Below are 144,179 nucleotides of genomic sequence, written 5' to 3'. Positions count from 1 at the left end.
CTGCTTTAAGACCTGATTAATTACGGAATTTCTCTCTCTCTTTCTCTTAATCCACGGATCGTCAATTATGAGGGAACTATACATCTGTATTAAGTGCGAGTGTCCTCCGCTCTGGGAATTCGGATTTCGCTGCGGTGACGATTTGTTTCTGGAAATTTCTCTGGAAAAATAAGGTAAAAATCTCTATAAAGATTTTTCCGACGTCACTTGGGAGAGTTTAAGAAATGGTCGAAATTTTTCTTCGGATGAAAATCCGATTTGGAACTTCGTAAATTTAAACAAAAGAATGAATGGAATATTTTACGAGCTTTGAAAAAAGGCGTGTAAATTACATATAAATGTAATTTGCGCGCCTTTTTTCAAAGAATAATCTTTAGGTAAACCTCCCCGTATCACAAATATAACTTTCTTTAATTTTTTAGAAAATGCAAGATTACGTTTGGTGTCTGTAATGTCCGATTAAGCTCGCATAATATCCGGGATTTAATGTGTTTCTTTGCTGGGACGCCTAATTACTGTACCCGGTAATCACATGAACTGATAGATCAATCAGGATGCCGTGAATGAGCTATTATTGACCATTAAAAGAGTAAATTGGCGCACGAAAACTTCCAACGAAAAGTCAATCTTCAGTTATTACTGTATTCATTTTCGGTATTTTCGCTTTTATGCCATTGTTTCGAAAGCAGGCCTGATTAAACACATTCTGGGCTCGACAGAATTATCGAGTACGTGGGCCCATTGAAGGATATGGAGGCTAAGGGTCTTATAGCTACCTACAGAGCGAGGGTACGCACACTGCGCAACCTTTCCAGTATACGGGACAGATATGCGGCAATTCTGTCGCTCGCGAGCCGGAAACTTGTGACCATATGACCTGTATTTTATAAGAATATCCCAGTAATTTTGTACGGTCGTCCCAACTTTTCATAAAATGTCCTGTTTTTTTCCCTAAGCTCACTTGAATTTTTTGCCTTTTATTAAATTACGCCTTTAATTATGCCTTTATTGAAATTAATGCCTTTGACAATATTTTTGGCTAAAATTGGCAGCTTTACTTGCCTTTGACAATATTTTTGGCTGAAATTGGCAGCTTTACTTGCCTTTGACAATATTTTTGGCTGAAATTGGCAGCTTTACTTGCCTTTGACAATATTTTTGGCTATGATTGTCAACCTTACCTGCCTTAGTCAATTTTTTTGGATATAATTGGCTACTTTACGTGCCTGAGACAACTTTTTTTGGGATGCACCGTATTTTAATGTTTATAAGAACTTTTTGCCAGCAATTGGGTTTCAAAAATAGGAGGAGTATCTTATAAAATTAGATATATCTATCTTTTCAACTTTTTTTCCCGAATTTTAAACCCAAAAAACATCAAACGGTTCCTTATAAATCTTAAAATGCTGTAATTGGCAACCTCTTACTTGCCTTTTACACTCTTTTTTTAATTTAATTGGCAACCTAACTAGCCTAAGACAATTTTTTGGTTGTAATTGGCAATTCTTCTTGCCGTTGACGATTTTTCTTTTTTGGCACTAATTGGAAATCTTATTTGCATTTTTTTTGGGATAATTGGTGGTAACTCGTACGGATCCCGATTAACCGTATTTTTAGAGGGGGGAATATATATAGTCTACCTTAACTTTTATCGTGTCGTGTGTATTGATACTTCTCTATCTGGAAAGCTTTTCACGAACCGGATGGAACCTCGTGACGGGCCGTATTTGACACGCGGGACGGAGGTTTTGCACCCTTCCACAGGGTGTCGAATGGAGAAACTACGGCAGTGGTTCTCAAAGCGTGCGTTGCGGCTCCTACGGGCGTCGCCAACCTCTTTTAAAGGCGTCGGGAGGAGTTGGTGTATTGGTGTGTGCCCGTTCAATGTTCGAAAAGATTCTTTTCTAGGCTAATCTGGGGAGCCGCAGATAAACGATAACAAAGCCAAAAGATCTGCGGGTGGAAAAAGTTTAAGAACCACTGAATGACGGGCATCTCATGAACTCGTAATCACGTTTTGCGCATTGCATGGGCTGAAAACTTAGCTGATGTCACACATTGAGTTTTTTTGGATAGTGGATATAATTACTTGATGTAGTTAATAAATATATATTATTTCTCTTAAGCGCATCTAAGAACTAATTTTATTGAAAAAATACATTAGCATGGCGCTGATGACACTTGACAGCAAATTTGGATAAAGTTTCTGCTTCCAAAACAGAAATAGTCATTTTTTTATGTAATTCGGTGTGCAGAACATGAATTTGACTCTGCAAAAGCAGGATCGCAGCCACTGTTTTCTCAGACATTGCACATTTAATACAGTTATAATAACGTGACACAATACCTTGAAACACAACATAAGTAAAGTATACACAGAGTGATTATAAATTCATGGGACAAAGTTTAAGAAGTGATATAAGACCTAAAACAAGCATTTTTGGTCATACAATGCGCTGTCGAATCGCGATAGAAAAGGCGGTAGAGGGTGTTTTTTGGAAAGTGCACAACAGCACTTCACCACAAGCAAGTGTGCAGGGTATAGTAATGTGGTAGGCCTTCTGAGATGGTGCAGCCCAGGTAACGTAAATTCTATCCCAAGTAATTGTACCGATATCATTGTCAGGTGCAACATAACCTTGATGGCCCTTGCACCATTAAAAAAAAACAAACTCCAATCCAATTCAGAAGTGCACATGCACCCTCCAATGATCGATTAGCACATATCGCAGCAAATTCGTCGAAAAAAATATATTTGTTTTTGGTAAAAGTGCTGTTGAGCACTCTCTAAAAAAACCTTCTACCAGCTTTTCTATTGCGATTCGACCGCACATTCTCCCACCAAAAGGTGTCTTATATCACCTCCTAAAACTTGTCCCATAAATTTAGAATCACCCTGTAGAAAACAAAATAAATATAGTACAGGAAAAGCAACACAAATGTATAGGAACTTCGCCAAATACATAGAAGCACACATAACATTAATATATTAAAAAAACACAGCAAAAATACATAGAATCACAAATGCACATTACAGCACAATAGTTCATTTATCGGCGTCTGATTCACCGATAAATTATCACTTTTCACCCTACAAAAACGCTCGTAAAGCACTTTTCAACTGTTAATGGGATAACATCTCAAAAACAAGAGCCAATAAAACTTTTTCGCCATGATATTCGTGTTCAGCGGGTCGAAATTCATTCGGGATTGTATATTTCATTGTCTGATGCAATTTCACTGTTGTCCAGTTGTTGTAAATCAATTCGTTGCATACTTCTATAATATTGCATAGATAACAAAAATTTCAAAACATTTTCAACCAGCTTTCAAAGAGGTGTTTCCGAACTCGCAGTACACACTTTAAAGAGGGATAAACCGTGCCAAAATAAAACATCTTTTTCCTAGAGGATACTCGGACACTGGTGACCTACCCGGGTTAGGCTCTGCGATCTATTGAATCAAAGTGCTGTTGGGTAGGAAAAGTGGCACAAAAACTTTAAAAAAAATCCTATTATTCTTTTCCCCCAACATTTCTTAAATTTCGTCATTCAGAAGAAATGTCTAACTTATAATGCATTTTTTCTCTGGTAGCACGGCGTAGTGATCTTTTGTTTGCTTTATTCTGCCATCACGGAATTCGCAAATGCATCCTCACGTGTGAAGCGATAACCGCGAATGATCACCCTAGATTCCTAAGATGAATATTTGATCAGAGTGGCGTACTCTAAACGAAAATGTTGCTTCAGTGCGTATCATCACCCCCTTAAAGGATTGGGCGAATACAGGGAGGAGGGGGGGGGGCAAAGGGGCGATCACCCTTCCCCGATCAGTAAGAAGTTACTATTACCGTGGGGGAGAGGAAGATTCGCCCCCCCCCCCCCACTCGTTCGCTATACACAATCTCGGTTATTCGACAACTCCCTCTCCCCGTTCGAGGAGCCTTTATCCGCTTATGCTTCAATCCTTTCACTCGCATCGGTACATAAATGTTCATACATATTCTAAAATTGGTATTTGAAAGGGGTAAAGTTGTATGTTATTCGGACCCATACATCCAAAGGTATGTTTATAAAACCTCGACACCAAATTGCATGTGTGGTGCAAGTCGCATTCGTAGTATTATCCAAGCCGCTAATGTTATGGCTAAGATCTGGACATTGATCATAACATATGCAATAAGTGACATAAATCGTTGTATCATATTTAATGTGGACTCAAAGTGGCTGTATACGAAACTCGGTTGTTTTGTGTAAATCATACGAGTCACTCACCAACAAGACACAATCGTTTTATTTCGCCTCAAGTAAATTCGATAACGTACAGCGGTCTACACAAAATGCTATTCATCAGGATGTTGCCGTGTGATTCAGCCAAAAATTCAAAAGAATCGGATCCGAGCTCTTCTTCCTTCATACCAATTAAGTCAGCTGCTGCCATATACAGACAGAGAGAGAGAGCCAAGAAGAGAGAGAGAGAGAGAGAGAGAGCAACAACGGTTTAAAATCGCCAATATGCTAATAAAGCGAGTCAGGCGGCGGCTAAAAGCGGATTTTGACTTGAATCACTTCCTTCCGAATTATCGATCGTAGACATCATCTTTACCGGAGAGAGAGAGAGAGAGAAACAACGTCTGGATAAGGTTGTGGCGGAATTAAAATTACGCTCTTGAGCCAATTTATGCCTCGGATGTGCAGCGTCCATCCCAAACACACACACTCACACTCTCTGTATCCAACTCCAGCTTTTTCGCCCTCCCACACGACCATCCTCTCCAGGACATGGAGATGCGTTATCCCGGAATATAAGGACCGGACATTTTTGGCCCGGTTTAATTACTGAATGTTCCATCATCAAGTGAGGATGGCAGGGTAGACGCGTGGGGTTTTGAAGAGAATAACATACACACATATACGTACTCTCGTATATATATATATACATAGATAGGTATATAGTAGTCGGTGGAAGAGAGAGCGAGAGAGGTAGAAGAGCTCTAGGTAGAAGGGAATGGAAGACAGGAATTGTCTTGGCGATGACAAATGAGGATGGGTGTTTGGAGGGACAAGTGTCAACCCTCCAGACGCTTGAGGTGGCGAGAAATTGAGAGAAGAGGTAGGGCGAAGGCAAATATACAAGCGACAGCTCTAACTATGATGAATTGCCTCGTTTAGAAGCGCGCGCGTCGCTCGTAGCACCCCGCCATTGCCTCCTTGGAAAAGGCGGTCGCGTTTGGCTTTATAGAGAGAAAGACGGCATTTAAAATCCTCCCTTCAAACACTGCCTTTGGACGAGCAATCGAGATATACTCTCGATGTAATCCGAATAAGCTATAATCCTCATTCTGCTTCGTTAAACTACTGGTAGGCCGGCATCTCATTCAGGGGTTATGGAAGGGAAATGAGCAGCAGCAACAACAGCGAGGGTCTTCGCGGGTTTCCCTTGCATGTGTGTAGTATCTCATGCAAATGTATTATGCCACGTATTATTAGACAGCTTTGACTTCGGTCGAACTAAAATTGACGTTGTTAGATCCGAGTGGAATTGTAAAATCGCGCCCATTAAAATGAAATATGTCGTTCTCGGTCATGATCGAATCGTCCGTGCACTTTGGCCTCTGTTCCTTCTGGTTATGGAATGGAATGCTTTCAGATTGTCGTTTGGTCTTTTTCAGATGCATACTGGAACGTACACTGTTCGACCGAAGAAGTTGCACACGCTAACTCGGCGTTTTTCTCTACAAGTGTGCCGTGAGAAGGTCGCAGGTGTGTCGAGAAAAATTCTATAGGACATTACACAATGTGTTAAAGTTTTCTGACAGTAAGATTAAAAATCCAAATTCAGGCATTTATGATATCGTTGGATTAAGTATTTAACTGAAAATGTGCAGAATTCCAAATACAGTGGAAATCCGTTATAACGAGTACGGTTTATAACAAGAATCTCGCAATTACTAGTGATTTGCAAGTAATTATCAAATAGTTAATTGCCAAGAGCTGTTAAAAATCCAAAAAAAAATGTATTCGTTTATAGCGAGTTGCAAATTAGAAGCTTTTATTATAACGTCAGCAAAATTCTCTCAAAAATTATCTTTTTTCATCTTTTTTTTTACATTTCCATTTCTTAAAATTGAACTAAGGATGGATTACTAACCGCTTATGATTCCACATATGATCCTTGTTAAAATTGTTCTGATGTACTTTTAACAGAGGATGGACACAGAAAAGTCACATTTTTTTACCTATTTTTCCTATTCTTAGGCTTTACCAATATACAGATGGCACAGACCACTGCCCTCTTTCACCATTAACAATTGTATGATAGGAGCTTACGCCAATTACTAAGGTCTGGACAAATCAGGATATAAACCTTCTGATCAGCAGAAAGATGGCAATGAGTCCATGAAGTCATAGAATTGAGTAACGAGGTAATAACTGAGGAGAGATTCTCGATCGGACGGATAAATAGTTTTGAGCATTCGAAATTCTGTGAGAGAAAAAATCAATTCCACGATTGTGATTCTGTTCATTTGCCAATATTAGATACAAAGGATGAAACAGATAGTTATGATGCGAGCCAAAATAATTAGAACGTTTTACCCAATAAGAGTAAAAAATGGAATTGCCTTGTAACGGGAAGTCTGTATACGACGATTTTTTTCGTGATTATGAGTTAGGTTATAACATTTGCGCATAAAAAATTACATTTTACATGTCAATTGTTAATACACATCAACCACTATACACAAAATGACTTTTATTGAATGAAGCATTTACAATTAACGGAAAATGTGTTACTAGGTTGAGATAAATACAATTTGAGAGTGGATAGTAGACTCCGAGTCTTCAATACGTACATTTATTTATTTTAAGTTTGTTCTCTGTTAAGCCAGCAGAGGGCGCTAATTTTCCTAATAAAAAAACCCTTAGGTATTGTGATAATTGTAATTAAATGTAATTTTCATTTCATTTTTGAATTCGAGAACTCAATTTCATTTATTCGAGAATCTTTATTTTGATCCTTTATCAGTTTTCAATATACAAACTATACTAATGTTGTAAAATGACAATTAAATTGTTCCCCGCTTAATTGGAAAGCGTGTGCTGGAATCGTTGATATCCGATTAAGTTGAACTCACTGCATTTAAATTTTAAAACCACTAAAAAAAATTGCGAGAAAGAACAGCATATATGAAGGAATGAGCTTGTCCGTTAGTATGCAGTTCTTTTGTTCATAATTTTAGCGACTTTCAAATTCAAGTATCTTAACGAATATTGCACTTGAAACATATAATCTAATTCTTTTGTTAGGCTCAGAAGAGACATGCCAACAACTTTTTTATCAGGTTTTTTAGAACAAGGATATCAAATAAAAAGTTGTTTTAATATCTACACCACCACCAAACCAGAACATGACTCCCACTTTGTCCCCAAAGGGGATAATATCATTAGGGGGGGTTAAGATTAAGGGGATAATATCTCTACAACCGTTTGCAATGTGAATGGCACATCTGAGGTCTACATTTTATTTGGATGTTTCTTTCTAATAGAAAGAATATTTCTAGATTCAACGGTTCGCGAGTTATCCCAGTATAAAAGGACTTTCTTATGCACTCTGTATAAGTATGAGAGTATTTTGATTCTTATAAAAAGGATTTTGATTTGCCTACGTTTTAAAAGCTAGTATAAATTAGATGCGAGTGGAAATATCCCCAACCTGTAGTATGCCCAATTTTGGATGTATGTGATAAGCTGCCGTAGAATACAAAAAAGTGCGACGAAAAAGAGCAGATACGCTAATAAAAAGTTCAAAGCGATAGATATGGTACGCAAGGATACGCAATTCACCTGCATTTCCAAAAGGTACTTGGTACAAGGTATGCAACTACACCACGGTCGAGAGAGAGAGAGAGGAAATACTTCAATATAATATTACTTAGCGCAAATATCCATCCAAAGAAAGATGGAGATCTTAGAAAATTTTCTTTTGTACAGCACGGCGATTCCTCTCATATCTCACTCTTCTAATCTCTCGCTTATGATATTTTTTCTTATTTAAAAATAAAGGTAAGCTAACTTTTTTTATACGAAAAACATCAAGATAACTTTCGAGATCCGTACCAGAAGCAGCAAATATTATAAGATAACCGAACGAAACATTTTTCTCGTACATATTCCGCACGTTTCTTGACGAAGTAGGTAAGACCCTGCGAAGCTTTAAATTGAAGGGAAAACAAATAATCTTGTCAAAAAAAATTTATATACATTTACGAAGTATTATTTCGTGTAAAAGATTGCAATGATTGCAATCACTTCTTATTTTATTACGTAAAAAAAAAAGAACTAAATAAAATTATTATAAAAGCGAGATATTCATCATGGCTTCTAATCTAGCACTGATCGCAGAAAAAATGATTATAACCACAGCAAAGTTTTATTCGCCCACACCCACGTATTTAGAGATTGAAGAATACTGATCAGAGGTAGGTTGTGTGGTGAGCAAAAAGTAATTTAATATATGAACTCACTGAATTTTTCTGCTATACGCATGTTCACTATTGTAATTGCTTAAGTTTTGATGGAGCTGGCTAAAGTAAAACAAAATTCAATAAATTAAAAGATAAAGGAATAAGAAACGTTACGTTTGTGTGTGATTTAGAACATTGAATCATAAAATTCATGACACTGCTTTTTGAATCAAAAAATATTTCGAAAATCTATTGTACAGTCTAACAACAAAAACTTGTGATAATGCTTAAAAATTACTTAAATAAAACATATTGTGCAAAAAATATCCATATTATTGTGAATCCCATTTATAACGTTTTTGAAAAATCCGTAATAAAAAAAAGTTGCAATTGGGAAAACGCTCCAAACGGGAAATCTTAATAAGAGTTGGGCCACGAAAATTGGTCGTACTAAGCGGAAAAACGTTCTAAGTGGGAACATTATAAACGGTATCGACTGTATTTAATTTATTAATGAACTAATTAATTTACAGGGTGTCCCTAAACTCATGGCCCAAACTTTAAGGGAATGTAAAATGCACATAAATAAGCATTTTTTTGTATAGGAATGTGGGGTCGGAAATGAAAAGTGTTGGTGGAAAAACATGAAATGCTAAAGAAATTAAAAAAAGTTTTTTATTTGCATTAATAATTACAGTAAGTGCTCAAATTAGTGAGTGCTCAAGTTGTGGCGTTTGTCAAAATTTGGCGGAAAAAACTGTATGCCTATATTATTATACAAATAGTTTTTCTCTCAAATTTATTTTTTTTTCTCTCGTCACATGGAGCTATTCCAATACAGACATTATATATATATATAGAAATGCATAGCACGTTGGTGATGAAAAAAAATGGTTTCGGCACCTACCGGACAGTCTTTCATCAGCACATCGAACTTTGGCCAAGGATCTCCATCCACATCGCGAATTGTCCCGCCAAAGCTCGAATAATTTCTGAAAATCGGACTTTAGCCAAAACTCTCGGTCCCTTCACGAATTGGCCACAATTAAGACTTCGGCAGTAACATATACGTATATGAAATCGGCAAAAAATTAGTTGCAAGCCTTTTTAATTATTTTTTTTCATTTCAGTCATTTCGTAGGACAATTCGCCGATTGTTTATATTTGTTTATATGAGCTAATTACAAATAGCAATACCATTGTTACAAAAGATAGAGCCCTAAAATTAACAGTGTTTTTATAATAAATAAAAAAAAATTTCAAAACACACAAACTTAAAGAACCACAACTAAAGATATTCAATGCATTTTCAAACACATGTACGTAAATGTCTCAGAAGAAGAAATTTCCAATCATAGGTGGAGGGGAGGCAGGGTCATTATTGCTGTGGGGGCACGATGATGATGATGTCAATTCATATATACATTACATCAATCGACTCCACCTTTGACATTGGAGGGGGGGCAGCAATGCCCCCACGCTGCCCCCCCCCTCCCCGTATCTCCGCCCATGTTTCCAACACGAAAGACGCTATTATTCCCTTACAACAATTCGTTTTTCCAAAGACCAAGTCGGAAAAGAGCACTTTTGACTCTCTTTCACAAACGGGAATTAATTTTTAATAAAAGTTGAAATTTTTGAACTTTTCCTAATCACGAACACTTAAATTTTAAGGGGGGGGGGGTTCAAATTTTTCGTGGTTTTGTAAATGTGAAATTTGCAAAAAAATTAATTATAGACAATTTTTTCCATTTCAGTTCTTTCGTTGGGCGATTAACCTGTTGTGTTTATGCGTTTTGAACCATTTATAAACTGACTATAACTTGTCAGAAAACTTTATCCAAAATTTTATGTCAGAAAGTGTTAGATAACCAAAAAAAAAAAATTTTAAATATGTTACACAAATTCAAATAACCACAACAAAAGATATTAAATGCAAATTTCAAACACATGTACATAAATGTCTCAGAAGAAATTTAACGACCGATTCCATATCTTAAACTTTCTTTGAAATAAGTAAAAAAAAAAATAAATAAAAAATTTGAAAGTGCTAAGTTTCCAACACGAAAAACACCATTATTCTCTACAACAATTCATTTTTCCAAAGACCAAGTCGGAAAAGAGCATTTTTGACTCTCTCTCTCTTTTGTAAGGAGAATTTTAAGAAAAAGTTTAAAGAAAAAAAAAAAATAATAACGTTTAAATTTTCGAACTTTTCCTAATTACGAAGTTCTCTTTTTACTTTTCCAAGAGTTTTTGAAGGAATTAACAAATAAAAATCTCACGGAAAAAGAAGAATTTCTTACAAGAGGGGAGCTGTGCTCGTGTGTTTGTGTGAAAACATTCCACGAGAGCTTCAAGAACAGATCAAACAAATTCCAATCTCTCCTTTCTCAGCCAGAAAGGATATTATTCCACGGACTCGATCCCGTTCTTTTCCGTTTTTATTTTTATTTTCCCTTATTCTTTTGAAGAGGGTAAAAATCTCGACTAAAGGAAGCGAAATGTACATCACACCGTAGACGGGGGGGGGTTTTTATTCTCCAACTCATAGAATATCCAGTTGTTGTTTCTCTCTGGTACAATCTTTTCTTCGCTTACGAATAATGCAATCTAAACAAAGAGGTGTGTTTTTCAGTTCAGAAAAGAGAGAGAAAAATTCTTTTCTACTTTATTTTCTTTTTTTCCTGACTCTTATTTCCTTATTTTAAAAAAAAAATGAATTTTTTTTCCCCTCGTCCTTATTGTGTAAAAATTGAGCCTGAACGTAAAAGCCCCTCACCTCTCAGAACTCAAGAAAGATGTGCGTGTGTGTGTGTGTATATAAAATAAGATGTGCATACCGAAGGAATGAGGAAAGAAAATTTCTGTTCAATTTCCGCCCTAAATTTAAATGAAATAAATTTTATTCTTTCCTTTAGAAAGAATTTTGGTTTATTTATTTTTGTTATGAGATTGGAATTTTCTTCGACTGAATTTGAAGTGACTGTTTTCAGTAGAATTATTCATAGAATGTTACTGAAATATATATAGATATATATTTATAGAATAAATTGATTATGTGTAGATGTAAGAAAATCTGATTGATATTACAGATTTTACTGATATTACAGATTGAGTGGAATTATTGCATGCGTATATTATAAAATTATCTATAGCAGTGCTGTATCAATATCTTGATCCGAATGATTGAGAATAAATTACATAAACACCATAAAATTTGTGCTTTATCAATAATTGAAGATTTGATTAAACAATAGAGATTTTATAGCACGTTAAGTTTCTTCACAAGTAAGTTTGAGATGAGCTCAAGAAGTAATTTATTGAATTAAAAAAAAATTTATTTTCTTATAAAGGGAGCAATAACATTTATACTATTCATATTTTTTTACTTCTCCGAATTTATATCCTACGTTGAAAGATTTGCTTCGTAAAATGCATTTTGTTTTGTTTTTCAAAGCTTTGATTGTTGAATAACGTATAAAATTTCTGAACTTTGGTGTCTTAAGATGGTTTCTATGATCAAATAAAATCGAAAAGTGTTGTACTTATTTAGCGGTTAACAGAATTGTCCAACTGCAGCACATCATCGATATATCGTAATCAAATAAGTGGCACATACATCCCACAAATATTTCCCTAACTTTTATCATTTTTGCATCGTCAAGTAAATTTACATTCATTATATTACAAATATGAGATCATCCAGATAATTTAAACACAAACAAGAACAAAAAACTAAGCATGTATGTAAAAAGTCATTCCTTGTAATTGAAGAAAATATAAGTGCAAAATCTCCGATATTATTTATTACATTATCACATAGTACTAACACACATAATGTTAAATACTATCCTATAACAACCCAATGAAAAAGAAATTTCTCAAGCATAATATAATCAACTTTTTTTTAAATCCAACATTAGTGTAATTTCCCAAAAAAAAAATTAATTTCAATTTTTTTATATTTACTTTATTAAATAACACCGTAATTTATATTCCAAGTGAAGTTCATTAATTACCAAACATAAATTAAACTAACTTCAATAAAAAAAATTTTAAAGTTAGTTTTTTTTTCATTATATAAAAGAAGAAGAACCATATCATAATATAAATTCAGGTATTAAATTCATGATGTTAAGATTATTCACGACTTCTTCAGGAGATGAATTTTTTTCTCTCTCTCTCTCTCTCATCTTAATGAAACTCCTCATCATTCAAAAGAAGATGTTGAATAAGAATAAGAAAGCAAAGGAGAATATTAAAGAAAAAAAAAATCGTTTCTCATCGTTTTCACATCACACCGTTATTTAAAAATGCATTTTTAAGATAATAAAGAATATCTTCAAGGACTGCTACTTATAACTTGAATAGAACTTTTTAAAACTTATTATTAATATATTTCTTTTTTATGTACGTGTGTATTTATATGTGCCCTCCATACTCCTTGAGGAACTCTCCCCTCCCCCCCCCCCCCACACACACACACAGCAAAGCTACGTGTTGCCATCTGCAGAAGACTAAATTTCACACACAAAAAAAAATTATATAATAGTAATTTAAGTAGGAAAAAAAAATGGAAAATTCATGAAAACGGGGGGAGAGAGATAGGAAAAACATACCGGATATTATCTGTATCGTAGGGTTCATTGCAGATTAGTAAGAGACGCTCAAGCTCATCCTTATTCTTTTTAATAATAAAAATAATAGATTAAAAAAAAAAAAAATCTTTAAAAACTCACACTTCTTGGAAAGAAAACTACAAAAAAACAAAAATTAAGAGGGAGGGAAAAAAATAAGAACTTTAGCATTTCCGTCGCTTGATTAATTAATTAATAATAAAATAATGAAGGCTCTTTTTAGTTGCCCTTTCGCACTGCCCAAAGCAGATCTTTTCGCAATTTTTTTTATATATTTTCATTCTTTCTCTCTCCTCCATTTTGGGAAGCACTTGACGAAAAGTGCTAAGATAGATAAAAAAAAAAATATATATATAATATATGTTTTTTTTTTTTTTCATCTCTCTTACTCTTCCAAAGCAGTTATACTAATTGTTATTTAATTTGCATAATTGTGCACTTAATTACCTCACCGTGCCATGGATCGCAAGGGAGGGAGAAGGAAAAAGGGAAAGGGAGGGGGGGCTAAAAAGTATATATTTTTGACTAAGGACCGTAAAAGCATAGGGAAGGGTGTAACTGGTGTTAGGGATGGTGCAACAAACAACATTAAAAAAAAAATGTATAAATATATTGAAGAAGAAAAAAATGATAATAATAAAAATTAAGGATCCTTGCCTTTAATTTTTTTTTTTTTTTTTGCTCCGTATCGTGCATATTTTTGGCGTTTAAAATCGGAAAAATATGGAAACAGCTGGTAGAGGGAGGTTTGTTGTATAAGGAGAGAGATATCGCGTTGGTGGGTGATAGTTTTTAAGGCTGTTTTCTCTCTGTGAAGGATCTCTCTCTCTCTCTCTCACCATCTGTGATTTTTCTCCCCCTTTAATACTTTTCCTAAGTTTTGTCGCACTTACGACAACGCATTTGGTTTGCGTTTTCATTATGTATGAATATATTTATACACCGCAAGAACAGCGAAGAAAAAAATGCATCCAGGAAAGAAGGTCTTTGATTGAAAATTGGATGAGAAGGAAATTTTTCCAAGTTTTTCGGAAAAGTTTTTGAAGACTTGTTCATGTTGGTGTCTGATTGGATTAATGAAATAGCATTACAGGCATTGTAAAAGTTTTATGTCATCTTAATCTTTTACAGGATTTTTGATTAGATCCCTTCATGTTCGTCGTTTGGAAAAATTCTGTTTAATTTACAAGCACCACTTCATTTGAATGCTGATGTGACATGTAATAGTTATGATTATAATCAATGGAATGATTTCCTATAGTTTTAAATATTTCATTTGCAGGGATATTACACTGAAAGAAGCAATTTTTCGAGAAAGCTTAGCATACATTATAAACAAAAACTTACAAGATTTGGGACACTTGAAATTCTCATCACATTTCCTTTTTCCTGTGTATAATCTACGAATTATACGTATAAAAAAAATAAATTTTGGAATTTCTTACTACTGATTATGTATTGCTGCGTCTTACTTGCAGCATTTTTAGTAGGAAGTTGAAATAGAAATGAATATTTTAAAAATTAATTTCAATAGTTAACCAGTTGTACTAGTTAATATGCATAATGTGCACTTAATTACTTCACCGTTTCCCGGATCGTATGGGAACTAGAAGAACAGGAAAGACTAAAAAAAAAATTTTTTTTTTGACTAAATACACAGTAAAAGCCTAGGGAAAAGTGTAACTGATGTTAGGAATGTTTCGACAAACAACATTAAAAAAAATGTAGGCATTACTTGAAAATTAAGGATCCTTACCGAAACTTTTTTTTTGCTTCTTATGGTGAATATTTTTGGCGTTTAAAATCTTAAAACTCTAGAAAGAGCTGGTAAAGGAAAGTTTGTTGTATAAAGAGAGATATTGTTGGTGGGTGATAGAAAGTGATAGTTTTTTTAAGATTGTGTTATCTCTGAAGTATCTCTCTCTCTCTCTCTCTCTCTGTCTCGCACACAATCTGTGATTTCCCCCTTCCCCAATACTTTTCTTGTGGTCTCCGACTATGTTGAAAACGTCGTTTTTGGAAGGAAATATCAATTTTTATTTTTTATGAGAGCTCCTTTTTGTTTTGATTCCAAAATAGGTATTGTTTTGCTCATATGACGATTTCAGTTTAGCGTTTTTTACATACAAGTAATCCGTGAATAAAAACTGTTTTACGAAGACTACTATTTTTGAAATTTTACTTGAGTTTGAAACATGGTTTCTAAACATGTATTGACTGCGTAATTACGAAATTTTAATATGATATTTTGCTATATGTTGTTCAGGTTATAAATCAAAATCTAAGGTCCATCACATACATTTGCCTGATCGTAGATGATATTAGGATGAAATTTCGAAAAATTCACACGTGAATCAACAAGTTCATCAACAGATTTGAGTGTAACTTATATGACCATAAAATCCTTTAAACTTTGGTTCATACTCCACCACTACTAGCTAAATGTACTGTGAAAAGAGCAAAACATTCCATTCATGGAATTTTTTTGCAATCATGTTTCGAATATTACATGAATTTTGCTTAAAATTTGACGTAAAAATGACTTTTTCATTGAAAATAGTATAGGTAGTACACCATTTATTATTGTTTTCACCATTTCGAGATATTTTCGAGTCACAAAATGTTATTAAATTTCACTCCAGTACCATTTTAAAGAAAAGTGCTCCCAAACGTAATCAGATACTTCAGAGTTTTGTCGCACCGCACTTATATACGACAACGCATTTGGTTTGCGTTTTCATTATGTATGAACATACAGCAGTACATTATGCATGAACATACAGCATACAGCTGTATTCACACACCGCAGAACCGCGGTAGAAAAAAAAATGTATTCAAGAAACAAGTTCTTGGATTGAAAAGTGATTGGGTTGAGAGGAAAAATGTCAAGTTCTTTTCGAAAAGTTTTGATGACTTGTTCATGTTGATGTCTGATTGGATTAACGGAATAGCATTACAAGCACAATGTCATCATGACAAACTTTTATGTCATCTCAATCTTTTGATTAGGGGAGAGACTATAAAAACCTTGGAATATTGTTTTTAGACATTTTTCCCAAAAAAAAAAGTCAGATTTCTCCGTAAAATTTCAGTAAATTCATTTTTAGTATCTTTATATTGTATGAAACACCGGATGATATAAATTACTTTTATGTTCTACTATAACCATGAGATATGGATTTAAAAGCGGGCTAAAATGTTCCAAGGTCTACAACATTGGATCTTGTACCTTGAAATAGGTTAAAATTACAAAATAAATATATACATTACAGGAAAAATAATGTAATGAGTATTTTTTTTAGTATAAATCATATAAAAATGTCAAAATAATGACACAATGACACAAACATGACTATAAATATATATCCACAAAAGTAATAATCATGGTGGGTAGGAACGTATTTATATAGATGAAATACATAATTATTCTACATTATACTTGTAGAAAGGAAAATTATTTACTTTTAAATTTTTAGTTCGGTCAGTTCGTTTGATGCTAGGTGATTTCGTTATAGATGCAGTCCACGCCGCTTAATGTGATCGCATTAAGACTCGGGATTTCTGATAACAATAACCGAATAATAACTGTAACCGAAAAAAAATCCTGTTTGTGCAAGTAAGGTGATCATACATCCCGTTTGGTCAAATGGGACGTATGGTAAACGGATATTGGAGAAACGTGAGCACTCTGTTTTTCTTTCCTACATAATTGGTTGCAAAATGTTTAATCGTCCCGTTTTTATTAATATTCTAAAACGGGACATGTTCCCCCCCACCCCCTTTAAGCTAAAATCCGACACTTTTTTTATTTAGCCACTGTGAGGAGTGAAAATAAAACTGTCTAATGAAACTCATGAATTCCATTTTTTTAATGTACTATTCGTTTCATAAATTCCTTGAGAAAACCTCTGGGAAAAAATAAATTTGAATCTAATCAACTGAAAGAAACTGATCAAAATATAAAGGAAAGGGCTTTATTTTTTGTTACCCATTTGCTTTCACTATAGGAAGGCCATTGCGAAAGCAGCTTCACACGTATATGGATCACAGCGAATAATATGGACTGATTACAACATTAAGTACGGAAATTTTTATCAAGGGAGGGAGGAGAGAGCACCTCTTCTAGCCTCTTACGTAGTTTTGCGCTCTGATAACTTACAGGGGGAAAATAAGTTCAGATGTACCTTAGCTTCAGAATGTATATAAAAGAAAACTTCGACGGAAAAAAATTTGATAACATTATTCGAAGCCTCGATAACCACAAACGAATTTTTTCCCCCATTTTATGATATTTGTCCGTTCCGTTCTTTGAAAAAGCGATAATAGTACCCAAATGATAACATTATTCATGATTTTAATAAGCAGCGTTGTACGTTGCATCAACGTGATGCCAACATTTTCTATATCTAGCACTGATGAGAATAAAATATTTCATCACCTCTTCCTACTATGGAAACGCACCGAGTGACTTACAGAGCAATGAGCGAGTACAGTCAGTGATCAAAAATATTTGCAAGAATGTGAATGATGGAAAGAATGTGCAAACATGTAAACTATCAAAAGAGTGACCTAGGGAGTGAGGGAACAAACCAATTAGTGTCCCTAAAGAGTGACCAAAAAATGTGGCAGTAAGTGAGTGACCAAAAGAATGACTTGAAGACATTGGGAGGGGGGCAAGCGGGTTTTAATCTAGGGTAAATTTGAGGAATGAGTGGTCTAGAAAATTCCACTGGAATGAGAGAAGGAGGGAAATTTATATATAGTGGAAAAAACATTAGGGAAATAGGGAAATTTATCTCTGGATATAACGTCAGTTTATCGTGAGACGGGAGGAGGAGGAGGAGTTCATTATAACGAACGTGGACTGCACAGTAGTCCCTCCGTGTTCGCGGGGGTTACGTTCCAGGTGTGACCGCGTATACGGAAAGTCTGCAAATAACTCAAACCTTTTGTTTTTTTAGATATCTCATTTTTATAGTATCTGCATTGTGTGGAAGAAGTAGAAAGTGGGGGGGGGGGAAGATCCAAGTGCTTCAAGGTGATGCTTTCTGCAAAAACAACACTATGCCTGTTAGTCCTTGCTTTTAAATTCCAGTTAATTTATCATAGTATAGTAACAAGGCTTCCTTCCTTTCCCAATATATTTCTACATGCGGGAAAACTAGCACAGATGGGTCTATTACATGGAAACAATCCATTGCTGTTCTAAACTTAGGAAGCCTTTGCTATGTTGCCTATAATGAACCTTCATAACAGGACACACGACCCATTCCCTATATATCTACACGAACGGAAACGACGCCGAACAGACAAATGTGCCTGCGGTATGGTGGGTACTCTAGTTCACTTTGCCACAGAATGCAAATTTACAAAGCATCTCACATATACAAATAATTCAGAAAACAATGGTTCACTCAAATAATCAAAAACAAAAACTCAGCAGCAAGGATTACAAGCCTTGTCAAATATATACACGCTAACGAAAAACAAAAAATCTGTCCACTAAATTTATATAAAATAATAATTTTTAATAATAATAATAATTTTTTTAAGTTTTGCAAAAATAAGGGAAAAACAGAAATAGATAAAAACAACAAAACAAAAATCACATCCACATGACTGCCGCTACAAACACATAACTATTGATTACATGTACAAGATATAACATGCATCAACGCATAGTTTCCCAACCTTTTTTTGTCCCATCACCCCCTTTTCCGGAATTTTTTTCTCCCATCGGCCCCCAACGCAATCTAACCCTATCTAAATCCTTATCTTATCCCTATCTTATCCTTGGCTAAGGCTCTCTTCAGACAATCCCCCATTTAAACCAAGCCTACATTGCTCACCAAAATAGGGGTTAGGGCGAAACGACTCGATCTGGCAGTTATATTTATGTATATAATGTAAGTATATGTGTATTTCTCTTTCCTCTATTCAAGTTGTTCATGCATTTCATGTCCACAACACACGTGCGTACTCATATTGTCGTATTCAAGTTGCTCACCTGTCAAGTTGCTGATCCCGAATTGTATATATTCCCCCCACACAATATTTCTATTTTGTATATTTTCATCAAATCAGCGAGTGAGCTTAACCCAATAAAACTGATGTTGGCTTCTAGTCCAATAAGGTGTTAAGCGAGATGACTCGCTCCGATGGATATTTTATATTTAAAAGATTCTCATTTCTGTTTTTTTTTTTTGGTATCCTGTGTATATAATATGGCAAGCGTAAGAAAACAGATGAGATGGCATGCCCTCCCCAATTGCTTTTAAAACATACTTCCATCCTAATATGTGTACATTCATCCGTCTTAACGAAACCCGAAACGTTTCTCCAACTCCCAATCCCATCTCGTCTGTAATCATCACAAAATTTGTTAATCGCGACAGTACCCAGTTGTCCGGGAAAAATATGTTGTAAAAATCTTGTATGTTTTTTTTTTTTTTTTTTTACACAAAATGAAATGTTCCGGACTCTGCCTCGAAGTTGGGCTGGAAGAGATCTTTGCAACGGGATAAGTCCAGTGGCAAAGTTCTGGCGTTGCGTTCATTCATTCATTGCCCATAATGAAAACTTGCCTTCTCCCTATTTCTCAATCTTGTTCATCTTCATAAAGGTGTCGCTCCGATTTACGAAGCAGTCAGCTCGATTAATCCCTCATCATCAGATGACTGCGAGGGCCATATGTTGAGCATGTATGCAAAACAGCCTCAATTGAGCAGTCTGCCGATGACAGGTTAATTTATTTACAAACAAAAAAAAATCGAACATTGATACACGATAACAATTGCAGGAATTATGAGAAAAATATTTTCAGATCACCAAATATTTTCTGAATTGCTATTAACCAATTCTCTAATTTCTTTTATCTCTACATGAATGAGCCCTTCTCCATTAACAATCCAGAAAAAGTGTTTTTGTAGTTCAAGCGTTTCCATTGTCCATACAAAATACTGAGAGATGTGACATTATTTTGATCAATACGTCGCGGATTTGCACATTACATAATGAAGGCTATAATGCGGCCTTTTTTTATCACTCGAACAGAAAAACAGCACTTTCTATGTGAGAGACATGCGGATCCAGGTCTATATAGCAGCAGATGTAGTTACAGCAACGGCTGATTGAATTTTAAGTTTTCATTTCATTATATTTGACACTAGATTCATTAATGTCGTAATAGCTGGAAACCTCGGCAATGACGCTAACAACCAAAGCTGCATTAAGAAACTCTTTAGCAAAGCTTTGTCAACAACTTTGTCAATATTTCTAATTTTCCTTTGCAAGTTATTCGCTTTTCGAAACATTTAAACAACATTCTTGTATAAATATCTTCAAAAGCACCAGAAAAACCTTTTAAAGAGTGATTTCTTTAAGCTTTTATTTAACACGTACGTTATATTTTCACCTCAACAGTATTTTCCAAAAAAAAAAACTAGAAAGAGTTCGCGAATACGAAAACCGCGAATTTGAAATCCGCGAATATCGAGGGCCGACTGTATATTCCTTCGAAAATCGATCAAATAAATAGCAAATGAACAAAATTAACGACAATAAAATTATCCTTGGGAAAAAAAAAAGATACTTTTAGACACTTCCGAGTGAATTTATAGCCTTTCTTAAGCGGCGTTTGTATTGCATGTGTGTGGACAAACTCACATTTTTCATTATCTTCTTTCAAAATAAAAACATGACCCTTTAGCAAAAAAAAAAAAATTCAAATTTTTTTTTTTCAAATTTTTAAAAAGAAGGATGGAGTGGTTTTGTGAAAACTCACGGGGCCATCTTGAAAAAAAAAGAAAAATTATAAGAAGAAGGAAAGCTTTCAGTTTTGATTAGCGCCGCAGTTAATTCCCTCAGATCGGCAGTGTCAACACGGACCTGTCATACGTTGTTGAAATTAATGACATAGCACTTTTGGGAAACAATGGGAAGCGAAAAACTGTGTTCTCTTATTCTGTTAATAATATATTTTTTTTCTCCTTTATTATTATTTTTTCCTTATTTTCAGCTCCCTTTTGTTTCTTCTCCATCTTCTCAATCACCATCACACACGCACAACATACCCTCTCACCAACACAACTCCTAGATACTCATTTCCAAGCGTTGATTTTACACTATCATTAAGTATTATGCTCCTTAGAGTTCTCTCTCTCTCTCTCTCTCTCTATACGTTTCTTTTTTGTATGTGTTAATATATATATATTTTTTTTTTAATATTTTTTTTTCATTATTATTATTATTCTTTCAAACCACACTGTGTTGTTTTCGGTATTAGCCGTCGCTTTGTTCTCTTCTCTATTTATTGGGGGTTTTTTTTTTCTTCTATATATTATTATTATTATTATCCTACCTGTTCTTGAAGTGGGTGGAGCAATTTTTGAAGGAGTTGACGGGGCTTTCCTGATAGGAGGGCGTGAACACAATAGGGGGGCTTTAAGGCCTCTTTTACCTAAAAATTAAAAGAAGATGAGTGGGAAATGAGGAGAGAAAAAGGGTTTTTGTTTCTTTTTTCAAGACAGAAAAACCTGATAAAGATGGATTACTCTTGGATACACGAGAGAAAGTGACCACGAAATTTCGGTTCCTTTTTTTCCCATGAAAAATTTACTGTTTAATTTATTTTTTTTTTAATCCCTATTTATTCTCGATTTTTTTTTTTTCTCCTAATGTACATATATTTTTCCTCTTGTGCCTGTAAGTGAACGCTGTTCTTTGTTTCAACACTTAAAACCTTCTCTATCTTTTTTAAACTCGGCTATTAAAAGCAGTGGAATTTTTACTCTTTTTTTGTATTTTGCTAAATTTGAGCTGGCGCGTTCTTTAAAGAATAACGTTCAGATAACCATTAGTCTTTTAATACCTTTTCCCTCCCAAAACTCTATATCCCGTTCTTTTTAAGTCAGTTTTATTATAAGTTCTTTATTTTAGTTTCTCTTTTGAGAATAGAGCCTGTATCTAGAAGTAGTTTCGAATTTTTGGCCAATTTAGTTCGTTGGGATTAATACCAAGTTTGTTTTTTTCGACCCGAATTTTTATGCATAATGAGGGATTTCCATATGAATACCTTTAATTTCTTACCGTGGACATTCTTTTATGAATATTTTGATGTTTCATCTAGTGTTTTTCAGTTTGGAAATTTTTGAAGAAGTTAATACTGTGATTATAAGCATGCAGGAGTGTTGTTTCTTCTTAGATTTATTTTTGGTCAGTCAGTGTAGATGCTTGTATTGTGTGTGTATCATTCTAAGAGGCAATGGATATTTTTTTTTTAATTTTTAAATTGCGGATTTTAATTCTATGAAGGTATCTTACATATTTTATTGTGCGTATTTTTTGCATGAATTTTTAATTCCTTCACGTTGTATTAGGAACTCATGAAACCATTGAACATTCATTAGTAAATTGGGCAGATATCATATCAATATGGGCACGGTACGTTGGTATATTTACCCTTTAACCGGTGTATCAGAAATTTATGTGAAATGAAACTTTTTATGGGATATTTTTCATATTTCGATTTTCAGTAGATACAAAGTAAAGGGGGAATAGAAAAACGTGTTCTACTGAGAAATCAACTTTAGGAAATGCAGTATCTACGTTTTTCAATTGCTGAAATAAAAGTTTTAACCCTCTATATGGTTCACCTTTCATAAAAACTCAGTAATTTTTTTCCTTCCCAAATGCGAATGTAAATTGGCACTGTTGGCATATTTTTAAGTAAACAACGGATCAACAGAGCAATTAAATTACTTAGAGTGAAACAATGACTAAATTAAGGATAAAAAATAATTTTCCTTTATTTATACGTAAACTGATAAAATCATGATTAGCAAAGTTAAATAGTTGTTCCCTTGAATTTTATTGCCAATATCCTCAATTTGATACGGTTTTATACATCTTTAAACACGTAAAATTTCAGCAGCTCAAAAATTTACACCGACAATTAATCAAATCTGTCTAAATGAAAATAAAGTTATTTATATTGAAATGACATTAAATGAGACGTAGTACGTCAAAATTTCAAAATTGATGAAAATTCAGAATGAAAAAGAGAAATAATTTCAGAAATTGATGAAAATTCAGAATGAAAAAGAGAAATAATTTCAGAATTGATAACAGTTCCGAATAAATAAGACAAATGGTTATAGAATAGATGAAAATTCAGAATAAATAAAAGAAATAATTTCAGAATCGATTAAAATTCAGAATAAATAAAAGAAATAATTTCAGAATCGATTAAAATTCAGAATAAATAAAAGAAATAATTTCAGAATCGATTAAAATTCAGAATTTATAGAAGGAACAATTCCAGAATTATTTCTTTCTAGATGAAAATGCAGATTTCCAGAATGGATAAAATTCAGAATTTTTGAAAGATATTTTTATCATAGTAAGTGCTGGGCCTCCAAAACGCGGAGCCCGGTGCGATCGCACCTATCGCATACCCCTTAAAGGTGGCTCTGAATACATGCAGTGCAACTACGATCAGTTACACGCGCTTCTTCACGAAGATTGTTCGAAAGGAATAATAAATAATAAATAATTTATATCTGTTGCTTCCAAAATAAGATAAAATGGTCAGCAGATAGGAAGAAATTAAATTATGATAATGCTGCATCTCTCCGTAAAATACATACTAAGAAAATCCTGTTATTAAAATTTCCTCCAGTTGAAATGTCAATTTGGTGTCTCTCTTCATTTTAACCTTTTGTCTACCACATTATGGGAAGTAGAATAACAAGTGAATGGTAGCAAATATAAATAAAAATAACGCATCTGTGTAATGATAATAAATCATTATTATGTAAATTATTAGATAGGTCATTTTAATTTTAATTAAAGACCAAAAAGTATGAAAATGTACTGCGCTTTAAAACCTGGTATTTAGACAATTGGTTAGTGTATAACAGATTATCCAACACGGACATTTCACAGGGTAAATATCTTTGATTAAACAATTATCTATCTATGGTAATTAAATAACCGTAGATAGATAAAGGTTTATTCAAAGATATTTATACCCTGTAATATTTAAATAAAAATTTGTCAAGATTTTTTTGATTAAAAAAAATTTGTCAAGATTGAAATTCTTAATTTTTTAAGACTTTCAGCGGTTTTTTTTTTAAATTTTGAAAACGTTCGAGACTTCATTTTGGAATGTAAAAAGTAGCAAAATCAAACATGTTAATCATTGATATCTCGATGAATTTTTGTCCAAATGCTAGAGAAAAAAATTAAATGCAAAATCCCGGAATACACTTTTACATATTTTTCTGTGATAGGGCTGTATAAAAATTTCAAATTTTATATTTCCTTCGATTTTTTTCGTTTTATGGGAGTGAAACTATCGATTCCCATAGTTTGGTTGATAATTTTTTATATTTTAAGTGAAAAATTCAGATCTAACAGTAAAATTATCCACCTCGGACACGCGTAAACCTACATACACCTCATATCGGACAACTTTTATATTTCTAGTGTATGGTTTTGGGTATTTTCAATCGAAAATCCTATGTCTACGTTGGATGCCTTTCTGGTATGTGCACATATTAATGGAACCTTAAGTATCATACTTGAACAGGTTTTAAAATTAATCTAGAGCTTTATGTCTATAATTTCAAAATAATAACCATAAAACATCATCAAAGTGATGAATTAAGTTATAAATGAACTCAAATGCCAAAATTGGCACTTTTTTTTTTTAAAGTCATTATTAATTTTCCTTTGGTGAATGTAACAAGAAAAACATCCTTGGAATAATTCCTAAATTATGATCATTAGATAGACATTTTTTCAAAAACATGTCAGAATATCTTTTAGCGATTTCCAACATAAGCAAAAAAAAAAAAAAATTTCGTGCCTGTTTCAATGGTGCCCTTTTAAAAGTATTCAAGAATTTTCTCAACGTATTCATACGAACAACGATGCTGCTGATACTATCATTTCTCATACAAAAATAAATTGAACTGAATTGGATGATTGATTATTTCAAAGTGACTCGAACACGAACACACACACATGTATAAAAAAAAAATTAGAAAATAAGTTCTTTCCGTAGCCTTTTACAGGACAATTTAGGAGAAAGGCAGAAAAAAAAAACTGGAGAAATTTCTCACATTCATAATATGGAATAACAACAAGTTCAACCCTCTTAGTCAATCTGCATTAATCATTCTCCAGGACATTGTGTGTTAGATGGAGGATGAAAGTTGATGTGTGGAGGCGGGCCGGGATCTCAAGGAATCCGGGATAATAATAATAATAATAACAACAACAAAAAAAAAAACCTGGAAAAATACCGTGAAAAAGAAGTAAACGAAGAAGAGAAATAATAAGAATTAAAACGAAAGCAGCAGCAACAAAAAAAACTGTGTGTTGAAAACGATAAAAGTTTTAAGAACGTGCTTTTGAGAAGTTCTCAAAGAGAAGAAGCCGATGCGATGCAATTACTGGAATTCCTAATTAACACATCCGAAACCCAACCGCGCGTTTAGTCTCGCGTATTCACGCGTAAACGTTGTTATGCGAGACCGCTAAAGCTCGCTTGGAATGAGAATTTGAAAAAAAAAAAAAAATAGATATTCATCAAGTTAATAGAGAATGAAAAAAAAATAATTATCTTATTTTTATACTTTGTTTTTTTTTTTTTCAATTCCGTAATTAACGAATGCAGGTTTTTCTATTGGAAATATTTGGATACGGTTTCGTTATTGGAATTATTCGATAATCAGACCGATTTTTTCTTCTTTTTTACGAAAAAATATACTTTGTGAGAAATGATTATCAACGAAAATTGTAAAAAAACAGAATATTTGTTATAATTTTTTCTCAAAAATTATTCTTATAAATTATTTTTTCATTTTTTGAAACATGCAGAAATTATCTTTAAGGAATATATTTTTTTGGAAGAAGGCTTTTTCCAACAATGTATTTTACGGAATACGCTTTTCCACTCGGTGTTTAATGAAAAATGGTTACCAACGCTATTATACGTAGAAATCAGCTTTCGAAACTGATTTTTCGAATTATTTAGCAAAAATTGTTTTCTGTAATTACATCATCAAATGAAACTCTGTTTCATATAAGAGTTATTTAAGGTGAACAACAACGCATTTCGCTAAAATAATTGATCACAGTGTACTGCTGGAAAGGTGTGATGTGCAACAGTCAAGGTGAATGAAATTATTCTTGACAATATGTATCGTAAAAAAAAGTTCACATTGATAGATTTACACCGGAATGATTTTCCACAATGCATGTAATAGTATAAGAGATTCTCAACAACGTATAGTAAAAATGAAGTTCTCAACAATTTTATTTTGCTGAAATGTTCCTCCATAATACATTGTGAAGTAAGTGGTTCTTGACAATAAATTCTACAAGAAAATGATTCTCTCGATAAAATTGTATATTAAGGAATTCTCAACGGTGAATTGTGAAAAAGATCATCTCAACAATGCATTACAATAAAGGGTCTCTCAACAATGCATTACAATAAAGAGTCTCTCAACAATGCATTACAATAAAGAGACTCTCAACAATGCATTGCAACAAAGAGTCTCACAACAATACATTGCGATGAGGAGCCTCTCAACAGCAAAGAGTCTCTTAACATTGCCTATTGAATAAGAGGGTCTCAACAATGTATACTAAATAAGAGGTTCTCAAAAATGCTGACTAAATGAGAGATTCTCAACGATACATTTTACTAAAACGATTACATATAATACATTTCAAAAGAAATGGTTTTCCACTATAAACAAAAAATAATGATTATCCTCAATACATTGCAAAAAAACGTTTATCCTCAAAAATGAATTTTATAAAAAGTTTCCTCATTCTACACATTCAAAACAACGCAACAATATGTTTTACTCAAATGTGATTCTCCAAAGTACTTCTTAAAAGAGGCTATTCTTAGAAATAAATTATGAGAAAGAAATTTTTCTCAAGAATCCATTACTCACAAACGGGTCTCAATAATGCATTTATGGGGAACGATTCCCACCAACATGTCGCTCAAAATAGTTCTCAACAATTCGATCTCTGTATTTCTCTAACAACAAAATTCTCTAATTCTGATTCAGTAATAATAAGGTTGGGAATTGGAAGTTTGCAACGAAAGTACAGGGTGACTATAAAAAAACTATCCCGACATATGGGCCCCTAACTATCATACCATTCACAGAAACTGAATGAAATTTTGGCATAAGGTATTTTGATGTATGCGCTCAAGAATGATATGGAAAACAACAGTGTCGCTCTAACAGTTACGGTTACAGTGAGAAAATTTCGAAAATATCAAATGGCAACACCAAGTTTTTTGTATTGGAATGTGATCTCCATTGTGAAAAACCCTAAATAGCGTTCGAACGGCAACTGTAGCATGAAAATCACCGGCGGTAGATAGGCTAAAAGTGAGGACAACCAATAAAGACAAAGAAGCAGCATAAAATAAAGCATTTTATTGTGTTTCACACATGACCTTATGGAGGACTAATCAGGCTGGGATCTCAGCCGAAGAAACGGTGTGACGAATGAAACGGACATTAATGCTCTGGTGCACGGCAAAGTCCTTTTTCCTTGCCTAGCTCCGGGGATTTTCTTGCTACAGGTGCCATTCCAACGCTATTTAGTGTTTTTCAGTATGGAGATCGCATTCCAATACAAAAAACTTGGTGTTGCCATTTGATATTTTCGAAATTTTCTCACTGTAACCGTAACTGTTAGAGTGACACTGTTGTTTTCCATATCATTCTTGAGCGCATACATCAAAATACCTTATGCAAAATTTCATTCAGTTTCTGTGAATGGTATGATAGTTAGGGGCCCATATGTCGGGATAGTTTTTTTATAATCACCCCGTATATCGATTCGAATTCAAGTTTCAAGTTTATTTTTGGGATTATCTCTATTTTACACCTAGTATAGATCATAGCAGGGGAGGGGGGGATAAAACGCTAGTACCGGGTGAGAAAAAAAAAGGAGGGACACACAGTATTATGGATAGCGTTAAAGCCTATGTGGCACGTGCAGGTGCGGTCGCGCGTCATCTAGTACAAGTTCCGCGTGCACCCCAAATATTGTTTTTGTTGGAAAACATTTGTTTTAAAACTTTTTTTTCTCTTCGGCCCGTCCCTCAAATAAGTAACTCACCACATGCGTGTTTTTTCAAGGGATTTCTATCCCACGGTACAGCGCAGAAACGCAAGGAGAGCTGTCCTTGAGTACCCGCCCCCTTAAAAATAATGACCCTTTCTGGATCCTCTATGATCGGTGAATTTCAGCTGTTTTTTTTCTCGTCACGGGCAGTAAAAATTATTAAAAATATTTCTAGTATTACATATTCAATGTAATTAATTTTTGGAAGCGTGATAAAAGTAAACGACAGTACCGGGGAATAACTGTATTTAACAATTCTATCTATAAGACAATTTCCTCGCAAGAGTGAACCAGGGGATGTTTTGTCGTATAATATAAATTAATAAATTACGATGGAAAAATCCACTAATTATAGTACTGTTAGTGGGAATAAAAATTATGAAATAAATCATGAGATGACTAATTATTTTTACTACTGAAATTATTTACTGAAAAATCTGAATTTTTTCCGAAAGTTAAAAAAAAATTAAGATTTGAAAAATTTTTCATTCAAAAAATGTCAAAAAAATATTCATTTAGACAAATTGAATAAGTTAATTTCTACGGCACTCTTTATTTGAATATTACTGTAATTTTTGGTACTCGTCGGTAATAGTGGGAATTTTGGTTCATTGATTTTGGTCGTGTCGGAATTTTGACCTGTCGATTTTGGTTTTGTCGAGATTTCGGAATGGTCCTGCTTGGGTATTTCTTACCGAAAGATTATGTTCAGAACCCGGAAAAACAACCGGTGAAATCTCGTTTAGCTTAAAATCCTTATAGAAATCACAATATTCCGTCTCTCTCTCGAAAATATCGTTTGGTATTGTGACGAGAATTTAGCTCGTTGGGATTTTATTGTGGGGATTTTTGGGTCTCTCGGTTTCTGTGTTGCTAGAACTTTAACTGCAGGATCATGTCCAGAAACAGAATAAGTAACCCAAGAAAATGTCCATTATATCTCGGAATGTCATAATATATATTGTCCTTCTCAAAAAACTGTTTGGTATTGACAGGAATTGATCCTATCGTGATTTCGGCCCTGCCAAAATTTTTGTTTATTGGTCTCTGGTGTTATTGGGGCTTGAGATTTTGGTCTGTCGGTTTTGGTGGTCTATCGCAATTTCGGTATTGTCGGGATTTTTACTACATATACCAAGATTATGTCTAGAACATGAATAAATAACTGTAAAGATCTCCAGTATAGATTAGAATGCTTGATGAAAAATATTGCATACTATTCTGTCTTTCTCGAAGATATCATTTGATATTGAACGGGATTCGGCTTTTAGGGGATTTCGGTATTATCGGGATTTTCTAAAATCTCCATCAGTAGCTTAGAATGCTTAGAATGAATAAAAAAAAATCGTTATATTCCGTCTTTTTCAGAAATAGTGTTTCGTGCTGATGAGCTGTTTCGTGCACGACAAGCCGTGCTGATGAGCTAACATCAGCTAACGTTGACAAGTTTGTCAGCTAACGTTTCGGTCCGTCGGCTTCGTTGTTGGGATTTTTACTGTCCTAAACCACAGCATACATAACAGAGAAATTTACAGCAAAGCTTAGAATGCTTGATAAAAATTGAATAATAATGCCCTGTCTTTCTCAAAGTATCGTTTGGTTTTGACGATAATTTGGTTTGTCAGGATCTATGTCAGTCGGTTTAGGTGTTGTCGGTATTTTTACTGCCAGGATTGCTTCCGGAACCAGCATAAATAGCCCAAAAAATGTTTAGTTAAGCTTAGAATGGTCAATGAAAATGACAAAATATTTGGTCTTTCTCGAAAATAACGTTCAGCATTGAGACGAGAGATGTCCCTCTATCTGTATATCTCTCTCTATGTACGTCTCTCTATAAACTCCAAACAGGACACGTGCCCAACGTCCTAATAATATGAATCTTCAAGTGACTTTAGGGTAATTACCATCAATCAATACCAGTAACTGGCGAGTTTGTTTTATCGCTAGAAAAAAAAATATCTAGAAATAGAGAGAGAGAGAGCGCAAAACGAAGCGAGGGGGAAAAAAGAAGCCCCAAAGTAACTAATTTTTCAGGTGTCAACCGATTTGCCCTTTTCAAGTCCCGATCTTAGTGCTTAAGGATTGTAAATGGCTTCAGAATTTGCAAAAATTACTAGTTTCGTTGAGCGGTACTTAATGAGGATTTAGTTTTTTTTTCTCTCTCTCTCTCTCTTCCCATGCTGGAAGAGGGGAGGTATTTCGCCCATCGTTGGGTTTGGTGTAGCGATATTACCTACACTCCTTACCATATCCCACCTTGTTTTCACTCGGCGCAAACAGGTGAAATGCCTCAGGCGGCTGTGTTGTCCACACCTACGAGAGAGAGAGAGAGAGAGAGTGAGGATACCAGAAATTCCACCGTTAACACACACACGCGAGAAGAATGTAAACAATGGGAACGCGATCACGTGATTGCCATCGGACTTACAGTTTACGGATACTCGCAATATTTTTAATTTTTCAAGTTATCACGTATTATGTGTTTTTGGAAAGAAATTTTTGTAAAATTCAATGGCACGTGGCCTGTGGTACAGCAATTAAACGTCACTTAAATTATCCGCGGCACAGTTCCAGATCACTCAAGTGGCCCCACGGCACATTTCCACATGATTTAAGGGACAAACGGCACGTTTCCACACGATTTAAGTGACAAACAGCTCATTTCCAGATCGATTGAATAAATTGCGGTATATTCAGGGAGTGATGATATTGAGTGACCCCTGGTGCAGTTCCAGATGACTTAAGTGGCCCGCAACACGTTTTCAAACCGTTGAAGTGGACCGCACTCTCCTAAAGGTTGGGCACTCTTGGCTTAATCTTTTCTAAAATTGAAGCCGCAACAGATATGGAAAATAATACAGCATATATATGAAATGATACCATTTTGAAATGATACCAAAGAAATTATAGAACGGACATTAACTAACATTCTCCCTATTGATTAGTCCTCTACAGAGTCACTTTAGTGATCTCTAAATGTTTCACGGCCCTGGAAATGTTTCCGGGCCGCTTAAGTGCTCTGGAACTGTGCAACGCATTACTCAAGTGACCCGTAATTATGCCGGGGATCACTTAAGTAATCTGGGAATGTTCCGCGGGTAACTTGAGTGATACAGAATCGCACTGGGGACCGCTTAAGTGCTCTAAAACTGTGCCACATGCCACTCGAGGGATGCAAACGTGTCACGGATCGTTTAAGTGTTCCGGAACTGTGTCGCGGGTTACTTAAGTGATCTTTTAATGTGCCACGGGCCTACTTCAGTGATCTGAAAATGTTCCACGGGCCACTTAAATGCTCTGGAATTGTGCTACGGGTCATTTAAGCGATCTGTAACTGTGCCGCTTAGTTCATTTTTACGGAATTGGGTTTGAGGGGGCAAGCCCCCTCAAACAGCACAGAGAAACAACAGGTCTGTGCAGGTGAAATAAAAGAGATTCTGTGCCCAATCTGGGGAAAATAAGGATCCTTGGTACGAGTTTTCGCTTATAGATATCTATAATTCCCATATATATGTTAGGTAACTGGGACAAATGCTGTTATTGTACATAATAACCGGTTATCATGCATACTTACAAAGCATGTTGATTAGTTTAATAAATTTCCCTAAATTTATCACTTTTACCGAAGATTATACATAGTACCCAGGCGTCGTTAGCAAATTTAATACATTTCCCTAAATTAATCACACTTTCTGGCGATTATCATAATACCCCAGAGTCGCGTCGTTGGTAAACATGATAACTCGTACTGTATGATACATTAATTACGTACACGTGATAATTCACATAAGTATTGTATCATTATACCGATCGCAAAATTTGTTATCATAAAATCGGTGTCCGAGTATATCTATCACACATACTAGACTCATTTGGATTTTTTTTTTCATATTTATCAGATTCACCAATTACACTAGGGTATTATGCATAATCACAGATAAAGGCGATAAATTTCAAGTGCTTATCAAATTTACCAACGACACTTGATGTGTGTACATTTCGCTGGTAAAAGTCATGAATTTATCAAACTTACCAAAACGATAGGTAAGTATGCGTAATAATAGCCGATTTGTCACATATATATACAGTCGAATCCCGTTGTAACGAACTCCAAGAGACCGGAGAAATCACTTCGTTATAACTAAATTCCGTTATAAAAGAATTCCGGGTTTTCAACTCCTCTAATTTTCGGTTTCAGTTTTACACCTCTAAATTTCGCTGAGGAGTGAAAATAGTCTTTCAATATCAGGTGATTTTTTTATAGTGGAGTAGTGGAGCTATTTCTCACTGATAAAAAAAAAATTACCCCCCCCCTTTTCACAAAAATACGCCTTAAAATTTTGGACAGAAGTGAAATTACCCTTCAAGATTATGTTTTCGGATAACACTCGGTATGACTTATATGTCCTCGGACTTGATGGAAATTTTTTTTATGTTTTTAATTGGCAACTTTACTTGCCTTTGACAGTCTTTTGGCTATAACTGTCAATTTTACTTGTGTTTGAAAAAAATTTCCATTAATTAACAACTTTAATAGTGACGGACTCGCGATGCGAGGATCCAGGTTCGAACCCCACAGTGGTGGTCGGCTGAAGTTGGTTTTCTGTGGTTCCCAACTTCAAGGCGAAAATGCGAGCCGATCTCCCCGTTAAAAAGTCTCGCCACAGAGAGCAACAGTCCTACAACGATAAATCATTCAATCATAACACTTCACTCATAGTTAGAAAAACTGGTGGCAGATGGCAGCACTACACATAACAAGCATTACAAGGAAACAAAAAAACTTCACGTCAGGTTTCACTACACGTACACGCACATTCCCGCATGTACCGATTAGTTGGGGGTTCCGACGGGGGGGAGGGTAGCAGTAGTAGTAGTAGTAGGTAGGTAGGGCCTCCAAAAAATAGCTCGGGGATCCATGATGTTCTTAAGTCAGCCACCTCGTTGGACAATTTGCCTGTTGTGGCGTTGTATTTGTATAATTATAACAATAAGCTCAAGAAAATTCATTATTTTTATTGTATAATTAATTGCATTTGAATTTTTTTTTTTTTGCTGTACTTGGTAACTATACTTATCATTGACAATTTTTTCGGGTATAATTGACAACTTTACTTGCCTTTGACAATTATTGCCTATAACTAGCAACTTGTCTTTGATGATTTTTGGGCATTATTTAGCAACTTTAATTGCATATGAAATGTTTCAGGTGTAATTCTCAAACTATATTTATCTTTGACGGTTTTTTGGGCTTTAATTGGCAACTTTACTTGCATGTGACAATTTTTTGTAGTAATAATTGGCAATATCCCGTGTATTCCCGTAAAGATCGGATTTCTACTTCTTTTTTTTTTTTTTTCGAGAAAATATGGTCAGCGAAGAAACATATTTACATGTGCGCATCGATACATATGTTCTCAACACATTTCGCGGTCAGGATTGAACCCCTTGGCGGACCGGAGGATGTACACCCACCCAGCTCTACACCGATAGGTCAAGACGGCCGCCACAGCGCCCTCAAGCGGTGAAGCAGACAGAGAAAGCTATAATATAACAGTTATTTCACATCGTTCTATATTTCTTTACTTTTCTTTATCTCGAAATAATGCTCATTCAAATTAATCCATGTGAAAAATACCCGGGGTAAAAGTCGATAACTTCTTTTCTTAGATGGTGATGATGATGACGACGACGACGATGAAGGAAACGGGCGACTCATAACTTAGTAACCGGAAACTTTGACAGATGGCGTGGTGTCCTCCCACCGCGAATCCAATAACTTTATGAGACAGCAGCGATTTGTTTTCCATCACTTCGGACCCGTAACCTGTAATTGCCGAAGATTTACAAGTTTACCACTCACTCAAAAACACACTTTTTTCTTCTACCTTCTCTTCTTCTTTCGATGAATTTTCCACCTCTAAAAGGCGGGGCTGCTTTCTACTTGAATTTCTACGGAATGGAATTCCTGCTGGGTCCGTACACGTTATACTTTACGTATATATAGATAACCCCAAGGGTCAGTTCATATACTTCTTCTTTTAAGCTTGTTTATTTGATAAAAGTATACTTACAAAACAAACGATGACTTTTTTTTGTAAATAATGACGACGTGAAAATCGATTTTTATATTTGCTTATGTAAATTATTAGTGATATTTTAAATGAGATAGAGCAGGGGGTCTTCAACGCATGGCCTGCTGGCCACATTTGGAGCTTTTTTTGCCGTGGCCCACCGATCATTTTCAGAAAATGGTTGAAAACATCGAAAGACGATTAATTATAAAATTAAAGAAATAATTTCGGAATAATAGAAAGAAATAATTTCGGAAAAATAGAAAGAAATAATTTCGGAAAAATAGAAAGAAATAATTTCGGAAAAATAGAAAGAAATAATTTCGGAATAATAGAAAGAAATAATTTCGGAATAATAGAAAGAAATAATTCTAGAATTGATTAAGATAATTCTAGAACTGATGAAAGATAATTCTAGAACTGATGAAAGATAATTCTAGAACTGATGAAAGATAATTCTAGAACTGATGAAAGATAATTCTAGAACTGATGAAAGATAATTCTAGAACTGATGAAAGATAATTCTAGAACTGATGAAAGATAATTCTAGAACTGATGAAAGATAATTCTAGAACTGATGAAAGATAATTCTAGAACTGATGAAAGATAATTCTAGAATTAATAAAATAATTCGAGAATTGATGAAAGAAATAATTCAAGAATTGATAAAAGAAATAATTCTAGAATTGATGAAAGAGGTAATTCTAGAATTGATGAAAGAGGTAATTCTAGAATTAATAAAATAATTCGAGAATTGATGAAAGAAATAATTCAAGAATTGATGAAAGAAATAATTCAAGAATTGATGAAAGAAATAATTCAATAATTGATGAAAGAAATAATTCTAGAATTGATGAAAGAGGTAATTCTAGAATTAATAAAATAATTCGAGAATTGATGAAAGAAATAATTCAAGAATTGATGAAAGAAATAATTCAAGAATTGATGAAAGAAATAATTCTAGAATTGATGAAATAATTCAAGAATCGATGAGAAAAATAATTTCAAAATGAAATAAAGCAATAATTCCAGAATTGAACAAAATTTTCCGAACTTTTGAAACGAAGGATTTCAGAATCAGTGAGGGAAAATAACTTATGAATCAATGAGAGAAATAACTTCGCAATTTGTGATAGAAATTATTTCGCAGTTAATAAAAGAATGTCTGCATAATTATTGAAAGGAATATTTTCAAAAGGAAATAATCTCAGAACTATACCGAAATGAATAATTACAGTGGAATTAATCAGAATTGATCAATAATCAATCTCAAACTTCTCCACAATTGATGAAAAAACATTATTACAGAACTAAAATTAATAATTAATAAAATGAATAATTAAAGTCTTCAATTATATTTTTGCCCCTGTTCAACTTCGGAATTAAAATAAGAGAGGGGGGGATGCCCATTGGCCCCTTCTATTAAGATGTCACTATAAATAACATGACGTGCCCGTGTAAATCTGGATTCTACCTTACAATAATAAATACCTCAGTATTAGTTGGTGGCCCGCGGTGTCTGAAAGGTTGAATCCCTCTGAATTCATGAGATTACTTTCAAGTGATCTGTAACTATGACGTGAATAACTTTATTGATCTAAAAATGTGCCGCGGGGCACTTAATTGATCTAAAAATGTGCCGCGGGCCGCTTGATGGATCTAAAACTGCGTCACGTGCACTTGGACGACCTGGAACAGTGCCGTAGGTCACTCAAGTGATCTAGAAATGTGCCGTGGGGCACTCAATTGATCTAAAACTGGGCCACGTTGTGAAATGTGCCGTGGGGCACTTAAGTGACGAGTGAATATATATCATGTTCTACTCAAATGCTACGAAAGTGCAGAGTGACGGTGTAAAGACATTACAACTTTTGATATGAGCGAAATATTTATTGCCGGAATAAAAAAAAAACGCACAAATTAGTATGGAATGAAGTTTCCCGGATTTGGGAAACCAAAATAAGGACACGTAATAAAAATAAAACACAGAAAACGGAAGAGAAACCAAAAAAAAAAATTAACTGAGAATAATCCAAAGAGATTTCCAGGACATTTCCGGTTTCCGGGATAATTACTCACAAGTAGGAACAGCAAAAAAAAAAAAAAAGAATTCGGGAACGTCAAATCGTTCGAGTCGAAAATCGCGGAATCTCTCGCCATTCGAAATTAAATACGATAAAGGGGTTGGATGTTGGACGACAAAGCAAAAATAAAAAAAACCCACACACACACACACAAGAACACTAGAAAATGGTTGTCGGAAAAGAAAGAAAAAGAAACTGGAATGGCGTCCGCTTACCACGAATGAGAAAAGCTGATTGTATTAAACATTTGTTACTTAGGTATAACACAAGTGGCAAGAGAGAGAGAGAGTGAAATGATGGGCAAGAAGCAAAAGTGGAGGGGAATACAACAGAAAACCCTAAATCCAGTTAACGCCAAGGCATGTCATTATTTAATTAACGGAGGTGGTGAAGTGGGATAAAAGCCAGAAGGGATGCAATACACAGACGGACAGATACCAACTGGAAAATAATAATGTAATAAAATGCAAAAAAAAAGAAGACATGGGCGGGTTCTCGTAAAACGCAAAAAAACGAATAAAGTTCCCTTTTGTTTGACGAAATGGAATTATTTTCCCTTAATTACGCTTGCTGATTGCGACACATTCTGCGGCGCGGTAGCTTTTGATTTCAATTGAGGTGAAAGAATGGTTTGAAGGGAAGAGAGAGAGAGAGATAGGATAGAGAGAAGCATTTTTATTTTTTTGTATTGTTGAAGCCAACACTTGATACTGTGTTGTGTTGTGTGTGTGTGTGGAATTCCTTTCCCTTTCTTGGATTTTCGCGCTTTCCTGAACACGCTATGAGTTAAAAGTCCTCAGCAACTGCTATTTTCGCTGAAGCTTTTTTTTGTGTGTTTTATTATTCCCCTGTCAAGTAATTTTCGCTGATTTCTCTTCTATATTTGATCAGCATTAATATTTATTAGCTCTTTTCCTCCGATTCTATTTTTTTTGTTATTATTATTACCCTCTGGGGATGTATGTATGTGTGTTATTTATTTTTATTATTATTGATTTTTTTTCGTTGGAATTGTTACGAAAAGAAAAAAAAAATCAGAATCGGATTTCGAAATTTGCCTTCAGAGGAATTATGGGATATATGGTTTTGGTAAGTGATTAATTCGTCGAGAGAGAGAGAGAAGAGAGAGAGAGAGAGAGAGAGAGAGAGAGAGAGAGAGAGAGAGAGAGAGAGAGAGAGAGAGAGAGAGAGAGAGAGAGAAAGAAGAGAGAGAGAGAGATAATTTCGAATAAAATGTTTGTGTTGGTTTTTGTGTTTGGAAAAATAAAACACTGTATAGAGTTGTTTGATGCTTTATTGTGTGATTTGTCTTTAATTTTATTCTTGGAGTACAGAAATTTGCTGGAAATCATAATTTCCACCGAAAATCAGTCCAGTTCTTACACTAACTGAAGTCTAGGTAATAACGACCACTCGCTTATAGCGTCAATAATTATTGGTTCCATGCTGAATCACGACCTCCTATATGTTATATGTGGCTGTAGTCCCATATAACAAATACAAATACAACGCCACAACAGGCGAGAACTCTTCGCTGGGCTTGGGTGGCTGACTTAAGAACATCATGGATCCCCGAGCCATTTTTTGGAGGCCCTACCTACTACTGCTACACCACACATGCACCCCACCCACCCCCCTCCTCCCGCGAAACCCCCAACGAATCGGTACATGCGGGAATGTTCGTGTACGTGTAGTGAAACCTGACGTGAAGTTTTTTGTTTCTCTGTAATGCTTGTTATGTGTAGTGCTGCCATCTGCCACCAGTTTTTCTAACTATGAGTGAAGTGTTATGATTGAATGATTTATCGTTGTAGGACTGTTGCTCTCTGTGGCGAGACTTTTTAACGAGGAGATCGGCTCGCGTTTGCGCCTTGAAGTTGGGAACCACAGAAAACCAACTTCAGCCGACCACCACTGTCGGCGTCAGGCATCTTCACCCCGTTGCTCGCGAGCACTACGGTGCACCCTGAACTATCCAGAGTGCTCGTGCCCGATTTCGTGCTCGCGAGCACTTGATGGACATTCTAATTTAGCATCTTGTGCAAATTATATTCAAGGATTGAAATCATCCTGATTTTATGCAATCGTATGTTAAACTTGCCGTAAGGGTGCTCTTCTTTTGATGATGGGTACAGGCAGTGATCGCGGCTTGAAAAGGGTTGCAATGCTATTCCTCTGCCATAGAGCAAAGCTCCTTATTCTTTTTCTATTTGCGAACCAGCGTAAATGGGACAAATAGTTTGAGAATCGTTAAAAAAGTAATAATAAAAGGGAAATTTCCTCATCCCACTTGTTATATTTCAAAATCTACTATTTTAAACATTCGAGGAACACCATTAAGCTGGGATCCCTGCTGTCACCTATTGAATGAAATCAGAACTATTTATTGTAACTCTTCGAATGAAATCGACTGTTAAACCGGTTTGAAACACAAAAGTGAACAACAAAAGAATAATACCATGTTCTTTAATTTCATGTTGCTCATTTGTGTAAATTTCATGCATCAAGAATACCGGTCACTGTTTTGTTTTGTTTGCTGCAAAATCACTTTTTTATAAGCACTGTATTAACCGATATTTTGGCATGTAAATTTTATACCACGATGCAATACATCAAGTGTGAAGAGATGGTATTTTTTCGGCCGTAAATATACTGAGAAATTGAATTTTCTGGATGTTATGCCGAAACTGATATTTGGAAAGAAAAGTGATTTGTCTCTTCCGGGAATCGAACCCGGATTCCCTTGCATAACGGGCAAGTGCACTAACCAATACACCAGAGACACACTTTTCAATTCCTTATAACACGCATTAGTAGCGGGAAGCGCTGAGTGGAGTCGTGCCAGCCTCCCTTTACTACGGCAATTTTCGCCCCAGTTGGCGTTTTTGTATGAAGAGATGGTATTTTTCCGGCCGGAAATATACTGAGAAATTGAATTTTCTTGATTTTTATTGGTTAGCACACTTGCCCGGTATGCAAGGGGACCAGGGTTCGATTCCCGGAGAGGAGACGAATCACTTTTCTTTCCAAATATATCAGTTTCGGCATAACATTTTTCAATACGTCAAGTAATTTTCGCTTCTAAAATATTTGATCAGCATGAATATTTGTTAGCTCTTTTCGTCTGATTCTTTATTATTATCAGCCTCTGGGGATGTATTTTTATTTTTTTCATTGGAATTTTTACGAAAGAAATTGGAATTTGGATTTTGAAATTTGCACTTAGAGGGATTTCGGATTATGATTTTGGTAAGTGATTAATTCGTCGAGATAATTGGGAATAAAATGTTTGCTTTGATTTTGTATTTGGAAAATTAGACTGTATAGAGTTGTTTGATGCTTTGATATACATGTTTCAGTCTTTAGTTTTATTCTTGGCATACAGAAATTTGAAGGAAATCTGAATTTCCACCGAAATCACTCTGATCCTCACATTTAGTAAAATCTAAGTTGTAACGACGCCTCAGTTATAGAGTCAATAATTCTTGGTCGAAGCTGAATCCCATAGAACAGTGTCCTCTTTAACCTTTTCGTACTTGCGAAACGGCATAAATAAGGGATATAATTTGAGAATCATCGAAAAAATAACAATAGAAGGAAAATTTCCTAACATCTCACTTGTTATATTTCAGGATATATTATTTTAAACACATTTGAGAAACATCATTAGGCTGGGATCCCTGCTGTCACCTATTGAATGAAATCAGAACTATCTGTTTTTACTCTTCGAATGAAATTGATTGTTGGTTTTAAACCGGTGTGCAGCATAAAAGTGAACGATACCTAGAATAATACTACGAATTGTTTAGTTTTGTGTTGCGAACTAATGTAAATTTCATGCGTCAGAATACTGGTTGCTATGTTTTGCTGCAAAATCACTTTTTGTAAGCACGATGTTAATCGGTGGTGTTGGCATGAAAAATTTACACCACTGCGTAACATGTTAAGTAATTTTCTCTTCTATATTTGATCAGCATCAATATTTATGAGCTCTTTTCACCGATTTTTATTTTTTTTTATTATACCTGTAAGGATATATGTGAAATTTTAATTTTTTTCATTGGAATTCTTACGAAAAAAATTGAAATCGGATTTCGAAATTTCCCCATAAAGCAATTTTGGAATGTGGTTTTGTGGTTTTTTTTTTATAATTGATTAATTCATCGAGATAATTGTGAATAAAAATTCTGTATTGGTTTTGTGATGGGAAATTTATGGTTTTGTTGCTTCATGAGGATGTTTTAGTCTTACATCTCGGAGTATAGGAATGTTTAAAATGTATGAAGGGGAATTACATTTTGATTGGTATTTCTCTCAAAATTTAGTTCACTCTTGGTAGAGGCAGAGATGAGGTTTTTCCTTCCTTAAAAAATTAGCATCTAAAAAAATATCTTCACAACATCTACTTTTCTGTATATATCTTGCATTAACAAGTGGAGAGTGACATCATGTCATATATAGTAAATGTTATTTCAATTTGTAAATTTTATTTTTTGAGTACATTTCAATCATATCTGTTCATTTTTTAATCATGGAAGTTGCGTTCAAAACATTTAATAAATAATTTAATTTTTTTAAGGGCATTTATCCCTCTACTTTTTTCGAATGTGTGTACAATAAATGAAAAATTTTTGGGAAAATAATTAAAGAAATTTGAAAAATTACTCAATGAAGTAATTGACAGATGAATGAAGTCATGTAAAACACCCATCGCTTTTATGAAAACTCTTTTGGTTGATTACAATGCATTAATACTTGCGGGGGTCAAAATGACCCCACGACACCAGTTACGCACAGAATTTTCACAACGCCAGTCAGAGCCGTAACTAGGATTTTTACCCTCCGCGGCAAACATGATTCAGCCACCCCCCTAAATTTTGCCGCCCGAGGCAGTTGCCACCTCCCCTGTCCCCCTTCAGTTACGGCCCTGACGCCTGTTAAGGGTTTACACACCTCCTTTCTTGCACTTCAAAAATGTGACGCCTATCTCTATAGAAGCTAGTTCTTGAAAACAATTAGGATCCTTCGCGTTTTTATTAAAGATCTTTTCATGGCACAGACCTATTTCTTTGCTCACGGAATTTGATATCTGTGCGGAATGATGAAATAACACGCTGCCTTATACAATAGGGAATTTTTTCTGCACGGCACAAATACGCTTTCTAGAAGATAATGAAAAAAAATTATACAGTGAGTATTATATTATACATGTGAGGAAAACACCAACGAAGTAGAACCTCTCTCGCCACCTATCAAATAAAACTGTTACAATTCTTCGATTGAAATTAATGACCGGATTTTGATTAATACGCCGCATGAAAAAGCAATATATGATGTTAATTAAGATTTTATAATGAATAATATTAGTTGAGTTATCAAGTTTGCTTCAAAATTTTAACACTTGTTATTTGTATGTGCAAAATTAGCATCAGAAGAACTCCCATAGCACAGCCGTCTCTGATTTTCATATTGCTTTTAGTTTTAATCGAAAAAAGCTTGGGAAAGCTATCCTTTGCAAGTTTTATTAATTTTTTTTACCGCTCATAAATAACTGTTAAAACTTTGAAGCAAAACCAGTAATTTAACTAATGGTATTGCTTATAAAATACTATCTAATATCATACCATATTGCCTTTTTATGCGGTGCATTAATCAACATCCAGCCGCTGATTGTAATCAAAGAATTTAATAGTTGTATTTGATAGGTGGTGGAAGGAGTTCTAGTTCATTGATGTCTTTCTCACACGTAAGTGCAGGGTAATTCTAAATTCATGGGACAAACTTCAAAAGGTGATATAAGACGCCTATAAACAAGCATTTTTAATCAAAGGTGGTAAAGGGTGTTATTAGATAGAGCAGAACAGCACTTCACCAAAAACCAATATCATATTTTTCCGACGCATTTGCTGCGATATGTGACAGCAACCATTCAATTAGATTGGAGTTTCTTTTTTATTGGTTCAAGGACCAACAAAGGTTTACGCTTATTTTTTCTTTCTTTCAAACAGAGTGCAATTCAGGTCTATCACCATCTATGGGCGATTTACTACTTAGTGAGTTGTGCCGGAGGTGTAAGTGTGTGTGCCTAACAGTCTGAGTGGGTATGTAGTGTTGTGTTTCATTTTTCAGTGTCGCCATCTATATTTCAGAAGTGAAGTGAGTGATGTATTATGATTGAATTATTTGTAGGTCTGTTGCTCTCTGTGGCGAGACTTTTTAAAGGGGAGATCGTCTCGCATTCGCGCCTTGAAGTTGGGAACCACAGAAAACCAACTTCAGCCGACCACCACTGTGGCGACGGTGGGGTTCGAACCCAGGACCTCGTGACGCGAGTCTGTCACTATGACCACAAATTTCACAATATTCTCATGACTGGTTTCGTCTGTAGGCTACTTTAAAATAGAGGCTTTTAATTATGGACCCCCTGTATATATGTGTCAAATAGCTCGATTAATCCTTTGAAGGGCACAAATTTTTCCAAAATCCACAGGAAAAAATGTAAACAGGTGCTCCCACTATATGGACCGCCCTCCTGCTCGAAAGAAGATTAAATTGATTTGATATACACTCATGAGTAAAATTAAAAGAATTAGCACATTATGTCAAATTTCTGAAAAACCAATGGACATATTTTAATGAAATTTGGTACGAATACGCAGTTATAACAGAGAAAAAAAGATATACCATACAAAAGTCATAGTACGCACGCATGATTATCAATAAAGCTCATCATTGCAGGAATGTCCAAAATCCACGTTGCTGGATCGAACCGAAAATCGAGTCTAATGATACCTTCTCACACAGTTAAGCAGATCGCACAGCTCGACGGGATACTGGACACGAGGCAGTTGACGAGTCTCTGAGGCAATCGGTCCCACTCCTGCAGCAACGCAGTTTTCAACTCCGGAATGGTTCTCGGAGGAGGATAACGAGATGAAATTTCGTTCCCAAGAGCGTCCCAGACACGTTCTATAGGGTTTAGGTCAGGACATCTGGCTGTCTAATCCATACGCCGACTATTCGCCATTTCCAGATAATCGTTGGCCAGATGAGTACGAACGTTGTCGTCCATGAACAGGAACCGAGGGCAGGCCCGTCATTTGAGGGGGTCAGGGAGGTTGCCCCCCCCCCCGACTTTTGAAAATATACTAAAAATGATATATATACATTGAGTACATGTTCTTTGCCCCCCTGGAAAAAGTTGAAATGACGGCCCTGAGACCGAGGGCAACTCCTGAAAAGTCAAACATGAGCTTTAAGATCTCCTCTCTATGCCTCCTAGCAGTCTCGGAACCCTCTGTCGAACACATGGAGGCGTGTGCGGCCGTCCAACATGATGTCTCAAATAGACACAATGTGCAAATTCTCATAATTTTGCACAGGAGTGTATTTACTCCCATCAGGACGTTTTTATTTAGGAAATTCTCTAGCAACATCTAATCAGCGTTACCTTCTCCCTCAAGGTAGTCATGACCAACACTTGCCCAGTGGCGCAACGATATCGTTAGGATATCGTACCGATAGAGGTCTGATGTCGGAACGTCGGAAAGAAATAGGAAATTTTTACGTGTCCGATATCGAACGATATAGTAGCCACTCAATAAACGCCAAAATATCGATATAAATATCTCTAAAAACAGTTTTACTCTCATTCTTACAGTATTTCGTTTCGAAGGAGAATATCTTGCATGATAATTAGTCTCTTTTGAACTAATCCAAATTTCTTCGGTCCAACTACATCGACAAATGTAATTTCTACGTCGGACGGTATCGAAATCTCTACGTCGTTCGGGTGTGCTACTGGGGTTTGGGAACCACTGTATGAAGGTAATAGAATTGAAAGAAAGAAAACTCTTTTCAGATATAGTATCTTAACCTCTAAGATATAATATCTTAACCTCTAAGATATAATATCTTAACCTCTTTGCTCCATATGGTACCCATATGGGTACCCCCATTTTTAATGGTTTTAATGATTCTTTCTTCAAGACTTGAGGGTAAGGGGTACCCAACTGAAACGGTAATAGTAAAGATATCGACCCAAATTAATTAATTAATTAATTTCAAATTTTCTTTTCTTTTTAAAGGGCGCATTTTGGCGTCAATAAACATGGATCAGTCGAAATTTTTTTTCAAATGGTTAGTTTTTTCTGGGTCTGAAGAGGTTAAGCGCGGCAAAATATCTTTCGCCTCAGGCGGTAGAATGTGTAGGATCGGCCCTGGGTAAGACGCCTTCATATACTTCATGTATAAAGGGGTTCTAGCCCTGGGTGGTCCTCATGAAAATCAGATCTGATTTAAAATTTAGAGAGTGAAGTAAGCATGCAAATTTTTTTTGGCAGGTTCGGCAATTCTAGCCAGGTAGGACCTCAGAAAAATCTCTTCACCATAGTGCTTTTAAGACGGCCCTGCGTATGTACACATTTAATTGTCTGTTAGGGCTGTCTTTAGTGCATCATACTCTAGGCAAAGCGATTTTTCTGAGGACTCATAACTAGTCTATAAGCAATTCTCACACTTACTCTTGAGAGTTTTTAACATATTCAATTTTTATGAGCCCCTTTTTTTTCTGCTCTCGAGGCTCCCGGGTAGGATGGGCTCATGGGTAATGACGGTATTCTGGTGTTGTCTGTTCAGACCTGATCTCATACTTCTTGTTCATCGCGCCGTTACCATAGCAAAAAGAGCCATATTTCTCATCGATGCACAATGTATTGCCATCTAGTGATGGAAAAGAAAACTAACATTTGCCGTAAGTCAAACTAAAGAATAAAAAATAATAATAAATGATTTGTAAATATGTACAACTTATTAATTACTGTGCATTCTGTGATAATGAATGCATCTCTAGATGAAACTTTCAGGCCAGATGGGGGTATTTTGACTGTATCTAGACAGGCCGTTCTGATGAGTTCCAGTTGGGTGTGCTCGAGCATCCACCGCAAATTCTAGAATTGGTTCATAAATCAAAATTTCTTCCATGGAACTCAAGACGAGTTTCCCACAGGTTTCAAACACTTCCGACGCCCCTGGCGTCAGAATACAGTTCACTGGTGGGTGATGGACGCGACGTTCAGCTCTTGGTTTTTATTGGAAAGACCATGGCTGCCACTAAATGCTTGGTCAGCTGTGGCAAGAACGCATTTTGGCTCCTCCTTGTAATGTTGAAAGAGAGCTTAAAGAGTGAAATTTGCACCTCTTCTGGTCATAGACGGAGATAGGCTTAAGAGTCTGGGGAGGGGCATGACGATTTCAGCTCATATATGTCCATACATATATTAAATCAGTAGATCAGTAGGCTCCGTCTTTAACGCTGAAAATCTCCCCCCCCCCGCATCTCCGCCCATGCCTCTGGGCCGGAACACCAGGCCCGGTTGCTTCCCCCCTAGTTGCGGTCCTAGGCAAGACAGTAGATTCTTAATAGAAATCGCAAGAAAAACGTGTCAGAAAAATATGATTCAAACAGTGGCTACAGAAAAGACTTTTTTTTTTCACATAATCTTGCTCTCGAAATTGAAGTTGTACCTAGAGATTGGTACAATTACTTACGGCAAGGCCGTCTCAAGACCATCATGGGCCCCCGGGACAAGTGATTTTTGTGAGGCCATACCTGGTAAATTCCCGAAAACTTCACCCAGATCTCATTTTGTGAGGCCCCTTCTTCGCTTGAGGCCCCCGGGTGGGCCCATGCGTTAAGACGGCACTGACTTACGGATGGACAGAGCAACTAACTTACACCTGCTAGCACTGGTTGAATTCAAAAACAAGATACTTTTTTTTTTAGAATGGCTATTTGATTGGCGACAACATTAAGATTTCTGCATGACCCCCACATCCTAGAGAACGGCCAATAAGTTTTACATTTCACGGGTCCTTTTACAGTGAATTTATAGCATGAAAAAAAATTATGGTAATTGTCCAAAGCCCTAAGGCTAAAGCTTAAAGTGGTGGACACCACCACTCCCCCTCCATATGAAGGCCACAGATTTCTAGCAATTGGTAGAGCTACGCAGATCTCAAGTTTACAACTACATAAACTCTTCCAGAAATTCCCGGCTCGTGTTGTCTGAAAGGCGGCTTCAACCGAACTGATGTAACACCATACACACTCCGGTCGGCCTGTACCAAAACTGCATTAAGAGTGCGCGCTCGCTTTGGCCAGCACAGTTCGGGACTGCCAAAGCAGGCTATCGGGGTCATTTTTCCATTCTCACCAGGCCGCCATGTCTGAGAAGTTGTCTACGACACACGCTTCGAAAATACTGAGGGCGCGTGAAAAATACTGGCGTGGGGTCTCGATGAATAGGATGATGAGGGCCATATATGTTATACTAGGGCTCGACAAATCCCAGACACCAGGTCGACTAAAAAATTGGTATTGGCGCCAAAAATTTTCTTTGTGCAGTTATTAAATTGCAGGCTAAGAACAGCCCAAAATATTTGGAATTTATAGCAGCAAATCTGCCAACATGAAAGAGGGTCACTATGACACATAAAAGTGAAAAGAAGCATTATTTTTGACTTTTTCCTTCAGGTAAAAAAATTTTTGGCGCCTAGATATTTTTGCGATTTTTCCAGCCCTTTGTTATACCTGGAATACTGATATATTACCTCATTCAACTTTACTCATTCAGCTCACAGGTCTCACATGACGTAATACTTTTGAGCCACACTTTGATGACAGATATTTGAGAAAACTCAAAACGCATGGGTCACTAACATTTTGTTCGGTAAACAATGGTGTGTGGCTTTTTTTTTTAATACTAAAAAAAATTGGTTTATACCAGTCTCACCTAAGCTGAATCCCTGTCAGCCTCTCACTAAGGTTGTCTTTAGGAGCGGCACATGAGGATTTGCACCTGGGTGGCGGGTAAGCTTCAGCCGTTCCTGAATTCAGATTTCAAGTTTTTCCCTCTGCATCATCTAGTACCTGCATCCAATGGCATGTTTACAGGGTAAACTAAGCGAGCTGAGTTCAGGGTGGCAAATGTAAGTAAATGGTGGTCAAGAATATTAAGCTAGAATGGGAGATTTCGTTCCTGTAACACTACAACAGCTTGTTTCCTTGACTGTGTCTCACATAATATTTACTATTTTACCCAACTGAGAGGAATTCGCTTCATCAATGTTATGTTTCTCATGTTCATGGAGTGCATCAAGTAGTAATGAAAGCCTCCGATTAATTCTAACCTTTTCCAACTTCAAGGCATTAATGCAAGCTGATATTCTATTTCAGAGAACAGGCAAACACACAACACAATGCTAACATAACATGACAATTCAAGCACAGCATTTTCAATTCAAAACACCAAAGAAAGATGACACCACCTTCATAACAAAAACAAGCATAACAACGTATACACTATAACCATTAAAACACTCACATGTTCCTGTGTGTAACAAATTTCTTAGAAGCTCACCAGTGGAATTTTTATGAGCTGCATCTACCATTAAATAATAGATCAATTCCATCCAATTACTTGACGTACCCCAAAGGCATATATGACTCTGCCCTACATACTTTTAGGGCTATATATGTTTAGTGACAACACTGAAAGCCCTGACACCCTTTAATTCACATTTAATTACATACTAGTGAAAACATATTTGTTTGAAGACATAAACAGAAACTATAATCCCAGAATACTTAAGGGTGATGAAATTTTTTTATTGGAAAACATTTCAAATTTTTTTTATTCATAATTACTGCAATAATGGACAGTGACTTGCAACAAATATCAAGGAACTATGTTCAGATAACACATACATTTTTAAGGCTATTAATGATTATCATAGCATCAAAACATAACCAATAACCTCAGAGTGCAGCAAACTGGTTTAAACAAATTTTAATAACCAACAAATGAAAATTCATCACACACAATTTTCACGAAAACATGAAGAAAATTTTTTTGTACAATAACATCCCCTAAGATTTTTTTTTCTTACAAATGAGATTTTAAGATGACAAAAATTTCGAAAAACTTGAATAACTCGTCACAAAACAAACACATACAGATAGAATTTCAAAATTTAAGTCGTGTATGCAAAGAACACTTGATAGAAAATAGATTATTTGTTTTGAGAAATTTATATAATAACATGTATCGAATTTCTAAACATTTGATTAATGCAATGACAGCTCATATAAGCACGATAGTGTATATACAATAAAAAATCACATTTATGACACAAATATAAATTTACTAGAAGACACTTGCTAACAGAAAAAGAAAGACGTGACATAATATCCTGAATCCCAGAACAAAAGTAATGCATATCACTCCTGTAAGGTGAAACAAGTATTAAAAAATGGACCAAAAAACCTTTAAAAACTAGATTAATTAATTTTTGATTAACCACAGAATCCTTTGAACATGAGTATTGGGTTATTATACCCTAGAAATATATCACTTTTATGAAAGAATTCCGTATTGGCCAAGCAAAATTTTGAGATGTTAAGGTGATAAGAAAAAGTAAAAATGTTTTTTTTTGTGACAAAATCGAACGCAAATGAAACTTTACATACAAACCATTTCGAGATCCTCATGATAAACAAATAAACGTATGCATAAAGTCAAGTTTTTCTCACAATTTTCATATCAAACGTCCATCACAGTGCCCCTTATATGCAGGTCTAAAACTGTCCAACAGTAGACGTGGGCCGAAACCACAAAATATTCAGAAGGAAAAGTCACTACAAACAAGCTTTTCTTTCGAAATTGTGAAGTTCAGGCTAGGTTGGCTGAGCGAATAGCCATTTGAGTTTTTCAGAAAAAAAAAATCTGAAATGCCTAATGGCAAGTATACAAATACATGTATATATATATCTAGTGTAATTGATTCGGTGATTGATGGAAAGTTTCGTAGTGTTCGAGTAACTCAAAAGTTAGTCGTTTCATTTTCCGATCCAATACTTCTTGAAGGTGAAAGACTTTGATGCATGTTCATCGGGTTGTTGGTCGGGAAACAACTGTTTCTTCGCCTGCGTTGAGCAGCTCTTAAAACTGATGGTGGTGGAGTATCATCTTCAACGGGAGACACATTGAAGCGACTGACATTGACATCCGGAATCTTTGGCTTGGATGCAGGTGTTGGTGAGGCTTCTTCATCTTCAGCCTTCAAGAGAAGTAACAAACATGCAAAACATTATTTACACCAAAACAGACACTGATTCTCATTATAACACTAATAACCAGGATCATTTGATAAGTTAGATAAGAAACAGTATTAACATTTTATTTTGGAAAATTATACTTTATTTTCAACATCTCTTTCAAGATCCACATATTTTCTCCAATTATGTTAAAATTTTTTTATCCCATCAGAAAATTGCATCTTTTTTAACTCCTCAAATAAGTTATTTACAGCTGCAATGACTTCTTCATTTGATGAACACTTTTTTCCTCCAAGTGAAACTTTGGAAATATGCACTGATGTTCAACATTGGGAGTAAGAAAAAGCCACGTAGGATCGAATCTGTAGAATTTGGTGGATGAGAGATTTGTGCAAAGCCAAATTACTGAAATTTGGCTATTTCAATAGTGTATCAGTGAGAAGTGGCATTGGCTTGATGAGGTTGGGCTTTTTTGTGCGCCAATCTTTTATGTTTCATCTACAGCTGTTCTTTTGAATTTCTCAGAATTATGACAAGATGTTCTCCAATTCCCTTAGCCAAATTTAAAAAGCCCTTCTGGAGATAGTCTATATAGGCAATGTCTTAAGAATCCAAAAAAAATAAATAAATAAAATGTGACCGCCACTTTTCCAAAAGACAAAACAGCCTTTGCCTTTTTGGTGCCATTTCACCATTCTCCATCTGCTGCTTCAATTATTGTTTTGACTCTGGTATATAAAGATGTGAATCCATGTTTCACTCACAACCAAAAATCAATTCCAAAAGTTTCAAGGGTTATGAGGCAAAATTGACAAGTTTTCTTTTGAAGTCTCTAGCATTCACTTTTGATCAATCGTGACTAACCTGGCACCCATCTTGGGACACTGATAGATGGCACCTTCATTTCCAACCCAACTCATTAATGGCAGTAAATTACAATTTAACAATATGGCCAGAGTTGGTGTTTGGTGAAGTAGAGAGGTGGTCTAAAATAGGCGCTCTTCTTCTGTGGATGCGAGGCCCATTTAAATTAATTGATGCAAAAATAATGATCTTTAATGATGCATAGTCCCAATCAACTTATTACAATACAGCTTTGATCTGTCCACCTTGCAACTATTTTAAATAAAAATGTTTTATTTTATTTATTTTTTTTTTTCACTGCACACACGATACTTATCATAATACATTTATAGAATAACTACTACAACCCCAACTTGGAGCAATGCTAAAACAATTTGAAAGTGATCGTGCTGCTATCTCATAGATTCACCTTACTTATCAAATGACAATTATGTATAAATAAAATGCGAGTTTGATCAATTTCACATCATGCTTTTTTTAAAAATGATCATGAGGATATACACTTTTAATGTATGCCAGCCAAGAAGTTGACGTTTTCAATTCGCTTGTAAGTAAAACCTGATCATGTGACTTCCGATCACTTGCTTACAGTGAGCAGAATACATGCTACATACATCCAGAAAAAATGAATATAAATTTATTTCATTTGAATAAATAGTTATCTTTATATATACATTAATCGTTATTTCACAAAACCTTATCAACACATTGGATATGCATTTAAAATAGTCAAAATGCAGAAAAAAAAAACTTTGTTTGAACCATTTTGCAATAGCTGTTACATTGAAAGTTCATTATTATTCCCGCAGTTTAAGTATGTTTCAGTTACCCATGTCCCCTATTTTTACCCTATATAATTGAGACCCCAACTATAGACACATTAACGAAATTTATGTAACAAAAAAGTAAATTACTATGTTGTACATTGAAATAGGCAATATTGAAATAGAAAATTATTATAAGAATATCCTTTACCAGAGATTCCATGAGTCCTGCGACCCTGCTTTGCCTCCTCTTTTTCTGCAGTTGCTTATTAGCTGCAATACTCGCTCTCCGAAGCCGTGCGCCTAACTGAGGTTCATCTCCACCAAGTCCAGCTCCGAGCCCAGATCCTAGACCAGGTGGCAAGACACTGAGTCTGCGAGCCATTCTCTACAAAAAAAATAAAAAATCAATGAAGAAATGAATATAATTATGACGTTATAGCCATCAGAAGACTGAATATTTTAAGTTGTTAACCACAAGGTTCAGCAATATTCTTCTATAAGAAATATAAAGAACAATTTAAACAGTAAATTACTACTTTTACTGGGGCGGGGGGGGGGGAGAGAAAGTGGCATGATCTAATTATTTCATTTAGGTTCATTCGATACTTTATGCATTTTGGAGATGCCCCTGAAGACTTCCGCCTGCATACTATCTAAATCAATATTTTTCTGCTGCTGGTCCACTGAATGAAACATTTCACCCAATTCATAAAACTGCTAAATGTGAATTTAGATTCCATAAATATTATACCCTCTCTATATCGGTTTTCATAACTGTCTTAGCAGTCATCAGGTAGGCAAATTATTTCTCCCATCTGTTTATTTTTTGTTGGTCCATAAATTATTTATGATTTTTTTTTAAGGTTCATGAAGTGTTTCTTATATTTATTTATTTTTGTCTGTCCACAAAACATATTTCTGCCATTTATTTTTTGCTGGTCCTCAAAGTATTTTTTTCATTTACAGTCGCGCCCCCCCCCCCCCATATTCACGGTTTCCGTATTCGAGGTTTTTTTTTCCTTTATTGGAATTTTTCTTTAAAATACTCAGCAATCGTCGTTCACGTGTTTTGTTTACAAAATTTGAGTTATGCTTGTTTAGGATGGCTCATTCTTCTAGTGCTACTGATAATGCTTTGAAAAGGTAAATAAAAGTGAAAACTTGACAGGAAAAATTTGATATATTGACTGCTTGGCGAAGTCAATACCTTCTGTGGTCAGCCATTACGGAATCAACGAATGTTCGGTGAGATATATCAAGAAAATGGAATCTGAAATTCGTTCAGCCGTAGCTGTAGCTGCACCTGTGGCAGTCAAAACTTTGCAGCGCCTATGGGATCCATGTGTTTCACGTACAGAAATTCTGTTTTTTGTGGGTACAAGACTGACACAAAAAGGTATTTCAATTGATTGCAATATTATAACAGAAAATGCAAAAAATTTTACTCTTCCATAAGAAAAGGGCTGGTGAAACGTCTATTTCATCAGAATCTTATGCAAGTAAAGGTTGTTTCATAGGTTTAAGAAATGATTCGGATTGCGCAATGTAAAAAGCACTGGCGATCAAGCCTCTGCCGACCAGGAGGCAGCTAGAAAATTTCGAAAGACTTTGTAGAAAATTATTGAAGAGAAATGTTATGCACCTCACCAGGTGTTTAACGCTGACGAAACTACACTATTTTGGAAGAAAATGCCGCAAAAAAGTTGAGCAAGAGGAAGAAAGTGAGCTCCTGGTTTTAAGGTTGGAAATCAGCAATAGATTATTTTCATAACATAAATCCCTCTATTTTAAGTTCTTCACATCTAGAAAAATTAGTAGAGGAAGCATTGTCAACATACTCCAACATACTTAATGATATGAAGAAGACACGGCAAACAGAAAAGTCTCAACATTCTTTCAGAAAACATCGCCAACAATCGCTGCACCCTCTTTTACATTCCCTTCTACCTCTGCGTCACCCTGCTCTTTCTCATGATATTCAATAAACGAGATATACAATAAAAAACCTATGGTTTCTGTTATTTGCGGATTTCCATATTCGCGGTCACTCCCGCAACGTAACCCCCGCGAATACGGGGGGCCGACTGTATTAATTTTTGTCAATCCTAAAATTATTTATCCGATTTATTTATTTTTTGCCAGTCCGGGGGGAGGGGGGGGGGGAACTCATTTTTACCATTCATTTTTTTTGCCAATCCATAAATTATTGCTTTTTTTTCCCCCCGGTCCACAAACTATTTATCCTGTACAGTGTTTTTGCCAGTTCTCATTTTATTTCTCCCAGACATTTCCTTTCTACGATCTTCAAATTATTTATTGCATTTATTCAGTTTTGGTTGGTCCACAAATTAATTCTATCATTTTTTGTCGGTCCATGAAATTGTTCAACCACTTTCACCGGTCTACAGTTGTAAAAAGGTTGAAGAACACTGATTGAAAGAAAAAAAACAAATTCTCAAACAGTGCTCCATAGAAGTTTTGAATATTTTGGTTATCTCAAATTATAAAAACTATGTTCATACGTTATTGGAAAACTGCCGTTATAGGTAAAAATTAAATAAATTTCTATGGAATGAATATGTTATTACATGATCTAATATTGTATTATTTACATAAAGATGACATGAATGTCGCTCTCCACTTGTTAATACAAGATGTACAGAAGACTGGATGTTGTGAAGATATTTATTATTTGAGATGTTAATTTTTTAAGGAAGGAAAAAACTCATCTCTGCCTCTACCGGGAGTCGAACCCGGGTCCCTCGATTGCCGGACGAGTGCTCTGACCACTAAGCTACAGAGGAGATAGAGATTTTCCTTCGCTAGAGCGTATATATGCCGAACGGAACCGTGCAATGGACGGTGAAACCGATCAGCTAATAGCTCATGGACGACGAGCCACCAGAGGGCTATACATATGACATGAATGTCGCTCTCCACTTGTTAATACAAGATGGATCGAGGGACCCGGGTTCGACTCCCGGTAGAGGCAGAGATGAGTTTTTTCCTTCCTTAAAAAATTAACATCTCAAATAATAAATATCTTCACAACATCCAGTCTTCTGTACATCTTGTATTAACAAGTGGAGAGCGACGTTCATGTCATATGTATAGCCCTCTGGTGGCTCGTCGTCCATGAGCTATTAGCTGATCGGTTTCACCGTCCATTGCACGGTTCCGTTCGGCATATATACGCTCTAGCGAAGGAAAATCTCTATCTCCTCTGTAGCTTAGTGGTCAGAGCACTCGTCCGGCAATCGAGGGACCCGGGTTCGACTCCCGGTAGAGGCAGAGATGAGTTTTTTCCTTCCTTAAAAAATTAACATCTCAAATAATAAATATCTTCACAACATCCAGTCTTCTGTACATCTTGTATTTACATAAAGATTTTGCAAAAAATACAAAGACAGATTATTTTGATCATTCTTTCAGATGGTATTATGAGTATGTTTCATAAAGAAAAAGTGCCATTTTCTCCATATTGGAAAAAGTTAATAAAAGAAACTGGTCTTAATTTAAAATGCATATATGATTTAATTGAACTCTGCTATAGCAAATCTGGCCTGTAAAGAACTAAATTTTTGGCCCTTCCTCATTAATGCTTTCTTATTATATTGAATCTGCTGATCCTCCAAATGCAAATTAATAAAATTTTGAGTATCGTGAAGTTTGTTATAGCAGGGTTTGGCTGTATATATTTTACTAATAAAGCTGTTATTATTAATTTAAAAAAATACTTCATTACAGTGAAACCTGATGAATACGAACACTGTATGGAGGTGGAAAACTGTCTTTAATGGTGTCAAAAGATAGTTCTCCATCAATGATTAGTGCTTTGATGTGCGCCTTTATGAAATGGAAATCTGTCTAAAACAGAATATTAGGGGCTATTACAGTATTACATCAGCAATTTATCAGCCATTTTTGATCCCCCCCCCCCTTGTCAGCAAAAGTCAGTAAAACTCTGACCCCCTTGTCAGCAAATTTTGTCATCTCTGCCCCCTACCTCCTATCACATATTGGTGTGATCATAGACTGGACACGGGGAGGGGGATATGGGAGAGCTCGTGCCCCCCCCCAAATAATCAAAAAATAATTTTTTTAAATGCAAAAAACATTTTTTTTTAAATCAAAATTGCGAAAGAAAATACTTTTATATGTTATTATAATCAATTTCTGTTAATTTCAATGCTATTTGAAGGCTAAGAACTCAAAATTTCCTTTTCAAAAATTCATTGTGACTCACCCTCTAAGCTATATAATGATAAATTTTTGGCTCGTGGACCAAATGTGACCCGGGGGTTATCGGATGTGGCCTGTCCCCTCAAACCTTATTTTGTAAAAATGAACTAAGCGACACATTTACAGATCGCTTAGGTGACCCATGGCACAATTTCAGAGTATTTAGGCAGCACATGGCACATTTTCAGATCACTCAAGTAGACCCATGGCACATTTTTCAGATCACACAAGTAGGCCTGTGGCACATTCACAGATCACTTAAGTGACCTGCAACACAGTTCCAGAACACTTAAGCAATAAGTGGCACATTTAGAAATCCCTTGAGTGAAAGTTGGCACAGTTTTTGAGCACTTAAGTGACCAGTACAACTCTACATCACCGAAGTTATCCCCGGCACATTCTCAGATTACATAAGTGATCAGCGGTATAGTTATGGATCACTTGAATGATGCGTGGCACAGTTCGAGAGTACTTAAGCAGCCTAAAAACATTTCTAGATCACTTGAAGGATCCACGAAACATTTAGAGATCACTAAAGTGGCTCTCTAGGAGACTTATCAATTGAGAGATTGTTAGTTCAAGTGAACACAAACCACAGTTCAGGATGTCATTAAGAATATTTCATACTTTTATAAAGGGTGGTTGATGAACATAAGCATCATCCAAACCCCCTCCCCCTTGTCATCAAAAGTCAGCAAATTAGGAACCCCCTCCCCCAACGATGCTGATGTAATACTATGACCCTTTATTCCAGTACAAAATAAAATTGATTGGATATCAAACAAAGGTGAATTTCAGAAAGAAAATTCAATCCTCTGTGGGGAATAAAGCCATCAAACTCTCACAGTCTGGGCGAGTGCTCCACAATAAGCTACAGAGGACAGGCATTCTCTTCCCTTAGAACAGCGGTTCTCAACCTTTTATAACTCGCCAAGCCCTTACAATTAAAAAAAACTCTATGGTGGAGCCCTGTAGGCCAATTTTTAAATTATTCATCAGAGTTAGTGATTTATTTTCACTATTTAAAAATATTCAGAATTGTCTTTTAAATTTTACTTTTTTTATTTTATTTTCCTCGAGCTTACATGGAGACCTTGGAGAGCGCACAAGGAGCCCCAAAGGCTCCACGGAACACCGGTTGAGAACAGCTGCCTTAGAACATATGTATACGCTTAATAGGAGAATTGTGCTGTGTAGACATGAACTGTGGGAGGTTGGTAGTTCAATTAACCCCACAAAGGAATGTGAATTTTCTTTTCAAAATTCATCTTTTAGAAAAAAATTTTCAAGTTATGGTGTATAATCACTTATGGGGAAAAAAATGTGTCAAGTCTGAAATTAGCTCAACTGTGTAAAGTTTCTGAAAGACATACATGTAAACTAAGCACATATTTGAAAAGAACAGAAAAGATCATATAAAATGATACTAATTTCATCAAAATAACTGGAATTAATGGCAAGCCCTGAAAGATTGGCGATGTTCAAAATCAAATTGTCGCAAAAGTTTTTCACTGATTCTGCAAACACCCTTCTAGCTACAATCGGTAAAATTTAGCAAAAACACCCATTGCACCAGCTTCCGGAATAGCCTACAATAAACTACATCTATGATCTAGTTCAGTAGACATTTAGTCTATTAATTGCAATATATCACAGAAATCTGCATTCGTTAAAGTAATTTTAGTAGGCTTTGGCAACAATTCAATTTTTCCCTTCACCAATCTCACAGTGCTTAAAGCTTGTCATTAAATACAAGTGAAATCCTGTAGATGAAGATAATGCCTCATTATCGGATTTTTTCTGCAAAATCAAATTGTCACCAAAATCTGTATCTACCGAATCCACATTTTCGACGAATATCTACTTTGACAAACACTGATTTCTGTGATGCATTACAAACAAAAGGCTGAATTTCTCTTGGAATGAACACCAATATGGTTCATTGTAGGCTCTTTTGAAAGATGGTACAATGAAAAAGGTTCTGGTAAATTTGTAGCTACAAGGGTGTTTACAGAATTGATGATTAAAAATTTTGGCTCCTATTCGCTTTTGAACTTCACCAATCTTTCAGTACTTGTAACTCGCCTTTCAAATATGTGCTTATTTTGCATGCAAGTCTTTCAAAAGCTCCACAAATTCTGGTTTTTTTCAAATGTGACACATTTTTTTTCTCATAATCGAACCACCATAACTCAAAAACGGTTTGGGATAGGACAGAGTTGGTAGGGTATTTCATATAATATTACATAGGAAAGGTACCCTGTATATCACATTACAACTACTAATTTTTCGATAATTTCCGCTCACAATTTCATATGATACATCCGTCAGCAATAAAAACTTTACAACATTTCAAGAAAGAGATATTAGAACTCACTTCTGGTGGTGCTGGTGCACTCAAAGATATGGATTTGAACACATCATCATCTTCTGCTGACTGAAAAAAAAATGACATAAAAAAATGACAATATAAGCAGCAAAAACAAAGTCTTTTCAACATATTATGGATTGATCGAAATCGACTGAAGGTATTAAAAATGAAAAAAAATTTGCTTAGATGGGAAAACAAATACATATTGTATCAACATGATAATACAAGTAAAATTATTGGAGATGGAACAACACTTACTGCAATTATAAATTCAGTGTTAAAGAAAACAATGAACTACAGAGAATCTGAAATCGGTTTTCATACAGTGTCCAGGCTTAAAGCACCCAAAAGTAATGGCTTACACTGAGAGAACCACACACACACACACACTCACGCTTATTTATTAAAGTTCTGCATGGTTGATAGGGAGATTGCGCTAACTATTTTCATAAAAGCTTGCTACCAAGATAATGCATGGGCACTACCAACAGCTGCTATGAGATACATTTCACAGCGGTTGCGCTCACTTCCAGCATGGGGATGACCTGATCCTTAGCTAAGGCTCTCTCCAGACAATCCCCCATTTAAACCAAGCCCACATTGCTCACCAAAATAGGGTTAGGGCGAGACGACTCGACCTGGCAGTTATATATATGTATATAAATGTGTGTATATGTGTATTTCTCTTTCCTCTATTCAAGTTATCTATTCACACGTGCGTACTCATATTGTCGTATTCATGTTGCTCACCAATTAAGGTGCTAAGCGAGATGCCACGGGTGATCCCCCTAATTGTATATATTCCCCCACACAATACTTCTATTTTGTATATTTCCATTAAATCCACCGGAGCGAGTAAACTCAACCCAATAAAACTGATGCTGGCTTCTAGTCCGCAAGTTATCAAGCCCATCTGCTCACCAATAAGGTGTTAAGCGAGATGAATCACTCCGATGGATATATATATATATATATTTTTTATTTCACAATAAGATTCTCATTCCTTTTTCTTTTTGTATACTGTGTATATAATATGGCAAGTGTAAGATAACAGATGAGATGGCATGGGGGGGGGGGGCTCAATTGCTTTTAAAACATACCTCCATCCTAATATGTGTACATTCATCTTAACTAAACCCTGTAACTTCTCCAACTTCCAATCCCATCTTGTCTGTAATCACCAAAAAATTTGTTAATCGCGATAGTACCCAATTGTCCGGGGAAAATATGTTGTAAAAATTTTGTATGGTTTTGTTTTTTTTTTGACACAAAATAAAGTGTTCCAGACTCTGCCACGAAGCTGGGCTGGAAGAAGAGATCTCGGCAACGGGATAAGTCCAGTGGCAAAGTTCTGGCATTCGTTCATTCAGCATGGGGATGATTTGGTCAGCCAAAGTTGGTTTTCTGTAATTTTTCAACTACAAGGTACAAATCAGAGATGATATTCATTTTAAAAAAATCTTGCCACAGAGCGAGAGAGAGATCAGTTCTTCAGTATCTAAAATTCATATGTAATATATCATACAGGCAAAATGAACAGTCGAGTTGTTTGCTTCCAAATTTGGAAGACAGATGGCAACACTTTTGGAACACATCACAGGTATTTCTCGGAAAAATTTGATGATGTATAACAACACATACATGCCACATTCTGACATGCACCAATTCATAAAAAGTTTCTCAGAGAAATGTTTACAAGATGTATGTGTGGTTAAGAAATAGTAGCATGTGGATGCCACAGCATTGGTTCAGTGTACACTGAGGCTAGCTGAATTTAAATCCGTGATATGTGGTAAACATAATGTATGATGATGAGTGAAATATGAAACCACCTACATGATTTGAAATGGTGTCTGCAGCAGCTAATTTAATAACACCTCAAATTTCACTAAAAAACTTGGCAAGAGATCAATTACCATTTGAACATCTGCATAGCCACTAAAGATGCCCACATTGAACTTCATTAACCTGCAAATAAACTTTAAGATTTGCCCGCTTCGAACTTCCCTTTTTAAGTAATCATGTGTGTTTCTCTCACTACAAGCCATTACTTTTGCATGTCTTTAGGTTGGACACCCTGTATTTGTGCAGTTCAAATGTGATTATCATCAAAAAATGCTTGGCATTTTGGAATTTTAAAAAACTTCAACCAAAGTGAACTGGCAAGATACTCAATTACCTCTTATGCTTGCCAAAGGTTACCTTAAATGTGTGCCCCTACTTTTCCCATGTTCCTATACATTATATCCCTAAATCTTACCAAAATCTACCATCATATTACTTTTCAAACAAAACATAAAGTATCTTCTTAATTTGTTTTCAGAAACTTGTATCACAGGTATTTGAAGAAGGAAAAAAAAAGGTTTCAGAACAGATAAAAATAGAGGTCGTAATTGATGGGTTGCTGACCACTATCTTAGACCATGTAATTTTACTCACTTCAACAATATCCATTAGTGTTTGCAGTTGTGATGCTTCATTACCAGGCTTCAAAACAGTGTCTGGATCCATACCATTCAAATTCTACAGATGTTAAAAAAATGACAGTCATATCAAATATCAGAACTACGTTCACAAAAATATAATAATTGCAAACAATATATTTCTGTAATCTTCAGTTTTAGTAAACAAAATCTTGAAATTTATGGGGGATATAAGTAAAAACCAAAAAGAAAAACTATTTTTTACAACCAAAATATTATTTTGGGATAAACAAGACAAGAATTTTTGACATATTTGAGATTAGTTCACATAATTTTCTACATGAAGAGGCATAGGCAGGAAGATGACCAGAGAGCCTGTGCCTCTTTCCTAAGCTGGCCAAAAAGTAGAAAAAAAATTAATGTTTCAGTAAAAAAATTTAAATATTGAAAGAAAATACTGTTTATATGCTATATTAATCAATTTAATTTTTTTTACATTTCTGTTAATTTAAATGCTTTTTGAAGGGTGGTAACTGAAAATTTCTTGTAAAGAAAATTTTAGTGCCCGTCCCCCAAGCCTTTTATGTCCCTCCCCTAAAGGTCGTACACCTCTGCCTACATGCATATATTGAATGAAAAGAAATATTTTGTCATACTTACAGCCCACTCTTGTAGGAACTGCTTGCCAAGTTGCTCACCATCAGCATTGCCAAGTGATTTATTATAGTCTCTGGCAATCTTTCATTTGCGATATAAAAAAAACAATACATTTATTTCATACCATATAAAAACACTATTGCATTTGATGAAAAGATGATTTGTATTTCAATTATTTGAAACTACATTGATGAAAATGTGAACAAACATTACTAACAAATTCCCTGGACAGATCTTACAGATCTCTTGGGAATATGTGACGATCATGTTATTGTTATATACACATCAAGTGTTATAATATTGTAGAGAGCATTGTGGTCAGACCTTATTTAAAGTAGAGTGACTTTGAATTTGTATTAAGGAGATTAGCATGTTACTGGAAGTTATTCTTATTCTGAATTAAAAATACACAAAATAGTGAAGAATAGCTACGATAATATGGTTTCTGAGGTGACGATAAATCTTTAAAGAATAGCAATGAATATGAAGAATGATCCCAGAAATAAGTAGACAGAATTCCTTTTGTTAAAGTTTCTTTTCCTGCTTTATCCATCTCCAAAATATATATCATAATGGTTATCTTCTAATATTTAGTTTAATGGTGTTGCATGTATTCTTCCCTTCATCCCACCATACCCTTTTCAAACTTCTCTTTGAAAGAGACAATGACAATGCAAAAATTCTAAAGTAAAAGCTTGAGGATGGCTGTGGATCTCTCTCCCCATTTTGTGGTCACTTGTGTAATTCATGAATGAGTGTGTAAAAATATTTCACGCAAGCAACATTAGGATTTCTTTTCAGAGAAAATGGAAATGGCAAAAAAAACCTACAATATTTCTTGACCTATCTGTTGCATGAGTATCAGCAGGGCTGATTCTAAAAAATTTGCTGCCTGAGATGAATAAACTTTTGCCACCCCTTTGATACAACTATCTGAAAAGAGTTTTCTTTCTTTACGTCTATTACCCTACTACAGTGGTTCCTAAAGTGTGAATCATGATTCATGAGAAGCTGATAACACTGATGAGTTGGAGCAGTAGTTCTCAAACTTTTGCCACCCATGGATTCCTTGCTGTGACAACGTTTATTTGCGGCTCCCCAGAATAGTCTAAAACAGAACAACTTTGAAGCACTAAATAGGAAATCATGAATATTACGATTGTTAACCGCTCACAACAATGTTCTTGACAAAATATTGGCGACACTCCTAAGAGTTGCAGTGTACACTTTAAGAAACACTGGTCTAATCCTATAGAAAAGACAGAAAATAAACAACCTAAAAATTTAAGGTGTTCTTTATCAGAGACAAACTTGGCACCAAAACAGCGTCAATGTTTCTGGCTATATCAAACCACCAACCTCGAATTTTCCGGGCACGTGTTCTACCATTAAACTACAGAGGACTGACATTTTCTTTTCTAGAACAATGTGTTCCTTTGGGCTGAGCAAAGTCTTTGCGCAAAGCACAGATGACTGGATCCAGTCATCTGTGTTTTGCACAATTAGTGGAGAGATTCATCGTTTCATTCTATGTCACTATCTGGAGTCTAATATCGTTATGAGCTGCTGCTGAATTAGGAGGCTGTCTATTGAGCATTCATTTCAGCCCAAAGGAACACAGTGTTCTTAGGAAAGAAAATGCCTATCCTCTGTAATTTAATGGTAGAACACGTGGCTAGAAAGCGCAAGGTTGGTGGTTTGATTCCTCCGAAGAGGAATGTGACTTTTCTTTCCAATTATCTTTGCTTCATATCCAGTCTCGTGTACTTTGCATAAAAGTGAAGTCTGTGAAACAATTCTGATAACAGAACGGAGAACAGTTACAGGTATACAGCAGTGGGTCTGAAACATTCCTCACCCATAGCTTCCTTGCCCTAGTCAATGCTCATTTACAGCTCCCCAGAGCAGCCTAACAAACAACCACATCGATGCAATGAACAGGCACATATGAATATTTATACCCCCTGACAAAGTTTGGCGACACTGCGAGGAGCCGTGATGTGCACTTTGAGATCACTTGTACAAAAAACGAGCAGTCAAAGCATTCCTGAGCCAAAACAGCACCACACTAGAGATTGTGTCTCTAGAGCTGTTCTCTAGTATGGTGTTTTCCTACGTAATCTGCAGGTTGATAACGATAACTTATAGGGAAAAAGTGAATGCAACAAGTGGCATCCACTGTACTATGATTTTCATAGCCAATAAATTAACTTTTTTAATCACTCAAGAAATATTTATCTTCTATAGAAACTGCTGCACAAAGTATAACAATAATACAAAGTATAATATTTTATGCTAAGAATGTGTGACAACTTTTCTAACAATAAAAAATACAGGAGGAAAATTCTTTCTCACTCAATCAATGAATCTAAGAAATGTCTAAATCTAGACTTTACCAGACACTCACCTTTACATCATGCTTCCAGAATCTTGAAACGGCCGGTTCAGTGGTATTAGGTGCAACTTCCTTGATCTGAAATATAAATTAAAAAATTATGTATAACCAGCTACAATACCAGGTGCTGCTCTGGTTTTCTCCAAATACTGGCAGGATTAAAGAAGTGACAAACCATTATAAAGGCATACATATGTTTAAAATGCATTGTAGGGAACCAACTGTAATAAAAGTAAACCTTTCAAAATTCACTGTTAAGGCTCACAAACCATTGTTGCCCACAGTTTTTGGCCAATTTTGGGCATTTGCCCAGCCCTAATGAATCTTTAAAGTAGCCTATCATTCAAGTTGGCCCCTTTTTAGTATACATGCAAAATTTGGGGGCGACTGGTGTGAAATCGTAGATTTGTATAAAGAACATAAAATATACACAGACAGATATATATATATATGTATATATATAGATATAGATAGATAGATAGATTGCATCTTAAATTCACATACAATCACCAATCAAGATAGTTATTTTAAGAGAAAAATGCAGCAAAATATTTAACAAATAAAAAAATTAAACTTTTGCCCTTCATGAGGTGTTTGTAAAATCAACGCTTTCATATGCCTTGCAAACGGTTTCCGTGTTAGGCCATGGTCTAGGAGATTTTCTTCCTGACGTTTTGCCCACATCTGTGGCAGGCATCATCTGAGGTTAATTCGACGTAAGTCTCCGCGGCAGTACTTCTTTTTGTTGTTCCTATGCTACAAGAATAAAGGAACACCAGAGGAGCTGCCGCCTGGGTAAAACGGAAAGTTCAGCCGTTGCAGAACATATGTGGGAAACCGGCCACAAAATTAAATTTGAAAAGACCGAGGTAATATCGTCGGAGGTGCACTACCATGCTCATCTTCATAGAGAAGCTATTGAAATATTCTAGCACCACAACATGAATCGAAAGGAGGAGACGATGAAGGTGCATCCCACTTGGGTCCCGGTACTTCAGCGCCGCAGAGAGTTGAGATGTGCCCCCGATGAATGCCAGAGAGAAAATGACCTCGACAGCCAATCGTCGCCAGACACCACTTGCAGCCAATCGGCGCACAACACATCCACACAAGCCAACCAATGCAGTTCTTCTGCGGCCGATCAAGTCTCAGAAATGCATATAGAGAACAAGTCGATGACAGTAGATGTACGAAGCCTTTCTCACTTGCCACGGAGACTTACGTCGAATTAACCTCAGATGATGCCTGCCACAGATGTGGGCGAAATGTCAGGAAGAAAATCTCCTATAGTCCGTTTCAGGTTAACTTTGCAGTGAAGAGGAAGCTACGAGGGAACCGCATCACTCGTTGCCATGACAACGAAAGCCTCTTAACCTATGTATCGATGCGCGGCCTCGGTGAGGTATGGCTGATTCTCGCCAATCTCGCAGAAAAAAATATTTTTTACGTGTAACGTAATGCTTGTAGAAAAAATTAGCTAATGAAAAAAAAAAATCATTGTCGATACTTTCAGAAATCAAAGTTGTGGTTTTTGAAATCATTTTTTTTAATTGAAAAGTATCTTAGTATCTCCTATTAACTCGGTTTTCACGTTTGAATTTGGGAATAGCCCCAAATAATAATAATAAAAATGATAAGGAAAAATTTAGAATTCTTTTACTCACTTTTCTTGCCGAAATTTCCGTCGCTCACCCACCCAAACGCACGGTATACGTCGATGCCACTTATTATCACTACAGTTTTAGTCATTTTTCACGGATTCCCATTCTATGGAATCCTCACTTGACGTTGTAGAACTATCTGATTCTCTATTACTTATTAATTGTTGTTGCTCCAACATGTGTTCCATCAGGCCACCTGCAATCCAAAATTCCTCTTCTTTTTCAATAACGTGCTTTATGCATTATTGCCAAAAAGAACGGAGAACGTTTTAGCGTGTCTATCTCTGGTGAAAAGCAAGATACAACTGTCACAGAAGAAAAAAAATACACTGCAAGCCTAAACCATTGTGGGTCTCTCTCTCTCGCTTATTTATATTTATCTGGAGAGACACTGAAGGGTCATCTGGAGGAACAGACTCTGCTGTGGGGGAGGAAGTTGGCGTGGGTGAAAAATAGACATTACTTATGTCAACACCCTCCGCTATTGGCTATTGGAATTCAGAAACCACCCCTATCCTACGAACACGGCAAGAAATAGATATAAAAAAAAGGGGGAGGGGTGGTCTGGAACCGTAACCTACCCCCATAAAGATATCCTCTCACAACGGTATCGGCGCTGTCGTGGAAGAGGGACACTTCCTGTAATCTATGAGTGAATATCTGAATTCGTTGGAGGTTATTTTCGCGAGAAAAAAAAACCAGATTGAATATTCGTCTGGGTGTGTAGGCCTATAACTACATGCAAAACTGAATGAAAAATTGTATCGGAAAAAATTCAACAAAATGACGATATAATATATATATATATAACTCTCTCTCTCTCTGAGCAATCAAAAAAAAAAGCAAGCACGATAGTGATATTGGCGGGGAAAATTTCTTGGAAATCGCGCCAAAATGCTCTTGAGCTCGCCATGGATTTTTGATAATGGTAACCAATATTTTTCTAATTTAAAAATTTTAAACGAATATACATTGGTTCAAAACGGTACTTTTTCAGTATCTTTTTCAAAATCATAAAAAAATTTGAAATATTCTATATAAATGATCATCAGAAACCTCCGATGTATGGGAACTATATTTTGCGGCGAAGGAATACACTCTCTACCTTTCTCTCCACTGCAAAGTTAACCTGAAACAAACTATAGACCATGGCCTAATAACCCGGAAACCGTTTGCAAGTCATTTAACGCCGGCCATGAAAGCCTCAGACAATATTTCAATGCTTTCATAATTTTGCCATAATTCCTACCATTCCACCAAAATGGTCATTATATTGAAAGGAAAACATACAGGGAGGGCTAAATGGGTTGTCATGGCGATTAAAAAATTGATATTGATGCCCAAAATTTTCTTTGTGTAGTTACTAAGTTGCAGGCTGAGAGCAGCATAAAATGTTAGGAATTTATAGCAGCTATTCTGCCAACATGAAAGAGGGTTAGTATGCCCTGAGAAAGTCAAAAGAAGCAGTATTTTGGAACTTTTTCTCTGTGAGTGATATAATGGTAATCATTATATCACTCATGGGCTGAAACAATGGCACAACTAAAAATTGTCAGTTTTGGAATAAATGAGTTTAAAATTTTCCTTCGATGAAATGACAAACCAGAGTGTGACCAGAACTGTGACACTTCTGCCACCTGGAGGTAAAATATTGAACCATTCAAAATGTGCCACCATTTGCTACCGGGGGAAAGATATTAAAAAATGTGGAAAAATATTCAATAATTTAAAACTAGCCATTTTTGAGTTGTGTCGCTGTTGCAGCTCATGAGCAATATGAAATCATTTGGGTGTTATCATACTGGTCTTTGTAATAGAGCAGTCACTATAGTGCGTGGTCATAACAACAAGCGCCAACTAAAGTTTTGAAGATGAATACAATATAACAATTCATTACCTTTAGAATGACAAGTGCTGAAATAATGATGCATATAATATTGATAACTGTCAACAGAAAACTTATGATTCCAAGTACAGCACATTCTTTGTCCATGAGTGGATAATAAGTAGGAGTGTAAGTATCAGGTGGCAATAAGGCTGGTTTCACAGTATGATTGTATATATCATAAACCTGATAAAACAAATGAACAAAATACAGTTTTATACTCATAAAATCAAATAGATACTGTAGCAAGAACCAAGTGGCAAATAGAAATTGTATTTGTTAATTTTTGTGAACTTTGCTCAATAGTAACACACAAATTATGCTGATGAACATTTCTGTGCTCAGATGGCAAAATGTCATAAGTCACTTTTCCCAAAAAATTCAGTTGTTCACATTCCGGAGTCTTGTTCATTAAAATTTTGTAAAGTGGCAAAATTTCATCTTTCTCTTTCAATTTATGAATATACAACAGAGACAAATTGCAATAATTCAAAAAGCCACAGTACCACATGTTAGCAAAATATTATTTACAAATTTGCAATCGTGAAATTTTAAAAAAGTGACTTAGGACATTTTGCCATCTGAGCACAGATTTAATGCCCAACAATTTGAACTTTCACAATAATCTGCTGAAAAATGGGCACATTAATTCAGAATCTGCTTAATATTATACTTCACAAGGAAAAAATAATGCAATAAAACATTTCTGACTAATGTGATTATTGGATGGATGGAATGCAGATTAGGTCCCTTTAGAAAGTTGCTATTCTGATTTCATCACCACAGTGGATTAGAACTAACATGGCTGTTTTACTGTCTGATAAGCTGGGTTGGGTGGGGGGTGAAAGTAAAAATTTTGCGTGAAAAAAAGTATATAATCGTCCTAATTTGTTTTCCTTGGATGTATGTATTTATAATTATTCTGACCTGATTTGTTCTTATAATTCAACGGTCATGGATAGATCATTTAGATCTCTTGGATCACTATAATGGAGAAATCTGCATTTATTTACTTCCTTCATCTCATTGTGTTTTTCCCCTTTCATGTTTTTTAACTTTTGTGTCAATGAATTATTATTATTACTTGAAGAGCATAAGGAACATTTGCACCAAGTATTCAAACGCTTTTCTGAATTTGGAGTTTGCCTCTACGCTGCCAAATGTGTTCTGGGGCAACCATCAGCTAGATTTTTGGGTCATATGACCTCTGCAACCAGCATTGCACCTCTTCCAGAGAAGGCGTCGGTCATCGCAGAATACCCAAAGCCAGACCAAATCAAAGAGCATTTTGTGTGGCCAGCATTGAAGTCTGACATGACCACTTGGGCATTAATTGTCAGAAGTCTAAAGTGAGTCTGCATACAAAGAGCCCACATGGGGAATTCCCCCCTCCCCCCCCCCCCGATGCCAGGTTTGAATACGTAAACATTGATATTGTAGGCCCTTTGCCTCCATCAGAAGGCTACAAATATTGCCTCATCTGTGTGGATTGCTTCTCTAAATGGCCTGAAGCCTTCCCTATGCCGGATAGCTCTGCTGACACTGTGGCCAAGGTTTTCTATGCTGGATGGGTTGCTCAGTTTGGTTCACCTAACAGAATCATCTCAGATCAAGGTGTCCAGTTTGAATCTTTTTTGTTCAAAGCTCTAACAAAGTTCTTGGGAACCAATTGCCAGAGGACCACATCATACTTTCCAGAGAAGCAAATGGTCAAGTAGAACGCTTCCATCGAGTTAAGTCTGTTATCAAGGCTCATGCAACTAACCGCTGGGTAACAGTACTTAATTATAGGTGGTGGATGGCAGGAGTGATGACACCTTTTATAAAAATATCTTTTATTGAAAATGCATACAGCAGGACTACATAGTAAATTAACATAAAAAACTTTTCTCTCTTAACAACAAGCGCAGCCATTCATCATCACGTTCCAAAACCAACTAACTATGTATCCTTGACAACCTTGATCCTGTGGTTGGCTTTGACTGATTCCCCACATACTACTACATTATTAGTTCGTTACAGATTTAAGCTGTTAAGACCCAGATTTAAGCTGTTAAGCCTTTTTCTTTATTAGGGAAGCTAATAGGTTTTTTGTGAGAAGGAATTTCTAAAAATTCTAGAAGCTTGGATTGTCAAAAATCCCAAACTTTTGAGACTCAAATCAATGATGTTATAATGCAGGGATGCACAGCCTTTGGTCTGAAAGCTAGACTGGTGTTGAAGAGTTCAATCTGGTCTGCAAAAGATGCTTGTAAAAAAAGTATAAATCCACATAACACAATAAGTGCACCAGTTTGTGGCCCGAAAGCAGCAGCCATCTCACACATCTGACCCACAAACTGAAGAAGTTGTCAATGAAGATGTCTCGCTATCAAGATCATAGTATGGGGGGGGGGGGGAACTGGGGGTTCTACTTCACCAAACACCAACTCTGGCCATATCACTATATTGAAATTTACTATGATTAATGAGATGGATTGAAAATGAAAGAACTGTCTAGCAATGGTCACCTCAGGCTTGTTAGAGAAAATATATTTTCTATACCCTCCCTCGGGTTTGAACCTGGGATCGCAACAGCAACCTTCACAGTGGTAGATGATCATCACTGGGGAGCAAGTTGGGGTTCTGACCCCCCCCCCCCCCCTCGGAATGTGAGAAAATAAAAAAAAATAAAAACTTCAAATCTATTGCTCTACACTTTGGACCCCCCCCCCCCCTTCCAAAAGAAATTTCTGGCTGTGGCCCTGCCTACTATACTGTATCATTTATTATGATGGGAAAAAAAATCTATACATTTTTCATAATTGGCAAATGATTGTTAACATTTCCTTCTCATTCAGATAAACATTTAAATTATGTTTAAGGTGGTGAAAATTTTGGTATCTTTACAAAATAATAAGCACAGCTGATGCTCGATATAAAGACCCCCCCCCCCCCTTCGTTCGTCGAAAACAGTCATTATATTAAAAGTAAAACATATATAACAGTCGTTTTATGAAACCATTTGGGATTTATCCTACCAGTCACTGTAATGTAATGGTCACTATAACGTGGGGTCATCATAACGAGCATCGACTGTAGTAACTACAAACAAACACTTACCACATAATGATGTTGGTAAAGACCTCTAACAGTTTTAATAGCTGCCAGACCCCATAAAAGTCCCTACAAAAATATAAATAACAAATTTAAATCACTGTGGAGTCTGCATTGTAAAATTGTTTTATAATGTCATTGAATGAAATTAAATGTTTGATATTATTAAACAGTGTTTTTAAAGGGAATTATGTCATATTTTGATTACTGTAAAGAAAATGTCAGATGCCTTTATTAATGACTTTAGAAATGCTAGCACATACACAATTAACAGTTGGTGGCAGCAAAGAAGCAGATATTGCAACGCCCACAAGTGATGCCCCATTTCCTTGCAGCAGTGACATAGCCACACCAGCCCCAGATGGAAGGGCAATGAGAGAGCCGGACCATAAACTTCTGACCATACCTCTATAAGTGAAACAGGGACATACATTCATGAAAATAGTAAACACACAACAAAAACCAAACTCACAAATCAATACCAAGTTGCTGAGGGGAAAAAAAAAAAACCTTTGCCAGGCCTGCTTATAATTTTGAAAAAGAATACAATTTTATACTACCTATGTCACATGTTCTTAAGTAAGCACCAATATTTCTTACCTCACTGGTTCTTAAGGAATGTCATAACACATTTTTTGCAACCCATAACTGACATGTATGCCACAAAATGAGTTGCATAAATGAAAGTAATATAAATGAATGATATGCAGAGTGAATCCTACCTATTCTGCAAACGAAAGCGGTGTGAGTGATAGATGAGTTCAAGTGGATCATGAAACAATCTACCAACCCTGTCCTATCTTGAACTGTTTTTGAGTTAAGGTGGATAATATCAATTATGGAAAAAAATGTGTGAAGTCTGAAAAAAAACACAGATTTGTGAAGTTTCTGAGAGACCCACAAGCGGATCAAGCACATATTTGGAAAGCGTGGAAAAAATACTGTAAGGTCTCACCAATTTCATTGAAATATTTGGATTTAATGGTGAGCTACAGGTCCTGAAAGATTGGCAAAGTTAAAAATTTAATTGTCGCCAAAATTTTTAATTGGAAATTATGGAAACACCCTTTTAGTTACAATAGGTCAAATTTGCCAAAAACTTGCCCATTCCAACAGCTTTTGAAAAAGATTAGAATAAACCAATTGGTCATCTAGTTCAAGAGAAATTTAGTCGTTTTTTTGCAATACATCACTGAAATCTGTGTTTGTCAAAGTAATTTTAAAGTAAGTTTCGGCGACAATTCGATTTTTCACTTCACAGATCTGAAAAGCACTTGTAGCTCGCCATTAAATACTGATATCTTGTAGATAGAGGTAGTGTCATTTTATAGTATTTTTTTGTGCAGAATCAAAATCTGTAACTGCTAGTGCTGAATATCCACTTTGAAAAATGCTGATTTCAGTGATGTACTGTAAACCAAAGACTAAATTTCTCCTTAACCAGAAAACCGATATGGTTTATTTTAGGCTCTTTCGAAAGCTGGTAGAATGAACAAGTTTATGGCAAATTTGACTAATTGTAGCTAGAAAGGTGTTTATGAAATTGACAATTAAAAATTTGGGCTTCAATTTGATTTTGAACTTCACCAATCTTTTAGGGTCTTAGCTCGCCACGAAATCCAGATATTTCAATGACATTGGTGTGACCTTATAGGATTTTTTCTGCGCTTTTCAAATATGTACTTAGTTTGTGTGTAGGTCTCTCAAAAACTTCACAAATCTGAGAGATTTTTTAGACTTCACACATATTTTTCCATAATCGATTATCCACCATAACTCGAAAATGGTTTGAGTTAGGACAGGATTGGTTGGGTGTTTCATTATCCACTTGGGCTTGTCTATCACCCTCTTTCGTTTGGCAGAATTGGTCAAATTCACCCTGAATATCATTATCTTCCTATATCTTTGGCTAGTAGTCCAGAAAGTTGTCTTATAACTGAGAAAGGGATTAAAGTGAGAAATATTACTGTATATTGATTATATCTTATGGAAAGTGGTGATAATAGCTATTACACCAAATATGTGAGAGAATCACATTAGTCATGATGGTATATCAACTGGATATACTTGCCACAACTGTGGACAAAATCTATGAAAATGGCATTCCTATCATACCTCAGATCCTTAGTAGAGAATCTAATTACTTATAAAGAATTATATATATTTTTTCTTGATATTGTATACCTTCCAGCCATTTCAGAGGTTGGCCATTTACCAGCTCCCCAACTTTCACTGAAATTTCCGCATATAAAACCAAATATGAATCCTAGAAAAGGGAAAATTTTATAATAACATAATGTACACAAATGACACTGGTATGTAAATATGATAATTGTAATTAAATACTGTATCATAGTTAAGTTAAGTAATTTTATACCTAAGAAGTTTTTTATCAAATTCATAAAATTGATTGAATAATGAAGTATTAAAAATATCTAAATTGGAAGTAAAAGTTTTAAGGAAGAACATAGACAAACATACCGCTCATCATACACATAGTTAAGCCAATAAGCTCAGTACGCAAAGCCATGTATATCAGCTTTTTGTCTCGAATCGTCAATCCAAAAGTAAACGCCATGATTGGACCCTAATGATTCAGCATATTGTCACCACAATGAAAAGATATTCATGGAATAGTATTTAGTAAAATTCTTTCAAAATAAATAGAACTAATTTAGAGAAAAAATTTATATGGTAGTTTTTTAGTAGATAATTTATATATAGAAAAAATTAAATTATCTAATTAGTAGCGAAACTATTTAACAATACATGTGATTTCAAGTTTTCATCATTATTATGAGCATGTGCAACATTGTTCTGGTTAGTTACTTACTATTTCTATGTAGTTTAATGAGTCAGTAAGGCTAAATATCTGGAATAATTCTACAAAACACATTCACTCACCATGATTGGAGATATCAACATAGCAGCAACAATAATAATGGCACTGTTCTCACTCAGACCTAGAGCAGCTATGCAGCTATAGCAAAGGAAAAAAAAAAGATGAAAATATAATATTTCTCCTTCACTGTCAAGTTTCAAGCTTTCAATCTGAAAACCATTGCCAGATAATAAAGAAGGACACAAAAAAGTTAAAATGCCAATCTAACTGATTGAAAAGTAAAAAAATTCAAGTACATGAGAGGACTACTACTACTTCACCAAACACAAACTCTGGCCAAATCGCTATACTGCAATTTACTGCCATTAGTGAGATGAGTTGGAAGTGAAGGCGCTGTCTATCGGTGGTCGCCTCGAGTTCGTTAGGGAAAATATCTTATCGATATCCTCTCTTGGGTTCGAACCCGGGACCCTGACAACAACCTTCACGATGGTAGACGAGCATCTTACCACCACGTCACTTGGGCACACACACATGAGCGGAATGTCAAAACTGAAAAGAACCATGAAAAATGTATATATACTTGAGACTTGATGTCACTATCGTCCAATAAAGTGTGATGAATGGGACGACACTGACGGGAAAAAATAAAAAAACATCAGATCATTTGGTCTTTTTTGCTGCACCAACCGTCATTCTCTGCACACAAGGGCTAATTAGACCCAAACCTAGTTTATTGCTAAATCCGAACAGCAGCGTTTAGCATTTATTTTTTCTTTCATGTATCTTATTGGTGCACGAACTACTCGGGGGACTTCCAGCGGTAATAGTGTGTCCTATATTTATTTTATTGTCATTTATGTTGTACCACTGCGTCAGAAAATATTCTGGCAAGACTGAATCGAGTATCATACTTTCAACATCTCAGAACATCTTTTGGTACAGAAGGCAAATATTTTACTGACCTGGACTACTGCACTCATAAAGTACTTCAGACAGTACTACCTTAATTTAATTGTATTTGTATTAATGCATATGGGCCTACCTGGGCACAGCCCAGGGCCACGAGAGCTAAGAGGACCTCATGAAAATGAGATATAGTTAAAATTTTCAAGATTAAGTAAATTGGTAGGCAGGCAGACATTTCTAGCCAGGTGGGAGCCTTAGAAAAATCGCTTTGCCTGGGAACCTATGATGCTCTTAAGGCAGCCCTAACCTCAAATTGAATTTGAGGGTTCAGATTGATTGACATTGTTTCAATAAAGAGATTTTTTTCATTCGTTCATTTCAGTGTGTGAACTAATTTTTCATAGAAAAATGCTCTTTTTTTTTACTACAGTTTTATAAATAATAATTACTTTCTCGATCTCTAAAACATTATTGAGAATATTCTACACAAAGTGATTTCTGACAGAAAATCAAATTTCCATACTGTGCACATATTTATGATTTTAATACTGAAATGTTAACAATATAGATACCATGAGTACATAAGTAACAAAGATACCATAATCTGAATCAGATCACAGAGGAAACTTCAGATATTATGTATAAAAAAAATAAAATGATAAAAAAGAAAAGTTGTTACAAACCTAGCAATTATCACAAACATTAGGAAATCAAAAGTCAGCCCAGCATCACCTCTAACTTTTTCAACAACCTGTAAAAAAGTACTTTTTGATTTTTTTACCTTCCTTAAACATGAAAGAGCAATGCAGAATTCGAAATAATCGAACGAATATAGAAATTTAGAACTGTGTGAGCATTCTGAGAGATTGAAGCTAACCTGAGCAACAGTAAGCCTGGCTGTTACTGACTTCAGAAACTCTTTCTGCATCGCCTTGAAACCCTTCCCTCCTCCTCCTCCAGTTTTCCTCTCTGAGTCCTCCATTCCACTATAAGGAAGAAAAAAATTGGTATTGAATGTTCTTGTTTTATATTCAATGGTATGTATAAATATTTGGTTTTTAAAATTCAAGTACTCATTCATTGTATTACATGCAACAGAAACTTTGTAATCTGAACTGCTCGGGATCTAAGAGAGTCAGGATTTCTGAAGTTTCAGACTATGGATCAAATTGTATTTATTCAAAGAACTAATGTTTGAATATAGTTTCAAGTCGATATGTGCCAATTCCCAGACTTGAAGAATCCATAGTTTATCATGTGATGAAATATTTTACATTAAAGAAAACATGTCATACAAATAAAAGAAAAAACTGGGGATTTTTTGGGATTGCACAGGGTGACCATGTGACCAATTTCCCAGGATGTTCCCATATTTTTCACTGTCTTCATTTTTAAAAAAATAAAAATGTCTCAATTCTTTTGTATTTTCAACTAAGCTTACTTTGATTTTTTTTATTCCTCACTGTAATCAAGGATTAAAATCATTTTGCCAACCTACAAGAGAAAATTATGACTACAAATATGGTATTCTATCACACATATTTGCAATATTGAAAATTTTTTTGTAGGATTCGTTTTAATCCCTTATGATTTGCAGTAGCGCTTCATTCCCCCATTCCCCCCCCCCCCCCATTAGATTTTTTTTTGCAATTGTAGCAATAATTGGCATGACATTACTCTTGGCACGACATTATATTTGGCAACAATTGCAGATTTGTTATACTTGAAAAATCCTAATTTGACTCATTTTTCCTGAGAAAACATATCAGCTTGTGATTGCAAGAACTAACAGAGTATTTTCTTCACAGATTTTTCATTCAATTGAAGCACAATTTGAGAATTTTTGGGGATTTTTCTATTAAGGAATGAAAAATTGGAAAAATGTGGTTTCTGAAGAAGATTTTAATAAAGCTTAAAAATTGGAACGTTTCCAGGTATGGAAGCATTGGCTGTTTTTTTCTCTCACAGTTTTCATTGCCAAGTTACTTTTCAAACGATAATTACAAACATCCATATAAGAACTTTTCAGTCCTAATTTTATAATTTATTTGTGTGCTGAAAGGAATATGTGCTAAACAACAAACATATGCTAAACAGAGCATATATGTTAGCTAAACTAGCAGACTCTAGAGATGGATGATGATTTTTTGCTCTGCTAAAATACATGATATAAATAAGCTTTCTGGATATTATGCCGAGATGAACAGGAAAAAAGTTTAATTTCTCTCCACCGGGAATTGAACGGATGATGCTTACATCATCAACCACCCTTCATGAAAATATGAAATATTCTTAATGCCACCTTACTCTGTGTGCCAAAAATGAGAAAAACCTTTCACTAGTTTGAGGGCACCTGAACTAACATTCTTCCTATTGAAAAGTTACAGAGCCACTTACAGTGCGAAACCAAGTGATCTGGAAATGAGTCCAGTATGCTCTGGAACATGGGCGGAGATACGGTGCCCCCCCCCCCCGAGTCAAAGGTGTAGTCGACTGATCTAATGTATATATGAATTGACATCATCATCATCGTGCCCCCCCCAGCAATAATGACCTTGCCCCCCCCCCAGACTTCCAAGTCAATCTCCGCCTATGATCTGGAACTGTGTCATGCATCCCTCAAGTGATCTGTAATCATGCTGTAGATCACTTGCTTAAGTAATCTGGCAATGCACCATAGGTAACTTGAGTGATGTTGAACTGCACTGGGTGAAACTTAAGTGCTCTAAATCTGTGCCACATGTCACCCAAGGGATTTCTAAATGTGCCATGGATCGCTCGAGTGTTCTGGAACTGTGCCATGGGTCCCGATCTGTGAATGTGCCACATGCCTACTTGAGTGATCTGAAAATGTGTCACGCGCTGGCGCATTTCCACTTGAGTTATCTGAACATGTGCCATGGGCTGTACCCATAACACAATTGTGTCACGCGTCATTTAAGCTATCAGTAGATGTGGCGCTTAGTTCATTTTAACAAAATTAGATTTCAGGGGTGCAGGCCACATCAGATAACCCCCAGGGCCACATTTGGTTCACGGATCAAAGGTTTATCTATGTGGCTGTGGTTTATCTATATGGAGCAAGGGTTCTCAAACTTTTTGCACCCGCAGCGCCAACTTTCCCTAATCAATGCTTATATGCGAGCTCTACTGCCTCCCCAGAGCTTTTTTAACAAAGAATCTCTTCGAAAAACCTTTGTCAGGGTCACAGCTCTGCGGTGCACAGTTTTATAACCCCTGGTTTTAGAGGGTGGGTCGCAATGAATTTCTTGAAAAGAAATTTTGAGTTCTTCTAATAGCACTGAAATAAATAGAAATTGATTATAACATATAAAGGCATTTTCTTCTGAAATTTTAATTAAAAAAACGTTTTTTGCATTAAAAAATAAATTGTGATCATGGGAAAGGGGGAACCATGAGCCCCATGCCCCCTGTGTATGCCTCTAGTTCCACCAATATGCGGTAGGAGGCAGAGCTGATGGCGAAATTTTGCTGACAAGGGGGGGGGGGGTCGAAAATGGCTAAAATTTACTGATGTAATGCTTGAAAGGCCCCTAAGAAGATGTTCTTATCTACTTAAATGCCTTCTCCAGCATACTGAGCGATGTAAATACATAATGTTCTTATATTGGAAGTCCTGCTGCCATCTATTAGCCTGCATGAAATGTGTCTGATAAAAAAAACAATATGATGTCAATAAATATTTTATCAGCAATAATATTAGTTAAATTATTAAGTTTGTATTAGAATGTTAACAGATGTTGTTTGTTTATATTCCAAAGCAATATGAGTAAAATCTACAAAGTGAAGCCATCCTTCACTTAACAATTTCAATTGAAGAATTATGAGTTGTGTTTTTTGTTTGACAGGGGGCAGCAGGAGTTCCAGTTCAGTGATATTTCTTACATGCAATACAATTACTGTATAGTTTATTACAATATTGGTAATTATCAATATATTTCTAGAAGACATATTTTTGCTGATGAAATATTTTTACCTATTTATTGGTATGGACAAAAGTAACTAAGATTGAAATCATTATTTCATGCTCAAGATATTCGTTGGTTTAAACAACCTAACTTTATTTTCAGGGAATGACTGGCTAGTAATCAAATGCTCACAGAAAATTTCAACTCACTTTTCATCTCCTGAATCATCATTGCCATCATCATCTATACCCAAATCACGATAAAATACGTCACATGGCATGATCCTGAAAAAGAAAACAATAATTTCAAGTTGCAATCAATGAAATTTATTTGTTATCAACATAGGGGGAAGAAAATTAACTCAAGTCATTGAGCCAAACTGCATGATTATAGCTTTCTACCCGATAACTCACCGCACCTGAACTTACCCTACAGTGGAAAGTCCTTTTTCACCTATCCCCCTGTTCTCTAGGGATTGGAGTACAAAGTCGCATTCAGCACCAGGTCCTTCACAAGGAAAGAACACTTGATAAAATGTCTCTTCCCTTGATTTGATCCAGACAGCATCAAATATTGCCAATTTGTCTAAGCAGTCTTTCAAGTGCTAAAAGAAAAGTATTCATGCAGAACTTATGTCTTTATACAGAATTTGAGATCGTGTGTTGTCACATTTATAATAAATCATATTGTGAGTAAATCTATACACATAGGATTATAAAATTTATAACAGTAAATTATACATGGTTAAGAGCAAATCTATATACATAGGATTACTAATTAGTAAATTATACATTGTTAACATTGAGGCATAATAGAACATCAACTACTTATAGGAATATTTACCAAGCGCTAAGAGTCAATAAAACATTATTTAAAAAGAGTTTCTGTTATACTACTCCTAAAATACTAAATCTTTTTCATATAAAATAATATGAATTTAAATTTTAACATTTATTCATTTGCAAGAGACACAAACTATGGAACTGTTGTGAGGCCAGATCACAACATTTATTGATTTAAATAAAAAGCACATACACAATTAAATACTGAAACATTTTAATAAAACTTTAATCAAATTTTGTGCATCTCAAAATGTGTTAAAAGATCATTAATCAAACATAATTACACAAGCATTTTGAACAGATATTCGCTTGACATTTGCATTTCTGCACCAAGATTGAATTAAATCAATTGATTAACAAAACGCTTCACAAACATATAAAAGAATAGTTTATCATAATACGAAATATATGAAATGCCACACACACGCCCAAATAAATGGGACTTGCCAAGGTAGCACTCATCTCCACTGGGTCCTTTGTGGCCAAGGTATGGCCAACAGGCACTGTCAATTCTGTACTACATTATCAACATTTTAAAGGGTCCCCTATTCAATAATCATGAGAACATCAGGGAACTTCTTATATGTGAATCCTTACACATGCAAAGCTGCAAAAAGAGTGAGAGTAACTGAGTGTTACTGCTACGTTAAAAGAAAAAGCTCCAATTTGATTGGTTAATAAAAGCATGGAAATGGAATGATATCTACATTTATGTTTTAATTTTTGGGTGCCATTAGTATAAACTAACATCATGGCGCAACAGTTTCAATTATGTGCATGAAAAAATGGTAAGCAAGAGATGATGTAAAAGCGAAGAAAAGTGTGTTTCTGTATTATTAAAATAAGAATAATTCTACCTATATGATTTCAGAAATTTTAATATTTCAAACGAGAAAATCGCGATGGCAACAAAACTATCATGCAGTAAATACAGATGCTTGAGAAGCTTGATAAATTGATGTGATGTATACTGTTTTTAGTATGTTCCTGATTATTTTGTTAATAATGTTATTTTGTAAGAAATTAACATTTTGGTATTTCAACTGTTCTATGTATGTATAATCTATGTGCAGCACTTGTATAGCACTGCACATAGATTGTAAAAATTTGATTGCCCATTGGCATTTGTTGTTTAGATTTTAGTTTCCTATTACATGATTTCAGATTCACGATTGTTTATATACATATTTTATTTTTTATTGTCTTTGTCTGAAGTGAAAATGTTTCGTTGTTTATAATAAAACTTCCCAGATACACCCATCTTTTAGGAACACTTGAATATCTCACTGAGATGCGAAGCGGGATGTGTCCGGTCTTCAAAGGTGAAAATGCTTACATAGATATTGTTTTTATTTTGTATGTTCTTGCATGATTATATTTAAAATTTTATATACTGATAAAAAAATATATATAAAATATACATATATAATGTGTATATAACTTGCTATTTATTAATTCATTGCTATTTATAATTTTAAAAAATTAAGTAAAATCAATTCCATAAACCCTAATTATAAATTAACTAAATTTTTGAAAAATATAATGATGGTTGCTATTTGACTAACAAATAATAGACTATTCTTACAGACCTGCTGGAAGAACAATCTAGTCCCATGGGGCCACAGAGTGAATGTTCCTAATTTATGTATATTTTCATGCATTTTTGTTTTCCCTTAAAATTTTATCGTTGCTTTACAGTTTTACTTTACAGTTCCCTTAAAATTTTAAAATCCAAACAGGTGGACCCCGTAAAATTTTGTTGTCAAAAATTAAAACTTTTTTAAGGAAATGCTACTAATGACTGAATGCATTAATTCAAACTTACCAACAATTTCAAATATTAATCATTTGAGCTTGAAAACATACTTTTGTAGCACAGTCAAACCAGAGGCGTAATCATAAAAAAAACATTGAAAAGGAGCCTGTTGCTCATTGTATTATAATATTGATGATAGCACTTACTATTATTTGAGCAGGGCCATCACAGGACGGATATTTAATCATTGTAATATAGATGGTAGCACTAAAAAAATCAGACACAACACTAGATACACACCCAGACTGTTGATTACACACACTTGCACTTCCGACATTACTCACTAAGTACTAAATTGTCCATTACAATAGACTTGAGTTGTGCTTGGTTTTAAAAAAAGTAACCCCCCCCCCCAGTAGAAAGGAAGAAAAAAAAACGTTCAACCACCCTCCCTGAGAAAATGAGAAAATCCTGCATACGCTACTAATCAGTCTGAACCCACACTCTTGAAGTACTACTACTAAACCATTCATGCACCTCGTCCATATTCCTCTGCAGAACCTCTAATGAATTGGTACATGTGGGAATATGCGTAGTACGTGTAGTTAAATCTGACGTGAAGTTTGTTTCTGTGTAATGCTTGTTATATGTAGTGCTGCCATCTGCCACCAGTTTTCTAACTATATGAGTGAAGTGTAATGACTGAATAATTTATCGTTGTAGGCCTGTTGCTCTCTGTGGTGAGACTTTTTAATGGGGAAATCGGCTGGCATTTGCGCCTCGAAGTTGGGAACCACAGGAAACTAACTTCAGCCGACCACCACTGCGGTGACAGTTGGGTTCGAACCCGGATCCTTGCTATGCGAGTCCATCATTATTGCCACTCGACCACCACAGCGGAACTCTTGAGGTACTGGAACATGCCTGTCATTCTCCAGTTGTCACCCTGAGAATAAAGACTAGAAGTTCAAAAATTACATTTTTGAAATAATATTCCTCATTACTCACCCATTCAAGGGACTTTTCATCATCATCTTCCGCTTCACATTTTTTGTCATTTTTCCTGTCATTCTTTGGCGAGTGTGATATGATTGGCACTGGTTTCTTGTTTTCATCATAAATCTCCACAGAGACGACTCCATTTGCCTGGTTCTTCTTATTATTTTCTAAAAATAAATGAATATTGTGTTATGAATGAATCCATTGAAAACACAATATCAACTGTAATCCACATTTAACCAATAACCACGATGATTCCCTGTGTAATTCTCTTGAAAAAAATAGAACCATTGGAATTTCTAAACCTGGATAATCGACTGCTACCACAATCAGCTATTTCCAGGCTCTGTTGCAAAGTCAGACTCAAAGAGATTTCGGCAATGAGATATGCATGATTATGTAAGATTTTCTCAAGGAAAGGTTTGCTTCATTTTTATATTCTGAAAAATAGGATTTTTTGCTGTTTTTTTTTACTGCAAAAAACACTAAAATCTTGTTTGCTCACCCCCCCCCCCCCCTATAGGTCAGTGAAAGTGTAATGTATGCCAGCCAAGGAGATGATGCTTGGCTAGATTTTGAATTCTCTTGGCGAGAAATTCATAATTTCTTCTTTCCTGCACACTCACCGCGATATGAACAGAGGCAACAACCACCTGAATAATATGTGTGGAAATTTACTTTATCTAATATAGTAGAATCTCTGTTCTGTTGACACTTTGCAGGACCCAAAACATTTTCCCTAGAGGAGAGGTAACCATATATCAGAGAGGGTTGAAACTGTAAAATATGGTATCAACAATAACTGAAATAGCTCCTCGTTTGAAAATGAACAGGATTTTGACAATATAAGATGCATTTAAAGGCATGAAAGTATAAAGAAAAAAAATACAGTCGACACCGATTATCAGAATCCCAAATAATAGTAAGATTCAGGTATTGTCATCTTATGCAAAAAAAAGGATGGACGATTCCCAGAGCAGGCAGGTTATATTAAATAGAGTGGGATCATGTGAAATACAGGGTGTTTATAAATAAACTGACACTATTCAGACGTATGTAGCGGCCATTCTGATGGAGGTATATTGATGAAATTTAGAATATATAGGATACATGGACTATGGGGGGGGGGAAGAAAGGATTCAATAAAAAACAGTTAAAATTTTTACCGCCAGGTGAAGAAAGTGGTTTTTTTAATGCAGTTATTTTTTTTCTGATCCAAATAACATATATATACTAAGTTTCAAACCCCTGTACAGCGAATCACATTCACAGAGTCCGGGTGAACTACTTCCACCACAACGGATGCTGCATAGATCATGATCCCCCCCCACCACATCCTGGACCAGGGTCCCTAGCTGGAATCTTTTGTGGGGCAACCAATCAGACTTCCACGGGCACTTGTATAATTAATTTATAGTGTGAAAAAGCGAAAAATGACGAGACTATTGAGCTAAGCCCATCTTGGAGTAATCTGAACAATGGAGTGTAAATAGAATACCTGTTGGGTTAGCCAGCTTAACCCAAACAATGGAATCAGGGCCGTCTTAAGAGCCCGGGCCAAGATTTTTCCGAGGCCCTACCTGGCGAATTCTCAAAAATTTGAACTGGTTCTCATTTTTGTGAGGTGCCCGGGTGGGCCCATGCGTTAAGACGAGACTGAATGGAATCAGTGGAGTAATCTGGAGTAGTATCAATATCTTTGTTCTCGAGGGTATATATATGGTTCAAAAGCGTGATGTCCTGGCCCTCTAAATCTTGCCATTTGGCAATTGACTGACGCCTCCTTTATCCCCCAGTTAAGGCCCTAAACCCTGGTGTGTATAGTGAAGGGGGGGCCTCCAACCCCTTGTTTAATTTCAAGATGCCTACTAAATAACTCACTTGTTTACAAAGATACAGATACAGATAGATTAACGTCCTCTATGCCTGTTTACAAAACTCTTTGTTTACTTCGCGCCTTTTGTCATCTGAACGGCTTTTACATCCTTCTGTTTTCTGCTCCCGATTCTGATTAAATTATACAGTGCTATCGGCAGTTAAGACGACTTTCTGCCCGAAGTTTCCCTACTATCATAGCTCAGTGATTCTCAACCGGTGCTCCGCGGCCGCTCGAGGATAAAAAAAGCCAGTAAATTCGAAAAAAAATATTTTTTTTCTTTGAATAATGAAAACAACTTTGACGAATGAATAAAAAATAGGCCTAAGAAATTAGGCCTGGTATATATTTTCTATGGAAATTATATACCAGAAAGCAGGGCCATCATAAGAGCACCATGGGCCACGGGCCAAGTGATTTCACTGAGTCTCTCCCTGTTAAATAATGGAAAAACTCAACTATTTCTCATTTTTCTGAGGCCCTCTTCTCTGAGGGGCACCCCCCCCCCCCGGGTGGGCCGAGGCACTGAGCTATAAGTAAAGTAAAACTGAGCTATAAGAGGGCCGATCATTGATCATTTTTGTCGCACCACGGTCATTTTCTGCACACGAGGGCTAATTAGACCGGGACCTACAATTTATTGCCGATTCCGAACGGCAGGCTGGTTTTTTATACTCGTCGAGAGGTTGGTGCAAGTGGGCCGAGGCTTTAAGACGGTACTCACTCGAGACGGCTTGAACTCATTAAATGAGTATTTCCAGTTTGATTTAAATTGCTGGTGCTGCCATCTAGTCTCAAAATTAGAGATGACTATAGCCCGGAAGTTCATGCACTAAAAATGGCCGAAATAGGCGGGTAAAAAGGCACTAAAAAGGCCTAAAATAGGGATTAAAAAAACGGCATTTATACTTTTTGGAGGGAAGAAAAATAACTAAACACAAAGGTATTAAGGGTCCAAAAACTAGCTGAAAAATCGATTGCACTTTATCCGTCTATTGTTTTAATTACAGTTTATAATAACTGCATTATAATCGAAATTAAATTTATTTCAAGTCCAAAATAAATAAATGTTACTAGACCCTCAGGATTAGCCCAATTCCAGGGCTGCCATTACCAGACGCGGAGTCGCGGTAGAGAAAATGATCTGCGGGACTCTCTCGAGTTGCGAATAATTCTCGTTTATTTGTTGTATTATTTGGAATAATCATTATCATTTCTATAAGTGAAACATGTTTATGTTCTCTTTTTGTAAAAAGAAAAAATATTTTTTTTTTCATATAACCACGTATGCGGGAGGACTCCTTCGAACGCGGGGCCTCGTGTGGCCGCATCTGTCACACACCCCTGAGGGCGACTCTTGTCAATTTAATCGAATACTGAATATGCATGTTGAATAAATAGCAGTGATTGTTTTCAGAGCATTTATGGTGCAAAAAATAAATTCAAAACATGAACCTCAGAGCCCTGTCTGCTCCTACCCCGCCTTGTATGAGTTATGACATAAGACCTCTTGAGACAATCATCGGTCCACTATACACTTACAACCCAGTCCAGTGCCTCTCAGATCACTTGGTTGCGTCTAAATGGGAATGGAAGTGGATGGGGGCAATTGATTGATAATTAATACTGAGTGTTGGAAAATTAAAAAAAAAACCAATTGTTTTGGAGTCTCAATGCCTAAAATATCATAGTCTTACATATTATGGCCCCGAAAATCACTAATAAACTTGAAACTATTTAAAATAGGCATTTCTGGCAATTTTTACCAAGAAAGTTTGAAAATAGGGAAAAAAGGGCATTTACGGCATTTTGCCTGAACTTCCGGGCTCTAGAGGTGACTAATACAGAACCAAAGAAGAAGCAGACTAGAAATGTAAAGTGTGAATTTCTAGTTCTAATACACTGTTTTTGCTGTCATCTACTGTCAAAAAGGAAGATGACTCAAATCGTGATAATGAATTGCGGAACAAGAAGCCGCAATTTTTATTCAGTGTAGTTCCCTACGAGAAAAGCCCACAAACTGAACTGAATGGAAAGTTCAGTTCTTTCACAAGAGCATAAGGAGCCATTAGAAACAAATTATCTGTAATGAAGCAGATGACAGCAGAAGTTTCCATGCACAACAGTTCCCTACGATCCAATCCCACAATTGAAGTGGATGGCAAGTTCAGTTCTTTTTCAACAGCATAAGAAGCCACCAAAAACAAAGTATCTAGAATGAAGCAGACGACAGGACAGCAGAAGTTTTCGTTCACAACAGGTCCCTACGATCAGGGCCGTCTCTATTCTACCGGGCCTGCTTGTGTGTTGCCAACCCGAGTTATGAGTCATCGATTGAGGCCAAAGCCGCTTGAAAGATGCAGCTTTGATTGACTGAATTTGACTCTTAATGCAGCTTTGATTGAGGCCGACATGTTCGCGTTGCTTTCTTCCGCTCAGTGCTTTTTTCTTTGAGATCGGGAATTTTATTTTGCAAAGATCGTGTATTTTGAATTTCGCTATGTATATGCTTTAATGATTTCAAATTAATTTCTGCAATTCTTCATTTGTTAGGTGGTTCTTCCCATTTATTTTCACGTGATTATTTTGAAATTTCAAGGTAAGCCTATGTTCAGCATTTGTATTATAATCCTTTGATCCAAAAAAACATTTACATATTTTCTATTTCCAATTCATTTCTTCAAATACATTTTTTTTTAAATTGAATTTCTTTCATTTCTGGTTGAAATATTTTAGTAGCCAAAATTTTTGTTTAACCCTTAACTGGAGCTGTGAAAATTCTGTGTGTAATTGCTGTCATGGTGGGGTCATTTTTACCCCAGCAAGTATTAATGCATTTAAAAGATCAACAAAAAGAGTTTTCACAAAAAAGCAATGGGTTTTATTACATGCCTCCATTCATCTGTCAATTAGTTCACTAAATAATTTTTTAAATTTCTCTGTAATTATTTTCCCAAAAAATTTTATTTTATTAGGACACACACTCGTAAAAAATAGAGGGATACATGACTTCTTAAAAAATTTTTTAATTATGTATTAAATTTTTTGAACGCAATTTCCATGATTAAAAACTGAAAAATTGAACAGATGTGATTAAAATGTACTCAGAAAATGAAATTGACAACAAAACTAAAATAATAATTAATATATTTTCACAAGCACCAAAATTAGTCTTATTCTAAGTCGGTGGCCCCGGGGCAGACATTTTCTTGGAGGTTACCTCGAAAGGGTTATTATTATACAAAAAAAAGAAAATTTGGAGTCCCCCATTCAGCTCAGGGCAATGAGGCAGTGCTCCGGTTGTCCCAGCCTGGTTACGGGCCTGCTTTGACCGTTGATGTTTAGAGAAGAAAGAGTATTAAACATAGATGGTTTAGCGGTAAAAACATTGGTACTCCTGTGGCACCTCTACTCTACGATTCTTCCTTAGAAGTCGGCGTCATCACTAGCGCCATCACTGGAAACTTTGCTTACCATTCCGTTTTATTTTCCCACATTGTGGCTCGTTCCCACTTCACACGTGGTTAATTTTTTACCCTATTTTAAATTTTATTGCGAATTTTTTCACTTAATTTTTCAATACATGGCCTCCACATCCTGGAGCAGGACCCATTAAGTAGGATCTTTTGCGGTTTCCCCCTGAAACCAGACTTTCACGGGCCCCTTTATGATGAATTTATCGCGAGAAAAAGCAAAAACTGATGAGAATTGTCCCGGCCCCCCCCCAGGGCCGCAGCCCTGTCAGCCCGCCCTTGTGGGGGCCATGGTGGAATACACAGACAAGTGAACTTATTAGTTTTCTGCGTACAGAGACGCCGACATGAAGGAAACATTGAAGAGGCTGAAAGTTGAGACAGTTGTCCCATATATACGGAACTCAAGTTCTCATGCAGGAGGGGGGAGAGGGGGGGGAGGGTAGTGCATTACATTATATACTCATTAATTATTAGTTAGGGGCTCGGCCTCTTCCTAAAATTTATTAAGGAAGGGGGCTCAAACAGCCTCAGTCCCCAGGTTCCGGCACATATGGCTGCATGTAGTAAAAAATAAATGTATGTTTAGACCATTCTCTCACAGTATTTTCGTAAGTACAACGTACATATTATATAATGTATTTAAATGTTGTTGTTGTGTTTTCCAGCCAGATACATTATTTTTCATTGTAACATTGTAAAAAAAACAAAGGCATTTTTTAAAATTCTATCAATACAATACACATAATACTAACCGGAGAAGCTAACTTTATGATTTTTTAAAATTTCAGATATAACGACCACCCAATATAACGTCCGCTTTCCGTGGAATGAAGGGGGTCATTATAACGATCGTCGGCTGTATTTCAGTAACAGTACATCCTGTCTACGGTGAAACCATGGCTTTGGAAACCACGGCTTTAGCTATTAGAAGGCTGACAGAGCCCAGTGTTGACCTCATATATTCCTTTTATTTTCTTTCGTTCCGGTTAATTTACTGGAACGGCATAGAAGGAGCTAAAAGTCCTTATTGAGAGGAACCCCCCCCCCAAACAAAAAAAAACTTCAGGACTAGGGAGGGACTTTTCCTGCATATATATTGATGAGGCTTTGACATAATATTTTCTTCATAAGACGTATCTGTATATTTATTTGATTTTGATTTCATGTTAGCTCCGACATTTGAAGTTGAAATCAAATAATTAGTAGGAATGTGTACTCTAAGTGATTTTGCTTATCTGCGCGTGTAACTATGCACACGTCATTTCGACGTCTGTGCGGAAGGACAAAATAACATGCCTTTGCATAAAAAAAGAATAAATATTTTTTACGCGGCAGATACTCTGTGCGCACGGAAGCATTTGCAATCGTGCGCGACCGTGCAGGTGCGTAGTTTAGAGGGAGAACGGTGTTTAGTAGGGCTAAATGTATTTTAATCTGTTCTCGACCCCTAATTCAGTGGAACCTCACTTCAACGATACTCGATATAACTATAAATCCCTCTACAACGATGCTTTTTTTTTTCCGAGGCTTGTATGGAAATGCATTCAGTCTAATGTTGAACTATCGTCTCTCCGTATAACAATAATCCCTCAACAGTGATATTTTCTCTTGGTCCACCCAATATCGTCATATCGAGGTTTCACTGTGTTGCGCAGTGTACTGTGTAATATAGTGCACAGAAGCACTGTGCAGATACATACTTCGCCCCTATTTATGTCCGTCCTTGAACAGCAGTAATAAGCTACCACAGCTTCCATCAACACCATCTATAGAAGAAGGCATGAAGCACGCGACGTCACTTTTTTATTTCTTTCTTTCAAGCTGAGCACAACTCAGGTTTTTCCTTATGGGCAATTTACTACCTAGTGAGTTGCGCCGGAAGTGTTTTTGTATGTGCACCTAACAGTCTGAGTGCGTATCTGGTTGTGTCTGGTTTTCAGTGCTGGTCGGCTGAAGTTGGTTTTCTGTGGTTCCCAACTTCGAGGCGCAAATGCAAGCCGATCTCCCCATTAAAAAGTCTCGCCACAGAGAGCAACAGTCCTACAAACAGTACAAATATTCAGTCACTACACATCATCTTCTGAGTTATAAATGACAGCACTTAAAAATCATGCACAACACTAGATACGCACTCAGACTGTTAGGTACACACAATTACACTTCCGGCACAACTCACTAGGTAGTAAATTGCCTATGGCAATAGACCTGAGTTGTGCTCGGTTTGAAAAAAAAGAAGAAAAAAAAAAGGTGTGATGGTCTTCTTCAGTGACGTCTGGCTGACAGAAGATTCCCATAAAAAATATGGATGTCAGATATAGCAAAAATACAGCAACCAAAAATAAGAGCAATTATTACGAATAAAAAAAATTATGAGAAAATATGGCCACAAAAAAATTATGGTTGCCTTGTCAAAGTATGGATATATAGCTTCTCTATTCATCCCGTTATGAGCATCGTATCTCCTTTTTAAAAGTGTAAATTGTGTTTGTTGGAGAAAAAATCCCTGCGACACCACAAATTGGAATTGTCCCCTATTAGACGATACTGGTGTCCCCTTGTCGAAGCAGTTAACTGACGTTGCTGTACTCATGGTCAATCCTATCCATCCCGATGAAAATTTCAAACACTTCGATCATATATCCCCGAGATCTGAATAATATAAACACGTGTGAAATGAGACAACACTCGAGGGAACCCGTCGTATACTCCTGTGGTGAGATTCGATTTGTATTTTATCTCACAGATGGCGGCACTTGTAAAGCCGACGCCATTGGATTGTCACGCGGGAAATCGCATATAGAAGCGATCGAACCATCAAGAGCTTAACATGTCGCTCCGTAGATTTTTTATTTCGTCTTATGTTTCGTGTTGTAAATAAATAATTATTTTAAGAAATTAATCAATTATCCTGAATCCATCATTTTATTCAAATCACGCAACCTCATAACCCAAAGTATGGTGACCGCGGACTTCAAACAAGTTCCAGTTTCTTCACTGCAGCACGAGGCAATCTACTGGCGTTTCCCGTGAGTGAACTTTCGCTTTCCGGAACTTGACATCACTTTTCCTGGATTTTCATCATGGAAGTAAGTGCCGTTCAGGTACCACGTTTTAACCACCATGATCCAGCGCTGTGGTTTATCATGTGTGAAAGCACTTTCGCTCTCGCTGTTCCGAAACCGATAACCGAATCCGTCACAAAGTACAACTATGTTGTCGCGAATCTGCCTCCGGAAAGTGCGGCTCTTGTCAGAGACATTCTCGTTAATCCGCCGGCCACGGATCCGTATGAAAGGCTGAAATCGGAACTTATTAAACGGTCGAGCGAGTCGTCGTCCACTCAACTTCGAAAGCTCTTAACATGCGGGTCATTGGGAGATCGGAAACCATCCGACATTCTCCGCGAATTGCGATGACGAGCGGAATCGCATTCTGTCTCCGACGAATTGCTGATGGAGCTTTTTCTCCAACACCTACCGGCATCAACTCAGTCCATTCTCGCTGCTGTCACTCCACTCGTTCTCGAGAAAGCTGCTCAACTCGCCGACAAAATTCATGAAGTGAACCCTCATCATGTTGACGCAGTTGAGAAACCGCAACAGCCGGATTCCGTCGCGCAACTTCGGGACGAAGTGGCTCAGTTACGCCGCGAGTTGAAAAACGTCTTGCGTTCGCGTAGCAACTCTCGCCAACGTACCTCACGTGCGCGCAGTCCGCATCCACGATCGGAAAACTGCTGGTATCACAACAAATTCGGCAACAACGCCAAAAAGTGCGTGTCGCCGTGCAAGTTTAAAAAAAACGGGGCGGGCGAGGAGTAATCGCGACATGCTCCTTGCCACAGGCACCTCGTCGCCTTTTTACCATGGACAGAAATTCCAAAATTCGATTCCTGATTGACACTGGATCCGATGTTTCTATCCTTCCAGCATCACCACTATGGTGATGCCACCATCACCACTATGAAGCTCTCTGCTGCTAATGCTTCATCCATTAGTGTTTATGGTCAAAAGAGGGTGACATTAGATTTCAATCTCCGTCGTAATTTCACTTGGACTTTCCTACTGGCTAATGTTTCCACACCCATCATTGGGGCAGACTTTCTGTTCAACTTTGATCTTGTTCCGGATCTCCGACGACGATGTTTACTGGATAGGACAACAAAACTCAACGCTGACTGTGATCTTCACATTGCAGAAGTTCACTCAATCAAACTCATCGAAGGTGACACCATCTACCACAGCCTTCTCAACAAGTTTCCCGACATCATCAAACCACCACAACCAGGACAACCTGTGAAACACTCTGTCGTGCATCATATCGAGACTGTTGGTTTACTTGTGCATGCCAAACCAAGACGTCTAGCTCCTGATCGATTGAAAATCGTGAAGCAAGAATTTCAGCAGATGCTTGACCTCGGCCATTTACGACCATCTAACAGCTGCTATGCATCACCTCTGCACTTGGTCCCGAAAAAGGACAGTGATGAATGGCGTCCAGTTGGTGATTACCGAGCTTTAAATGCACAGACTGTGAAGGACTGGTACAGTGTTCCAAATGTTCTGGACTTTATATCTGAATTGCATGGTAGTAAAATATTTTCTCACATAGATCTCATCAGGGCCTATCATCAGATTCCTATACATCCTGAAGATGTCCATAAAAGTGCTATTATCACACCATTTGGGTTGTTCGAGAGCACTCGAATGCAATTTGGACTTTGCAACGCTGCAGCCACATTCCAAAGGTTTATTGACGAGGTCACTCGTGGACTTCCATTTGTATATGCCTTTGTTGATGACATACTGGTAGCCTCGAAATCACCAGAAGAGCACATCGAAAATCTTCGGTTGTTATTCGAACGTCTGCAAATATATGGCCTCAGCATCAAGCCCTCTAAATGTGTATTTGGTGTTTCATCAATTGAATTTTTGGGTTACCAAGTTTCTGGATCTGGCATCGAGCCTTTAACAGATCGTATTGATTGCATCCTGAACTTTCCTAAGCCAAACACCATCACTCAATTACGACGTTTTCTTGGTCTCTTCAACTTTTATCGTCGTTTTGTGCCCAGAGCTGCACACATCTTAACACCTCTACACAAGTTTTTGGAGGGAATAAAAAACAAAAAGAAATCCAAAAGAGCTACTCAAACCAAGCCAGCTGATATCCTTCAGTGGACTGATCCAGCCGAGCAAGCATTCATCGATGCGAAGCAAGCTTTAGCGGGTGCAACATTACTTCACCATCCAATTCCTGGTGCCAAGCTAAGTCTTTGGGTTGACGCCAGTGATTTAGCAGTCGGTGGTTCGCTAATGCAATCAAATGGAAAAGGATGGGAACCCATTGCATTCCTGTCCATGAAACTGACAAAGAGTCAACAGACGTTCTCCACTTACGACTGAGAACTGTTAGCAATATACACTGCTGTCAAAAGATTCCGACACATGCTAGACGGCCGTGAATTCACAATATTCACGGATCAAAAACCTCTTGTCTTCGCCTTCAAGCAAAATCCTGATAAATGCAGCCCACGTCAATGGCGACACCTTGACTTCATCTCGCAATTCAGCACTGATGTTCATCATACTAAAGGTGCAGATAATGTGGTAGCTGACGCTCTTTCAAGAATAGAAATCAACTCGATTTCCAAATCACCATTCCTGGATTTTGACCTTTTTGCAACCGCTCAACGAGAGGACCCTGAATTAAAACAGTTACAGCAAGACAACTCTAGTTCACTGACTTTCAAGTCAATGCCAAGTCCATTTACCGCAACAGAACTCGTGTGTGATGTGTCTACAGGCTCACCAAGACCATTTGTTCCAGCGAGCTTCCGCAAGACTATTTTTCATCATTTCCACAATCTTGCTCATGCAGGTGTAACATCATCTACTCAGCTAATATCTACAAGATACGTTTGGCCTAACATGAGAAGGAACATCAAAGATTGGGTAAAGTGTTGCAATGAGTGCCAACGCTCAAAGGTTCATAAGCATACCAAAACACCTTTAGGCACCTTTGCAACACCCGATGCAAGATTTTCTCATATTCATATCGATCTGGTTGGACCTCTGCCTCCTTCAGAAGGAAAGACATACTGCTTAACAGTAATTGATCGCTACACCAGATGGCCGGAAGTCATACCTGTAGCAGACATCACAGCAGACACAGTTTGTCGTGCCTTGTTCGATGGTTGGATTTGCCGTTATGGATGTCCATCAACCATAACAACCGATCAAGGACGGCAGTTCGAATCATCACTCTTCAGAGAACTGATCAACCTGCTTGGCACTAGCAGGATTCGTACCACTGCTTACCATCCACAGGCCAATGGCATGGTCGAACGGTTCCACCGTGTCTTAAAAAGCTCATTGAAGGCACATGAGAATCCAAAGTGGACAGTCACATTGCCAGCCATCTTACTTGGTCTCAGGGCAGCCGTCAAGCCGGATATCAAAGCCTCTAGTGCCGAGTTAGTTTTTGGTACATCTTTGAGATTACCTGCAGATCTCTGCACGGATACACCCGGTCAGCTCTCATCAACATACACATACGTACAACAGCTCAGAGAGCATATGAATAGCATCAAACCATGCAAAACATCAGCTCATGGTCAATCCAAAATTTATGTGCATCCTCAACTGCAAACTTGCTCACATGTGTTTCTTCGAATTGACAAGATCACACCACCTTTGACACAACCATATACTGGACCCCATGAAGTGATTTCTCGTAATGAAAAAAATATCACTTTAAATGTAAATGGGAGAAAGACCTGTGTTTCACTTGACAGAGTGAAACCCGCATTTACCTTTAACGATGTCTGTGTGGAACTTGACAAAAACAACTCGAAGAAAAGAAAAATGACACTGTGCCAGTACAACCATATGTCACTAGGTCTGGCAGAAAAGTCAAATTCAGTCCTAGGTTGATAACCGAAATTAATTTTGTTTCGAATTGTGCATCATAATATTTTTTTTGCATCATATAATTCTACATTTCACATGATTTCCTGCATCATTGTATTATGTCTTGCACATCTATTATTCTGCATCTTATGATTAATTTTTTGTATCACATTTTCATTTTGTATCTCATTTATCGTTCTCTCACCATGTTCCTTCACTGGGGGGAAACTCATGTGGTGAGATTCGATTTGTATTTTATCTCACAGATGGCGGCACTTGTAAAGACGACGCCATTGGATTGTCACGCGGGAAATCGCATATAGAAGCGATCGAACCATCAAGAGCTTAACATGTCGCTCCGTAGATTTTTTATTTCGTCTTATGTTTCGTGTTGTAAATAAATAATTATTTTAAGAAATTAATCAATTATCCTGAATCCATCATTTTATTCAAATCACGCAACCTCATAACCCAAACTCCCGCCCTCTAGTGTGGAAGAGTGCCACGTGGTGGGCGAGAATGTGCACACATCAGTGTAGTCGTAGCAGTGATAGCGTTCGGATGCGAAATAGTATATTGGGGGGGGGGGGGTTAAAAAACTTCGTTATATGGCTTTCCTCACAGATTTCGAAAGTGGCATGACTGTTGGAGCCCGACTTCCCTGGGCCACAGTAACGAAAACGGCCACCCTTGTTGGTGTCGGGAGAAGTACCGTGTCGACGGTAATGAAAGCCTATAGAAAACAGCCTATTATTAAGATTTTGTCTGATTTGAAATGTGTTCATATTATTTTATCCAACCCCTTTACATTGTAAACATACTCAAAAAATCAAGTCTTTCTTCATAGCTCAAGGCCCGTGTGCCAACAAGAGCACGCATAGCTCTTCTCTGCACCTCCTCAACCAAGTCAATATCCTTCGGTATAGGTAAGGTTTCCGAAATCTAACTGCACAGTCCAATCCGGGATGAACTAAGCCCCGGAAAAGTGAAAGGATTACTTTAAGGGAACCAATAAAATACAGTTCCGACATGTACTAAAATCGTTAGGAATTCCTCAGAGGAATGTTTATACGAGGAAGGTACTATCTGTTGAATTGTAAGAAATTACACACTCATATAAGTTTTGAATTACCTCTATTATTAATTGTATCATCAATTTAATATACCTTGAATGACAGAAATACTGTGCGAATGCTCGAATGCAGGAAACGCACAGGTGTTTATTTTCTTTCATTCTTGAGCAGGCATTTTCTTTTTGGGAAAAACAAACCATCCTGGAACATCCATACAGTTTGGACTTGCGTTTCGGAATTCAATGGAGTGGTGAATGACAGTTTCAGGAAAAAGAAGAAGAGAAAAAAAAGAAGGTCCGGCCTCGACCTTCGTCGTCCGCACAAGATGAAGGCTTCGATGCATTATTGTTATATCCAGCGTGTGTTTCTTGATGCAGTTAGCCATTATTTCCGGTCGTTTGGACCCTTGAATTATGCTTCTTCTACTGCTAGTGATTTATTGGCAAGAGAGATTCCAAAAAAAAAAAAGGATGCTATTCCTTTGCGAGTTCTTTATATTTGTAGCAAATGATAACAGGGGAAAAAATGATCTTGATCATGACCAGACTGTTGCTAACAGGTATTTCTCAATCATGAATAAATCACGCTACTTATTTCATACGTGTTAGAATAAATAAATGAAATATAGTAATCAAAGTCTCTTATGTCTGTCTACATCGGGGGTCTTCACCGCATGACTCGCGGGCCACATTTGATCCCCGGGAGCTTTTTGTTGTGGCCCGCCCATCATTTTCAGAAAATGGTTGAAAACATTGAAAAACGATTAGTTCCGAATTAATGAAAGAAATAATTTCGACACTGATGAATGAAAGTTGTTAATTACCCCTTGACAACTCATAATATCGATACACCTGCATATGTTTAGATATATCGCATTATACATTATATTGTATTGTGTTTCTGAATGAATCTGATTGAATAGAGTTTGTGACTGTGAAATTTTTTTTTTTTCAGAATTGATGAAAGAAATAACTTTATATAGAATAATTAGAAGAAATAATTCTAGAATAAATGAAAGAAATAATTCTAGAATAAATGAAAGAAATAATTCTAGATTAAATGAAAGAAATAATTCTAGAATAAATGAAAGAAATAATTCTAGAATAAATGAAAGAAATAATTCTAGAATAAATGAAAGAAATAATTCCAGAATTGATGAAAATTCAGAACAATGAAAGAAATAATTCCAGAATTGATGAAAATTCAGAACAATGAAAGAAATAATTCCAGAATTGATGAAAATTCAGAACAATGAAAGAAATAATTTAAAAATTTTTCTTAAACAAATAATTTTAGAAATAGTGAAGAAAACGTTATAAATAAATGAGAGAAATTATTTCCCAATCAATATAAGAATAATTCTAATTACTGAAAAATTATTTCAAGATATATTAAAAAGGAAAATAATTTAAGAATTATTTAAATTAATAATGAAAGAATTTCTTTTGTTATTTTTTAAGTTTTCCCCTCCTTGCTTGTGTGAACTCAGAAGGTATTAATCATTGATGATATCTATCATCGATGGTTTATCGCAAACACTTTCGAAAGCTGGTGGAATGGACAAGTTTTTTGGCAAATTTGACCGTAGATTTGACCGTAAATTTGTAGCTAGAAGGGTGTTTGCGGAATTGGTAATTAAAAGTTTTGGTGACAATTCGATTTTGAACTTTGCCAATCTTTCAGCGCTTGTAGCTCGCCATTAAAACCAAATACTTCGATGAAATTGGTGTCGCCTTATAGCATTTTTTCTGTTCTTTCCAAATGTGTGTGCTTAGTGTGTGCGCATAGGTCTCTCAGAAACTTCACAAATCCGGGTTTTTTTCAGACTTCACGCACTTTTTTTCCATAATCGGTTAATTCGAGTGGAAGAAAGAATAAGATGGAACATTCCAGAAATTGAAAGAATGCAATGTCAAAGCTACCTAAAGCATTATGGCTCAGAACTGCCACTGATTCTGGCAATTGATGCGTCATCTTATAGCATAGGTGCTGTGATTTCTCACAGATATTTTGATGGCTCAGAAAAACTGATTGCCTTTGCTTCCAAGACATTAACTGATACACAAAAAGCCTATAGTCAGACAAAAAAAGAAGCTTTATTTATGGCGTGAAGAAATTCTATCTGCATTTGTAGGGTAGAAAATTCGAACTCCTCACGGATCACCACACACACACACACACAACATCTGGTATCCATATTCCATCCCAGCAAACAACTTCCCGTGATGATTGCTCAGAGACTACAACGTTGGGCAGTTATTCTCATGGGATACGTGTATGATATCAAATACGAACCAACACACACACATACACACAATGACGCATGGAAATGCTGATGCTCTATCAAGACTTCCATTTGGCTCATATGTAGAATGCGACAAATCAAAGAATGCATGCCACAGTATTGATGTACATGTGGATGAATGCATTTATTACTATCCAGTTGACTACAAAGCAATACAAAAACGATGGTTGACAGAAAGATTTGTCTTAGAATTATGAGGATGTAAAACCCACACTTTCTAAGAAAAAAATTACTCTCTGTCTACCGAAGAGTCTGAGGATTATCACGAAGACATGAAGGTAAAGTTTTAAAAACGTACTGTGTTCATTTTTGATTCAGTTAGCCTCAAAGTGACAGACATTATAAATCTACTATGGTGTGACCCGTGAGAAAGTCTTTCTTGGAAGCCCAATAAAGATCCCAGTCCAGGGGCTTTAGCCGAATGTTCCTGCAGCTGGATGTTGGGGTCATGGCTAGCAACGCACGCACGTATAAAAAAACCAAAATTGTCTCGACAGAAACAGGATGTCAACAACAGGTTGAAGCAGGGTCGTCTTAACAGCATCGTGGGGGGCCCACGGACCGTGCCCGGGTGGGTTCATGCGTTAAGACGGCACTGAGTTGAAGTAAAAAAACGAAATACTGGACGACTCCATCATCAAATTGGAATTGCTACATCCCGTGGAAAATTACGAAACATTTAAATATACAGATCCGCAAGAAAAATAAAAAATATGGCAACGCATTGATAAGTTGTTCATAATTTATTTTATGTTATAATTGATAGCATATCTGTCCCGAGGAAAATCATAGGGCGTAAATTAGCACAGAAATGAAATTGTGGAATTTGAAGAAAAAAAGTAGTAAGAAAAAAATTTCTCAACATCTGCCATAAAATATGGTATCACAAGCTTTTATAATGACCATGGACCCACATCCTGCAGGAAGCCCCCCCCCACCCCAGGCTGGGATCTTTGGCGAACTCTCAGACCAACCTTTCAAGAGCCCTTGTATAGTTATAGCGTGAAAAAACAAAAAATAACAAGATTTTCCCTGGCCCCCGCGCTGGAGCCCTGCCATCTCAACTCTTGAGGAGGGTGCCAAGATAACGACAGAATACCTTGTCAAATTTTATTTTTGCAGATAGTGGGCACATTCTCTTTAATTTCACTTGCGCAGACCTGTTGTTTCTCTACGCACAGAATTTTAATATCTATGCAAAATGAAAAAATAGCATGACGCCTTATTTAATATAGGGGGGTTTTTTTCTGCGCACCAAAAAAAAAAATTATGTACACGTTTGCATTCTCAGTCGTTCTCAAACTCTAAACCTCAATCTTTTGTGAACTTATTCACCATGAGAAAAAATTGTGCTTTCTCAGTTACTCTTGTCCATAAACAACAAACCGGCAAAAATAAAATTTCATCAGCCAAAATATTCCTTTCAGTACAGGATGCATTATATATAGAAACATCATTATACTGGAATCATTTCTGCCACCTACCGAATAAAAAACACAACTGTTAGGATTCTTCGATTTGAATTGGTGACCGGTTTTGATTAATGTGCCGCATAAAAAAAACAATATGGTATGATATTGATAAATATTTTATGAGTAATAATATATATATATATATATATATATTGAATTATCAGTACAGACGCAAGTTCAAAACAGGAAAAATACCCAACGAGGTGGCTGAGAAAAAACTTTTCCTAACAAATATGAATGTCATATATTTCAGCAACCCCTAAATTAAAATGCAATCACATAAAAACTAAAGACTATTATATGCTACGTGATGAAATATTATACAATGCCCATAAAAATATTTATGTAAGTAGTCTTATTCAAAGTACGGACAGCTTCTCGATTTACCCAAACATGTTTATCGTATTTCTTTCTAAATGTAGTCATCAAACTCTCAACTTCGCGACACCCTTAGGAATAACGTCAAAATTTGGGGCACCCTTCCTTGGATACAGAGTTAACTACAACAAAAATCACTGAGTGAAAATACATCAATAGAGTTTTGTTCGATTAATCATTAATGTGAAACATTTGATTGAGGCTTAGAGCACGTACACTTGATATCAGGCCTTACAGTTGGCAACGAAACACCTATATCGTCCTCAAGGCCTTGCAGTGTATTTATTGCTTTGTACGACGCGAGAAATGTAAAAACTATTGTTTCCATAATCAGAAAAGGCTTGCTCGCATATAATGATATGATGTTGAAAAGGGTGAAAGTGCGTTATATATAATTGCTTTCTTCATTACATTAAGATATTCCTCTCTCAGTCCAAGCCAAAAAGCAGCAACCGACGCCTCACTATTTTGGTGAACTTACCTTTGAGTGTGGAATCAGCGCAAAGATAAATAAATTCATCTCGTTCGCAAGCAGTGAAATCTGTTTTCTCCGCACTGTCTGCGAAATCAAATGGTGAGACAACCCAGTCGAGATTCTCAGTGGAAAGAGATGGAAAGTGCAAGTCTATTGCATCTTGCAATCTTCAAAGTGTTGAAAAATGAGGTCTTTCTCTCTGCTTATCCGAACATGATGTCAGCCTCCGCTATTATTACGAAGGTTGCAACAGCCTGATGCGAATATAAATCCAAGAAAGAAAATTCATCTGTCTTTGAAGAGGGAAATTGAACCTACGTCCTCTCATTTGCCGAGTGAACGCACTAGACTACAAAGCCAACGAATCATCTTTCCTTAGAGCTCGTGTGCTCTGAACGGTGCCGTACATGGACAGCCACTCAGGCAAAAGCGGCACCCTAGAGTGCCGGGGCACACCGGTTTGGAAACACTGCTCAAGAGCTTTTAAACAATTTTCGAAGGAACATTTGTGCTATGGTGTCAAAAATCTGACTCCGAACTGGCAAGTTTGAATTTTGTAATTTTACAAAATTGACGAGGGGAAGCTTCAGAAGCATAAAAAATATTGTTACCAATGATGTGCTTGAACTTTCGCATTTAGATGTGTGTGGGGACCAGCCCCAATGCAGCCATCAGGTGGTTCCAGATATTTTCTTAGTATAATCGATGATTACTCTCGACCAGTGTTCCCCAACCGGTGTGCCCCGGCACTCTAGGAGTGAGGAGGGCGTCTCAACATCATGGGTCCCGAGGAAAAAAGCAGGGTCGGCTTAAGAGCCCAATCGGCTTCTCCCCTTGGATACAGTAATTTTTCTAAGGCCCCATACTTGAATAGATAGATAGAACCGCTCAGAACCCCAGACTGATGCAAAGAAACTTATTTCCGTTACCTCAAACGAGCAGGGTTGTGTCGGAAAAATTAGCAAAGATTAATAGTAGTAGCCCCCGTGCTCGCAAGTATCAAATCACTAGCGTCGTTCTCCCTATGAAGACAGCTGTCAAGTCGATGTAACGTACAAGCCATTTGACTTAAAATAGATAGCTGAACCCAATATGGCACCATGTTAAGAACCACTGCAATCTAACATGCTAATAACATAAATCTTTGATCTGAAATATCTGCTGTCATCTCACGAGCAAAACTAATATGATTTTTCAATTGGCATTGGTAAAAGGTTTTCAATTGGTGAAATATATTGAAAAAATAATATAATATGATATGATAAAATATTTTTTTAAACAATAATATTTATTAAATTTGCTTCAAAATTTTAACGATTAATGATTTTGTACAGTGAAAAGTTATGAGTAATTTGCAACGTAAAGACTTTTCGGTCGTTTATGGTTTTTTGTTTATTATTTATGAGGACGTCGCCGTTGATGCGGAGCACTAAGCTCTCGTCTTGGTTTCTCTACTTAGGTAGAGATATTGATCAGTCAATGGCAAAATGGTTGCTTAAAAACAACCACCAGTACATTTTTTTTCTTTTAAATTATATATAACCCTTTATATACAAAATATTCTCCCTACTGCAAAACAATATCAATTATACTGTTTAAGAAATATATATTGTTGCCTCCTTTAATAAGAAGAAAAACGACGTAAAAAATTTCAAAATCGGTTGCGCATTGAACTTGAAGTTTATGGAAATTGACGAAATCGAACATTTTTCTTAAATTTTTTAATATTAGATAAAATTCTATGATCGACACGCAAAAGTTTGTTACGCTTATTTTATGGTTCAATAAAGTAAAATAAATTAAAGCATCATTAATATTTCAATGTTTATTGGTTGCGCAGCGTGTTCGAAAAACAGGAATTTACCAAATTTTTGCAAGTTTCATTGCGCAGTCGTTTTGTTACAACAAAACGACCCAGAATTCATCACTTGGAGGTGGCTGCACGTCGAGTTCCACCCACACGCAACGCAATAAACCATCCAAAATAGGCGTGTGCGTATAATTTACGTTATATATCTCAAAACTAGTCATCGAAATTAACACGCTCAAAATATGACTTTTTGGAGAAATCAGTCATAACTGATCTTGATAATAGCGTAGATCTGATGTACACTTAAGCTTCTCATGTCTATACACTTTAGTTCGGGCTTCGGTAACAAGTTTGATGCATCTCTCGACTGTCTGAGTCCGTCGGATAAACCTTTCGATATCTCTGATGTGGTTAGTGTCGGAATTGATGAATGATATACAGTAATATCATCTAATACTTCACGTAGCATTGGGGAAAGGATAGAAGGGTACAAGACGGAAGTATTCCGGTTAATAATTCCAGTGTATTCGGAAGCTTTAAAGTTTTTCTTACGTAGCACGAAGTGTATAATGGTTTTTCCTTTAGAGGCGGATTGTCTTGCTTTTACCCTTTATATCCGACATTGAGAAAAATAGAATAAAAGGAAAATTATAATATATTAAAATAAAAGCATAAATGTGATGGCAATAACAAATAGTCATCATGTAAATTATTTGGTAGGTCATTTTAGTTCTAATTAAAGAGAAACTAAAAAAACATATAAACAATGTTTTTGAAACAATTAGTTAATTCGAAACAAATTTATTTACCCTGGTACTTTAAAGTACCGTCTGAGTATAAAAAGGGTTAAAGTTCTTTCATATCCAAGTTCTCTCGAATGTCATCAACAATCATAGCCAACAGTAAATTTTCAGGCTGTCCAAAGAACGGATTGGGTTCAACTACTGGATCAACACCTTCAAGTAAGTCTCTCTCATCAAATAAATACCACAATTTTTGAACTGCTGGGGAAACATGTTTAGCTCATCATTGAAATACTTGTTCTTTTTCATGTGGAACCACAGAGGCACGTACGATTTCAAAATGAAGAGAACTTCTGGTTCTCAAAAGGATTTGGCTAACTTAAGTGTTCTTATAACCTTAGCACTCTATTGGCCGCATTCAGCCATCCAGAATGTGACAGACGACCAGGATCTCGAATTTACAAATCCCCTGGAAAATTTCCTGGCTTTATTGTTTTGGATATGCCTAATAAATACGGTACTACTCGTCTTTTCTCAGCATCTTTTTGTCTACTTCTAGAAACCAACAATCTACAGATTCATACTCCAACACAGAGAGCTTTCACATTCAGTAAGCTGTTATCAAATGGGCCCAGAAAAAGATTTTGGCCCTGTAGATGCGCCATCTATATCTGTGGTTCCCGACTTCGAGGCGCGAAAGCGAGCCGATTCGCCTGTTAAAAAATCTTGCCATAGAGAGCAACAGGCCTACAACGGTACAAATATTCAACCATTTCACTTCACTCATAATTTCAAATTTAGATGACAGAACTAAACATTCCCGCACAACAATAAATACGGCTCAGATTGTCAGGTGCACATATTTTGTTCCAGATGTCTTGATCCTTTCTTCTTTAATTTATATTTTTCTTTGATTCAAAATTGGAATCCATTCACCCAGGTTCGAATAAATATTGCAGGATCAAGACAAGGGGTTTAGCAATCCATAAGATGAAAGAAAACAACACAACACTTTCATGAGCAAGTAAATCAGAGTCAAATTTTAAGGAAAAGAAGATATTTAATTTTTAACAATAGAAAATAATGGTGTAGGTAGCTACCTTTTAACAATTAAAAAGGTTATACAGATAAATGCAAACATCTACCAAATGAAGGTTAGATTTTCCGAGACAAAAAAAAAAAAAAAAAAAACATCGCTTTACAATGATTTAAATAAAAAAAACTTACATATTATCGTTCTGTCTATTTATGCAAACTACGGTTGACGCTCGAAAAGGTGAACATGGAGGTTTGTCCATAATGAAGACGGAATTTATTTTCCCGCATATTCTGCAGGTCACTGGCGGCTAGGAATCCTTCCTGTTGTTAGGAACACCTTTCAGGAGCAGGTTCGTAGGAGCACTCCTGTTGTTAAGAGCACCTCTCAGGAACAGGTTGGTAGGGGCACTCACCGACTGGCTACTATCGCTAGCTGGCTACTATCGGCCTTTTGGAAGGCGAAGTAGCGAAGGCGAAGGTGTTCCTCTATCATAGTAATTGCTGAAATGACCATTGATCCAGACCCTCCATCCATATGATTTCTGCTCTTTCGTATAATCTTTAATTAGCACATATCGGTAGACGCACGCGATTTACTCGAGAGCACAGGAGTCGTGAATACTCGAGGCACATAGTAAATTCAAATCACCAACGAGCGAACATATATAACTCGCGCAAGCTTCAATTACCAGCGAGAGCAAAACAACTCTCCTCCGACAGGAGCGTATATATTCTCGAAACCTTGGTAGAAATCATCTCCCGAGACTGCGAGCGAATTTTCCCAGAGGGTATGTTAAAAAGGCCCCTTGGCGATCCAAAACTATATGAAATTGTACTGAGTAAAGGTCCTGAAGGGAATTATTTGGCGTTTTAATTTACAGTTGGCGGAGAAGGGAGAGAGGGGGGGGGAGTGAGGTACAACAGAAAAAAGGGGAAAACTTAATGGGACCGTTTAGACTTTCGGAGAAATTCTTCTCGCCAAGGACCCTTAATCACACCCCCTGAAAAACAAACATTACCTTATATGGCTCGATGACCATCTCCTTCACTCTCTTACAACCCTTTGTAATTCGACCCGTGTTTCTCATCTGGGGCCCCAAGGCAGCAGTACCGTGTACAACTGTATCTTAAGGCCTAAACTTTCTATAGAATAGATTTTGCTTTCCACTATTATTATTATTATATGTGCCATAATATATACAATTAAATATAGGTATAATCAAATGATTAATTATGCAAGATTCCGCTGTACAAATACAACATAAGGCAAAATCTATTCAATATAATAATCTTTTCTTTTCTCTACAATTAAAACTATTTTAAGATTAAGTTAATGTAATGTTATGATGAATTTTGACAATTCAACATAACACAGACTCCGTAACGAAGCTGGGCTGGAAAAGATCTCGGCAGACCGATGGCAGAGTCCTGACGTTCATTGATTCATTGCACCATCTATATGCGGAAAAAATATGACGAAGAGGAATTTTTTTCGTTGAAATGGAGTAGATCCACGATTCACTGTAGTGGTCTTTCCAAGTGCAGTTCACACGTGATCCAGTCAGACTCAGACAGTTGAGGGATATGCCTAAATTGTTACCGAGGCCTCAACTAAAGGATGTGACGTGGAGATAGAGATAGCTACATCACAGATCTACGCTATTATCAAAATCAATCATGCTTGATTTCTTCCAAAAGTCGCCTAGTTTGGATGGTTGATTGGGCTGCGTGCGGGTGGAACTCGACGTGCAGCCACCTCCAAGTGATGAATTCTGGGTCATTTTATTCTGACAAAACGGAGGAAAAACTGCACAATGAAACCAGCAAAAATTTGGTAAATTCCTGTTTTTCGAATACGCTGCGCAACCAATAAACATTAAAATATTAATGATGTTTTAATTTATTTTACTTTATTGAACCATAAAATAAGCGTAACAAACTTTTGCGTGTCGATCACGACTTTTTCTATTTCCCATTTGAACGGGGCTTATGTGTAGTGCTGCCATCTGTTAAGAAATAGACTGCAAGACCTTTAGGGCAATTTACGTGTTTCATTGCCAACTGTAAGGCTTGATTTGAAGTATCTGTTCAATCACAAGTTTCATATTACTGATTAATCGAATAAAACTCTACTGATGTATTTTTACTCAGTGATTTTTGTTGTGGTAAAAACTGTATTCTGTATTCAAGGAAGGGTGTTTCAAGTTTTTAATATTATTCCCGAGGGTGCCGAGAACTTCAGAAGGTTGGGGAACGGTGTTCTTGACAGTGCATTTTATGAAACGTATAAATGAGGCCTTTGAGCGTTTTGAAGGGGCTGAAGCAGAAAGATGCGTGATATATAAGAAAATAAGATCCATACGTAGTAATAATGGAGAATTAATGCTGATTATTTTGAAAAGCATTTAAGAGAGCAAGGTATGAGAAAACGAACATTTACTCCCCGGAAACGAACTGAGTTGCAGAAAGTTCAATAGCTGAATCGTGGAAGGGCGGAACTCCTGTATGAAACCGATTTGCAGAAATATTTGTGTGTGGCTGAATTTGTGCATACACAAAATTATCTGAAAAGAATCGTTTTCCCTACAGTAGTCTAGTTGGAAAAGCTCCTTGGAATGTCTGGTTAAATAGGAGTTTTTTTTCTGTCAAACATTCCAAGAGAATCGGTTGCAAATCACGTACGCGTATCCCCCCCCCCCCAAAACAAAGAAGGGGGAAATTGGACCAAACAGCAAATTTAGGATATCTAGTTGATTATGCCCGGAGAATGAAGGGATACAGAATTTGGGAACCGGCGCACGTAAAGTGATTGAAATCAAACATGTAAGATTTGATGAGAACAAATTTAAATACAAGACGGGAAACTCGGCAAACGAAGTGCACATCAAAAAATGTGAATGAAAAGTGCGATGAAGAAAAATGGACTCGTTTGATTTTTATCCAGTGAAAATTAAGTGGGCGTGGGAAAAATTGCGACCCGAAAAAGTGGGAAATCCGCAGGGAGAAAAGATGTACTATTAACCAAAATCAAATGTTAGACTGAGAAACATGTCCAATTAATTAAAAAAAAAAAAAAAAAAAAAAAAAAAAAAAAACTTGAACGATGTTGAGCAATAATGTGAACGTAATTCTCTAAATTTTGAACCTGAACATTTTGATTTCTCGGGAAAAACTGACAATCAAAGCTCAAGCGAGGATGTGATCAGTAGTGATCTCGAAAGACAGACTGAAACAATAAATGGGGGATATGACAGAAGCTAGTTACGTAAATGTAAAAATTTCACTATCATTTGACGAAGCGAAAAATAACGGACCCGATAATACACAAAATGGTTCAATGCGTTGAGTGAAGAACCAGAAACTCTTAAATCCCGTGATGTGTATAATGTGATTCCTAGAGATCAAGCAAATAAAATCTTAGACAATAAATGGGTTTATAGCGTAAAAACGGACACAGTCAAAGGAAAATACAAAAATACAAAGCAAGACTTGTCACCAAAGGTTTCAAGCAGATTGAAGACAAACTATTTCGTCACATTTTCATCAGTTGCGTATTTTACTTTAGCGAGATTATTTTATATTATGTTGGTGATACTAAAAACAAAGTAGGAACGTGCATCCCGATATTAAATGTGCTTATCTTTATGGAACCCTTTCGGGAAACATTTATCTAGATAAACCACAAGATTTTTTGTGGAAAAGGGTGTAAAGAACATTTTATAATGAAACTAAACAAAAGTTTATACGGACTACTAGTAAACCACACACGCAACTCGTCCACATTCCTCTGCGGAATTTCTGACGAATTGGTACATATTAGAGTGTGCGTGTTGTGAATCTAACGTGAAGTTTGCTACTGTGTAATGCTTGTTACGTGCAGTGCCACCATCTGCCATCAATTTTTTTTAACTACGAGTGAAATGCAATGATTGAATAATTGTACAGTTGTAGGCCTGTTGCTCTCTCTGTGGTGAGACTTTTTAAAGGGGAGATCGGCTCTCGCATTCGCGCCTTGAAGTTGGGAACCACAGAAAACCAACTTCAGCCGACCACCACTGCGGCGACGGTTGGGTTCGAACCTTTTATACGGGCTACATCAAGCAGGTTGTGAATGGTTTTTAGAACTCAAACTCAAGAAACTCAAGCTGGAATTGCGTATACCATTTAAGCTGGAGTGTAATTGTATTGATATATGTAGATAATCTTTTGTAGATGATGATTTTTACACCTGATCGTGATTTAAGGGGGTTAGTGCACGCACGTTTTCTAAAAAAAACAAATTTTTTAATTTTAAAATACTATAAAATTTTCTGGTTCTAACTGCGCTCAAGTATCTGTTCCACCTGCACCAGAAATGTTTTTAACACATTTTAATATAAACTGCTAGTAAACATTATGTATGCTAATGTTTTCCATTAAAATGCTGTTTTCTCAAAATCGAGTTTTTTGTCAGGTAAGGAACATTTTCTCAAGCATCGCTTGTTCAAATGCCTTGAAACTTCGAGTGTCTTTCAACACTAAGGTGATACATAGTTCAACGAGAGGATTTCTTATTAAAATGATTTAAAGAAAATTTCAGTGATGTTTGAAAAAGCAGCACGTTGGTGAAGTTAAAATTCGAGAAAAAAAGTAACCAACAATTAAATTCCTAAATGTCCCTGTTGAGTTGTATAAATTATCCATAGTATTGGAAAAAAAAAATTGAGTACCTAAAGTGAATAGAAAAATTTTAAATGTTGCTTAACCGCTTCGCGTTCAAGCTGTTGGTGATAAATTTGCATGATCTGAATAGACGATAAATGTGGTAGTCTTGTTCCACATTTAAAAAAATTAAGAAAGGGAAAGAAAGAAATAAGGGTGGGGAGGAACAATACAGATATATATTGGATAAGAGAGTATCAGTACACAGTGCCTTGCTTTTTCGTCCTCACCTACAAACTTGTTTTGTAGTTTTTTTTTTAATTTTTCTCTTTCTTACTTCTATGTACAGTATATGTATAATAGAAGTTATTGGTTCTGAGAAAGATAAATTATATATATACGCGTGTGTGTGTGTGTGTGTGCCGTGGGGAATGAGGAGGGGGGAAAAAAGCTGAGGAAACCATCAATAAATCAATCTCAGTTGCTCGTTATCAGTTTATCGTTATCTCGTTGAGATACCACGATGGTGGTGGGAGAACAAAGAGAGGGAAAACACGCACACACAACTTTGTGTCTCACATGGTTACAATAAACCTTCGCTATGACGAAAAAAGAGGTTGAAGAAAGTCAGCTACATGGAATTTATTCTACTGGCGTTTGGACGCAATCTTACGTCCCTGATCGTAAAAGGGTTAAAGGAATAGTTTGTTTTCCCCATAGAAAAGCATGGGAAATGAGATCGTGCACCAACCTCCTTAATAAATTTATTAATCGGAAAAATTATGTCTACATTTGATTTTAAAGTCTTACGTCCGATTGAAAAATTTCCAGATGTAGAGTTTGAAACGAGAAATAATGAAGTATTAATGCATAAAAAAAAACTGTATAGGGAAATTGTATGAAGTGTGTAATTGTATTCCTGTCATTACTAAAGCAATAACACCGATTTATATTGGTGGTGACGTTGAAAAATGTGATAAAAATGTAATAATTAGATAATGCACTGTATAAAGATCACTACAACCGGGAGCCTTTTATTTTTAACAACAAAAACTAAGCCCGATATAATGTTTTCTGTACTCGTTTACGTATACTAACGTTGGAACGATACAGATATAATGTTTGCAGTATTACTTTTATCTAAGTATTGTAACTCACTATCTGAAAAACATTTGGTAAATAGTTACATGAAGTTTTTGTCAATATGTTGTTGATACGAAAGACTAGGCTATATTTGTCTCGTGCTAAAATTTTTGACCATTACGGCTTATGTATTGCCAGCTGGTCATCTGATCGAGATGACAGAAAATCTGTCAGTGGATTTCTGGTTTCGATGGGTGGTATTCCTTTTCCTTGGTAACCATCAATATAAAATGGTGTGGCGCTTTCGAGTACGGAAGCTGAATTTATAGCTCTTTCCGAGGTAGTTAAGGACTATATATCTGGTTGTCGTGTATACTGCGTGAATGTGTAAACATAAAAATTTAACTTCGGAAAACATGCCATATGTTGTGATAGTAAGAGGTCTATTTATTTCGCAGAACTTTTTATTGAAAATAGGTGAACTAAAATGTAAATGCAAGATATATTTTTGTCAAAGAATGAATTGCATCGAGGGGAATTCAATTTGATTCACATTGCTGGTAAGCAAAACTTAGCTGATGTGTTCTTACTTATTAAATGCATTTCTACTTATTAAATGCATTCCTATTGAAAAAATTAAGGACTTTCTTCGGATTGTTTTTTGTGTTATGTAAAGGAATGGGCGAAAAGGAGGGCAGAGAAAGAGTTGTTAGTGTTTTTCAACCGATTCATGCTTATTTTTACGTCACAAGAAAGTGACCTCATCTGTTTTCTCCACAGGATTTGTGGATTATATACCTGTTTTAGATTGAATAAATATAGATTGCTTTCCCATTCTCACATTTTTGATTCCGGATTTTTTTTATGTTGCTTCACTGGCTATTACGAACCATTCTTGAAATCATGAATGGTGGGACGAGGGTCCTCGCTGAGTATAGGCTCAGCAAAACGAGCCGCGAAGACTCTTGATTCTCAACACGTTGTTTTACTACACTCAAACATCAACTGTTGAAGTTTTGCAGTAAAGTTGATAATTCAATCTTTATTATTACTCAAAAAATATTCATTAATATCATACCATATTGTTTTTTCATGAGGCACATTGGTGAAAAACCGGTCACCAATTCCGATCGAAGAATCATGACAGTTGTGGTTTTCATTTGATAGGTAGCGGAAGGGGTTCTAGTTTAATGATATTTCTTAATGTATAATACATCCTGTACAACAATCGTTCCCAAACTTTTTGATGCGTGACAAGAAATTTATCGGCGACCCCACCCCAAATAGGGTGACTATATGTCCTATTTTGTTGGACATCCTTGCCATTCTCAAGACATTTTCGTAGTCAGTAATGTATAAAACCAAATTAATTTACGTTATTCAGTTAGCAGAACTGTGGTTTTTATGAGATTCCAAACTACCACATGCTTTTTTTAGCTTTGAATAATGTGAACGGTGTCATCAACACAGACGAAAGTTAGGACGGAATGCGTCCTCTTGCGTATTACAATGCGTACGATACGCATTGTAATGGTTCAGTGTGGGTAACCAAACTCAGGTTCACTATTACCAAACGCAGGGCCCAGTGAAAGAATATTTTCGGGTTCTTTTTTTGGGGAGAATAATTTTAGTTCACTTGTTACATTGTTTGAATATTCATAATATTTTCATAGTTGGGGCACGGCCCCACTTGCTTTATTGTGCAAAATTATTTTTTAACTACAGGAGTCATTTCTATTATATTTAGTACCTGGTGCACTCCATACAATAGTTTTCACCCCCGACCTCTCTCTTCACGATATTTCTAAGTATTGCCAATATTTTCAATGACTTCACTTCTTCATCAAAAGAGCTCTATAAACGACATTGTTAATGACACGTTATTAATTGTTCATAATCTAAAATTGTGGACATTTCCCGTGTACATTCACATACTACATATGCATCACCGTGAGTTCTATGTTTTTAATTTTTAAAAATATTTAATTATTTATACCCCCTCCTCGAGAAGATCACCCGTAAGGTACTGCCAGCATTGCACATCTAACTTTACAACAAGTCGCAAATTTTTGATCATTGTTTTCCCACTTATCTGATATAAGGCCGTATAATTTTCAAGATCAACAATGAACGCCATGTGGAAGAAGAAGATACTAGCGGAAACTCGCGTTCTTTGTGTTTCGCGGGAATTCGTTATTCACGTTTCAGAATTCAACGTCAACCAAGTGATGGCAGGAAAAAGAAAAAGCTGATGGACACTTGAGTTAAGCAAATTATCCGAATCACCTCATCTACCGTTTTACATGTTTATTATAGTGTAATAACATTCAGCACCGTGTGAATTATACTCATGGCCACGCATTGGAAAAAAATACGGTCGTCGTTTCCTTATGGCCTCTCTTTTTTTATATATTTATTTTTTTTACGTAGTCATTCCCCTCAGCGTGGAAGTGAATTTCATAATTTTTACTTTCGCTGACTTTGAAGATGGCAGTCACGACCAACCATTGTCTCAGTACTGGATCCGCTTTTGGGAGGATTTCTGCCAGTGATATCACGGTCGGACAATGCGACATTATGAAATAAAGTTCGTGCTCTTTATTCTCCACTTGAATTTTTGTTGCCTTAGAAATTCCGCGGAGAATTTTCTGTTTACGGATTTAACGCGTGACAGTTACAGGAGTTTCACTCGTGGACGTGCCATTCATAGCACACATGCACAGTTCGTGTTGCATGTGAGTCGAGCCATTGACAATATCGTCCATCACCGTGGAAAAATGTAGGCATGGGGTGGGGGACACGAAACTTGTCTTCTTCAATATCTTGAAAATTTTAAAGCAAATTGTTACAATATCTTCCATGAAGCTCCATTGATAGTTTTACGACAGAATAACGTGTAAACGTAAAGTCGATTGGGGGATGCTGTGTGTGTGTCGAGTTGATAGAGCGCTATTACCCTCGTCCGGCATAGATGTACAGATAATGGAAGACTGAACTAATCCCACGACATCAGTGACTACTGAGCACTGAAAGCAACAACGCAGACACCGAACTAAATATCAAACTGAAGCAATCAATTCTGACTCCGCAAACGCTCATCACCATGATCATGTTGTCTGACTAGCAGAGAAATTTTCTGTTATTCATTTGACAATGATATCCAGGAGTTTCGAAACATGAAAGGGAGTCTACTTTCATTTTTTTATTTAAATTTTTTTCCCTTCATTTTTCCGTAGGTAAGACTTTGAATGTTTTACTCGAAGAAGCGTGACGTCTGACCTTTGAAGACCGGACACACCCCGCTTCCCATCTCATAGAGATATCTAAGCGTTCCCGGAGGGAGGGTGTATCCGGAAAGTTTTATTATAAAAACAAAACATTGTCGCCTCATACGAAGGCAACCAAAATATATATATATATATATATCATAAAAAATCATATATATATATATATGAAGACGATCGTAGGTAAGACTGCGTCTGCCATTAAGATGAACCATATGGTCTGAAATTACGTTCAAGTACTCTGAGGAGCCTTGCATACACGTCTACTTGTTTTAGTGCAAAAACTTTCTAATTGGAAATTAGAGGGCAAAGGGACCGTTTAAAAATTTAGATTTTTTTATTTTGTTACACACTGTATTCTCATTCTTAAAACTGGTAAACAAGGGGGATTCTTGAACGCCTTTTGAGCATTTTTTAAATTGGAATCATACCTCTACGACGTGCGGATGATGAGATAAAGGAAGTGGTAACATTTACTGGACACCCTATATATAAAGGATAAGTATATAGATGATATTTGGATATTTTAATTTTTTTTTACTAAAATAGTTTCAATTTTTTATGGTCTTGGGTCGGGGAGAAGGACATGGATACCTTATGCTCCCCCTCCATGCTTGCCACCTCTGACTCTCTTCCGTGTAGTTTCCCGGTTGCTTAATGCCTAAAGAGCTGTTCCAAGCGAAACACTCAGGATTACATCTATTTTGATGTCAGACAAATCGGACATTTTTCAAGATCATGAATTTCAAGATTGAAACCTTTACAAAAAATATTCAGTAACTAAATATATTTTTTTCTACTCATTGACTTCTGACCAAGATTCTGTATGGATCTTAAAAATCATGGATCAAAAGACAATTGCCATGGATAATTGGTTCATATGCATGGTTACACAGTATGTATCGACATCGTATTACTCAGGCTATATAAGCGAAGCTGAGTCCAATAACGAAAAAATAACGTGCTCCATCGGAAGTTATCGTAGTAATATCACACGAATACGACATAAATTCAAACCGAACGATAATAATTTCTGATGAAATGATAGGTTTTCCACAACTGATTGAAACCTCAGTTACGAAAAACGTAAATTTCATAAGTTGCATCGTAAAGATTTTCAAGGTTGGTTGATTTCCAAGGTATGAATGTACCATCTACCTACCATCATTAAGATCATTGACTTCCAAAGAAATGCATCTCGAAATATAGTATTTTACTACCAGCAGAGAAAAGAAATGCATAGTTCAATGCTATCATTGCCATGCATTTTACGTATATAACTAAGCCAGTATACGTAGGTATTATGACCTTTTAGAGAGCCGCCAAAATCTCCATAAGTTTCGCAATTTTTTTGTATTTCCTCCGCAGTTGGAGCAAGTAAAAGACACCCTCTTGCGAGAGAATCATCTACGAAATTGATACCTTCCTTTTTATTTGATTCTTGGGATACGTAGAACTTGTTAGTGTAAGGAAAATAAAAAAATCCAATGAAAGATTCGCTCTTCCGTAATCGGAATCCCTACAGAGCAATCGAAAAGGGGCGGAAAAAACCCACTTCTCGCCAGATTCAACATGATGAGATTAAACTAGGTTAATACGGAATTTCCAGTCTTTATTTTCTTTTTTGCACGGAAAATCAACATTTTTTACGCTCTTTGTAAATCCTGTGGTTTCAGAAGAATCTTGTGTATCCGATATTCTCTTGCACCTCAATACTGAAATCGACATACGTTTTTCGTTACTACAGTCGAATCCCATTTTAACGAATACCATTATTGCGAAAATCTCGTTTTAACGAACACTTTTCTAATCCCCAAGATAAGCTTGCATAAGAACAATGCAAAAACCTGGAATTCCTTTATAACGGAATTTCGCAATAACGAAAGGATTTCTCCGGTCTCCTGGAGTTCGTTATAACGGGATTCGACTGTACCTCATTATGACATGCCAACCTTTCACGGAGACTAGCAATAAAAACCATATTATTTAATATACATTTTCTCTTCTTCGAGATGAAAAATGCCACCGCGGTGAAAGTAAAATAAAATATGAAGGTCGTAAGAGACCGGTGTGTTCGCGGGCCGGTGCCTGTCCGCGGAGCATTCCGCCAAATTCTTAAAACAGCTGGATTTAGGAATATGATTGAGAGGCGCATTTTTGAGCACAGGCGGATACAGGGGAGAGTAGAGGGAGGGAGGGAGGGGATAACCCCCCCCCCGTCCCAAATTTTGATTTTTTATTTCTAGCATAGGTAAGAGTATGGAGGTTGAAAATTCGCTTTCTCCCGTTCAGTATACAGTCGAATCTCGTTATGACGAACTCCAGGAGACCGGAGAAATCATTTCGTCATAAAGGAATTCCAGGTTTTTGCATTTTGCATTGTTCTTATGTAAGGTTATCTTGGGGATTAGAAAAGTGTTCGTTAAAACGAGATTTTCGGTATAATGGTATTCGTTAAAACGGGATTCGACTGTATTGATACCTTCCTGGGCCGAAGGGCCTGTATCCACTTATGTTGTTGAGAAGGGCTAAAATATGCCTTTGGTATTTCTATTCATGAGAAACAAAATTTTTAGCCATGTTATCTTTGAAAATGATACATTAGGTAATCTAAAACATTGATAAAAGAATTCACATTTTATTCAATTTCCCGTTCATATTCTTGTATAGAAGAGGAATGGGCATAAATATTGATTGAAATTGCCACCTGTCAAATAAAAACAAAGCTAATTGTTATAAATTCTCCAAATAAAATTGACTGTTGATTTTAAACTTGTGTGCAGGATGGGAAATAAAAAGTACATGGTATGATACCAGAAACTGCTTATTTTCATGTTGCATACCAATGTAAACATTATGGATTATACACCGGTTACTTTTCTTTATGTTTGCTGCAAAATTATTTTGTGGTAAAGATAAAAGCAAGTACCGTATATACTCGTGTATAAGCCGAGTTTTTTTGTGGAAAAATTAGTTCCTCAAGTGGGGGGGGGGGGGTCGGCCTATACACGGGTCAGTTTTTAATGGGAAAATATCGACCCCCACAATCAATAGTCATTTTTGTAGCAGTGTTCGAGAAACCGGCATTATTGGTATGGGATATGTTCAAACCCCCGAAAATGTCAAAAACGAGGCAAATAAATCGAAACGTCATTGACTTTGATACCAGGTGGGCTAACGTCGATTGTAAAGCCTTATGTGAAAATCAACAAGCCTTTCAAAGACTGTTTGAGGAATTTGTGGATCGAATGGATGAGTTCTGATGATAAACTACAAAAAGTGATGCCTTGAAGAAACCTGACATTGCCCTAGTGTGCCAATGGGTACATGAGGCGTGGAATTCTGTCTCCACCAAAATTATCATCCGATCCTTCAAAAAGTGTTGAATCGGCAATGCGATGGACGGAACTGAAGATGATATCCTCTTTGAAAGTGACAATGGCGATGACAGCGTACCCATCATAGGGACGATGCCGCACCCTATGATGATCTGATGGATTACGATGAGCTTGGAGACTCAGAAGAAACGGTTTAAAAAGTTTGAATCGTTTTCTATTGTAAATTTCCGTAAGCCGTTCATTTTGCATGGAAATATACGATTTTTTTTTCTCTGAAATGCACGGATGTTTTGGGGTCGGCTTATACATGGGTTTGCAATTTATTGAGGTTTTGGTGGTCTTGAAGTAGGGGGGGGGGGGGTCGGCTTATATACGAGTCGGCTTATACACGAGTATATACGGTAACTGATATTATGGCACATGAAATTTGCACCAATACGTAGCACGAAAAAAAAAGTATCATATCAAATTCACTATTTATTTTCATCTTGCTGACCAGTTCAAGACCAATAGTCAATTTTACTTGAAGAATTTTAGCAATTAGTTCCTTATTATTTCATAGGTGGCAGCAACGGTGGGAGTGGTACGATTTTATTTGTTTTGTTTTTTGCTACGTGTCCAAAATGTCTGCATAAAAGCATAGCAATCATCATTTTAGGACGCAGAAAATTTACACCGGTGTGCGTAATAATAATAAAAATAAAAGTGATATCATACCATATATTATTCATTTTCATGCTGCATACCGGTCCAAAACCAACAACAAATTTTAGTTGAAGAATTTAACAGTTCTTTTCCCATTTGATAGGGTAGGTGGCAGCAGAAATCCCAGGTTAACGATGTTTCTCATATGATAAAATATAAGTTAGTAGGTAATGAAGGGTACAGTATCTTTCAATATTTTAACTCCTTTCCAATACAAATATTTAAAAATATTTTCAATTTTTGATTGTCTTGAGTGGAAAAAATGGGTTTATCTATCCCCCCCCCCCGGGTGCACCTCTGACTGAAGCCATTAAATTTTACAGTTTCTACTGCAAAGTTGCATATCAAAGAACACGGTTTATTTTTATCCTGTAAATTCGCGCAATTTCCTGATCCTAAAATTCGAGCTAATGAGCTGGACTTTTGACACAGAAAGAGACATTTGTACTTCAAGCGTAGTTCTATAATTTTTTATCTAGAATTTGGTGAAGTGAGTAAAATGCCGACACGGTATAAACTCACACGATATCAAAAGCTTTCTTTCGTCACTCTTCAACAAACACCGAATTTCTTCATTACTCGTATCAATGTAAAGTTTGTTAATATGCAGCCAAAAAGGATCCACAACACGCCTAAGCAGGACGACGCCGAAAAATGGTGGTCTACGTAGGCGTACGCAGGATTTTCTCGCGGGGTGTTCAATTTTTTTCGCCTCAATGGGGGTTTACGTTTCTTCTTGAAAAACAACACTATAATCTCGGCTCAAGGGGAGAGGGTTATACCCCCTTCCCTTTGCTTACGCCAATGGTAGTCTATGGTATGTTATTTCTGTTACCCTGTGCGCAAGGACATGTGGGAGATACAGTTTAATGAAATCAACTACCAAAAACACAACATGATGGATCTCAATTACGATGCAATGTTACATAAATCAGAAATTATATTAGAATATTGGAAATTTTTTAACTACTAGTTTATTTGTTCAGCCCCTAAACAATTGCACAGAATAATTTTCAAAATAATTGATTATTTTTCACAGATTTTAAATGACTTTTCACCATTACTAAAAATTATCAATTTGCCCGATTAACAGAAGCTTAAAATAATTTTTTCCCCCACATAATATTAAGGATTTATTTCCAAATGACACTGATATGACCAAGACCTTTTCTCAAAAACTTCATCCGACTAAGCAAGTATACTGAATGTACATACAACAATAAAGGCATAAGGAATTTTATAACTACACGAAAATGCATGCGTATTGCCTTTAAGTACGTCTAACATAGAGAAAGATTTTGTAAACATAAATTCTTACATTTAAATATAATACGATATTCTTTTTTAGTATCTTAAAGACTATATAAGAACACAGCATAGCATCATAAAAAAAAAACCGCTACTGACATTTACGGATATATTCTCCATCTTACGTTAATGCGAAACAAAAACGTGCTGCTGGTGTTAAGGAAGATAAGCTGAATGTCGCGTTTATAATATAATAAATATATGTATAAATTACATACTGTATGTATACTAAATGTAATCTAAGATCCGTAGAAAGATTTCAAACCAAAAATTATTTCTTTCGTAGAGGTTTTATATTTCCTACAGTAGTTCTCTTGTAGCTTTTCTTTTATCATGCTTATTAACTGTCATCCTTAACCTGCTTCACCACAGTGTCTTCAAGGATGTTCGTCGATTGATCCCGTGATATATGTCGGCCGAAACTTTAATTAGGCATCCCATCAAAGCGAAATTAGTTGAAATCCTAGAATTAACTGGTTTTAGTAAATGTTGCAGTTTCTATACGTGTGCTTCCCTTGTGGCGAGGGTGCTCATCGCGACTCGAAAGAAAGAAAAAGGTTGAATAGCCTTATAATACGGAAGAAACATGCGGAAAAGAAAATTATGGAGCTTATATAATCTGATTGATCTCCGATGATTCGTTCGGTAACGCATTCAAACACACACACAAATGATTGATTGGACGAGTAATCAATTTTTACAATCGAGCTCCGGGTCGCAAATGACTATTTTGGAGATTCGTGCATTATTCCCATTTCAGAAGTAGTTAAAATATGGCAAAGATTTATACATGTTTGTTTCTTCCAATTAAAACATTCGAAGTTGTTTTCACTGCACACTAATGAGTATTAAGGAAAAGCTCATCTCTATCTCTCTCATCAGGGTCTCTCTCGCTGTTCATTACGTTTTTCCTTCTTCATTTCATTTCGAAGTTCCAAATCTTATTCGTTTCACTGCATCCTTTTCTGATTTTTTTCATAGCGATCAAGTCGGAATTTGTAGGGTGATTACATCATTTCCCCTTGCCGCATTTTACTAACGAACCACTGATCCTAGCGACATACTTCCAATTAACAATACGTGTCATCAAAATAATATGAAAAACACAAATACGTCATTCATGTTCTAAGGGCTTGTATTGAAATAAGGAAATAATTTTTTATATGGACACCCTGTCCCGAGAAAAAAAACAAGGAAGTTGTTACCATGTCTCTCCTGAGGCCAAAAAAGAAAGTTCCATGTTTCGAAGTGCAATATTCGCTGAGATATTTGGTTTGAAAAATTGAGAAAGAACAGAAAAAACTGATGGAAAACGCTTCTTTCCCTTAATTATGTTTTTCTTTCTCAACATTCCTCTGTGTTTTGAATTATAATATCTCAGTGTAATACAAACACGGAATTTTCTTTCTTGGCATCAGGAGAGACAGGACAAAAACTTTCTGATCGGGTTTTTGAAAACAGGGTGCCCATATAAAAAAAAAACTTTGTGGTTTTTTATTTTAATAACTACTCAACCCCTTTTAACATGAATGACGTATCAGAGTTCGACACGTTATTTGGATACTTCTTTTTATAATTGGAAGTATGCCCTTCTAGCAGCGTTAGAATTGAAAAATAAAAGTCACTAGTCCATGGGACCAGTAAATACGAGAACCTACTGGTCCGCAGACATCATGATTGTAGTGCCAGACATGACCCAGGCTCTATCTCATGAGGGATATGACATCATGACTGGTCCACTAAACAAGATCTGTTCTAAATAATATAAATTACTATTATTAATTATATAAGTAATTTTTCCAAATATATTAGCATTCAAAAGAGTGATATACCACCGGGTAGAGGTGCAAAAAGACAAAAAACTACTGCGGATCGGTGATTTTCCCATAGGAGATTCTTCCGAGATAAATCTATCACCGAGGGGATGGCGGCGAGGATTTTAGCCACTTGTCCAACACAATTCTTTTCTCAGTGATCTGATTTTTTAATCAGTGGTCTTGGACCAGCGAACCACCAATGATTTCGAACGCTGCCTCTAGGATCAATAGTTCACCAGAGTAAAATGTGGCAATGGGAGGCGAAGGATAATCATCCTTTATACTCACTCAACCGTTATGGTGTGGTAGAGTAAAAAAACAATAATTCAAAGTCTCAAGCAATTTATGTACAATGTAGGGGAAAAAATGTTTCAATTTCAACGTGGTACCCTCCTCCAATACTGCGGTGCAAAATTAAATTATATATTTTCTAATAATTGTGATAACCAATTAAATATTTCCTAAGTTTTCCAAATTCGATTTCAAATTCGCTTGGTAGACATTTTTGTTGGGTGCATAGTGGACCAAATTTTTTTTCCAATAAATTTGACAAAAATCACCGATAGGGGGAAATGGGGGAGGCACGAGCCTTACCCTGTTTCTCAACTGTACTTTTTACACTACTGATAACCAAATGCGGACTGAAAGAAAAGAGAGGAGTATAGGTCAAATTTTTGTAGGAGAGAAAATTTAGAAAATTAAAAACACGAAATATATTGCAAAAGAAAAAGTAAAGAAAACAAAAAGAGTAAAAAATTAGTAAAAGTTGAATAACCTAATTTAAATTAGGAAAATTTCAAATGTTTTTGTTTCCATGTACAGGATGTTCCACCATTTGTGAAAAATATCGATCACTTTATTCACACTACTTGGTACGATTTGTGAGGTGACTGCATAGATCATACCCGCTATACATGGTTCACCATAACTGTGTAATACTGAGAAGAAACGCAGCGAAAAAAATAAATCAATTATGTTGAAATATGCCTACTTGCAAGATGCTGTCAAGATCACAGAAGAGCTGAAATAACACGTAGTCATAAGGTTATGTATTTCTTAGCTTTTGTATTCAACTGTAAACATCAGCTGGAATGCAATACCCCATTAAAACAATTTCGTTTCAAGGTTTATTATGCTCAGTAATGTAACTGTTAAACTCTGGTAAAACAGTTTTTTCTACTTCCAGCCAGGTGGAAGGCGCAGAATGCTACTTTGCCCATGGTCACATTACGCTATTGAAACAGCCCTGTCACTGACAGATCTCGAAGAGCGTCTGTGGTGCACTAAAGTGCCGTGATACGCTGTTTAGGAATCAAAGCCTTATTACTACATTCGGTATTATCTGATCTGTAAAATATCTCGTGGCACCATTCGGAAATACTGCACTTCAAACTCATGTAAATCATTTGCATAATTCTACAATAATATTTTTAATATAATCACATAAAAATATTAATAAGAAATGTTCTAATTGTTCCTAAATTGAACCAAAACACGAATTTATTTTATTATGTTAACGATAATAATTTGAAACTGCCAAAATTACATTTCAAGAAAAAAAATTGGATAATAAATCTCTTGTACACGCGCGTATACATAAATTCACATAATGTATGGATGTTTTAGTCTGTAAGTCCCGTATAATTTACACGAACGTTCTGCTGAAGTAACACGACGTATCAAAAACTTATATGTGAATGCCGTTGAAAAAAAACGCGTATCACAGGCAAGTCATTTTGTGCGCATGTAAAACACCAACAATAAGTTATGGACACCGAAAGAAGAAGAAAAGGAAATAGCAAAATGAGTGATTGCGCAATAATCCGAAGCACACGGCTGGCTGTTGGTATGTCAGGACACACACTAGTAACACACAATATGTATAAAAATATATATGTATAAGAATTCCCTGTATTTGTTTTTCAAGGTCAAAAATAGGAGAAGAATTGTGTATAGATTATGATCATCATCACCATATGAGTCTTAGGATGGAGAAGTCTTGATGTTCCGTCTCGTTGTTTTTCGTCTGGAGAAACGAAGTCAAATGGCGAAGAGAAAAGAAAATCCGCTATATCTCAAGCGCTAAATCAATTGTCTTCTTCGCTTTCTTCATCTTATATTTTTTGTAAGATTTGTTATTGAATAACACAAATATTATTGTCTAGAAAAAAGTTACTTAATGATAATAGCAAAACCCCGACAAGTCAAAAAGAAAAATTCCGACATTTCAAAATAAACTTAATCAAGAATGAACAAAAATTTAATGAAAAAATTGGCTTTGACTTCATAAATTAATTAACAGAGTGATGCGGAACTGAATTAATTAATAAATTAAGATAAATACAAACGCAAAGGCCGCAAACGACAAATTGCCCAACAAGATGGCTATCAAAAAGATATGGTTGTCAGGTATAAGAAAAATACAGCAACCCAATATAAAAACAATTATTTACCGCATTTCGAAAACAATAATATACACTCATGTCCATAAATTAAGGATAATGCCAGCTCCGGAAAATAAAGGTTCAGAAACAAAACAAACGTTACTTATTCATAAAGCCCATTTATTAAACAAAAGATAAAGAACAAAAACGATGGTGTATGTATGATACCATTCATAAAACTACGATTTTTGCTCCCTGGAGCAATTGTAAAAAATATCTCCTTTACACTTACTATTACATGGTTGGTATGATGGTTAATACATTGTATGTCTCCCATGAGATGAAATACAGTCCGTACAACGCTTAGGCATGCTGAGTATCAAATCATCGATCTGATCTTGGGGAAGATCACTCCGCTCAGCAAGCAATGCTCTCCGAAGTTCCGGTACACACGTAGGAGGTGGTTGACGGGTTGCAACGCGTCGGCCAAGCATGTCCCACATATGCTCTATCGGATTCAAGTCAGGTGAGAATGCTGGCCATTCCATACGGGTTATATCCTCAGATTCAAGGCTTTCGTTTACGATGTTTGCTCGGTGAGGACGGGCGTTGTCATCCATAAACACAAATTCTGCGCCCATGGCGCCCCTAAACAAACGTACATGTTGTTCCAGAATGATGACCCGATAAATTTGGGCTTTCATGGTTCCGGTTTGAACATGCAGATCTGTTCTGGAACCCAGTATAATTCCACCCCAAACGAGCAATGCTGCACCACCGTAACGGTGTCATTCAATGATGTTGTCTTGGTGGTAACGGGTACCTGGCGTTCTCCATATGAAAGTCCGACGTGAATCAGACTACAAGCTAAACCTGGACTCGTCGGAAAACATCACACAAGCCCACTGTGACGATGTCCACATTACATGTTATTTACTCCAGGCTAATCGCTGCCGACAGTGAGTTGCCGTGAGCGGAACACATCTGACAGGCCTGCGAGCATATAGACCAATATCTCCCAAACGTCTGTACACGGTTTGCCTTGAAACTGTGGTACCCGTGGCTGCAGATAGCTGACGGGACAGGTTGGATGTTGTGCTCCGTCTGCTTCTTTTGGCAGTTACTGCCAAATACCGATCTTCATTCGGCGTTGTAACTCGGGGGCGAACTGTACTGTAACGTCTACTGACATTTTCGTTATCTTGGAATCGTTGCCAAAGCCTATAGTCTGTTTCAGGTTAACTTTGCAGTGAAGAGAAAGGTAGAGAGTGTATTCCTTCGCCGCAAAATATAGTTCTCATATATCGGAGGTTTAAGATGAACCTTTATACAGAATATTTCAATTTTTTCTATGATTTTGAAAAAAATACTGAAAAAAAGTCGTTTTGAACCGATGTTTACTTGTTTAAAATTTTTAAATTATAAAAAATATTGGTTACCATTATTAAAAATCCATAGCAACGGCGACGACACTCTGGCGCGATATCCTAGAAATTTTCCCCGCCAATATCACTGTCGTGTTTTTTTTCGTTACACAATTATATACTGTATATATACATTTTTTTTTTTTTCGTTATTTGGTTGAATTTTCCATAATGATACAATTTTTCATTCAGTTTTACATGCAGTTACAGGCTTACACATACACACGAATATTCAATCAGTTTTATTTTCTCCTAAAAATAGGCTTCAGTGAGTTCAGATATTCACTCATAGATTACAAGAAGTGTTTCTCTTCCACGAGAGTGCCGATACTATTGTGACTTGTGAGAGGCCCTCTATGGGTGCAGAAGTTTTGGTTATAGGTCCTCCTTTTTTTAATTATTTATTTTTTGCCATGTTTATGGGATAGTTTGATCACGGAGAGTGTTGACAGAGTCGCGACTTCCACTCACACGAACGGACGCCATCTTCCACCCACCTGTTTCTCCTCATGCCCCTTGCCTTTAGCGTCTCTTCAGATACAATAAATGAGTGGGGGGGGGGGGTCCACAGTGGTTTGGGCTTTCATCTATTATGTGACAGTTGTGTCTTAATTTTCACCAGAGATAGCCACGCTAAAGTTCTCTGCTGTTCCATTCCTGAATACTATATTTTTGGTTTTTGAATATTCGTTGTAAACAAAACTCCATAAGAATAATCCGTAATAACCATGAGCAGCACATCAACCGTAACAAAAGACTAAAGCTGTCGGGAAAACAAGTGACATCGACGTATACCGTTCGGGGAAGGGGGAGGTCGAGTGACGGAAATTTCGCAAGAAAAGTGAGTAAAAAAATTCTAAACTTTTCCGTATCATTATTATTATTTGGTGCTATTCCTGCATTTACACGTGAAAACAGAGTTAACCTGCTTCTTCTTAATTTATTTAAATAATTTTTTCCATATAAATTGAAGAAAAAATTAAAAATCTCCAAGTTTTTGAGAGCCATGGTTAGTATACAGTATTTTAAAATTACACGTTGCTTTCATAATATTGTTTAGATTTTTTCTTGTAAATAAATTTCAGCTGAGGGAAGGGAAATATTGCAGAAAAATATTACTGTTTTTTTTTTAATTTTTAGTGTTATTTACGGCACATCAATGAAGAGTAGTAATGAGTGACACGCTGATGTAAGATAATTATTTTTTCTAAATTTTTTCTAAAACATTTTCTAATCAAAAAACAAAACAAATGATTTCAAAAACCTCACTTTAATTTCTGAAAGTATCGGCAATGGTTTTCTTTTAATTCTATAATTATTACTAATTTAACTGTGCAATTACGTTACACGTAAAAAAAAGATTTTTCTCAGTGAGATTGGCGAGAATCGGCCATACCTTACCGAGGCCACGCATCGATACATTGGTTAAGAGGCTTTCGTTCCCATAGCAACGAGTGATGCGGTTCCCTCGTAGTTTCCCCTTCACTGCAAAGTTAACCTGAAACAGACTATAGAGAGGACACTTTGGGCAATTCCAAGTTCCTCGGATACTTCTATCTGAATACGCCCACATTCCAGGCGGCCGATAATTCTACCACGTAAAAAATCATCCACATGCGTCCTCTGTGTCATAACTATTTGCTTATGGCACTGAGCGCCTTACAGAACTCTTGTGAACAATTTCACTTCTTTGCCACCATTCCCCCCTCTTACACTCTCGTCATTGTGACGTACTATCGGCATCATCTGGTGGCTTCCTGAAATTTGCGTATCATTCTTGCAGATGTGTGTGTGATAATTCTACAGGTGAAATTTTTACTTTAGATTTCGATTTCCGTGTGATTCTGAATTATCCTTAATTTATGGACATGAGTGTACAATACTCTGCCCATAAAAGATTATGGTTGTCTTAAATCTAAGTATAGATAGCTTCTCGATTTATCCCACAATGTTTATGGTATTTTTTTTCTAAACGCGGCAATTTTGTTAGAATTCACGATCCCCGGTGGTAAGCTATTCCATTTAATGACAACCCTATTAGAGAAAAACTCCCTGCAACATCTCAGCCTGGAGTTGTCCTTTACTAAACGATAATGATGTCCCCTTGTCGAAGCAGTCTATTGATGGAGTAATTATAAATCTTGGTCCATCCTACCAATCCCGATGCAAATTTTACACACTTCGATCATATACCCCCCTGCACCTGCGTTCTTCCAATGTAAACATATTCCAGAAATCAAGTTTTTATTCATAGCTCAAGCTTTTCGGACCTATGAAAAAACCCTTCCAAGAGATGAGAGGCAAGATGAGAAAAGTTGGTGTTGCAGATTGGCTGATAGTTGGGGACAGAGTACAGTGATGAAGGCGGATGGCTCGGGTTGTATTCGTTGGTCTCTTGCAGGTGATCAGCCCGGGCTCCTTGGCGGGGGTTTCCGGGGAATGTGGGGGTGTGATTGCCGTGAGTCGGAGGCGATGGGGGCCTCGGCGGGGTTGGGTCCTGTGGCTTACGGGCCGGGGATGCCTGCCGGGTCCGGACATCCAGAGAGTTTTTCCAGCATGGCCCAGCCGCTAGGTAATCTGCTTCAGAGCTGGGCCATGTTTGGTGTTAGTGTTTGTAGTCCTTTGCGTGGGTCGGAGGTCGGCCCGTGGTCTTGGTGGCTAGCGGGGATTTTCTTTTTTCCAGCATGGCCCAATCGCAAGGTAGCCTGCTTATATCCCACAAGGGACGGAGCGGGGGTCATGTTTGGTGTTTGCATAGCTCAAGCCTTGTGTGACAACAAGAGCACACGTAGCTCTTCTCTGCGCACCCTCAACTAAGCCTATGTACCCCTATAGGCATTTTGTCTCCGAAACCTTACGGCATACTCCATTCCAGGATAAACTAGGCCTCAGAAAAGCGAAAGAATTACTAATTTTTAGGGAAACGCGAAGAGACTTTTTAAAGAATTAAACCTATCATTCTGTACTCTTATTTAACCATCGCTGAACAATGTTCAGAAAACATAAGTCGCTCGGCGATAATAATTCCCAAATCGGCGAATCTAGTTACGTGCAGGATAGCATTACCATTCAACTCGCAAGTGAAAAGTAGGTTGTTCAAACTGAAATGAGCGACCATTCACTTATTCGAAGGTTTTCTAACAACTGGCTGTTGCGAAGATATATTTTGGAAAGAGAGAAAATTCAGCTGCCTCTGCGGGGAACCGAACACACGTCCTTTCACTTTCCGGGTGAACGCCCTAGACCACTAGACTACAGAGGCACCGAATCTCACATTCTTTCCTTGGAGCTCGTGTACACTGAAAGGGACCGTACATGGACGGCCGGACCAGACTCAGACCACGCTCACAACTGCTGACGCTGCCACCAAATGGCGTTAAAAAACCTTCATATGGTTGCGGAGAGTGACGTCATCCTTGTATAAGTCGCTATCTGGTGGCAGCGTCAGCAGTTGTGTGCTTGGCCTGAGTCTGTTCCGGACGTCCATGTACGGTCCCTTTCAGTGTGCACGAGCTCCAAGGAAAGATTGAGAGATTCGGTGCCTCTGTCGTCTAGTGGTCTAGGGCGTTGGTTTGATTCCCCGCAGGAGCAGTTGAATTTTCTCTCTTTCCAAAATATATCTTCGCAACAGCCAGTTGTTAAAAAACCTTCGTATGGTAGCGGAGATTGACGTCATCCTTGCATTCACTTATTCATGCTGAATATAATGTTCCATTCATTAGCCCATGCTGCAATCATATTCAAGTTCATCTGGAGCATCTCCCTATCGCCAGGGTTCCCGACTCCCCTCGTATTAGCTTCACGTCATCTGTGAATTTGCTAACAATTCCGTCGATACTCTGGTCGAGTTTATTGATGAAAAGTGAAAAAGTATAGGCCCAAGGACACTTCCTTGAGGGGATTCCACTCTTCACACCTGTCCAATCGAAAAATTCCCCGTTCATCGCAACCCTGCAAACGCTTCAAGAGTTTACCATGTTGGACCTGATCGAATGCCTTTTGGAAATCACAATAAAAAATAAAATTAATTTTTGAAAGAGACAATCTCCAATTTTCACCTTTTTTTGAACAGTTAAATTCAAGCACTTGTAAACCCCGGAATATGGTAGTGCAAAGAATATCAAATGAAAATTAATTAATTAAATTATTAGTGCATAAAATAAATCCCAAGTTGTAAATTGTTTTAAATTGCCAATTTTTTTATTAGTAATTCATCAATTTATTCTATGCCGTTGTATCCCGTATTTCGAAAGTGCGAGAAATGCTTCATGGAAAACGTGATAAGAGCGGTTTATCTGTTGAAAATGATTGTGATTTGTAATTTTTTTTTAGTCGTAATTTATCAATTCATTCAACACTGGGAACATACTGATAATAAAATAGTGAAATTGCGATTAATTATTCCGATACTATTTCTAAAATATTTATTTTGAAACATTGCGATTTCGGATTCGAGGGCCTTGCCGATTCATTTCCAAGCCCACCTGAATACTTGCCTTCGCCTGTTCTTGTATCATTTCATGTTCGTCTGGATTACTGCTGATAACAACAATGTCGTCGGCAAAACGCAAATGGTTGAGATATTCTCCATTTATTTTAAATCCTTTCTCATCCCAATCCGTTTTTCTGAATACTTCTTCTAAAACAGCGGTAAAGAGTTTTTCTCACCACTGGAGACACGACCCTTCCATCCTTATTTGACGCACTGGGGCATGCGACGCTGAAGTATATAGAGGCGTTAGTAGCATCTTTTAACGTCAGGAAATGGCCCCCATTTGGTGTAGATGGTAGCTTGCTTGCTCGGTATGCATGAGTACCTGGGTTCGAGTCCCGGCGGAGACAAGACGGCTTTTCTTTCCGAGTTCACCTCAGTATAATAACCAGGAAATATCTGTTTCCTTGACATCTTGGGATGAGAAAGAAAGCCGTCTATCTTTCTCTACCGTCCCACCTGGGGCCATTTCTTGAAGTTAAGTGAGGTTGCTAATGCCTTTACTTCAGCGCCTCATGGCACAGCGCGTGAAATAAGGCAGGCAGGGTCGTGTCTCCAGTGATGTAGATGCTCTCCAGCGGGGTCCAACCCTCCGGGGTAAAAGGCTTATATCCCTCTTGGGACAGAGCCTGGATCACGTCTGATCTTACAGTGATGTAGATGATAGCTTGCTTGTGACCGGTATACAAGAGGGCCTCGGTTCGAGTCCCGGCGGAGACAAGATGACTTTTCTTTCCAAGTTCACGTCAGCATAATATCCAGAAAATATCTGTTTCCTTGATAAGACTTTTAATTTTCCGTCGTTATTTCAAATTAGTTACATCTGTCGAATTTCCGGTAATACCGTGAAAATAAGGAATTACGCAAAAATGTTGCACACCCCCTTTGTATGCTCTTCCACGTATTTTTCTTCAAGAACTTCTTCAAAAAAAAAACTTTCACGTTGCCCATTTGGCTACTAATCTTGAAGTTTCCTTCAAGAATTCTGATATTACATATAACAGCAGAAAAAATATAATTAATAATGGGACGAGGAAACAAAAATTATAAAAAAGAAATTTTTTCTACGAACTAGTGATAGTGATAGGAACCGAGAGACACCCAGGCCCTGTGGAACTAGTGAATAATTCAAATGGAAAAGAAATAAATAGATGAAATGTTGTTACTCATTTTGGTTCATTTCTAGATAACATTGCTTTTTGTTTTTCCATTATTAAATACTTTTACATGGCTTTTATTAAACTACCATGTTTTTGCTGAGAAATTGGATTTTTTGGATGTTAATGTCAATTTCACAGTATATTTCAGGCCGAAAAAATGTCATGTCTTCATACCATGTTTTTCTTGGAGATATACGTAATATCAGAAAATTCTTGCAGAAAACTTGAAGTAGCAAAATATGCAATACGAATTTTTTTTGAAGAAATGTATGTGCGACGTATACAAAAGATCCGACATTTTAACGAAACTGCTTCTGAGTGCAGCTTATTTACCAAAAATTACGGAACACAAAAAATACAAACACGTGTCAACTATATCCATTGTCCCATAGTAAAATAGGAGAAAAAAGGAGAAAGAAAATGATGGAATGTTTTCCTGGTACATACAGGGTGACCAGTAAGTGTTAACGTGCCATTTATCTCATCAACCGTTCGTCGTAGAGTTATGGTTTAAATTTAGAAAATGCTAAAAATACGTTCAAAAGTTACCTTGCATCAGTTTTGAGAGTGAAAATACAGTATGTCACAAAATAAAAAAAAAATCTAAATTTTTAAAAACGCAATCCCATTGTCCTCTAACTTCCAATTATAAAGCTGTTGTCCTGTTTCCCCGATTAAAATATCGGAGAAAAGTTGAGAGATAACCACAAAAACTAACGGACATACTACGCTCCTTTCTCTCATTTATACTGTACTTTCTCAACTTGTCTCCAATTATTTGAATTTAAATATCTCAGCAACTATTGCAATTATAAACATAGAATCTCTTTTGTTGGATTCATAAAAGACAGGGCAACAACTTTCTATCTGGAATTTAGAGGTCAGGGAGACCGTATAAAAATTTAGATTTTTTTATTTTGTGACACACTGTATTTCCACTCTCAAAACTGGTGCAGGGTAATTTTTGAACACATTTTTAGCATTTTTTAAATTTAAACAATTCCTCTACGACGAACGGTTGATGAGATAAATGGCGCGTTAACACTTTCAGGATATCCCGTATATACACATATATAAAAATAGTGAGAAATGGAAAGAAAGAAATCGTAAAAGAAATATACCGAAGTAGAAGAAGCTTCATAGAAAAGTAACTCCTACCTAACTACAACCACCTTCAGTTACGAATCCTTTTTACAATGGCGGGATCGTAGGGATATGCAATACCGACATTGTATTCGTCACCGCATTGCATCTAAATCAACGTTTCTGAGAGGAAAAGAGAAAGATATCACGTATTCATTAGGTAATATATATCCGCCATCTTATAATAATTTTATGTGTGTTGTAGTGTCTCCTCGGTGTCATTTTGACGAGAGAAATTCCAAAAGCTATTGCCTGGATACTCGGATCAGTTTGACAGAGATATTCCGCACGTGGTGTGAAGGGTATGGTTTTTTCACCTCCATTCGTACCAGACATTCAAGTGAATAAATAAAAACATTGCTCCTGAAAAAAAAAAAGTGTTTGGAGGTATCGCAGTCTTGCTCCACACGTAGATGTTCACGCAATGTGTTGAAACACAAACACTCTTTTTTGTGGTTGTTGCTCGCAGTACTATCAAAAAATATAATTTGCAAAAGTAATTTCCCTGCTATTCTCAAAATTTTAAGGAGTATTTTTATACGAGAGAAAAGAGAACTAACTCTATTATTAAAATTACTAAAAATTTGATATTTTCACTCCTTAACGAAATTTCGGGGAGTAAAATTGAATTTGATATGTGAATCACTCATACAGATGTGTATTGGCGAACACTGTTTGTACGTACATTTATTTTAAAAAACATTCTTCACTAAGTATTTTCCTATGTCCGATTATTCCTTTGAGAGGCACAGCAGAGATTACTAAACCAAAATGCCATGTTTTCTAATGAAATAGACTTTCTTCAGATTTTCACCTAAGGGGTGCAAACAAGAGTACTATGTAAAGAATGTAAATGTTGAAGTTATGTAATTAATAAGTTGAAGTTATGAATTATAATTGTTATGTTGTTATGAAGTTATGTATTATAATTGTTATGTTGTTATGAAGTTATGTATTATAATTGTTATGTTGTTATGAAGTTATGTATTATAATTGTTATGTTGTTATTAAGTTATGTATTATAATTGTTATGTTGTTATGAAGTTATGTATTATAATTGTTATGTTGTTATTAAGTTATGTAAATGTTTATTTAATTATGAATGTGTATAACGGAATCACTAATCTTTTTCGAGCAAACGAATTCTCTAGTTTCGAATATTGATTTATATCAGTGAAATCTCAACTTCAGGCCATGTGCATTCCGTATATCCTTGGGATTTTCTAGAGGACCACGGAAGAAAATAAAGTAGAAAGGGAGCCCACGAAGATTTATGAAAAAATACTTCGGAATTGAAGAAATAAAGCTTTGAAGTGGAACCCTATTAACAAAAATTTTGCCGCATTTCAGCAGGGCGGTTAGGAAGCTAGCCTCTGACTGTGCAGGTCTGGGTTCGAATCTCGGTCCGAACGTGGATGCCAAATAACACTAACAAATTCTCTGGACAGATCATATAGATCTCAGAAATACGTGTGGATCACGTTTTTTTTTTAATAGTCACTTATTTTCAGAATTCAACCAAACTTCTGTATATTTTAAATGACGATATCTTTCTTCTTCGAGTATAATTCATGTGTCATTCTGTTCTATGGAACGTACGCTGCCCTGGTGTATCGTTATAGGACAGTAGAGACTATGTTGTTCAACTTCAACTTTCCTACGAGTCAGGACGCTAGAAATCATCACTGATAATTCCAATGATTTTCCCCGCAAAAATGAATTTCCACTATTATATCATTCAAATTTGCGTAGATATAGTCTGATATAGCGTTTAAAACCAAAATTATATACGATTACAGTCGAAAAACAAAAAAATTAAACGGAATCACAGTATCTTATCTGGACAAAATTTAACCTTCACTTTAGTAATTATTCCATTTTTGTAGTTTATAAATATTTGTTAAAAAAATGTTTGCTAAATGTTAAGAATTAGTGACGAATAGTTGGAATGCAACTTAATTAATTGATACCTTATAAATCTACGGAACCCCAAACTATAAGTTGATGTATCGACTAAAAGGGATTATTAAATTTAACATTTTTTTTTTAAATTATGTAAAATTAATCGTAGGTTAATTAATAACTTTTAACAATTCAATATGAAACTTTTAAACGTCTAAAAATTACGAGTACTATACAGGGTGCTCATCCAATAAATTTTTCAGTTGAACTTCTAAGATGGTATCGGACTACATTTAAGGATGTTCTCATACCTTTTAGCCATGGTTGAAAAATATGGTACAGTAGAAATGCATTTAATCATTTTTGTCGCGCCACGGTCATTTTTCTGCACACGAGGGCTAATTAGACCGGGACCTACAGTTATTCCCGATTCCGAACGGCAGGCTTGTTTTTTATACTCATCGAGAGGTTGGTGCGCTAATCCCTCGCTGGGGGACTCCCTGTGGTAGCAATTTTTTGCTGCGGTCATGTCGCCGTTTTTTGTTGTACCCCTGTGTCAGGAAAGTTTTCTGACAAGGACGAACCGGATATCGAACTCGCGACACCTCCAGACATCCTTTGGTACTTTAGGCGAGTATCTTATCGAGCGGGCTACCGCGACCACTAAAAATACCATTAAAAATATTATTTTACGCTTAAACGCGTAGCTTTACATGCATGCAAAGGACCTTTAGACGTTCGTTACTGCAGCCAGTTTAAAGATAAAAATTCAGAAGCGACATTTCTCATATAAGTTGAGGTCATTTTCTTTCCATTTTATATCTCGAATTCGCTGGTAGATGTCCCAACTCTGTTGCAGAGCATGTGTGGCTTTCTATAATTTCTATACGTGTTATTAACTAGAAAAATAAAATAAAATAATGATCAGCTCGAAAAAAAATTAATCATTTATGGGATAGCCATTGATTGTTTTCAGATTTGTTACACATATTTTTGATTTATATGCTATACTATGTAAAATAAATGTTTTATATATACTTAGTTTTTTTCGGAAATCTTCAACAAAAAATTGTATTGTTAATACCTCGAGCGCATGCATGGCGTCAATGAAATTGAATTAAATTTTATTCTGGAAACTACTCAGTTAGTTCATCAAAGAAATCAAAAAATTTAGTACACTCAATTTTATTTAAAATTAAATTTAAAGGCCAAAATGTGAAAAAAATTCAAAAACATTCAATATTTTTTTTAAATGTGAATAAAATACTTATGAATGGGTCTCCATATTTTACCTTATTTGATGAACTACGCAGTTTTCTGTATTTTGAAGAAAAAAAAATTATAATGATGTTATGCTGTTTTATCATGCACTCAAGGTGGTAACAATGTATTTTTTTATTATGCTTGAAAATTCATAATAAAAGTAAGTATTAGAGATATAAGGAACATTGTTTTAGCATAGCAAAGCATATACAAACAACAATATGCTTTCTACATTTCAGATAAATCAGTGGTTAGATATTATTTTTAATAATATTTATACTAGAGCATAGTTTTCGGGGTTTTTTTGACCATGTTAAAAGGTATGAGGCTACTTAAAACATTTCTTTTAAATGGAAGTTCTCTCCAACAACTAACGGTTTAAGAATCAGCTACTGAATAACGATGGAAAAAAAAAACCCTGTATATTCTTTAATATAATTCGTAAAAGTCCGTTTAAAAAATAACATTAGTTTCAGTAGACACACCGAGCGTTAGAAGCGATTAAATGTGATACATTCCTAAATATGATACGTTCCTTCTCTTATTTCAAAACACGAAAATAAATACCGGTGTGTGTGTGTGTGTACATAATTCCTATTTCATTTAATTACGTTCCCGCATAGAGAAATACTATAATATTATGCATCTCCCATCGTAGTCCCATGCAGCGATTATTTTGAAATCGGTGGCGTGAAATTACGAATGGATTTCGGAAACTCATTTTACGGCCACGTGATCGCTCAAGTTCATGTATACAGGTCAGAAAAAATTTAATTTCATTAAAAAAAAATTAATTAATTAATTTAATTTGATCTAAAATAATTTAATTAACACACACACACACACACATATATATATATATATATATGTATATACACACACATATTAGAATTAGGTTCACACATATGAAACAAAGAATAAAATTTTTAAGTTTAGAGATTATATAAGCCCAACATCTCCAAAGAACGTTTTGTAATTTTTATAAAACCAAATTTTAGTGTTATTAGAAACAAAAACATTATTTGAGACGATTGAAATCAAGACAATTGGAGTCAAGAAGTATATTGACGTATCATCTCACAACTTGGTAATTTATTATTAAATTCATGTACCTAAAATGCATTTTGAGCCACGCTCTGATCGTTTCTCAGTAGAAATCACTTTTTTTAGCAAAAACCTAAAAAGCCGTATTTAAATTAAAACACAAAAAATGCAGAATAATTAAATCAATGTATAATGTTTTACATAGGAAAAAATTGATTAAAATCGATTAGAGTGCAAGTTGTTGATCTACAGAGAGAGGAAAAAGTCATTATAATACTTGTTTATTAAATGATAATTCGATTATTACAAACCGCGTAATGTTTGTTGAAACCTCCCATGTTTGTCATAAAATGAAGTGATTAATTCTCTCATTGAATGACTGAGATCATTGACTTCAACACCCACAGAAATCACTCTGGGAAAATTTAAAGTCGAGCTCCGGCGTGGGTATTTTAAAGCCTCAAATGAATATACCACCCATGCGACATCAACAATCACGCCTTCTTCACTATTCTTTCATTATTATAATAGTAATAAAAAATGTTATTTTTCTCTCTATTGTGTGACAATATACTCTTCTCATTCATCCGCTTAATTAACTTATTTACATGCTGCAAAGCCTTATTGTGACACTACAAATTTTTTGTAAAATTAGTTTTTTTAATGGCTGACATTTGCCCTCTAATTCTAAGAAATTAATCTATTGGAATAATAATTTATATTTTTATGAGGAATGCTTTAAATTTGATGATATTCATTATATTGAATATAGAGAGGAGAAAACATCTTCGACATCATATTACTATCATAATGATAGTAATTTAATAGAATAATAAATATTGGTTTCAAATGAAATATTCTTTAGGAATTTGTCACTAAAATTATATAGCATTAGTTTCGTTTCGTATTTTTTCACGTAATATTTTCCACATTGAAATCAAATCTCTCACCTCTATATTATCAATTCTAACATTAATTATATATTCGAAATTTCATTTCCAAGGTCAATACTTAATTTGTTTTAGATTATTCGTAAAAAAGTTCACTTACGGTTTTTTTTTTGTGGATCAAGTTGTTATTAGTGATATCATAACAACTGTGACTTATGTTTGTTGTTTTTAGATTTGGTAAAATTTTTAATAGAATTTATTTCTGCAAATGAAAATTTACTAATTTTGAGGATGCCCTAAGAAATGCGTGGGCCCTGGCCTGCCTCACGTACTTTTTAAAACTGGCCCTGCTTATTAAGCGATGTCTACATTGATCAAGTTTATAAGTATGGTTATAAATGTAATAATAAATGAGCCATGTGATTTGAATGGACGTATAATTAGAAAGATATACGATGTAATTAACGGTGTAATCACACTTTAATATTTTTATAAAGAATTTAATATTTTATATTATAAAAACTTTATAAACGAAATAATTCAAATTTTTTTCTGAAGTACTCACCAAACTTTTATATTTGTTAAACTGGAGAAAATAATAAAAAGCAAAATTGTGTAAAAAAAATTTAGTTGAAAATGAAAATCGCGGAAATATTAGAGATTTTTCACGAAAACACTGATTATTCATTTTTCTTAGATAAAAGCCATACGAAAGAAGAATAAATTGAAGTATTTGCAAATATTCAAAATTTCAGAAAATTCCATCGAAAAAAAAGTCAATTATTTCATTCATTAGAAATTTTTATAATTTTCCTTAGTAAGAGAGAGAGAGAGAAATTGAGATCTCTCTCTCTCTCTCTCTCTCTCTTTCTCTCTCTCTATAACCATAATTATTTCTTCAACACATCCAACATCATCATACATCCAACTATACTATAATAAAATATGAGAAAATTCAAATAGATAAACGATATAGAACACATTACACCTTCCTACCTGAAACTTTTGAATCATTTTTGTCCTTAGTATCAGGCTTTCCCTTCAATTTCTTTTCGTACCAGTCGCAAGGTACGGATACCACAAACCATACTCCGGACATTATTTCTTCTTATCCACTTATCAAAAGGAAATTATTATAATTTATTTCTCTTCTAGTGTTTCAATGCGTGTCTATACGTCGATCGATGTAAGATACGTATCTATATGCACTGGATAATATCCTGAGTTGACAACAACCACCAAAATCTCATTAAAGTGGAGAAACTCGGTCCTCTTTTCAGAATCGGATTTCACCAAGATGAAGGTCCGTACGCCACTGTCGTACGCCGATGCTCCCGAGGATGTTTTTAATATGGTGGAGACGACTTTATTGTGTGTGAGTGTGTCGTTATTTTCTGCTTTTAGTACTAGGAACGCGTTACGCCAAGAAATCTCGCCAAAATGAAATTTTATGTGCGTAGAACGGTGATAAGCGAAATCTATTTTGTCCTCTTTTTTTTTTTTAAATGTATGTATATTCCTGTTTCTATCTATTATTTCCACTGATGTAAATACGCATGTATGATGGATAGTAGATAGAAACCTGGCGTCATGGATGTCAACATATATTTGGGGGACTGAACATGGAAAAGAAAATTACTGAAAATTCGTATAAACACGTAAATTACTTTCCACCCACTCTTATACGAGTTTACAGGTGTTTATAGAAACTTTAATAATGGACAAATTTCAATCGTCATTCTATTTAATTGAATTCTTTCGAATATATTTAATGGTACTAGTGTTGATTATTTTGTTTTTCATGTTTTTTTAGGTTTTTTATTTCACAAATACAAATTTTGTTTGTGTATTTTCCATAAATACAAATATATGCACAAAATCAAACATATGTTATGCAAATGCAAACATATAATACGCAAATGTATGCATATAACACACAAATGCAAGCAAATATATAAATTCAAGCACATAATGCTCAAACGCAAGCATATAATACACAAATATAATTATTTTATTGAATATTTTTAGCAATAGCTATTATTCTATTTATCCCGGAAATTTTTTTTTTTGCCAAATTTTTTTCTAACCCATTTATGATCAGGGACGTGATATTGCGTCCAAATTCCAGTAGAATAAATTCAATCCAGCTGACTGTTTCTTTAACCTCTTTTTTCGTGAAGCTTTATTGTAACCCTATAAAACAAAGTTGTGTGTGTTTCCCCGTCTCTGTTCTCCTCAATTTTCCCCCTTCCTCGTTCTCCATAACATTTCCACCCCCCCCCCACCCCCCGCATGTAATGTATCGTTCTCAGAAATAATTTTTCTTTTTATAATACTGTACATGGAAGTGAGAAAGAGAATACGTAGGTGAGGGCGTAAAAGCCAGGTACTCTACATCTCTTATCTCTCTGTAACTTTCTTATCTAGTTATCTACTGTCTGTACTGTTCCTCTCCACTCTTATCACTTTTTTCTTCTTTTCTTTCTCTTTCTTCTTTTTTTAACGTGTGAAAAGGCTGCCATATTTATCGCCTACACGTCTAATATAGATCATTCAAATTTATCGCCAAAATCTTGTACACAAAAGGGTAAAATCAATAGGCATCTTTAACCCCTTTACGATCAAGGACGCAATATTGTGCCCAAAGGCATGTGGAATAGATTCATACGAGCTCGCTCTGTTTTCTTCCCTCTGTCCTCATCATCGTGATCCTTGCTTTGTTCTAACCTTACGAAGTTGTTCTTTGTGCCTTGAATTTTATTTCTATACAATTATCAGTGATTCCCCCTCCACGTATGATGTATCCTTCCACTATGTATACACATATAAGAGTGAAAGAGAACAGGTACGGCGTGGAAAGAGAAATCTACTTCGTATTCACTACTCTCTCTATCCTCTCTCTTATCTATACTCATCTACTATACTGTTTTCCTTTCATTCGTTTTTTGTTTTCCTTCCTTTTCTTCTACTTTTTTCTTCCATCACCTTCTTTACCTTTTTTCTAACTTACAGTTAGGTTAGGACTAGGTTACCAAATTTATCGCCCATTCGTTCAAAATAGATCATTCGGATTTCTTGCCAATACTTTGTAAGCGAAGGGTGTTAATATTCTAATTTTCAACAGACCTGACCAAATCTTCTGCCCGACATTCTCCGGGCACGTATTTTTTTTCGACCATATGCCCAACGCGGACATGCAAAAAATTATTAATCACTCGTGTTTTTAATTTTTCATCGATGATGATGCAAGTGTTCCTACACATATGCATTGAAATTCTACATGAATATTTTCTTTGGCAGCTATGATGTAAATATGTTATAGTCTAAGTATTTAATCTACCTGCATAAGGTTTAATATTTAGCAGCCGGGTAGCCATGAGCCTCTTATGCAGTGAAACCCCGCTACAACCATACTCGATACAACGATAAATCCCTCAATAACGATTTTTTTTCAAATCTTGTTTAAAATTGACTATAGTCCCATGATGAGCTTTCGATCATATCCCCTTCTACGAAAAATCCCTCTATAACGATATTTTTAAAGATATTTTGAAATCCTAAAATTATATTTCTGAAAATTTTGCTCAAAATTGAATTATTGAAGTCTTGAATTTACTTTTAACTCCGTCACTTGTTTTCATTCTTCTAAGGGCATCTAATAACATCGGTGATTTGTACCACATGATCACTGAAAGTATTGTTCCGGTTAATTTTCCACAAGACTTCGAGGTTGCAAAACAAGAAATTTACACGTATTTACAACGTAATCAGAGAGCTGACTGTTCATCGAATCTCTCTATTCGAGTCTCTGTTAGCCTCTCTGAGCCTGTCTAGCCTGCCATCTTGTGAGCGCCACGGTATTTATAACCCCGGAGAAACTTCGAGAAAAAGAACATTCCATAAGATTCTATTTTACAGTTTCCTAGTCGGCAGCGCCACCATACGGACTGCCTGGAGGGGCGGGACTTTCTAGATTTTTCTCTACACGCCCTGTCAGTTCTCCACCAATCACAGTCCTTTCCGCCAAACCGAAACCGGTATCAACCGATTTCGATATTTCTGAGAGCCATCAAACGAATCGCGTTATCTATCGTCGATAGTTCGTAACATTGCCCCTCTCTTAGAATTGTTCGTCCCGACAATTCAGTCCTTAAATCGGCGGGTTGTCCCTGCGGTAAGAGGGCAGTCTGTTGAAGTGGACCACCTTGCACTTCGAGGATGGCGTCTTCTGGATCCGAGCTATGACGTCGTTCAGCCTCTTCACGACTCTGTAGGGTCCTTCCCATGACGTTTGAAGTTTCGGGCACAGTCCTTTCCGGCGGTTAGGGTTCCAGAGCCAGACGAGGTCCCCTTCCTTGAAGTCATGAGTCGTGGTCCTCACATCGTAGCGGTTCTTCATCTTTCCGGAGCCAATGTTGATCCTGTGTCTGGCGATTCGATGCATGTCCTCGAGGTGCTCCTGGAGTCCCTGGACGTTTTCTTCTGGTGGAAGAGCAGCATCTATCGGTCGCCGAAACGTCAGATCACCTGGCTTGCGAAGGTCCTGTCCCATCAGCGATGGCGAGTATCCGGTGCTCTCGTGGGCGGTCCTCGGTAGCGGTCGCAGGATGTTCGGGGCGATTTTTTTTGGCGGGCGGCGCAGGCGTCGCAATTCTTGCACCACTCGTGCACATCGGTCGTGGATTTTTCCCAACAGAATCGTTCACGGACCTTCTGGAGAGTCTTAATCACGCCGAAATGTCCACCGGTCGGGCTTTCGTGCAATTCTTTCAGCACATCTTTCACACGGCTCCTTGGCATGACGAGTTGCCACCGGAAGGTCTTTCCATCCTCCGACTCCCATCTGCTGTACAGCACGCCATCTCTCATCGCCAGAGAGTCCCATGGCGCCCAGTATCTTTTGGTCGTCGGACTGGAAGAGGTGACTTCTTGCCACGCTGGTTTAATACCGGTGGATTCTTTCAAGTCCATTATCGGCCGTATGTCGGGATCTTCTAGTTGGGCCTTTCGGGTGTTCTCATCGCTCCACGGATCGTCACTTGAGACTTGCGATGTTACCTGTCTCGCTAGAGGGTTTACCGGTCCCCACTCCTCTTCTGCCTTGGGGCAACGACGACGGTTATGTGTACCCGGTCCTCTCATCAGGGCGTCGGCATCTCCATGCGCTTTTTCTCTACGAAGCTGGATCGTCTTCTTCATGCCATCTGACCCTCGTGAGAGCACAGTTCCGGGCCTGCCATTGGTCTTCTTTGCATCGGCGATGCACACTTTTTCTGCTTCTGGAATGTCCATCACTTTCTTTGGAGGTACTTCGTTACGACCACATCCGAGCAGGGCGATACGCTCCTTCGGCGTGTGCAGCTGGTCATTCCTCATGTCCAAGGAAAATCCGTGTTTCCTCAAGAAGTCCACTCCGATGATGCACGGATCCCTTACGTCTGCCACGAAGAGAGTGTGTCGATAGGTGACCGTGGCGAACTTCAGTGAGACTCCTAATTTTCCTCGCACAGTCATTTTCTCTCCCGTGACTGTCTGCAGCGTCAACGATGGTGGTACATAGAGAAGTCGTTGCTGGAATTTTCGAGCCAGGTCCGTCCTGACGATGCTCGCATTGGCTCCGGTGTCGATGACCATCCTACACGGCAGTCCATCGATCTCGCCTCTCACGTGGACCCCGTGGTCTCCTCCGTGCATCTGGGAGACGTCGTACACTCGGCGTGGCGCATCTTCCGTGCCGGTAGCTGCGACTTAGCATGCGCTCCACAGGTGGCCTTTTTCGTAGCTTCCCAACGACTTGTCTTTCTCATTTTTCTCGCTCCCACGATCGTTCTTGGCACTCTTCAGATCTTTCAGCTCTCTGACGGCGGCAATGGAATCTCTGACGGCAGCAGTGGAGGTGATGACATCTTCTTTCATGGCCTCGATCTTTTCATTCATGGCAGCAATGGAGGTAAGGATTTCCTCCTTTACTCCAGCGATGGATTTGTTCATCTCTTCGACGATGTCCGATTCCATCTGGCCCACAAATTTTATCAACTGGTTCAGCTGTTCTCGCATCTCGTCCATGTCCATCTTCCTTGTCTTCATGCAAGTCTTGAATTATCCCACTTCTGACACCAAATTGTTCCGGATAATTTTCCACAAGACTTCGAGGTTGCAAAACAAGAAGCGGTTCGACGGACAAACACAGATTTATTTACAGAACAGCAATTTACACGTATTTACAACGTAATCAGAGAGCTGACTGATCATTCGAATCTCTCTATTCGAGTCTGTTTTAGCCTCTCTGAGCCTCTCTAGCCTGTCTAGCCTGCCATCTTGTGAGCGCCACGGTATTTATAACCCCGGAGAAACTTCGAGAAAAAGAACATTCCATAAGATTTTATTTTACAGTTTCCTAGTCGGCAGCGCCACCATACGGACTGCCTGGAGGGGCGGGACTTTCTAGATTTTTCTCTGCACGCCCTGTCAGTTCTCCACCAATCACAGTCCTTTCCGCCAAACCGATATTAACCGATTTCGATATTTCTGAGAGCCATCAAACGAATCGCGCCATCTATTGTCGATAGTTCGTAACAGTATTGTTGAAACTGTGCACATAAGTGCAATACAGTGCATCTCAATACATTTTATTAATAAACCAATCAATTACAATTTTTCGCAACGAATAAAACTTTGAAGCACATTTTCTGATGGTACTAAGAACGCAGATTATAGGCACGTGATTACAATGTTGCCTCTAGATAAACGGTAATCCCTCTACAACGACATCTTTTCCTGGTTTGCACAGTAGTGCTATATCTTGGTTTCACTGCATTCTATAACTGGACTCATACGCTAAAATCTTTGGCAGGTCAACAGGCTAGACATTTGCACGGCCTTTCTCTAAAATTTCCAGCCTCATTTTAACTCTTTGGTGAATTTTTAACTGTTTTGGTTAATATGATAATGCGATTCATCCTAATGAGGTATCAGGGTTTTCAGATGACCCGGTACCAAGGGACACACAGTCCAGGTTTTTGACTAATGAATGCACTGTCCCAAAAAATGCTTTCGGAATAGCTGTTTGACCCGGTTTTTTCTCCGCTATAATCGAAGATTCAATAAACTCAAATTATTTTTTAAAAATTTAACTGTTTTATTTTGAATCTTTAAACTAGAGAACTCAACTTTTTTTTCTAGCTTCCAATCGACACGGATGTGTCATCTACTCCGCCGTAAGTTCGGACAGAATATGTATCTTACACATTATGCACATCATTAAAGTACGGAGGCGACAGTTCGGTACTAAATCAGAGCCATCCTTACCAGACGCAGAAAAATAATCATAGAGTTCTTCGTATTCTATTAGCTTTTTCCCGTACCGATATTTTTTTGTATTAGAAGAATTTGCACATATTTTTGATTGAAATTGCTATCGTATGCTGGTATAAAATTTTATGTATCTGTAATACATAATTTTTGAAAATTTTCAAAAAAATACATTAAAAACAGCTTGTGCATATGATAAAATGACATGACATCAATGACTCAATCAATTCGATATTGAAATTAAAATGAAGAAAATGGTTAACTTCATAAAATGAATTAAAAGATTTCATATCCATTCATAAATATTTGATTTGTAAAAAATTAATTTATATTTTTGGAATTTTTGAAAATTTAAATTAAATTTTAAATACAATGAGTCAATGCAATTTCAATCTTTCAGTTCATTTCATGAAATTAACCGTTTCCTTCATTTTAATTTTGTATGGTTACATTGATGCCATGTCATTTTATCATGCGCGCAAGATGTTTTTAATGTATTTTTTGGAAAACTTTTATAAAAAATCGTGTTAAATATATGTAAAATTTTGTACCAGCATAGGATAGCGTATTTAATCAAAAATATGTGAAAAAAATTTCTAATAAATCAATGGTAAAATAGTATTTTTAATGATATTTTAACTTCTCCCCATGATAAGAGGTATTGGCCCCTTAAGACTAAATCTCTTAAAAAAAGTTTTTATGGACTTGTCTATTTATGGACACTTCTATTCTGAACGCCTCATATTACAGTCAGGTATCTCTCTAATGTACTTTTATACACACATGCAGAATATTAATCTCTTAAGATGGTTAAAAATTAATTTTTCCTACCAATTATTACTCCCCGTCAAAAATTAACGTTAAATTGTTTAGTTCAATGTCCGAACTTGATAAATTCAGTAGAATACTTTGTATCGGTAGTTAAAGCTTCATGCTCGTTTATTGTTTAAATATTATACCTTGAAGCAAAAACAACGAAATTTAATCTACCATTATGCAATAAAGTTTATGATATTAAATTAATATAATCACACGATATACGAATATACAGGATGTATAGTTTCCAATTAAAAAAAACTATCCAAACAACGTGTGGGACTCAGATACGTCATGCATATTGCAAGGGGTTGTTATAGCTACTAAAATAAGAAAATTAACTTTTCATACGGGCACCTTGTGCTCAAAATTATAAAAATAATCAAATTAGAAAGTTTCTGCCCTGTTAATGCAATAAAATGCAAAATAAAATTGTTTCCAAGTGTAATATTCGTAAGAGGTATTTGCATTCATAAATGCTGCCTGGCAGTCGAGTGGTTAGGGAGCTAGCCTCTGTCTGGGTTCGAATACCGGTTCGGGAATGGATGTCTAGTAACACTAAAAAATTCCCTAGACGGATCATGTTATTTATTTAAGTAGGAGAAAAGTTTGGAAAAACCATAAGGGGGGGGGGGGCGAGTGTTTTCCCCCTTCTGTTTCAAAAAAAACTTTCCTTTGATATTTGAATTCATATATTATAATGTATAGAACGAGAATTCAACTTTTTCTCCTTGAATTTTTGAGCACAGGGTGTCCGTATAAAAGTTCATTATTTTTATTTTAATAACTATACAGCACCTCACAATATGAATGACGTATCTGAAGTCCACAAGTTATTGTATGCCTCTAGGATGAACGATTCGCCAGTAGTTTCGGTGTGAAGTGTTAGCTATGCACCCTGTACATACAGAGTGGATACTATCGACCGCCAAATAATTACACACTGATTCCTTGTGAAAAACTGATATAGAAAATTGTTTTCCATTTTAGTATCGGATGAGTATTTAGGGAGAGTTATAATGTTTGGAATTTTTGTTACGCGTCAATTTTGTAACGGTCAGTTACGCCCCAAACATCGAACGAAAGTAAATTTCTCCCTCAGCAACAAGGGGGTTGCCACTTTTCGAAAATGAACTCAAATATTCAATCCCGTTAGAAGCTAATTTCGATCGTCTTTTTTCACGATTGGCTTCTTTCTTCTTCGTGAAAAGTAATTAATTAATTAACCTTGACATTGCGTAATCAATCTACCCACTATATTGACAATTTTATCGAAAGATTTCTAAAGTTTTAGTCAAATGAAATCCATTCGAAAATTTGCTAAACCAAAATCATCACTTTTTTTTGCCAAAATTGGGTAATTTTCTCTTCACTGTTAGTTACTTAGTACAATAAAAAGAATGAAAGGGGTGACTAGGGATGGCAATGG

The 144,179-nt window shown here is 36.3% G+C and overlaps 1 protein-coding gene across 1 annotated transcript; it reads right to left on the bottom strand.

Moving 5' to 3' along the window:
• Nucleotides 1–48,266: 48,266 nt before the first annotated feature.
• On the bottom strand, nt 48,267–136,000 carry LOC149089414 (uncharacterized). Its single transcript, XM_089238327.1, has 18 exons — nt 135,620–136,000; nt 81,198–81,355; nt 78,020–78,195; nt 77,801–77,875; nt 74,540–74,648; nt 74,346–74,413; nt 72,816–72,891; nt 72,393–72,498; nt 72,096–72,177; nt 70,175–70,319; nt 69,918–69,980; nt 66,828–67,001; nt 63,282–63,347; nt 60,878–60,955; nt 60,234–60,317; nt 57,801–57,860; nt 51,390–51,566; nt 48,267–49,552 (listed from the first exon to the last, which is right to left on the bottom strand). The coding sequence occupies exons 1-18, from the start codon at nt 135,720–135,722 to the stop codon at nt 49,316–49,318; spliced, it is 2,037 nt and encodes a 678-aa protein (XP_089094453.1). The 5' UTR covers nt 135,723–136,000; the 3' UTR covers nt 48,267–49,315.
• Between the last annotated feature and the right edge of the window lie 8,179 nt (nt 136,001–144,179).

This window comes from Pholcus phalangioides, unplaced genomic scaffold, assembly GCF_987345545.1.
Source record: "Pholcus phalangioides strain wild (caught in Gottingen) unplaced genomic scaffold, Ppha-v1.0 ptg000002l_1, whole genome shotgun sequence".
Lineage (NCBI taxonomy): Eukaryota > Metazoa > Arthropoda > Arachnida > Araneae > Pholcidae > Pholcus > Pholcus phalangioides.
Note: the sequence above shows the minus strand (reverse complement) of the source record. Positions and strands in the feature narration are given on the sequence as shown.

Excerpts from the sequence above, each read along its gene's own strand:
- LOC149089414 (XM_089238327.1), bottom strand. The coding sequence starts at position 135,722 with ATGTCCGGAGTATGGTTTGTGGTATCCGTACCTTGCGACTGGTACGAA. Across the intron at positions 77,876-78,019 it reads AAAGGACTTTCCACTGTAGG|GATCATGCCATGTGACGTAT; the intron begins GTAAGTTCAGGT and ends TTTCTTTTTCAG. Across the intron at positions 74,414-74,539 it reads CCAGGCTTACTGTTGCTCAG|GTTGTTGAAAAAGTTAGAGG; the intron begins GTTAGCTTCAAT and ends ACTTTTTTACAG.